Source organism: Calliphora vicina, chromosome 3, assembly GCF_958450345.1.
Source record: "Calliphora vicina chromosome 3, idCalVici1.1, whole genome shotgun sequence".
Classification (NCBI taxonomy): Eukaryota; Metazoa; Arthropoda; class Insecta; order Diptera; family Calliphoridae; genus Calliphora; species Calliphora vicina.
The window spans coordinates 2,538,918-2,672,518 of NC_088782.1; the positions used below are offsets into that span (position 1 = coordinate 2,538,918).

Genomic DNA, 133,601 nt, shown 5'->3' on the forward strand with positions numbered 1-133,601 from the left:
TTGGTTTATAGTAACGTTATTTTTTGCGTTTGTTGGTTTTTGATTTTAACTATAATAACTAGAGTTAACAAAACAATTTAGTTATTTTTTTTGTTATTATTGGTATTAAATTAATTTTAATAAAATTTATACTACACAAAATTGAATATTTAATTTTATTACATATAATATAAACATTTATATTTGTGTTTTGGTAATATAAAAAAATAAATAAAATTATTAGTTCTATAATTTTATTGGTCAATTTGTGGAAACGAATTTCTACAAGGAAATATGACAAGATGTAATAAGTAAGATGATGTAAAATGACAAAAATGATGTCTCAACAGAAACAAAGCACATTAAATCTATGTATGTTGTATTGTACAAAAAATAACTAAAGGAGGACTACGGGATTAAATTACAAAGCCACTTCATCTCCTTGTCTTAGAGAGGCTTTGTTAAGCTCAATTTGTTCGTGGTTTTGTTGCTCGGCTTTGAGCTTTAAATCACGACGTCTTTGAGCTGTTACGGTGGTTGTTGTAACAGGTGGTGATACTGACGTTGGCATTGAATTTGGCGATGATACTACTAATTGCTGGTGGTTAATAGTAGAAGACGCTGGTTTTAATCTGTTTTCATAAATATCACGCGTTGTTGTTGGTGACAACAACGCTTTAGGAGGCAGCGTAAAGTAGTCATCTATGATTTTTTCATTTTCTTTGTCTTTATTTCTAAAATTGTGTGTTTGATTTTCTTTTTGGTTTTTTAGATCCTCAACACTTTGATCATTCGTTTTAGTTTTAGTTTTAAAATCGTCTTTATTGCTCACTTCTAAATTAGATGATGGCGACAATAATAATGAAAGCGATGATGTTGTGCCTGCTGTCGTTGGTTGTTGTTGCTGTTTTATTATATTGTTTGGAATATGATTGTGATGATTATTTCTCATCGTTTCTTGTGTTTGTTGATGATGTATATTTTTGGATAAAGATGTTGCATGTAAGTGGTTGAATTCCTGAGCCACTACTGGTATACTACTACGTGTCACATGGAACGAATGTTGTCAGACTACTTCTCCATTACTCTCTTTGGCCGTTGATCCGCCACTACCGACAGTGCCAAGGGAACCGCCACCACCTGTGCTTGTTACAGGATCTAACAATGAACCGGACTCTACATCATTGGTATTTCTAGTTGAATTACGTTGACGACACATATACGGTGAACTGGTTGGTGAAGGCAGTTGATTCTGTTCCCAAATTGAAATAAATTGCATTAATACTACATACTACATACTTCCTATTTCTATTAGAATTCAAACTTACCACTTTGTTATTGTTTTGACAACATGTGGCTTTGACACAACCATTGTCGGTTGAGGGTGGACAATCTAATGCACAGCAGTCGGAGCTACTCATATTGAGACTGGATGTACCCTCAGACACTATGCACGCCCCATCCATATCAACAAATTCTGGCTGTATGGTCGTCGAATGTATGCCTTCATTGTGAAAGAATTCTTTAACTTTTTCAGCGATTTTCATATACTCCGATAAGTTGTGACATCTGCGAAATGTAACAAAAGTCGTTAAATATTTACATTATTACAAATACTTTATACACAAACAAGATTAGATGCACGTAAAGGTTCGTTGACCTACATGCAAGTAAATGTTAGTTGCTATCTTATATTTTGTTAATAATTTTACTTATAAGTTCTATGGAACGTGTCTACTGTTCTGATTATAATTAATAGAATACAAAAACTTATATTTTAATATAAACTGTCTAAGTATCTGTAAATCAAGATGAAAAGATAATTAATTGAATATATTATTTAAATAAATAATGAAATGAATTAATAATGAGTGCTGCAGGGCACCTAAAAATGTATTTTAACATGCTTTAAAATTTTAAATAATTAATTTATTTTTAGAATTTAATAGTAAAAAATACATATTAAAACAAGAAATCCCTATGTCTTATAGAATATTACAAACTACAATTTATTTGTTTTTAAAAGAAAAATTAAGTTTGTGTTTTTTTTTTATAGTTTTATTAAGATAAAATAGTACCTTATGTGAGCTGAAGCTATAATGCGATCGCCAGCCAATTGCCAGACATGAAATTCGTGTACTGCCAAAACACCATCAACCTTTTCCAACAAACGTTTTTGTATGGCATCAACCTTAAAAAACATTAAAATACTATATTAGTTACATGATTAAACAGATGCCTAATTATTTAAGTAATATTAAGGGCTTGTCTTTTGAAATTGTTTTTTTATTTTATTGATTTAAAATTTAAAGTTTTATTTAAAAACAAATACTTTAAATTATGTGAAATATATCTACAATCCACACTTGGTACACTAATAACAGCGATTACCTATGCGTTTAAGAAAATATATAATGGGCGTTAAAAGTGAGTGAAACCAGTGAATTATATATTTTTTCTATTATATTATATTTTTTTTTAAGAACCGAACCTAATATTCGGCCTAATCTGCAACAAACCGAAACTTTAAAATTTTTATCGATGGATGGATATTCATTATTTGACAATACAATGGAAACTTTTCCAAATGATTAAGTCAAAAAAAATATCTTAACAAATCATTTTTTTAGTATTTATTAATATATACTTTAATTTACTGATATTAATAAAAACAACAAGTTATATTCGGCTGTGCCGAATCTTATATACCCTTTTTTAAATTTAAAAATTCTTTTTTTGTTTTTTAAATTTTTTTAAAAATTTTGGTGAATTTTTTTCCGATTTTGACCTATTGTAGGTCCAACTTACTATGGTCTTATATACGTCGTTGCAAAGGTCTTTGAAATATCTATCATTATATATCCATATTGTCTATATTAATGACTTAGTAATCCAGATATAGGTCAAAAATCGAAGTTGTCCTGATTGGTTTTTGTCGAATTCTTCCGAGCCGGAAGAATTACGGATTTGGGGGCTTCGGAAAGTTGATTTCAACAGACAGACAGAGGGGCATGGCTTAATCGACTCCGCTATCTATCAGGATCCAGAATATTGTCTGGTCCTTTAAGTGTCAGTATTTTGTTGAATATTCCTTGTTTTTTATGTAATTGAAGATTCAATCGTCTCTTTGAAATATTTTGCCATTCCCATATCGAGCCCTTAGCGCCAAATTATCGAAAGCGACATTTAAAAATTTTTTTATTGCAAAAATTAAAATTTTATGGACCGACTGATGTTTTAGCGTTCTCAGAATATCAAAATTGTTAATAACTTCAAAATTATAGGGGGTAAGATTTTATCGTAAGTCAATGTTTACATTTTACAGTAAACGAATTTTATCGTAAGCGGTGGTATTGAAAAAAAAGAGGGAAACAAATCTGTAACTTCTAAATGGTTAGATTAATTTGAATGAAATTTCACATGCGCAAAGAAGAAGTGTTGTCGAGTTTAAGTTCTGAACGTATACCTCATGGGTTCACCAATGGCGCGACCAAGGGTCCTCAAAGTAGGACACCTCGGGCATTTTACATTTTTAAAACGTTTGTGTTCCGATTTCAAAAAAATTACACATATAAAATCTTTTCATCGTGCGCTACAAAAGACAGAGTCGTAGCTATCAATTATCTCTTATAGCTTAGGAGATATTCGCATTTGAAAATTAAATTTTCAACATTTTTACCCAACCTACTCCAGTTTTTTGATAACAGCGTATCCAAATATTTTCCGATTTTCTCCAGTTTTCCTTCATTAGAATAACAACATATGTATGTGTCAAATAGACAAATAACTGTTTAAAAATAATGACTAAGCATTTTAATTTTAAAAAGCCGATTTTTCGCTAATTTTTTGGGAAAAAAATAACTTTTTTCTTTTTAAGTTATTGCAAAAAATTTCTAAAAGGATGTATAAGGAATTTATGCTTTCTGAAAGCATAAATTCCATAAATAAATGAAAAAAAATTAAAATTTTTTGTTACCGAGGGGACCAGGTCACTTATTTTTTATGTAAAATTAAACTTTAGGGCAAAAATTCTCAAATCGCATATTCGATATCAATATAATATATAATATGCTTTTAATTATTTTGTAAAGGGTTCTGATAACTCCGACCCTGGTATGAATATTATAGCCAAAAAATTAAAAATTTCCATTTTTAGGATTTTTCAACACTTTTTTTTGGAATTGCAGGGAATGCTGATAATAAATTTCAAATTCGTTTTTATTTTTCCATTTCAAATAGAAAATTTTACATAACTGTGAAATTTCATTAAAAACTATTCATAAATAACAATTTTATTGCAATTCGAAAAATTTGTATCTATGCAAAAATTCAATAAAAAACATTTTTTGTCATGTTTTTCAATAAAGTATTCCATAAATTTTTAATTGTCAAAAGTTATAAATATTTTGGAAAAATAGACAAATAGTTTGAACAAAATTATATTATATCGCATCATAACATTTTTAATTCTATGTATAACCTTCTCCTGTAAAATTTGTGTTTTGTCGCTTACGATAATTTGGCGCTAAGGGCTCGATATGATCGCTGATATAATCTGATAAAGCTTCCTTCGTGGTATAATTTTCAGTTCGTATTTTACTATCAACCACTCGGTTACAACCCTAAAGCACCAGCCATAGTATATTTAATTATATGTATTGGACCCACCCATTCTTTTGCTGATAATAAGGCGCAAATCATAATATTGTGACCGCCAAACTTTACTGTCTTATTTGTGTATTTGTGGTTCAGTATCTTTCCCTTCGGTCGTCTTGCAAATGTTCTCCCATTACCGCCTCTTAAATTGGGTTCATCCGAAAAGAGTACAGTATACCATTTCTGTCACGACCAGTTTAAATGTTCTTTGGCAAAATGTATACGAGCAGTACGTTTTTTTTAGAAATAAAATATCAACCAATACCAGCATCATTTTCGCAATTATTGACTCTAGCCATTTTTACTAACTACTTAAAAAAAAACTTGTGTGAACAAATTATCTGTTTCTTACATATTTCTTTTAGTCTTCTTTCTTGCAGCATTTTAAAAGATTACATTGTATTGCCAATGCTAAGAGTATAACTACATTCAATAAATGTATTTTTGTTAAATTTTACTATATTTAAAATTTAAATTTATCTTAGAAATATACATATCGCTCATTTGCTGCAACAACGTCACAACTCAAAATCCGGGTGCTTGGAACTGAGTAATACAAAATATGCGCCGTTCGTTCTTTCATATAGTTTTATCAGTTTTAAAAAAGTCAATTATTTTAGGTATGAGAGTGTTTGTTCGTGGTAAACGTCAAAATGAAAATTCATGTTTTCTCGTATATTTGATAAGTAAACATTTGGGTTAAATACAGATTAGAAAGATATTAATATCTACTATTTAAATCAGGTTTTATTTCTGAAATCGCATGATTTGTTGAAAATTTATTTAAGAAATAGTTAAATGTCATAATACATTCAAAACCGTTTAGCTCGAAACGATTTTTTTTGAATTATGACGTTGTTGCAGCAAATGAGCGATATGTATATTTGAAAACTGAAATTACAGAACATAGTTTTATTGACACTCATTGTATTTATATATATTTTTTTTATATAAAAATTCTTAGGCCATTTTTAAAAGTTCCTTATAAAATAAATATGAAAGAAACAACTCTTACTTGGATATGTGTTGGCACTGTTTGTAATAAAATTAATGCAGATTCTCGCAATAAAGGCCAAACTGATTGTGATATTAAGCAAACTAAAACAATGGACAAAGCAGGATCCATATAAAAACGATATTCCCATTCGGTCAGCCAAACGACCTAAAAACAAAAATAACAGTGAAACATTAAAAAAAAAGATTTATTTATATGTAAAAAGTTTGTAAACTTACCAAAGCACTTATGATGACAATAATACTACCCAAAGCATCACTTAGCACATGCAAAAATGCACCACGCATATTCATGGAGCCGGGATCGTGACTATGACCATGACTGGATTTTTTAATTGGTTTTTCCTTCGAAGCAAAATATATACGTTAATGCTTTGCATTAAATATTAACAAAAGTTTATTTATTTCACCTCTTTTTCATAAACAAAATCATCAGGATTTTCTCCTTCACCGTCTACATTAGCTAATTCGGTAAGTCTACTATGATTTCGTCTTAAGCCTCCACCATGTGAATGGCCATGATGACCACCATGCTCTAAACGTTAGAAAAATATACATATAGAGTATATTAATATCAGTTTGTTTGCTTAAATGAAAAACCATGTAACTACCCTTTATTTCAAGGAGATAATAAGTGTGTTCGCGTACTTTCCAGTAAAAATTATACAGTAACTTTAATTTAGTGCGTAAAAATACATTTACTCTCAATCTCAATTTGTAAAAATAAATTGTATTTTATAATAAATCAATTTAAAACGTTTGTTTTATGTTATTTTACTTCTTTTCTTTGCAAGACTTGTAAATTGTGTTAATTTTCAACTTTTTTTGTTTTGTTTACATTTGCAACAATATGTTTTACACATATTTTTTATGTTGATATTTTTTACTGGACAAAAAATGTCCAGTAAAAAATATCATGCTCTCTATCTACGAACTGTCACTTTTAACATTCTCTTGCTCTCTCGTTACAAGTTTTTAAAAGTAAACGAACGGAATCCCGTAACTTCCAGTGATAATTTGTACAAATTATTACAAATTATCAAGTACGCGAACACAACTAATATCAGTTTTTTTGTAAAACGATAAATATTTGTGGAGATCTTTATTTTTAGTTACATGATTTTTCGTTTAATCTAACGATATGTAGTTCCGTTTTTGTTACAACTTACCATAAAGCAAACACAAGCCTATACCATTTACAATTAAACCTAATACGCCTACAGTAACCAACAATTCTGGCTCGTGTATAGTCTCTTCTTCTATAAATCTAAAAGATAAAATACATAATGTCATTAAAGGTTTAACTTAGTCTGAATGTTCCAGTATAAATTTTATAATAATTTTAATGAAATTTTAAGAGCAGAAAAACATTTCCACAAATTAATTTTAAACATTTTATATTTCAAATACCTTTTAATCGCTTCTATTGTAATACTAAAGCATAATGCAACCAAAAATACTGCGTTGACTAAAGCTCCCAATACTTCGGCTCGTGCCCAACCAAAAGTATTTTTTGACCATTTTTTCGGTGACATCTAAGATAATGATAAATAGAAAATTATTGTAAAGGTATATTAAATACATAAGAAGGTTAAATATGTAGTTTGACATACCTTAACTGATAAAAATGATATCACCAATGCGGCTATATCGCCCAACATGTGAAAACTGTCAGCTACCAAAGCCATTGAATTTGTAACATAGCCGACCACAATTTCGACAAAAAAGAAGAAACCGGTCAACATCATCATAGTCAGCAGGCGACATTTTTTACCTGAGTATTTTGACATTTTAGAAAATCTGCAACAACAAAAATTTACAAACCTTGTTAATTAGTTTAGCTTAAATTCATGCTTAATTAAACTTTGAATTTTATATAAATATTGAATATAAATCTAAACGAAAGAACATTGTCTCAGGTTTTTTTTTTTTTTTTTCATTTACCCCCTTTTCACAATGTCTAGTTATTTTTTAACTGAAAGTTATTTTGAAAGTTTTCATATAAAAATTATTTTAACAGACAATATATCTTTAAGTTAAGAAATAACCAGACGTCGTGAAAATACTCTTTAAAATTTTAAAGTTATTTTTAATTAGAGCATGACGCAATTAATATTGTCTTTATTTTATTTATAATACATTTCAATATTACTAGTATAAGCAAAAAATCACCGTTTAAAAGTATTTCAAAAGAAATATGATTCACAACATTTGTCTGGAACGTTCCTCTTTAAAGAACAAATAAAAGAATAGGGTTTGCTATTTTAGGATACAATAATAATAATGAAATCCGGCAAACAAAAATGTAATAATTTAATATTAATCTAAATTTGATATACAAACTCTGCTTTATTTTTAAACACATACATACGATATTTAAAACGATACGATATTCAAAGCAAGATATATACAAACATCCGTCAATGTATCGCGTAGCTGACAAGTTATTTTAATTTTAATTTCACTTATCTTGACATTCGCGTTAAATTGCTTGATTTTGAAAAAGTAACTTGGCACTTCTTTATGTAGAGAGATTATATGAGGAAGACAATTAATAATACATTGTGGTGCTACAATGAGGGAAATAAAGGACTCATTAGGCTCAAAACAACATGCAGTAGCTTTAGGACGTGGATTTAAGAAACATAAAGAAGCCTTTAGAAATCAAGGTTTATTTTCTACACCACATTCTATAATTATGTCAATCGTTCCCACGACAAATGGATATCAGCTCCGAAACAATTATCTGATTATCATATTTATATGAATTGTAATGTTTTTTTTAAATTTAAAAAAATTTTTTTTTTGTCCAACTTACTATGGTCTTATATACGTCGTTGCAAATGTCTTTGAAATATCTATCATTAGATATCCATATTGTCTATATTAATGTCTTAGTAATCCAGATATAGGTAAAAAAATAGGTCAAAAATCGAGGTTGTCTTGGTTTTTTCCTCATATCTCAGCCATTTGTGGACCGATTTTGCTGATTTTAAATAGCAAAATTCTCGAAAGCATGTCTGACAGAATTATTGAAGATTTGGATCCCAAAGATATCTGGGGTCTTCAGAAAACTGATTTCAACAGACAGACGGACAGACAGATGGACATGGCTTAATCGACTCCGCTATCTATAAGGATCCAGAATATATATACTTTATAGGGTCGGAAATGAAAAATGTAGAAATTACAAACGGAATGACAAACTTATATATACCTTTCTCACGAAGGTGAAGGGTATAAAAAGAAATAATTACACCAAAATTTAGAAAAACAATTAATCATGTCTGTTTCCGATCATATGTAAATTGAAACTGTCAAACTTTGAGGGATAGTACATGAACGATAAACGAAAACAAAAGTTGGTAATGTAACAAAATCGATTACTCTGTTTTCAAGTTAATCAGTGTTGACAGATTGAGATTAATCCTTTGGATTGAGATTAACTTTTTATAATATTATTATTTAGTTAATATGTACTTTACGTGACGAAAACATTAGAGCGAACTAATTTTAATATAATTTTGTAGATTCTGCTCAATATTTGCTTGTGTTTCTTTTGCTTTTATTTTTCAAATTAATGTTGTTAGTATTTCACAAATAAAATTATTTTTGTAAACAAAAATGTAAATAAACAATAATCGCTATATTTGTGCATAGAAAAAAAATATAAAAATATTTATTTTTAAAAATTTTTGATTTTTAAACTAAGTTCTACAAACAAGAACATCCTAATGAAAAATTTACTTAATGCGTATGAATGTCAAACTAAAAAAAGATATTTTTATTAAGATTTATCATTAAAATTTTAACATTTATAAATATGTATGTATTAAATGTTTCAGGACTTACGGAAACAGTTTCATTTGTAAGTAAATGTCAAATAGAATTAATTAATTTACAATAAAATCCAATTGAATTAAACACTGCAATTGAGAAATGCACACTAAATACTAATCGAAATAAAAGAAAGCTAAACGTGAAGGAAATATGTATAAATAAAAATTAAAAGGAATGAAATAAATACATTCATAGAAACAAGCTCATTTAATTATTTAATTTTAACACAATATTAAAAAAAAAAAAATTTTGCCCGTAGTGCTGACAACCATCTTTTATAATTTTATGTGGTTACCCCATTCATTATAGTAACATAAACACATTATTTTACCATATGAATTACAGTGGGGACCGAATTAGTTATTCGCTGTTAATTTCAAAATTGTTTCAAAAACTGCAATTATGTCTAAATATTTCATATTTTTTTTCAAAATGGTTGAAATTTTTACATGAAATTTCCAAGAGATTATTGGGTAGATTGATCAATAGCCGATATTCGGAAATTTTTCATAATAAATATTCTTGTTAATTAAAAAATTTTAATTTTATTTGCCCATAACTGTAAAATTGATATCGGTTTTGGCTTTATTTGTTTCGATGGCGGTTGTTATGTTTGTTTTAAATTTAAAACATATCAAAGTGTGTAAATAAAACATACAAAATGAACTCAAATTTAGTTACTTAGATACTGTTATAATTAATATTGCATTTAAACGGCAATTTGGACAAATTAAAATCAATGTAAATACCAAATGGACTCATTCCTAGTTATTTTAGGATCTCATTAACGCCAAAACTGGTTTAATTGTGATTATTAAACATATCTACTATGTGTATACAGTTATTTCCAGTTACTTAGAGACACATATATTAATGTCTGTATTTAAAGTTGGACCTACATATAAGATGATTCGACATTATATAGTCTAAATCCATTCAACAGATATTGAACAAATCACGGTTTTTTAATTTTTGTTTTTAAATTTTGTCACTAATTGATGTTACCCAAATAACGTAAAATACCAGTAACACTAAAATACCTTTAAAGAAATAGAATTAAGTCAATTTTTAAAAATTTAGACCCATATTTTTACCCTTCACCAAATTATACTTCAAAATAAAAATTTTAAATATTTTTAGGTAAACAAACATTTTTTTTTTGCAGTTGTTTTTTTAGTTTTTGGAAAAAAAAATTTTCGAATTGTATTTTTAATTTAAATTTTTTTTTTTTTTAAAAAATTTGGTGAAAAAATATTTTTTCCGATTTTGACCCATTGTAGGTCCAACTTACTATGGTCTTATATACGTCGTTGCAAAGGTCTTTGAAATATCTATCATTAGATATCGGGCTCAAAAATCCCTATTTTTATACCTCCTTAGAATTAAGTCAAATTTTAAAAAATTAACATCCGGACGAACGGACATCGTTGAGTTTAGAAATTGGTTATAAATTTAGACCCATATCTTTGGGTGCACAAGCAAGTAAGAGAGCTATATTCGGCTGTGTCGAATCTTATATACCCTTCATCAAATTATACTTCAAAATAAAAATTTTAAATATTTTTAGGTAAACAAAATTTTTTGGTGAAAAAAATTCGGTTTAAAAAATATTTTTTCCGATTTTGACCCATTGTAGGCCCAACTTATTATGGTTTATATACGTCGTTGCAAATTTCTTTGAAATATCTATCATTAGATATCCATCCAAAAAATTTTTGTTTTTCCAAAATTTTTTGGAAAATTATAAAAAAATAATTCGGGGTAAAAATTCGTTTTCCCGAATTTAACGTATATTCGACGTTGCAAAGGTCTCTGAAAAATCTATCATTAGATATCAATCAAAAGACATAGGTAATAAATCGAGGTTGACCTGGTTTTTCGTTGTTGGCCAATTTTCTCGATTTTAACTAGTAACCGAAACGGCTCAATAGCGGATATATTGATGTATGAATCATGTATGGAAGTTATTTGAAGAGTACGGAAAGTTGATTTCAACATACAGACGGACATGACTATATCGACTCCGCTAACTATAACGATCCAGAATATATATACTTGTGGGGTCGCAATTGAAGAATATAAAAATTGCCACTCATGATGAGCAATGTTAATGATCTGTTAATACTACCATTATTTACATAAGTATTAATGTAAAATTAGTTCTTATAAGTAAGACTTTATGTAAGACTTCATAGTATGTATTTGGTAGTGTAATTTCTATTAAAATTAATGTTATGTTTACTGTATATTTTTGTTTTTCTGATGTCTCTTTTAAATTAAATTCATAAAATCGTTCATCTATCTGGCAGTATTGGCATTATTCATTATTCGATATCAAGAACGACACTTCTTGGCTAAATAATTGTTTGTCATTATGTATGTATGTATGTATGTATGGATGATGTACTACGTATGTTTTTTTCTTTCTTTCTTTTTGTATTTATTTTATTGTGTTCTCTCTTTTTTTGCGCTTGTCACTAAATTATAATATACAATCACAGTCAGTATATCACGTTTTGCTATTATTTATGCCGACAGCACTACACTATTCGTATTTTTTTGGGACCCAGTTATTGGCGGCAATTTGCAAGCTTTTCTCGATTGAATTTTTTTCTTAATTGTATTTATTATTTATGTGCTTACATTGAAAATGCAAACAAAAAAGGTACTCACTCGTATAATGATAATTATTGCGAAAAAGTGTATTCATTCGAACGTTGCACTTAATGAAATGTTCACACAAGAGGATATTATTAATCTTTTGTTGTAGATAATAATGAAATTGTTAATTCATTTCTTTAAAAACAAATATTTATATTAAAAGAGTTCTTACTGCGTTTTTTTAATTAAATACAACACAATCTTGTATTGCTTTGAACGACAGGAAATAAAAATAAATTTTTTCAATTACATATACATACTAAGAAGTATTTCAGCTAAAAATACCTCAAATATTTAATAAATAATAAGTATTTAAAATCAGGGACCCGAAATAACTGTGATTTTTTATTGGTTATAGAAAAAATTACTACAAAAAAAAATAGGTCCCGTAATATTATAAATAATTTAAACAAATTTAATCCTCCCATAATTATTATAAAAGAGTATTAATATTTTTGGTGTCTGATAACAATTATAAAAGATTTTTATTATTTTTGATCTTGATAACCATTATGAAAGGTTTTTATAGTTTTTCTATAGACTTAGCCATTACAAATATTTGTTAATAGCTGACCCGGTGCGCTTCGCCACCCCAATTAGAAGTACTATTAAGTCTCCCTTTGTGAATCTAATTGTAAATGTCGAATTTCATATTTCTGTAGTGCGATTCACTACACTTTTATAACGGTAATTTAAAATATTAAAAAAGTACCATTAGGAGAAAAGTACCAATTTCCCTTTTCCTCCTTGAACTCCCCTCAAGTTTGAAATTTAAAAATATTCCATTTTGCCAAAATTGTGTATGCTGCAGATATGTCTCAAACGATTAAAATCTGTGTTAATGTGCCCAAGAAAAAATATGTTTTAAAAAAAGTACCAAACTGATTACCCGGATTTGTCCCAATATAAACCTTTTCACTCGAGTTCCAAATAACAACCTTTTATTTAATTTTTGTATGAATCCAGGAACCAATGTTGAAAAAAATTATCAAAATTGGCTTAATAATTTCAAATAAAATGTATTTTCCCGATTTTATCCCCTCTTTTGTACCTTTTTTTATCGCCATTGCGGTTGTAAAATTTTATTCATATAAATTTCTGTATCGTTGTGGGAGCTCAAAATAAAATATTCGTATGTCAAATGTCAAATTATCGAAAAACATATTTTATGAAAAAGTACCAAAAATAAACACAATTTTTATGCCTTAAGGGTTCGAATTTCCAAAAAGTACCAAACTTATATTTTTTATTTTTTGATAACTAAAGAATACGATTTAAATTTTGTTTCTATGTTTATTGGTTTAAAAGATACATAGGGTGCCAAAAAAGTACCAAAATACAGTTTTTACCCGTTTTCTCGCCTAAATGTTCGAAAAGTACGAAACACCTGTCAGCTTATTTCTTAAATGGAGTAACATGCAATTTTAATTTTGTTTGTATCTTTATTAGTTTTGAAGATATAGGGTTACCGAATTTACCCTTTTTTACCCCCTAAACGTTCGAATTTCCAAAAATCCATTCTTAGTGGATCGTTTTAGGGAGGGAGGAACCCACAGTTAAAATTTCATGATTCTAGGTTCAGTCGTTTGGGCTGTGCGATGATGAATCAGTCAGTCAGTAACGTTACTCTTTTATATATATAGATTATTATTTTTCTTTTGTCTTCCATAGCGATTTCAATCCAGAAAAAAAATTACATGGCTGACAAACTCGTGGAAATTAGGTGAATCATGCGTGTCATAGGAGATATAAATATTATTGATTCTTATGAAATTCAGAACCGATTTCTATTTAAAAATGCAAGAAAAACAAGTCCTTCCGACCAAAAACTTTTTGGTCAATTGTAATGATTATGTAAAACCAAAAAAAATAAAAATCTTTTATAATGGTTATCAAAGACCATAACAATATTGGTTATTTGTAACTGTTATTCAAACGCAATTGTTAAAAATTCTTGATAAACAATTATTTCAGGATTTTTTCCAATATTAGTTATAACACTTACATATGTCCCTGTTTAAAATGAAGAATTATTAAAAGTAATTCGATTTCAAAAACGAAAAAGTATATGATGTAGGTATGTATTTGTTTTTTTTTTTTTTTTTGCTGTTTTGGTGTTGCATTACCAACTATCAATAGAAAAGTGGTGTAAGCCTTTGCACAGAGCATAATATAACAAAGTAATGTAGCAAAAGTGGTGTAAGTTGAATATTCCACTAAGTATTTGATTTGGAGTAACACCACTTTTGCGTTGATAGCCTCATTATCTTTTCGTAAATTATTCTGACATTCATTTTCATTTGATAATGTAAACATTTTTTTTAATTACATATGTATTTTTTAACAAAATTGTATTTCTATTCTTCTAAATTAAATTTGGTTTTCTTTATAATAAAAAAAACTAATGTATTTATACTAAACAAATTATAGAATCAGAAACGTATCAGCTTTTCTGTTTACAGTGAGGTACAATTGTAAATGTAATCTTATATATAAATAGGCCACACGTTTTTTTGTGGTACACTTTTAAGTATGTTATTGTCCACCGATATTGATAAAACTTATATGGTTTAAAAGGTTATTTTCTTTAGATGTGCACAATATAATTTTTTTTTTTTTAAATTCTTTTCATAAAAGTGGTAAAAAGCGTTTTAAATTTGCTTGAAATACACGTGTATTTGTACACAAACGTGAAAAATATTTTTGTGTATAATCAAAAGTAACTGTATATTTTCGTTATTAGTGGTCGAATTTTGACCACCAGGCGATCCTAGTAATAAATAATTCTATGACAAAATTAATTATGTATTTTCAAAAATTAGTTCTCGAATATGTTAAATTTCAAAATTTTTTAAAATTTGCACCACATTTTTGAAAAATTTAACTGGCAATCTTAGTTAAAACCTACTATATAAACAAATAAGATAGATGTCTACAAATGTCACATACTACAATATGTATTAAAATGTTCAAAGCATGTGATTTCTTTTTACACACAAATTTGATTGTTAAATTCTGGCACGTAATTGCAAAATTTTATGTCCGCCTCATAAAGAAATCCCACAAAATATTTAGAGTTCAGAAAAGCCCAAGTATAGTAGTATTGCTTTTGTCAAATGATGTTACGTCGACGCGTTTGTTTTGCAGCAACAGTTTACATTTAAACCGCCAACCGATTAATTTAGACATGACAAAAAACATGTATAAATTATTGACAGTGGTTTTCTTATTTATCGAAACACACATACATACATACATATTGTTTTATCAAATATAATATTTATAATGACAGGTTAAAAGTTAATATAAACACACAAAATTGACTATTCTATCATATCATATTATAGCAGTGTCTTGTCTTATCACATTTAAATATTTTTGATAATTGCTAAATATACAAGTTGGAAACTAAATCAATTGCACATAATTGTTAATAACTAAAGCTGTTATTCATAATGAAATTTTTATTTTATAAAAGATTTATAATACAAAATTTGTATAAACCTTAGATAAAATACAAATTTCATTATGAATATTATTTAGATTTTTAAAACAATGTATTGACAAAAGAACTAAACATTTAAAAGCGTGCAATTGCATAATTTTATTATCAATCTTTTAAATAATAAAATTATTTGAACTTTATTGTTAATAAATTAATGATTTTATTTAAAATAAATGCCATGAACATTTCGATTAATCTTCAAATAAATTGCTTATTAAACGATTTCATAATTTTACGATCGACTACTTTAAAAACGATTATAATTTAGCTATTAATTAATGTTATCTAAATTGTTGTTGATCAACTTTAAAATTCAGCTATCAGTTTAAGCAACTTTTACTTTAATATTAACAAGTAAGAGTGTTTTGTTCCGAATCTTACATATACCTAGTAGTTCCATAAGTGCTGGTGCAATTATTATTGCCCCTACTGTAAGAAATGTACTGATTATACATGCGTCATATTTACACTATGTATTTGACAAGTGCCATTTATACTTCACTTACGCATTACAAGTTATAGGCTTGTGTTATTTAAAATCATGCAATAAGGTGATATTCAAAACCGTATTATAATTTTTGGTCTAAAAACATTTGACATAGATATAGGCCACATTTTTCGAACGTTTAAAGACACTGGTGAAGTGGTTGACCCCTTTGATATTGTCTTCCTCGCAGCGCACGAAGTCCCACAGCTATTAAAACTGTTGGGAACCGAAATATGACTTGAGATTTCGGGCTTTCAAGAGACTACCAACATCAACTTGAGGCGGCACTGAAGTAGATACACAAGCAAATATCAAAAGTACTGCTTCATCAGTACGTAAATAAAGCCCAGGGCTATAAAATGTTGGTCCTATCACCAAGCGATGGCAAATGTTGTGTTATTTACGATATCACAAAAACGTTTTATTTACAGTCTCAAATTAGTATTACTTTTTTATAGTAAAACAGCAAATTTGTTCCCGTTACCACAAACTTTAAATATATGGTCAATTCACAAGGTCTCTTATCAGTCATATTGTCACAATGTCCTAATATATCACGACTCGGCAGCTCGGCTTAACCGACTCTTAGGCATTCGGCGCAGGTCTCTGCTGGTTGGCTACGATAACACAATAAACATAGCATACAAAGTAGTATTACTTTAGGACATTTTTTGCTTTAAAAAAACAATAAAAAACATTGTGAAATATTAGGACATTACGACAATATGACATGATAAGAGAGCTTGTGAATTGACCAATAGATTCGAGACAGTTAGTTACAGTGGTGGCCAGCAGGTAATTAAGAAAAAAATTGTTTGCTAAATTCCATGTGATTGTCAATTATTTTTTAAAATATTTCCACAAATATGTATGCATGAGGACTGTTTTAACACACAAGTGTGTTTTTTCAACTGTGTCAATTCATACATATTCACCACGAACATATAAGATTTTTCTACAACATGACCAAACATTTATATCATTATATTTTTATTATTATAAAATATTCGGACCAAATTTCGCATTTTTAGTTCCATTAGTTTCGGTCATATCATGTTATTAACATCGGATGTTCGCTGAATTTTAAGTTCGATAGAGCCAAAACAAAAGGAATTAAGGGTATGAAATTTATTATTAATTTTTCTAGTTTCTCAAAAATGTTTGGAAAAATCGGTACAATATATATGGAAATACGTTGCCACATATCTTTGTCCATATATATTGTACCGATTTTTCCAAACATGTTTGAGAAACTAGAAAAATTAATAATAAATTTCATACCCTTAAGTCCTTTTGTTTTGGCTCTATCGAACTTAAAATTCAGTTGATGAAAAAAAATTCAAGTATTTGTCTTAAATAGCTGGCCAACACTGTATACATATGTATAAAAAAAATAAAAAATAAAAATATTATTTCCAAACTTCACCGCGTTTTGTGAGTGAACTTTTTTGACAACCGCGAAATAGTAATACTAATTTTTTTAAATAACTTTCGATTGTGCTGGGGCCATTTTGATATTTACAAAAAATGTAATAAAGTAATAGTAAAAATCGATTTAAAATCCATAAAGTCGACAAGTATTTAAAATTTCGTATCATAAAACAAATTTCAAACTGAATTTAAAATTTTGTTTTATTTTATATTTTGAAATAATCTTTTTCAGCCTAACTACAAAAGCCTTAAAGTCGATTTTAAGTCCATAAAGTTGACTATTATTTTAAATTTCGTACCATAAAACAAATTTCAAATATAATTTAAAATGTTGTTTTATTATTTTAAAAAAAGCTTTTTGTTTTGAACTTTTATGTGCATTTTATTTTTTTAATTTTTTAAAATTTCTTTTCTTTTTATTTACTTACATTGAGAAATAGTTTCAATTATTTGAATGTTTTTATTGAAAAAAGTTTTGCAGCTTTTTTCAAATATTTCTCATGGTACGGAAAAAACAAAAGTTCTATTTTAAAATAAAGTCGACTTTAACAAAATTTAACTTAAAAATTTCTTTTGAGGTTGGTTAGGCTGATGAAGAAAAGAAATTATTTTTTTTTTTTAAATTTTAAAATGATCGAAATATTTTAATTTTAATTATGACAAAGTAATAACTAATATACAATGTTTATTAAACATATTTATTATTAATTTCAAATTTGTAACATGTTTTTTCTGATTGTTAAATAACACACACATACTTAAAATGTTCGCTTTACAAACAATAAAACCCTAAAATGATGTAAGTCATTGTTCCAAATAAAAGTAAGACATTTAAAAAAAAATGAATGTTAAAAATAAACAAATTAAAACAATTTCCATATTTAGGTGAAAGTGAAATGTAAGGCATTCATACATAAATTGTGATTATTAATGAGAACACACACAATAAATAATTTGAGCCATATAAATGATCTTTGGAATATCATATGTATTTAAATAAATAAACAAACATTTATGTTGTATTCTAATTTATTTTGTTTCGTTTTTATGTCAATTTCATTATAAAGTTTACAGTATTCTTGGCATACATTTTGTTTTCTCAACCAATTTCGTTGCTTTTGTTTTCTATTAAGAATGAACAGAAATCTGTATAAAATCATATTTGTATAACCCAGTTAAATTAAGAACAAATAAATGTATGTACAATGTACATATGTGATGCGTGTTCGTGTGAATTATAACCTTGAATGGAGGAAGAATTATTACCAAGAGTACAACAAATATTAACCGTCCAACAATCAACCGCCCCATAGTTACCAACTACAATGTACGGACGGGAGAAAGATAAGTAAAGCAAGTTTTAGGTTATTCTTTGTTTGCATTGGCTCTGAAATACACACAAACTGGGGAATTAAACGCATTTTATTACGGTTATTGTATATTGTTGTTAGTTAGTAATTAAAACAAACTAAATATAATAATAATAATATTTATATACAGTTAGTGTCATTAATATTCGGTTTTATTCATTCCACATATTGAAATAAGGTTTCTTAAGCCGTATTTGGTTTTTTAAGCTTATTTTTTTTGCGTAATTATTAAAAATGCAATTAAGTATTAGAAAATGCAAAATTTTATTTAAAAACGATAACAGTTCAAATAAAAAATGAATTTAATTCCTGTAACATAAAATATTAATCGTCATTAATATTCGGTTTTACTGACTATAAATAAATAAATAACTAATTTTAAAAACTATAATACTTAAGTTTAGTACCGTGTGGGATAACCATTTTGTTTGATAACTTCGCTTAGACGATTTGACATGTTTTTGACCATGCTACCTGTATAAGCCACAGAGATGCGGTCAAATTCTTCTTGAAGCTTAGATTTTAGCTCGGTTATAGATGTTATTTTGTGTTTTCGGATGCGCCGGTCTAACTCATCCCACAAATTCTCAATCGGATTGAGGTCTGGGGACTGAGCAGGTGGTTGAAGAACCTTGGAACAATTATAAAGGAGCCATTCTTGAATTAAACGCGACTTGTGTTCTGGGTCGTTATCTTGATAACATTTTAACGAGTCCAAAATACCCAGCTTATCAGCATTTTGTTTTAAATTTTGGCACAGAATATTTAAGTATGACTCCATATTCATGATTCCATCAATGAATACCAATTTTCTAACACCCGTAGCTCCCATACAACCCCACACCATAACGTGACCATTTCCATGTTTTACAGCTGGTTTCAAATTTTGAGGTTGTAGCTCTTCGTTTGGTGTTCGCCATACCATTACGTACCCATTGGATCCAAATACATTGTATTTGCTTTCATCTGCAAAAAGAACATAATCCCACTAAGATTTCGGTTTATTAAGGTACTCCCTTGCGAAACTCAAACGAGCTTTTCGGTTACGTAAATTAACCAATGGCTTACGCCGTGCTACCCGACCATTAAAATCTTTTGCCTTTATAGTTCTTCGGATGGTAGATGTTGACACTTCTTTCCCAAACTCATTTAAGACATCTGTGGCAATTTTTGGTGCACTTAAGCGCGGATTCGCTTTAATTTTTCTAACAATCGAATTCTCTTCGCGATCGGTTAGTTTTTTGGCTTGCCTGTCTGCTTTAGTAAGTGCATTCTACCTTCATTTTTGTACCTTCGGACTATGTCTCCAACTGTATTCTTCTTCATATTAAGCATTTCCGAAATTGTTTTGTAACTTTTACCCGTTTTGAAGTGAAAAATTACAACTTCTATCTTTTCGGGAGTATTTTTTCCTTTGCGTCCCATTTTCGCCTCTGGCAACAAACTATATTTTTTTACCACAAAATATAAAAATTATTATTAACTTTTGTTAAGTTGTATTAATATTTTGCAAAAAATTTACTTAACTGACCGGTTTTTGACAATTTTTTCAGAAATAACGGAAAAAACCGAATAATAATGACACGCAATAAATTGGGTTTACATACTTTCATCAATATATCAAGGTCGGAGGGTAACCACCAAACCATTTATGTAAATTTTTTTGAACACTTGCTCTGTTAGATTTTTTTGACATTTTTCTTTTTCCGATAATTATATCTTTATCGATAATACCAGCATATTTATATAGTTAAAGTAATAAACCGAATATTAATGACACTAACTGTATATATTTACAAATCTTCATATGGAACATATGTATATACAATTTTTAGCTGATAAGATAAATAGAACTAGACATTACTACACATGTATAGTGACTCCCATTAATAAACGTTTTTTTTTTTTTAAATGTGTAATTAAAAATATCCCAACATTTCACACCTACATATGTATGTACATATCTTAAAGGACAAAGGAATTGTTCGTTTTATTTTATTCGTAGAATTGGATTCGTTTGTATAATGCTTAAGCATATCATGCAGATGGGACGCATCCCCATGTTACAGACGAACTTTCAGTGATCGATACAGATAGACCTTGATGGCCTGTAAGATATCTGTGATCTTCCCTATGGCCCTGGTACATGCATAAATAGCAATAGCTGTCTTGAGATTGATACAAAACCTGTCAATGAGACTAACTAAACATAGTGAAGATTGCAAGCATTGAAAACAAAATAATAATAATTTTATATGATAGTATACTGATGATAATTCCATGAGAATATAGATAAAAATAGGTAAAAATCGTGGTAGCCATTTATTTTGCGATTTTCCCGAATTTAAATAAAAACTGAACCAGGACTGTAACGAATATACTGATGTATCAATAGACCCGATAGACTAGACGATAGTGTGCTGAGTGTTGCGGGTTCGATTCCCACCAGAGACTCTGTGTGTATCTGCAGACAAGCAAAATGCTTCGCAGTCAACTTACTGACAAACAGACTATATAGTCTCCGCTATCTATAACGATTCAGAATATACATATATTTTATGAAGTCGTAAATGAAAATTTTTGATATTACAAACGGAATGAAAAACTTATATATCGTCCCCTTAATAAAACAACAGTGTATAATTTTTTTGCCATTTCGGAAAAATTGAGTTTAAAATGTTTGTGTTAGTAGACATCTAGAACAAAAGTTATATTTCAATTGATCTTTTGACCCACTTTGTGGAAGTAGAATTTCACCAAATTTTGACCACATATAGAATCAGTTATGTAGATTCTTATTATGCAATAATGGTGTATATGCTTATACGCTATTGTTTTATTGAGGGGACGATATGAGGATATGAGTGCAGTGGTATATTCAGCTTACATCACATTTGTTCTATTACTTTGTTATATTAAGGTCTGTATGAAACGATTTTTTTAGCTCCATCTGCTTTTGAGAGTTGGTAACGGTAAGGAATGTATGTAAAACCATGTCAAACAATTTGCAGATACAAAAGACAAATAAAAACAACGTTTATTATTGTTAGTCACTGTACACACATGTCCATGCCTGTACGTTTTGTTTATCATGTTCAAACATGATAATAAGTAGATGTATTTTATCATAATAATGATTAAATTGCTAAATATTTTGTTACAAATTATTGCGGTTTCACTTTTTAATAACTTCAAGTAAAGGATCTACTTTTCTTATCTTCTTTTTAAATAAAACCTTTACTGTCAATTTAAAATGCTTGTAAATGCTAAAACAAAAAGTCTACAATTTTGTTGATAATATGTGTCTGATAAATAATTTTTTTTTTAAGAAAATAGAAAAAAATCGTTAAGGAAAAGCACGTAGCACGTGGTGCTACATAATTGACAATGCGTAGCAAGGGTATATAAATATAGGTTTATGTTTGTCAATCCGTTTTGTAAAATATATAGTGGTTGACAATACAATGGAAACTTTTCCAAATATTTTATTAATACTTTTATTTATTTATATTAACAAAAAAAAAGAACATAATTAAAATAGAAAATTAACTATTATGGTATTGACAAAACAATGGAATTCTCTTATAACCACAACATATAAAGCTTCCTTCTAGGTATAATTTATAGTCCGTATTTTGCGATCTACACTTTCCCATAGTTTTCTATGGGATTGATTTCTGGCTATTGGACACGTACCTCATTGGATTGTAACCACTCGGCTACAATCCTAGAGATGTTTTTAGTTCATTGTCGAGCTGGAATCTCCGAACTACGGACATATTTTCCTCAGCGTATGGATACTGGATCTGCCACCACCAAACTTGACTGTCATATCTTTCTTGTAGTCCAGTCCAGACCGGAGTATAAGTCCGTATTAGAAAAAACTCTGCCTGGATTCATCCGGATAGAGAACAGTATCGACCATTTAAATGTTCTTTGGCAAATAATAATTATTATTAATATTTTTTTCCCGGGCAATAGCAAACAATATCATACTAATTTTCCCTTCGGAAAACAGTTCGAAAACTAATTTGAAATTTTATATTATTGATTATAACCTCCCGGGGAGTAATTTTCGGAAATTTCTTAAACTCTCTTGCTATAAAATTATCTTGTCTTGTAGTTTTACATAGGGCTGTGTTATTGAAAACTGAAACTAGGGAATAAAGTTTCCTAAACAATAATAGTTAATAGTTGAGCCCTGTTGAGGATCCTGTTTGGGAACAAGTTTATTAAGCGTTACATGTTCTGTATTACAGTTTGATCTGATTTACCTTCCTGAAATTATTTCAAAGTAGCAATGTAATACAAAAAATATGAATAAATTGCACACAAAACATTTAAAATTTTCACATAAAATACAACATGTTATTTTGAATTGTAAAAAGGCATTAATGTGTTGTAATTCATTGAAATTAACTTTGAAAAATCAATTTGTCAAGACAATGCTTAGACAGTATGTAAATCTATATTAGTACACACATACTATACTTTATTTAGATTGAAAAAATAATATCATTTCTATTTCTATAAAAATGTATAAAAAAAGAGAGAAAAAAATAAAATAAAATTATAAAATCAAACCTCGTGCTATTCTATGCACGTGTTTAACCTTCATGTCATTTCGTAGTATTCGATTGGAAATCACTACTTGTCTATTTTTAATTTTGTTTGATTTTTTTTTATATTTTAAATAATAATTACATTTTTTACTTTGATAATGATTGAAGCACCAATAACCTTAAACTTAATAATGTACACGAATGTATTTGCTTGGTGGTATGCTAGGAGAAGTCCGATTAAGGGTTATTAGTTTTAGGAAGACTTATAAGCAGGGCAACCAAAACTATGCAATATCATATTTTGTGCTGTGCGTTGTATAAATATATTAGTTAGTTATTTATCCGTTTCAGACAATATTAAGAATTTTTGGCATCGATTTGTTATTGCATATTTTTGCATATTTTGCGTTTTATTGCATATTTGACTCATAACTGCATATTTCTCTTGCATATTTTCTTTTTTTTTCATTAGTTTTTTTTTTAATACAATTTTATTGTTTGTATATTTTACAATTTTGTTAAGGTCCAATGATAATTGGCCTAAGCTACTTAAAGAAAAAATGAGAGTATCCATAATCGACTTATCTTTAATGAATTTTCGTTGACTTAAATGAGATTAGTTTCACACAATTATTAAAATTGAAAAAATAGTAAAAAAAACGTAAAAAATTAAATGTAAATTTCTAAATTGTGTTATTATGGGTAACTTCTTAACACAATTTTGGATACATTTAAAAAAAGAAACTTAAGGCTGAGACAGTTATGGTTGGGCATTAACAGTTTACCACTAATATAAAATTAAACAAAACTTCAGAATATTAAGATCCACCGAAAATCTTACGTTCAAAGCACGTTGATAGATTTAAACAAATTGTAACAAAGATATTAAGAAATCAGAAAAATATACATGGATATCGATAGACGAAACAATGGATGATTTCTTTAATTGTCGCAGTTTTAACTAGAACAAATCATTCCACTATTGTAAGGCTTTTTTATAATTCTATTTAAATTTTGGAAGCCGAATTAAAAAAAATCGATTGCAATTTTTACCAACAACTTAGAGTTTTTGAAGCATATTCAAATGATATAAAAGTGATTTTTAAAGCTTTATGTAGAATAAAAATATATCGAGAAATTTATCCGGAACATCCAGAATATGGGGCACATGGATTGAGCAAGTAAAATATGCCACTACTTACAAAAACAAAGTTTGAAGTATAAGGCAGTTTAAAAGATGAGACAAATCAACTCTACGGAAATCTAAAACAAAGATTTAGTTTGAACATTTAAAAACTTAAGAAAACAGATAGTAATTTATTGCTAAATATAATAAAATGAATTGAATCAAACTATTTTCATGTAGTGCAAAAGACAGTACAATCGAAATTTATTCCTATAATAAACAATTTTAATTAATCAGTTCAATATTTTATTTACTTCTTATATATTTGTTTAATAAAACGTTGAAGTCAAACAGTAACCAACTATTTTTAAGAGCATATTTTACTTTTATAAGTGCATATTTTATGAGCATATTTTTGGTTGCCCTGCTTATAAGTAAAGAAATTTGGCTTGCTATCGTTTACATTATTAATAAAATTATTAATCCTATATGACCTCAACTATATATTTTAAAGAATCCAAGCTTGAATGTCAACTACATATTTCTATTTGATATAAACAATGACAAATTTTCCTAAACAGTTTCAATTTAAAAATTTATAAGAATTTCACATAAAAACAATCGAATTTTGAATTGTTCTTTTGGTGTATATAAATAAAGTATTAATCAATTTGAAAAATCACTGGTAACAACTGTTACTGAATATAGCAAGTAAAGTAGCAGGAACTTTTAACATTTCAGTGGTATTACATTTTTTTGTCTCTGCTTAATTCGATTACTTCCCTGTTTTTGGTTAACATAAGAGCAAATTTATGAAATGAAAATAATACATAACATTGTTGTTATTTTGCTTAACATAGACAGAACGTTATCATGGTCACTGTTTAAAAGAACAGTGATTTACAAATCACGTTCACTGGCAACGACGTTCTTCAAAAATCACGTGAAAAATTCCATAAGTTCATGTTTTAAAAACATGACCTCTTACTGATTAAGATACAATACAATTTACTAGGTTTTTTATTGCAATATAGTAAATTTTAACGTTTTTAAGCTTTATGTATCCATACGCTGTGGAAAATATGCCCTTAGTTTGGAGATTACAGCACTAGAATGAATGACTCCAAATACACCGAATTTTGAAGTGACCTGCTCAATCAATCACTTTATATCAATTTCATAGAAAACCTATTGTAGATTGCAAAATATGGACTCAAAATTATACTTCGAAGGAATCTTTATCAGATACGATTATAAGAGAATTTCTAAATATTTCAAAGGGAACGTTGCCGACGAGTTACTTTGACAATTAGAGACAATTTTTATAAAAACGAAATTTAAGTTCCCATTGTTCCACAATAATAAAGATTTTTATATTTTCAGAATTTAATAAAACTCAGAATAAAAAAAATAATATCTATATTAAATAAATACAGAAGCATTTTTATTATTAACTTTTGCAAAAAATACAAAATAAATGTAAATAAAATACCCCTATTTTTCAAAAATTCATAGTTTTTGTAATGGAATTTAATACACTCAATCTATTAGAATAACATTTTTATTTATTGATATTTGTTTTCAGTTTGCTTGAATTGAAACTGTATATTGTCCGATTGTACGTGTTTATATGAACGTATTTATTTGGTTTTCTAACTTGATAAAAATTCTATTGAATTTTTTGATATTTTTAAACCCAAATATTTTACATTGCTGCCGATCTTTGTTATTGTTTAATTAAATAAATTAGCAGATTGTTAATAATTAATATACGTAAGATATTTATTGAAACTATTATGACTATTGATTATATTATCGATAAAGTTGTTAAATATAATTTAGTTGAATATATATATGATCAGTCATCATCATTAAAGAAACGAATATTATTCAAATAAAATCTATAAATTTTGCCAAAAATTGTATTTAATAAAAATTAAATTTGAATATAATGTAATGTAATATGGAGGTGATATTGAATTTTCTTTTAAGAAGATGAATAGGGCTCAATTGTATTTATTAATTCAAATTGCATTTAACGTTCTCATCTATCCATATAGTGGTCTTTAGGGCTTTCGGTTTAATTTCTGAAATAATTTCGGTGGTTTCTGGATATTCAAAAACTTACTCAAGCCAGTGAAAAAACATTATCCGATATAAAAGTTATTTTTAAAACAAGAAAATATTAATATTTATTTTTTTTTTTAAATTACATAAACGTTTATAAAGCAGCAGCACAAATTATACAGATATGAATCAGCTGGTTTCAGAAGAAAAATAACAAAAGAAAATGTCAAAATGGTTGTGGGTGTCAAATATATTTCACACTAGTTTCCTATTGAAATTATAATTTTTCTCTTGCTCTGCAAATCACAACAATTGCAAAACTTTTTTGACAACTGTCATTTGTTTCATATCTGTAATAATCTGTGAGCAACAGCTTAAAGAAATATATATATAACATTTTATCAGTCATACTTTTAAACATTAAAAAATAAATTCGAATACATATAATGAATAATATTGTAACATCTGTTTAATTTTTGTAAATAATAATATAAATCAGTATAATCTCCTCAAACAATTCATAATTGTCAATATTACATCCCTAAAAGTATAATCTCCATTGGTTATTGGTATGTGTTATATTTTATTATACATACTACTATTTATTTATGTAAAAGTGCTCAATAATCTTCCGATTTAACTAAAAACACGATTCTTCAAAACTTTTGATTGTATGTATAGTAATGAGGTGTGTTTAAAAACTGCAAGATTTTTTTTTGTTCAACTTCTATTTTATAAAGTCAAAATTGTAATGTACGTAAATTAATATTGAGTAACAATGTTCGAATGTGATGATATGTTAATAATACTAATAATGAAAATAAATAAAATAAAAACAAAAGTTGATAGCATTACTAAAGAGGTGTACAGCGATAAATTATTCAAATCACGCACTAAAGGCTTAAATATTTTTGGAAATATAAATAAAAATGAGCTTTTTGTGAGTATTTTTTTTTTGTATTCAAATCATTTTTCTCTTTGATTTGATATTTTCTCATCAATTGAGGTAAATAATTTTTAGGTTTAAATTTTCTCATTCATAAAACAATAAGGGTATTCATTTCAAAAGAATGGGAAATTACACTCTGATTTTTTTACACAAAAAATCAAAAAAAAAGTTGAATAAATTTTAACCAAATTTTTCTTAAAACAAATAATAGTACATATCAAAAACAAGTAAGACAGCTATATTCGGCTGTGCCGAATCTTACATACCCTTCACCAAATTATACTTTAAAATAAAAATTTTAAATATTTTTAGGTAAACAAAATTAAAAATTTTTTTTTTTTAATTTTTTTAAAAAAAAATTTAATTTATTTGTGAAAAAAAAAATGTATTAATTAATTTTTAAACCTGCTCTTATGTTAACCAAAAACTAACATTTGCTGATTTAAAATGTTAATAAAAACATGGGAAAATAAAAGAATTAAGCAAAGACAAAAAAAAAATTAAAAGAACTGATATGTTACTTAACAATTCATTATAGTATACACTGTGTGGGAGAGACACACATAAAAGTTATATAGAGACGAGACGTAATTGTCAAAAACCTAAGTCTGTTATCAAAAGCCTATCTCTTGTAACAACAAAATACATGCTATATGTTTTGTTGTTGTATCAGACATATGATTTGTTGTAATTTTGTTTGTCAAATATCGAATCAATCAATCTCTGAGCCAATCGATCAAACAAAATAAAACCCAATTGTTTTATCTTGTTTGCTCAGTCGATTCGCAAAACTCCAGTAGAAAATGTATGGGATTAACACTCTATGCATATAACTATGAATTAATAGTATGTTAAACAATGTGAAAGAACGACGTTTTACAGTATGTTAAAAAGAAAGACAAGAAAAATATTTGGTACTTGCTACTTGCTATATTCAGCAATAGTTGTTACCAGTGATTTTTCAATCACGGTGATTAAATCACATGTATGGAAATAACGCTCATCTCAACTAAACGTTAATTGTAAACTGAACGAATATTCGGACTAGAATTAATGGAATGCAAATATTGAGACTGAATTGGGCAGATGTTGTAATTAAGTATATTTGCAGGTTTCACAAAATTTTAGAGATTTTTTTTAAATCTAAAACTTTAAAATTTTGAAAGTAAGGAGTGAGATCGAAAAATTCTTAACACACGTTTTTCATTACATTTTTTAACCCAAGTATTATTTGAATTTTTTTTTGATCAAGTTACCTTTGAAAAACATGTCAGTTATTATGTGTAATGTCAATTATATTAATTTTTTTGTTAATCTGATTAAAATGAGTGACCAGAAAAAAGTGCGTACTGAAATTATTAAATATTTTCAACAAAACCCAACTTGGTCTTACAAAAAGTTGGCCAAGCATACAAAGGTCTGCCGTCAAACTGTTTCCAATGTTATTAAACAGTACCGGGAGAACTTGTCAGTTGATAGAAAACCTGGTTCAGGTAGAAGGAATGGTCCACATGATGTTTCTAAAGCCAAAAAAATAGAACGCATTTTCAAAAGAGCTCCCAACACATCCGGTAGGAAAGCAGCCCGGTTAGCTCAGTGCTCGGACTATTTGGTACGAAAAGTTGAAGCTAATGCAGGTTTAAAAACATACAAGGCTCAAAAAGTTCCTGACAGGAACGCTACTAAAAATTTAGAGGCCAAAAACAGAGCACGGAAATTGAAGTCAAGTTTTATAAAAAAATATTCTTGCTGCATAATGGATGACGAAACGTATGTTCTGGCAGATTTTTCGCAACTTCCAGGTCAAAAATTTTATGTTGCTGATGCTCGAGGGAATGTTGAAGAAAAGTTTAGGACCCAAAAGCAGACAAAATTTCCCAGAAAGTTCTTGGTATGGCAAGCAATATGCAGTTGCGGCAAAAGAAGCCACTCATTTGTTACAACGGGCTCTATAAATACCGAAATTTACATCAAGGAATGTTTACAAAAAAGGCTGCTTCCATTCATAAGACTTCATAATGTGTCCACTTATTTTTGGCCTGACTTGGCATCCTGTCACTATGGCAAACAAGCCCTTGAGTGGTACAAGAACAATAATGTGGTATTTGTACCAAGAGAGGCAAATCCTCCAAACTGCCCGGAGCTAAGGCCAGTGGAGAGATATTGGGCTCTTGTTAAAAGAGAATTGAAGAGTACAAAAAAGGTGTCCAAAAGTGTGGTAGATTTTAAACGGAGATGGACTACATGTTCGAGCAAAGTGACAGAAAGCACTATAAAAACGTTAATGGAAGGGTTTCCGAAAAAGGTTCAAAATTTCATCACTAGTGATTAAAACTATAAAAATAATTTTTTTTGTAAATTGTAATAATAATTTCAATCAAATAAAAAAAAAATTAAAGCTGTAAGTTTAGTGGTTTCTTTTTTATAAACATATATGTATGTTAAGAATTTTTCGATCTCACTCCTTATGTAAAAGTTTTGTTTGGATCTGTAATAACCATAATCAAAATGGTGTAAAACACCACCAACACCAACAAAGTCTTTGTTTAATTAAAAATGCATACATACCCTGCCAACAATTACTATCCAAAAAGTGTCCCAAACGTATCATCTTGACGTTGAAACTCATCGAATATGATATCGCTTTCTTATCGTAATAGTGTCACAGTGCGGGAAAAAACGTGCCACGCATATGTTACCTACCAATTTTTTGTATTATTATTATATCTAAATTTATGTCTAAAAAGTGTCCAGAGAGAAGATAATGTTTCCAATTCTGCTTCTTGCATTAAAATTCTTGCATTAAATATTTTATTGCATTCCAGTTATGAAAACACTATGCATATACTTATTAACATTAAAAATAAATAAAATAATGATATAACTTAACTTAATATGACTTTAATTAAAAATTAGAGTATAAAAAATTATATAAAATATGTTTCATTAATTAATTGAAATACGTATTTACATTTTTAAAAAAAAAATCACTAGTTATTGCACTAACTAGAGTTAGTGCAATAACTAGTGATTTTTTTATATAGGTATATACCTTTAAAAAAAACTTTATTTATTGATACACTTTTCTCAAACACTTCAATTACATACATATATAATTTAAATTAATCACTAATTATTTAATAAAACTTTATTTATCACTATTTAATTTAAACTTAAGTTAAAACACACACTTTTTGTTTAACACAACCGAAAATTCATAAATATACTGAGTATTGTCATGTTCTTCTTCTTTCTTTTAAAATGTAAACAGTAAAAAGTCGGTATTAATGTACACAATTTGTTATTGTAAAATTTGTCACTAACCAAAAATAATATTCTTTTGTATACTAAAATGGATAATGTACTTTTTAATATTATCTATTAAGTTAATTTTTAGTGATCTTTGTTTGTAACTAAAATGTACTTTAAGATGAGCATAATTCGATAGTAATGTAATTTGTTTTTGTAAAATGTTTTTTATATGCTGAGTAACATTTTTGCGACACAAAAGAGACACATTTTAGTATACATATCGAAAATATAACTTCCAATTGCTAGCAGGGTAGCAGTTCAAGAGTTGAAATCTTAATAATTATGATAACTCATCACAATAACAAAATGAATGAGAATGATTCATTTGTTGAAGCAGCAGCACACATACTTATTTATTATTTGTTTTTTTTCTACTTTAAGTGTCTGTGAAATACCTGATGATGACAGCAATTTGTAACTAAAAAATAAATAGCACAGATAGAATAATAATACCTGCTTAATGCTGATATTATGAAAACCAATTTCTTAGAGCATTTCTGTATATATTTATTTGTCAACAATAATACAAATATTTTTTACACATTTGTTATTTGAGCCGGCATTTTTTGTTGTGATCTCATTACCAGCAATATGAAAAATATTTATTTAGGTATCTGATTATAAGTCTAAGAATATTGAAGGAAGTAGAAAAATTTAAGTATATATTTCTAGGTATAAACATGAGCATTAGCTCTGAATTTAGTTTTGAGTTCCCCACCAGAGCAATATAGTTTTTTTAAACAAAATTAATTTAAAATAAAAAAATTATTTGAAATTTTTTTCATAATTATGTGTTTATAAATTAGTTTACCAACATTTTCTATATAAAAGTATTTTAACATCATTCTATTGAAGAGAAAATGGCTGCATATTAAAGTTAAAAATTTCCCAAAAAAAATTTATTAACATATGTATTTGTAATTAAACATTTTTAAAATCTTAATACATAAATAAGTTGTATTATTAACTTACCTTATAAAAAACTCCTTAAATGCGATTTGGTTTTATGAATGTGTATATTTAAACGTCTGGAGGTATGTATATAAACAGCCTGTTCTCAAAAGGAACAGTTGTTGAATTGAACAGCAGCAGCAATAACTGACAATTTTAAATGCAAAACTGTGTATGAAAGAAAAGCAACAATATTTTTAACTTTAATTAACTTGTATCAAGGACTGAAAGGGATTTTCATGATGACCATGTTGAAGTTGGTGAAGAATAATTCAATTTCATTCTTACACTTCTTTGAACAATTAACAAAGAGATGGAAAAACGGCAGTGGCAAAAAATAAATAAAAGTTTTAAAAAGCAAATGAGAGAAGAGGGTGGGGTGGTAGTGAGAAAATGATTAAACATTAATTTAACGTAATTATTTGCCACACTCTGTATGTATATTGGGATAGCTATTTATATTGTAAGTCTTTGCAATTTTAAGGTGGCATTATCAAGAATAGATTGCATATATAATCTATATTTTTCTATTGGTTATGAGGTCCTAGTTTTTTGCGCGTTTAAAATATGTTCGAGTGATAGAAGAATTTTTAATTTTGTATTGATTTTTCAAATAAATGTATATGTAAGTGTACAACTCAAGATTTATACAAATTATCGGTTAGCTAAGAAAAAACTAAATGAATTAAAAGCGAATGTCACAATATTCGCCCAACACATAACTTATCAAAGCAAAAAACCACGAGTGCCTCGATATTTGACCTATTTTGTTTTTCTATATCTGGATTACTAAGTCAATAACAAAATCTAATGATAAACATTTCAAAGACCTTTTTTTACCTACAAATTTGTTCAACAAATTTTAAATTAGTAATCATTTTTATGCTGAATGAATTTGATTATGAATTAATTCCAGTTTGAATTATTTCATCAATGAATGAATTCTATTCAAACAAAAGCCTTTGAATTGAGCTAATGAATTTGTTATGTTGGAAATGGTTGTATGGTGAATTGAATACATACATATTCAAAACTTGTTTCGGTTTGAAACAAATTTTGCCAGAATAATAGCCGAAATACTAATTCGAAACCGAATATTCGGTCGTATTCTAAAAATTTTACAAAAATTCTCAGAAAAATGGCTAATTTTATTTAAAAAAATTCTATTTTGATGAAATTTTATTTTTAAAATTACATTTTATTACTTTTTAAATCTATGAAATATTTTCAATTTCAAATACATTTATCAAATGAAACAAAATTTCAATACAAAATTTATTTTATAAAATAAAACCAATAAATTGAAAATTTGTTGAACGCATAGAGAATTATACAAGTATATAGTGACGAGACACTCCGTTTTGTCAAACAAAAATAACACAAATCATATGTCTGATACAACAACAAAATACATTGACTAACATGTGTTATGTTGCTGCGAGAGTTAGGTTTTTGACAAAAGATAATCAATGTTTAAATATATTTTTTTCATACAAAAAAAATATTTAAACATTGATAAAGCTTAACTATGTTTAAAATATTGATAAGTTACCTGGCCTTAGTTAGGTTTTTGACAACTACGTCTCTTCTCTATGTTACCCTATGGTTGAACCGATTAAATGAAGTTTAAGATCATATAGGTACACCGAGTGCGGCTTATAATATTAGTTCGGACATTTTGGAGACTTATGGGTCTATTATGGATGGCAACCGAACTATCAGTTGCTGTTGCCAAACTGGCAACCTGAATTTTGTTGTAGGCCTCAGGCAACGCAACTAAAGTTCGGTTTCCATCCATAATCGACCCATTAAAGTCAATTTCAGCGATTTGAAAATGATTGAGTTTCTGTCCATATATGTATGTATACATACATACATTTTAAAGATATTAAAAAATTAGCGTTAATAATGACTCTAGACTCTAGACCTAAATTATTCTTAGTAATCTATATATATAAAAGAGTAGCGTTACTGACTGACTGATGATTCATCACACAGCCCACACGACTGAAGCTAGAATCTTGAAACGATCCACTAAGAAGGGTTTTTTGGAAATTCGAAGTTTAGGGGGTAAATAACATTTTACCACCGCAATGGGGATAAAAAAGGTACCAAAAAGGGGATAAAATCGGGAAAATCCATTTTATTTGAAATTATTAAGCCAATTTTGATAATTTTTTTAACATTGGTTCCTGAGTTCATACAAAAATTAACTAACAGGTTGTTATTTGGTACTCGAGTCCCATGGTTTATATTGGGCCAAATCCGGGTAAACAGTTTGGTACTCTTTTTAAAACATATTTTTTCTTGGGCACATTAACACAGATTTTAATCGTTTGAGACATGTCTGTAGCATAAACAATTTTGGCAAAATGGAATATTTTTAAATTTCAAACTTGAGGTGTGTTCAAGGAGGAAAAGGGAAATTGGTACTTTTCTCCTAATGGTACTTTTTTAATATTTTAAATTAATTCACTTATCGACATTAGAGTTAGCTGATATGTATCTGAGTGACGTTAGTGTTAGAAATAGGGGATAATATTTAGGTACCAAAATGTGTGAACTGAACTATAGGTACTTTTTTGTTCTTCTAATGGTACTTTTTTGAATTTTCCATAACAATGGACTTAGAAATATGAAATTAAGCGTATATGGTCCCAAGTGAGTGTAAATTCAAGGTTATACTTACTTCATGGTACTTTTTCTTTATTGTCATGGGTACTTTTTAAAATTTTCTATAATAATGGACCTATAAGCATATAATTAAGCATATATGGTTCTATGTGAGTGAGAATTCAAATGAACTTATAAACATTATGCTAAGTTTTCATGGACCCGAATCTACAAGTAGTAATATTATGGAACTTTTTCTTTATTCTTACGTTAATTTTTAAAAAAAGATTAAAAGTTTGACTTTTTTTAAAAATGTATGGTACTTTTTTATTTTAATGGCAGTATTTTATAGTACTTTTTCTTTATTCTAATGATAATTTCTGAATTTTCTATAGCAATTGACCTAGAAACATGAAATTATGCTGTATGGTCATGAGTGAGAATTCAAAAAGGAGACTTGCTACATTTTCTTTATTCGAATGGTACTGTTTTGTATTCTCTTCACCAATGAACATAGAAACATAGACCTAAGCGAAAGGAAATCTGCAAGTGAGGACTTTATTGTAATTTTTCATTATTCTAATGATACTTTTTGAATAGTCCTAGCTAAATTCAAATAAATAGGAATCAGATGGAATAGTACAATTAAATATTTTGAAAATTAAGTACAAACTTCATATGCTAATCAAATAATTTGATAAGTTAAGATGTTTCATGCTCCATAAGTAACACATTTTTTAATTGTACATTGATATATTTTTATTTTAATATCAAAATATATGCTAACGAAGTAGCTGGTAATATGCTAGTGTGATAATATGCACTAAACTAAACTTAAAAGTGACATTTTCGAGAGTGGTCCTTATAGGGAGCTATGGTTAATTATTTACCAAATTCGGTAGTGTGCTTATACCTATAAAATATATTTTTGCTGAATTTTGTGTGTTACCTATACAATTGAGATATTTATGAGAGCTTAACTATATTCAGATAGGACAGTTGTATGGGGTCTAGGAGAAACAGGGCAATATTAAATCTTGTGCCTAATTTCGTCGAATTATCTTTGAAATTGCTACGTTTAGTATGATTACAAACAAGGTTTATATGGATGGGTCAGAAAGTGATACTGAGCCGATTGGTAAAGTTTAAGGCGGGCGTTGGGACAATATTTTTGCACTTTAGAAATATCAGCACTAACCCAATATACCCTACCTGGTGGTGTAGAGTATAACAATTTAAAAGTACATACATTAAAAATATACAACAAATCAGCTGAATACGTGTGCATATACATTAGAGTGCTCCAAAAAAATAAAATTGCGAATTTTGACCGTCCCCCCTCTAGAATGGTTATATGTATTGTAGAAACACGTTGTGTAAAATATTAGGATGATAGGATAACGTTAACTGGTGCCGCAACGACGCTGAAGTTTTGAGGTGCATTTACAAGGGGGGGAAATGCAATTTTTTCAGTTTTTGTAAAAATGTTATCATTAAATAATTACTTTTGCAATTTTATTTAAAAGAATCGAAATGTAATTGTCGTTCTAATAAGATATAAAAGACAAAAATTTATTAAAAAATGTTAAAGTTATTAAAAAATCGCCAGGCCATTAACGTGTCTCAGGCCACTACAACAAGAAATGTATAAACAAAATTAACATATTTTGAGAAATATTAAAATAAAAGCTCATTTTTACTTAAAATATATCCATATTTACTTGTATATGAGTTTTTGTCTTCGTAGAATATCGTTAACCTATTCGCAGGTATGACCAAAAAAATGTAATTTTTTTAACGGCAGTTTCAAAACTCCAATTTTAAATTTTTAAAAATTTTGTTAAACAAATTTCAAAATGTTTTGATCATCACATTGGGATTTATTGAGAACATAGTAGGGAATAAAAATATGAAAAAAAAGTATGAAAATACCTCATATAGTTTTTCCGTACCTGCGATTTAAATTTTGAGATTTTCGAGAAAAACTATTTTTTTGGTCATAGCTGCGAATAGGTTAACGATATCCTACGAAGACAAAAACTCATATACAAGTAAATATGGATACCTATATTTGACTTAAAAATGTGCTTTTATTTTAATATTTCTCAAAATATGTTAATTTTGTTTCTACATTTCTTGTTCTAGTGGCCTGAGACAAGTTAATGGCTTGGCGATTTTTTAATAACTTTAAAATTTTTTAACCAATTTTTGTGTTTTATATCTTATTAGAACGACAATTACGTGTACATTTCGATTCTTTTAAATTAAATTGAAAAAGTAATTATTTAATGCCAAGTTTCTACAATACATAGAACCATTCTAGAGGGGGGACGGCTTGTACCTAGAAAATTTGTATCGTCCATACAATCTTGGAGCACTCTAATATACATACATACATACTTTCTTTCTTTCGTCATTAAAAGAGGGGACGGACGGGCGTTGGTGGTGCTTTTCTGTATGTGTTTATGTGATTGTAAAAAATGAAAATCTGAGTGATTTTCATTGTAACAATTATTTAGCATTTGTTTTGTTACAAGAGTGGGGTTGCAAAAATGTAATATTAAATGCAGGACAAAGTTGTTTGTGGTTACATACGGGGGTGTGGTCCGGGGTAAAGAAAATGTTTTTATTCAATAATTCAATGTATTGACTGGTCAGCAGAAAAATTTAATAACACTGATATTTGCTTTTTTTGTTAATGAAAAACATGGTTACGCGTGCAAAATTTCATTAAAACAAAAATACCCAGAAATTAAAAAAGAAAATTGTATTACTGTAAAATTTACATGCACATTTGCATTATTTACAGATTTGTTAACAAAAAATAAATAAAATGTATATTCTAATATAGAATAAATTACACAAAGAAAAGGTGTTTAACCTCCATTCTTTCTCTTCTCTTTCGTTATGTACTTGCTAATTTACATCTTTTTTTTATAAAATAATATTGATTCGCATTGAAACTGTCACTTGTTTAATTTTTTAATAAAATTTTAACACATTTCTTAATCAATCACTTCTTTTTCAATCGACTTAACAACTTTTTCATTTAATCATAGAATATTTTTTAGCTAGACAGCACTAAAATCACATTATTGCTATTTTTATATACATATATGTATGTAGATTGAGATTTCGTTATAACACAATTTTTGAGTGTAATTATTTACCGTTTAGTTAGATTCTATTTTGATAATTTCTTATAACGTTAATCGTTTTTTCTTTTATTTAAATTATTTCTTAATTTTTACCAAAATTTTATCACTAGTTATTTTCTTCCGATACGTGTGTTTTTAGCTCTTTCTTCGTTTATCGAATGCACATTAAAAAATAATGCTGCTCGTATGAAAACAAAAATGGGAATGAAAATAAAATGTATTTTCTTGTTGTCATTCAAGGCAAATTTATTATAAGGTGGTATTGCAAGGCGAATTTATAGAAGGTGACGACAGAACTACAACAAATACAACATATACAAAAACAACAGGTACTTTGTTTTTGTAAAAAGATAAGTGAACTGTCAAAGTTGCCTGTGGTTGTTTTTGCTTTTGGGTTTGTTGTATTTTTCGCCACAACAAACACAAGTGAATTGACAGTTCACTTGTCTAAACAACTGAATAAAAAAAATAATCAGCTGTTCTTCTGTCGTCACCTTCTATAGATTCGCCTTGGTGGTATTGATTCTACAACAAGTACAACATTTACAAAATTATGTTGTTTGAGCTTTCAAAGGCTGCCTGTTGTTTTTGTTTCTTTAACGTTTGTGTAGTTTCCGCCGCAACAAACACTAGTAAATTTGACAGCTCAAACATTTAAACAGCTAAAGAAAAAAGTAATCAACTGTGCGGTCGATAAAACCTTATAGGAAATTCGCTTGACACCACCTAACAGCCATTTCAGACGATGATTTCTACGACGCCTCACTACGTATCTTTTCGGGGTCTATTTTGTTAAGGCCTAGTTAGTTTGTACGTTCCGTTCCGAATCAGCTGTTTTGTTTTTAGAATAGGGAAAGTTGTGTATGTTGTTAGTTTTTCTGTAACGTTGCCGTTCTGTTGCGGATGAATCTGTTGAAAACAGAATTTTGTCCGCAACGTTAAGTGACAGCTAAAACAACTGATATCATATATACACAAAAATGCCAACAATATGAAAGCAGTGGTGCCAACATTTTTGAAAGGGAAATATTTATTATTAACAAAAGAATAAAATATATATTTTCAAAAAAACATTGAAATTTAATAAAATAAATATAAATTTCTTTTAATGTATGTACTATGTATGGGAACAAATCAAGATCCGCGTAACTGTTTATATTTTCATAATTTTTTTTCTGTAAATATTCACATTTTCTGTTTCGATGATGAGTTCAAACGCGTGGAGAAACAGAAGAATTTTTTTTTTTTAGAATTTAAATTTGGTTGGCGGAGTTGAAAAACTCTTAAATTTCCAGGTTATCCCACGTTGATTTTAGTTCCCAGTCGACCTATATCTTCATATAGGAAGCTGGAACTTTAAATCATTTATTAAAAAGTTAGGTTATGAAAACCAAAAACGATAACAGAAGAAATTGAATATAAAAGAGCAGAAAATAGTGAACGCATTAAAAACACACAAATACAAACACACACATATATATGGCGCCACACTCTAGCAACATGTTGTCAATATTTAGCAACATGTTGCCAAACTCTAGCAATGTATGTCAAAAGTCTAGCAACATATTGCCATACTCTAGCTACATATCGCCATACATACATATCGCAGCATGTTTCCAAACTCTAGCAACATGTGTCCAAAGTCTAGCAACATCTTCCTAAACTCCCAAAAAGTAGATTAACTTATAAAATTCGAATAGTCGATAAAGGTATAAAACCATCGACTTTTTTAGATTGTTCGAAAAAAATATTTAATTGCAACAGTATACTAAAACTAAATATGCAATAACAGAAATATTTGATGTATGCAAAAATAAATAAAATAATAAATAATTTTTTCTAAAATAATGTTCTTTCAACACAAAATTCTTCCAAAATGTTTCTATAAAAACTAAAAGTTTTTAGACATATCGTACATAATAGAATTCCGGAAACTTTTAGAAATATGTTTGATAATAAATAAACATGTCTAAACAGTAATGTAAATTTGTTTACTATTTTATAAATTTAAATCTAACTATTAGACATATTCAAAAAGTCGAAAGCAATTTCATTAAAACGATCAAAAGTTCGAAAAGTCAGCTTTTCATAAATAAATAGTCGAAAAGTCGACTCTTCAAAAATTTATATCGTAACTTAGCGTTACACATGAAAGTAACAGTTGCAAAAATTCATACTTTTGCACTAACACAATCACACATGCATGTGCAAATTTACGAAAAGTCGTTTTTTTTAAAAAAAAAAACAAAAAACGTCGACTTTCTGCATTGGGTCAAAGCAGTGGATCCAACTTTTTATTAACAAATGAGATTTTATCTATAGATAAGAGTGGACAATATATTAATACTTTATGAATAGTATTTATTTATTGTTTAAGGCGGCATTTATTATATTAAAAATACATTATTTTCGTAATATAATTAAAAAAGATGAGTACTGTTCTGTTGCAAATTTAATTAAAGTTTATTTTCAGTACTTACCACAATAGTTGGTTACGTTAAAATTGTTAATTGATTTTAATTATATTTGTTCAGGGAATAAAGTGGAATTGAAATTAAGTTTGTTGTTAAAATAACACGACTACTATGTTTCACATGCCAATGCTTCTTCTATGTTTAAATTTGCGCGGAATTGTTACTAACAAAATATATACATATGTACATTAATAATTAAAATTTGTAAGAGAAGTGAAGAGAAAAGTGAATTAAACTTTTATATTTGTGTTTTATTTCTATTATTTTATTTATAACTAAGCTATGGACGATCCAGTATTTAAACAAAAGTATCAAAAATATAAACTTCGTGTAAAACTATGGGAAAAAGACTTCAAAAAGAAACATGGCAGAGTACCGTCCAAAGTAAATATACTAAATAAATTATTTTATTTTTATTTATTTATTTTATTTATTATTATTATTATATTTTCAAATTTCTACTTAATATTTTTTACAAAAGTTTTGATAGATGACAGACATCAGTACATGTAACATGATAAAAATCAAAAAAAATCTTCCACCAGTTTTATATTTATTTAATTTAATAAAGATTTATACAAGAGCAATTATTTTTATGTATTTTTAGTACGATATACGAGATGCTTCGCAGGAGATAAGAGACTCCTATAAAATGTATTACAAATTGAAAACGTCTTTTTTGGAAGATACTCTTAATGATGTCTTGTCCGATGACGGTTTCGATGTTTTTGAAATGTCTCAAAGGGATGGTGACATGGATGTTAGTCTAACAGAAAGCATTATTGGTGGACCACAGTTGCCCTTAGACATAACAAACATAGTAGAGCAACAACATAAGTCGACTGATTCCCAAGACAATTGTAATGCTTTCTCAAACATACAAGAGTTACCAAACAGTTATGCCTTGACAAACTTGGCAAACAAAAATGAAAATCACATTTTAAAGGAATTTGAGCCAGTCGAAATATTATCGCTAAACGAAAAAGCCTGGGGGCCAAAAGTGACCATGAAACCCGAAATTGAAGAGAAAAAAGACCTGCCACGCAAAAGTCTTAAACCCAATTTTAAAGAGAAATTATTTCAGAATTCTTCATTCTCCAAAAGGAATCCCCGCAAATCGTTATCAAAATCTGTCTTGGATAATTCTTCACGTGGTAGTCAAAATAATTTAAGCGATAATTTGAATAATAGCAACAGAGAAGTGTTACCAGATTTAGAAACGATTTTGCTACAAAAAGCCAAGGAGCAGCAAGCAGCTGCCATGATTGCGTCAAATCCACTATTAGCTGTGGAAAAGTCCAAGGAGAACATTAAAACCCAAGTTGATGAAGGATGGCTGGAGCGAAATGCTGCACAGAATGGCATCAAAAACAAAGTAACTCTAACGAAGAAAGTGGAGGAGAATAATAATCAAAGCTCTTCCACTCCAAGTAGAAAGTCTGTCTACGGTCTGGCGAATATCGATGTATCTAAATTCCAAGTAACTCCGATGGACACAACTGTAAAAACACCAACCCCAACGCATGATGATGCAACCACTATCGATGCAAACATAAATTTGGAAATTGATAATCCTGAACCATCACATTTTCAAGAAATGCCTTTGCAGCAGACCAAGAAATCTCATACGAAAACTTCTAATAAATCTCAAGATTCCGATTCGCACGATTCTGTGGTAGACGATAGCGAAGAAGAAAACGAACCTCAGGAATATCGTCATATAGTCAAAAGAAGAAGAGTGATGGCATCAACATCACCCAAAACTGAGGAGAAAACAAACACTTATCAAACTGACAGTGCCAATGTGGAACAAGGTTTGGAAAGCACAGTTACACCAGATCATGATGACATGGAAAAAGATTTCTCGGCCGACAGTGAAAAAGATGAGGATTATGTACAGGAAAAACCTATAGCAAAAAGAAAAAAAGCTGTAGCCAAAAGAAAAACTCTCGCTAAACCAAAGGCTTCTCCAAAAGGCAAGAAAACAAAATCATCTCCTAAAGAAAATATTGCCAATAAAGCTCCTAAAGAGAAAAAACCTAAGGCAAACACCAGAGCTTCCAAACAGAAAGCGATTAAAGATGAAGAGTTGCCAGCTGAAGAAGAATTGGAAGCCCGACCACTTAATCCAGAAGATCTTAAATATACTTTAGCGTTGGAAAGAGGTGACATAACATCGGTGCCACGCATAAAACCAAAAGATTTAGACAAGGCTGACAACATAGCCCAAATGTATATTAACACTGTAGCACCCATGCCTGGCATGGCCTCCAGACCAATACCGGTAACAGCTGCTGAAGAAAAGAGAGCTGCCGCCAGACGTAAGTTAGAGGAAAAAATTTCCACTGGTAAATTGAATGAAAATTTCGTTACCATCAACATACAGAAGAAAACATTTGTGCGAGGTAAAAAATCTGTCAATTATTCCAAATATAAGAAAAAAATATGGAAACATAAAAAACACATTGCTGCGTTATCCGGTCCCGATATGGATATGGGTGGTTGTGATGGTGGCACTTTAAAATGTTTCACTTGCGGTCAAGCTGGTCACTTTGCTCAGAATTGTAAAGTAAAAGGAGATTCTCTTTTGCCACTAACGGCTCAACTGGAGGAAGATCCCTCACCGTTTCCAACGCTGGAGGAGGCCGAACGTATGGCAAGCCAATCTGCAGTGGCGGTTCATAGTCGAAATATTGCTAAAATGCCCCTGGCTGTTAATGCTGCGATATACAATCCAATGGCACAGGATGATAGCGATGATGACGTTGATAATGAGAATGATGATGAGGTAATTTTTTTTTATAGAATTTCTTAATTTTTTAATTTGTGCTATGTTGTTGTTAGGTTTGATTCCCAAGGAATTAGTTCAAATAACATTAAATCGTGTATAATAATTTAACTCTAAAAGTATTCTCATATTTCCCTCTTTATGTCGTTAGGTTAAAGTCAGCACTGCAAACAGCGATATAGAATGCAGTGGCGATGACGAAAATCGGCATAAAGGCGACGAAGAAATACTTATGGAAACTGATGATGAATTGGAAGACTTTGATATCGAATCAGCAACTTTGGAAAGCCAAAAGATAATATCGCCTATTAAGAAATATGTGGGCTCTAAAATACCGGATGAATTTCTAAAATCGGCTGGCATTGATCCAAGTAATCCAAACTCAAACAATTCTAGTCAATTCCCTGGCGTTGGTCCGTTGTATGATCTTAATGCTGATGGCAGTGTTAAAGAAGTAACGCCCGAAGTATTAGAGGCCCTTAGAATGTTTGGACATACCGACTTCCGCAAGGGACAAGATCGTGCTGTAATGCGTATATTGTCGGGAATGTCCACACTGGTGACGTTGTCCACTGGTAGTGGTAAATCTTTGTGTTATCAATTGCCGGCTTACCTATATTCCAAGCATAAGAAATCCATAACATTGGTCATCTCACCGTTGGTATCCCTTATGGAGGATCAGGTAACGGGAGTGCCACATTTTCTGCGCGCCCATTGCTTGCACACCAATCAGACTCCTCAGCAAAAGGTTAAAATTATGAAAATGATTGAAGACGGTGAAATTGATGTTTTGCTAGTGTCACCCGAAGCCGTAGTAGCAGGAGAACGTTCAACAGGCTTTGGTTCCATATTGAGACAATTGCCACCGATTGCTTTTGCCTGTATAGACGAAGCTCATTGTGTCTCGCAATGGAGTCACAATTTCCGTCCTAGTTATTTGATGATTTGCAAAGTTCTCAAGCAGAATTTGGGTGTGAAATGTGTGTTGGGTTTAACTGCCACCGCCACTCTTCCCACCCGGTTGAGTATCATAAATCATTTGGGCATATTGGACGGCGAGAGTGGTATAATCAGTGATATACCTTTACCCGATAATTTAATACTATCCGTGTCAAAGGACGAGAATCGTGATTCTTCGCTGTTGCAATTGCTATTGAGCAAACGGTTTGAAGTCTGTCAATCCATTATAATCTACTGTACTCGGCGTGATGAATGTGAACGAATAGCTGGGTATTTACGTACTTGTTTGCTGGGCCAAAAAAAGCCCGAATCAGAAAATGTCAAAAAGAAACGTAAACGAGTCAATTGGCACACAGAACCATATCATGCTGGCATGCCGGCTTCTAGAAGGCGCACCATCCAGAAGGCATTCATGGGCAATGAATTGCGCATAGTCGTTGCTACTATAGCCTTTGGTATGGGTATCAACAAACCCGATATTCGTGCTGTCATACATTACAACATGCCACGCAACTTTGAAAGCTATGTACAAGAAGTGGGTCGTGCTGGTCGCGATAACAAGATCTCACATTGTCATCTCTTCTTGGAAGCCAACGGCGGTGATAAAAATGAGTTGAAGAGACATATATATGCCAATTCCTTAGACCGTCATGTTATCCGGAAGTTACTGCAACATATCTTTGTGCCTTGCTCCTGTGATAAAAACCTAAAAGAGTAAGTTGAACGAATTATTCCTTCACCAAAGTATACTTTATGATAAATATTGAGAACAGAAATATTTGTTAAAAACAATTATCATAAAGTATTTTTGTTGGTGAAAATTGGTAATAAATATTTGCATTTTTCCCGATTTTGACCATTGTCAGTCCGAATTTCTATGGCTTCATATACGACATCTATAACGATCCAGAATATGCATAGTTATATGCATATGCATTATGTATGAAAAATGTAGAAATTACGAATGGAATGACAACCTTATAAGGCCTGTCACATTTCGTTCGAAATGGTTTTTTAGCTTCGTCAGATTCTGTATTTCACAATATTTTGTATATTAATACAAATGCCAAGTTTATGGTGAAGAAGTTATTTAAAAATGAAAGAAAAACAAATAATAAAAAACTAATTGAGTGCCCCGCCCCGATAGAACAGTCGATAGTGTGATTGTTTTAAAAAAAAAAATTACAAACCAATATCAATTCCACTTTGTTTCATTCCGAAACAAATTTTCATTTTACTTTTTCTGAAGAAGCTAAATGTGTATTTAATTCCACTTTCGATCGAAATGGATTTCTGTGACAGGGGGTTACCACTCAAGTTGAAGTGTATACAAATGTGTGGAAATACTAAGATAATTCTATCGTATCTAGTGGGGTTCTGAAGTCTTCAGCTGGCGGAGACAATGAGGTTACAACCAGAGTAGAAGTTGATCCTTCAGATTTTGGTGTTGAGGGGAACTCTAAGGCAAGAGCACATATATGTCCGGGTCATGAAATTGGCTTTTCTATTGAAAAAACAGTCGAAGCTTTAGACATACCCGAGGAGAACATATCCACGCTATTGTGCTACATGGAATTGGACAGCCGGTGGTGCATAAATGTTTTAAGCAATGCCTACATTAAAGCAAAAGTTATATCGTATGGTGGACCAAAGTATCTGAAGTGAGTTTTAGAGGTTTTTATGTAAAGTTCACCACAAAAGTAAATATGTTATGTACAAATATTTTTGCAGACATGCGGCCAAGGAATGTCCTCCATTGGCCATGGCCATTGCAATGGAAATTAATAGTGGTTCGTTTAAGGAAGACGCAAATATTATAGAATTTTCTGTGATTGATGTAGCTGCGGCCATCGGATGGAATAGTGGAGTCGTTAAGTATCAATTAAAAAACTTGGAATGGGTACAAGGTAAATTGAAATTGGGTAAAAAAAAATATTCCAAATCATTATGTAGAAGACTTGTTTTGTTCTATTTTTATTAGTTAATGGTTACTCCAAACGTTCACCAATAACTGTCAACTTCTATGATTTGGGTTTCCGTATTAAGGCTCCTGGTGATTTTACTTCCGAGGAAATTGATGATGCTCTGGATACCCTCTATAATCGTTCCGTAAAGCAGGAACAGAATCAACTAATACAAGTAATTGGTTTGCAAATTTATATCATGTACAAATACTAAACTAATAATACTCTATTCCAAAAAAATCATCTTTACTTTTTTTTTAGCTGCAATATGTTTTCCAAGGTTTATCATCTGTAGCTTACAATTCCTATGGACCCTGTTGTAACGAAACATTTGGCCATGATCGTTCCGATCAATTAAAAGGCATTATACGTGATTACTTCCGTAACGACTATCCTAAAAACTTGAAATTGGAAATAGATGTATGTATTTATTAACTATTTGTATATTTTATGAATTTAAAAAAAAAAAAATATTTTCACGATTTCATTACTTTTTTAAGCCTTCAAATATTTCGGATGCTGAATTAGAATCGGATGTTATAACCCTTATAAATATGTATCCTGAAAATAATTTTAGCGGTCGTAATGTTGCCAGAATCTTTCATGGCATTTCAAGTCCCAATTATCCAGCTGTGATGTGGTATCGTTGCAAATTTTGGCGTGTTCATTCGAAAACTGATTTCAATCGTATTGTCCAATTAGCCAATAGTGTTATTGTTAAACGACGCACTTAAAATTCAGTAAATTTGTTCAATTATATCATGTGTTAGTTAGTGTTGTCGATTATTTTATTGTCTAATATTTGTGAAATGTTTTTATTACTTAAATACAAAAATTGTTATTAAGAAAGTGTTATCTTGTATTTTTTTTTTTGCATTTACATACATGCAAGATTTTTAATAATTGACTACCAAGTGCGAGTATACATCTGCAACTCTAAAAATTTGTCGTATTGGCTATAAAGTTTGGTAATTTGATTAGATCAATGCCGCATTCGATGTCGAATAAAACTGATCGTAATTTTCTTATTCAAGGTTATGGTATTCCTTATCGAGCAAGAAAATTATTATATTTTATTATAATTTCGATATCGAAATCATTTTTCGATACAATTATAAAATTCGGTCAATAGTAACAAATTCTTATCGATATCGATGAAACATGTACCACTTTTTTGTTGTCGACGTGACTTTGTGTCGACAAAGACTTATATAATATAATTTTTAGATATTTCTTATAACAGTTATGTCTCTGGTATTAATTAAACTTTCGATCGGAATGACAACTTTGACGGGGGGAATATTTATTTTTTTTAGTTATAACAGAAACGCGTATTTACAGTTATTAAGGATTTTAGATTTTTACTTTTTTTCATATAAAATATCGATTTTTTGTCAGAAATATGAGTGACAATAAATCGATCTCCATTTTCGATTAAACGCTTATTTATTTGAGTTTTCATATCGCACACCCAGTTCAAAAGTACACAACTCAAAATTGATTTTTCGGTTTTATATGCTTAAACTTGGACAATACACTTGTTTATCTATAAAAAAAATATCAGTGTATTTTGTTGTTGTTAACTGTTACTAAAACAACAGCGAGCTCCTTTCCTCGATTAAACGCTTGTTTACAAAGTTGTTAAGGATTTTAGTTATTTGAGTTTTTCATATGAAAAATAAATTTTTCGTCAGAAATATGAGAATTTTTCATATGAAATTAAATTTTTGGTCAGAAATATGATTGATCACAGATCAATCTCCTTTTCTCGATTATACGCGTATTTACAAAGTTATTAAGGATTATAATTTTTTTTGTTTCTTTCATATGAAAATTATATTTTTCGTCAGAAATATGAGTGATCACAGATCAATCTCCATTTCTCGATTATACGCGTATTTACAAAGTTATTGAGGATCTTAGATTTTTTTGTTTTTTCATATGAAAAATATATTTTTTATCAGAAATAAATGTGAGCACAGATCGACCCGACCCGACCTACTTTTCTTGATTAAACGCTTGTTTACAAAGTTATTAAGGATTTTTATTTTATCATATGAAAAATCGATTTTTGGTCAGAAATATGAATGAGCACGAATCGACCTCCTTTTCTCAATTAAACGCTTATTTACAAAGTCATTAAGGATTTTAGAGTTTTTCATATGAAAAATCGATTTTTGAGAAATATGAGTGATCACAGATCGACCTCCTTCTCGATTAAACGCTTATTAAGAATTTTAGATTTTTCGTCAGAAATATGAGTGATCGCAGATCGAGCTCCTTTCTCTATTAAATGCTTGTTTACAAAGTTATTAGAGGATTTTAGATTTTTGTGTTTTTTTCATTTTTCGATTAAACGCTTATTTACATAGTTATTAAGGATTTTAGAAAGAACGTGGAAAAAGTTTAACGATACATATTTTTAAAGTATTAAAAAATTCATTAATGGTATCAACATGTTTTCATTGCTTTTTCGATTTATAAGAGAAGTGATGCTATTGTTTTAGATGTTGTTGGTTTTTGTAGATTTAATTGTTTGTGTATATGTTGTTGGTGTAACAATAGAATTGTATGTCACATGTGTTTTTTCATTATTTTTGTTTTTTATTTGTTGCATTGTTGAATTAGAATTTTCTTATTCGCTTCAGAGACAGTAGACATTTTGTTGTTATTCAAAGTTTTGTTGTCTGTCACATCAGGGTGATTACTTCATAATTCGATTCGAAAGGAAATCTTTTCGAATTACAATGTATTTAGCACACAAAGTTATTTTTTTATTTTCCATACTTCTTTATGGGAACATTATAGCATTCATAATAGATTTTTTTTTTAATTCTTAGCAATATTAGATTTCGATCACTTCCGAAAATATTTATTTGTAACAAGTTCTTATTTTTAGCAAGATTTTTTATTAGAAAAAATATTTTATTTTGTGTTTTGCAATTGTTTGTATCAACAAAAAACTAACGAAAACTTATTAAATAAATAATAAACACTCGCTTTTAAAAATATTTATAATTATAATAATAATAAAACAAGTACCGAAAAAGGAACCCTAGAAAATTGTGGTGGTGATGGCATGATTTATTTTAAAAAATAATAAAATTAACTGATTAAGATTAACTTTAAAAATTATTATAATTGCAATGCACAATTGATAGAAATTTACAAACTAAAAAAAGAAAAAATACAAAGCGAAAATAAAATCAAAAATTATAGGACAACTGAATCAAGATACATTAAAGGAAATTGTTCAAGTCCTAAGTATGCATTTAGAGCAGTCTCTACATGAGAATTAAAGCTACATCTTGAGGTTTCATGCTTGGGCACCGCCAATTGTACAAATAGTATTGTAAGTTGCCATCGCCAGGACCAAACTTCAAAGGTCGCAAAAATGTATTATTCTCCATTAGATCCAGTGCATTGTATACATCCATTTGTATATTTTTAGCTGATATAAGAGCATCATTCACCAGCTCCAACCAGGGAGTTTTAGTAGAAATGTTATAGAATGAATATGCGGCCCTCAGGGTCTTATGTACCGGATGGTGCATCACCGAAGATGGCAAACAGTAGAAACTGGTCATATCGGTAATGTTACCTTGCTCATCTTCGACAATAAAGCAATCAATAATACCATCTTTGGGTGTGAACCAATGACGAAATTCGTCTTTGCTGAATACCGGACACATATTAAACTTCTTCATATACTCATCCATGAGCTTGTGGGCTTTGTCCATGTCTTTGGCTTCAATACGACGATAACCCTTTGTTTTTGGTTGATCTGGTAATTTGTACAATTTAATTGTACGTTGCATGGTCATGTTGCGAGCCAGGTGAGAGAATTTTACCTAAATAAGTAGATAATATTATAAATGTAATGGAAGAATAAAAATTTGTATGCTAAAGATTTTAAATATAGAAACAAATGTAAACATAAACAACACTCACCTCTATTAGTTTCTTAGGATTCAATGAACGATGCCAATAACGGCATGTTGCCACTGGCTTTGGTAAAACAACACCAGCGGTGTAGGCTGCTTGAAAAATGCCCGTCAAATTAACACGCCTTGTTATTTCGCGTATTAAAACGGGAGCAACACGTTTGCTGCGCAATTTCTTGTGGACACACAAGAAATTTATCTCCACAACTTTTAAAACTTTATCGTAAGCTCTTAGATTGCTGGGAATGGCCGAAATGAAACCCACCAAACGTCCAGACTTTACAACGCGTACACCCAAATGCCAATCACGTTTCCAGCCCGGCGATTGCAGAGACCACTTTAAGAACTCTGGTTGGTAGTCAAAGCGAAACATGGCATCGTCATCTTCCACATAGTTTTCATTTAATAACGTATACAGTTCCGTTAGATCACTACTGTTGTTTAAATCCAACGTATCCCATTTAAATCCCTCGGGCAGAGCATAAGGATCTGGTCTTATTTCTGAGATATCTTTATCGGGTTCGATACACTCATTTGTGGTGATTTCTTCGTGTAGTTTAGGCACAGGCTGAGTTGACCAGAAGGCAAATTGTTTTGTTTGGCGGTTGCCAGACACAGCATCTGTTACCGCTTGCAAAAGATCTTGCCTATTAAGCATGTCTGCAAAAAGGGATATTCAGTGACGATTGAAATTATTTTTTCGCTAATCTTTTTTTCTAGTTTAAATTCTAGGTTATGTAAAATATATCCGAAGAATATTCCATTCGTTTTGCATCTTAATATAATGAGAGATAATTCTAATCATGGATGCGTTCGTTAATGCAGTAAATTCAGACGACCCGCTAACTGTTGAAACAGAAAACTAAATGATGCAATGGTTGCAAAAATTCGCGTCATCACTGTCAACAATTTTATTAACAAACGTTTATACACGATATTATTGCATTTTTTCTTTTAAAGAAATAAAATTTCGAAATAAAACATCTTACTATAAAAAAAAAACTGCAATGACGCTGAATTGTAAAAATACCTTGTTCAAATCTTGTTATCGAATGGGCACGTTTCTAAATATTCTAAGTAATAACCGCGTCTCACTTTCGTAAAACAAAAATTAAAAAGGGAAATTACTGTATTAGGTAATATTTCGCTTAGGTTTATATTTCGCTATGAATTTTGTCCGGTTACGGAAGATGTTTTAGAGGAAAAATGGTGTGCGCCACCGGTAAAGGGAGCGCCGCCTAAATTAATTTTTTCTAAAAATACTACCAAAATCATGGGTCCGAGCAATTCGTCAGTCTACTGCATCTGTCCGTAGAATTAAAACCTATATGAGCTTATAATCGATTTTCCTTCAACTATTTTTAAAGTCGATTAATCGAACCAATAATCTAACTACATTTTTTGTGATCCACCACTATATAGCTACATATAATTGCAGATTAAAGTCATAATAAAAAGATAATAATTCCTTTATATTGAAGCGATAATGTGTAACAAGTAATAGAGCTATATTCATCTGTGCCGAATTTTGTATACCCTTCATTTAAGATAAAGTGAAAACAATTGTTGGTAAAAAATGTTTGGAGAAAAAAAATCATTTCAAAATTTTAAACAAATCACGACCCCTGAAGCAGTTTATATGTATTTTTAATTTTTTTTTGTTAATATTCATATTTTCTGCATTGCCGGACTTCGGCAGGGCGCAGAGACTTTTAAACTCTATGGTTTCTGAAATAGTTCTATATAATATACTAAATTTAAAATTAAACATTATATGAAAGGTATTTTGAAGCACTATTCTATGATATCATTCCTTTTCAGATAATTTATTAAATATAGGAAAAATTGTCTACGTGAAAATAGAGCAGGGACAAATTTTAACGTTTTTGTTAAAAACGTTAAAATATTAAAAAAAAAATAGTAGTTCTCATGATCTTGATGCATGCCAATATTTTTATTTAATACCAAATTTATCTGCAATAGATACCCATTATAGTCGGTATGTAACATTTTTCCAGAAAAGAAAACACCAAAAGTAAACTCCTCGTACTACACCTGATATTCATCTAATATAATTTTAATTTGTAAATACTGGGAGTTTTTGTTTTCAGAATTGGTACAAGATTTCTTATAATAAGAAATTTATACCCTTATTTTTCATAAATACTTATTGGGTGAATGTAAGGGTGAGTGAAATAGGGTTTGTTTGTCAAATAACCCAACCCTTGAGGAAAAAATTTTCTTTTCGTAACACGCAAAGTAAAGTGTATGGATTAATAAGGTTATCTTATATTATTTTCTAAATATGAATGACAGAAATCTACATTTTCCTATGAATTAACTGAAAATCTATATAGATTAACCACGCCCTAATACATGGATTTAGATAAAATTAAAAACTTTTGTTAAATCTTACTCATGTCGGAACTTAAATTAACAATTGCTGGTAGTTTTTTATTGTTCGCATCTGTCGGTGACTTTGTTTCCACTTGTTTATTTGCATCATCATCGACATTTTCTTTTTGTGTAGTCTTGCTGATTTCATCCAATTTTGTGGTTGCTTTCTTTTCTACTTCCTTTTCATTGCTCTCGTTTGGCATTTTGGTTGTTTTATCCTGTTTGGGCATGTTGTTTAATTTTATTGATAAAATTAAAAATTTATAACTTTTTTCTAATAATAAAATTCAACAATTTTACTTCTTGGTTACTATCACACCACCACTGCTTAAACCGGTCAATTAAGAAAAAGCAAAGGTGTAAAATGCACAGTTGATAAAATTTGTCCAAAAACTGGTTAATATGTAAAAGTACTTGAATTTCCAACATAAATGTCGATAATAGTAGTGGCGGCTTGTACAAGTTGTAGTGGCAACACCGCGGCTGACATCAGCGGCTGACGTCAGCCAAACCATTTTTTTTATATGAAGTTTTTACGATTTGAAATTGGGGGGTCTATCAGCCAAAAAATCCCATAAGAATTACACAGGCATCAGCAAGTGAGCGGCTGATGTCAGCCAAATTGGCTGATGTGGCGAATTGAAATAAATACAGGCGAATTCACTTATTTTTTATATATAGAGTTTGACATACGGGCGTACGGGCGAATATTTTTTATATATGTAGTTTGACATTTGTGCTTGCTATTTCTATAATCAGCTGTGCTGCCGATGGCACCTTATTAAATGCACCTTGGTACTGTCGCTACTTTATTAATTTACTTTGCCTTGTACCATAGGAAAGATAAACAACTTGTTTATCAGAAAAGATTAGAACAATAATAAATTTTAAAAAAATTACCTCAGAATAATTATATATTTTAAACATTCCACTTATTTGTAAACTTTCCTTTGATTGCTTACTTTTTTTATACTACAAAGTGAGTAAAAATTGAAATATTTTGTGTAAAAAATAGGCAGAACTGTTATTTTATTTGCAACAATTTGAGACTTTGTACTTTGGTCTACAAAACTGCATAAAGATAATTTTTTACATGTGTATGGTATGAACTGATATATTATTTTGTTTGCTTTTAGACAAATTATACATAATGTCCCTATCCCGGCCTGTTTACTCCTTATTGGGGGTATATTTGGAACAATTGTTCAATCATCCAGTTCGAACCAAATCTATAACGGCGTAAGTATAAACATCACTTTCATACATATTTATTGTAAATTAACTTTCAAGATCCTACGGTCCTCTACAATTTTTAGTTCTGCTTTAGCAGCTTCTGCCAATTATACTTCGCAGCGTTTGTCCGGCCAAAAGAATGTTAATCAAAAAAGCGTCATAGCTTATGGTATATTTGGGTTAGTATATCAACTAATTTAGTTACATGCGTTATAATGTAGGTACTTTTGATATGTTAACCATTTTTTCTTCTTTAGATTGCTTTTTGGTGGAAGTGTGCCTCACTATTTCTATCAAACAGTAGAGCGATTATTTCATCAAGATGTTAGATTCAGAAAATTTTTCCAATTTATTTCTGAACGTTTGATCTATGCACCATTATATCAAGTTTTATCGCTGTATTTTCTCTCTAGATTTGAAGTGAGTTTTTAACTAATGGTGTATGTCCTTAAACTAAACTAGCCTATATATGTTGTTTTTGAATTTTAGATGAATTCCCACCAAGTAGCAATGTCAAATCTGGAAAAACTTTATTGGCCTTTGCTAAAGGCAAATTGGCAATACCTATCGTTGGCTGTTTTTCTTAATATGTACTATGTTCCTCCCATGGTAATTAAGCATATATATATTATCGGCTATTTATAATTATCATGTCTTTTTTAGTTCCGTACTATAACCATGAGTTTGGTTTCATTTATATGGGTTATCTATATTGCGCATAAACGTCGTCGTTTCCAAGAAAAGCAAGCCGGTGGCAGCAAATCAAAATAAATGGACTTTTTGTTTATCTTTGGTTGATATGTATGTACGTAGATAACAAACTGGTGTATGTGAACATTTTTTACAGACTGTCTGAAAAATATTTTGTTGTGCCTTAATGGGTTAAACACGTAATGTATTTTTAATAAAGTTTTTTTTTTAAATATATTTAAAAAATAGGGTTAATGAATATAGTAATTTCTGTTCTCAAAATGTACTGTACTATCTAATTCACCTCACCTTAGATAGTATATGGAAGTTTTAGTGAAAACAAAATGGATGACGTGACGGCATTACCACAGCTCAGTTGCATAAAAAGAGTAGTATTTATTTTTTTTTTTTCTCATCTTGGCTGACATGAGCAAAACCAAGGCGAATTTATATACAAGGTGGTGTCGGTGGCGATTTCAGGCAATTACGAGCGTATTCATGCATTTTTTATATATGGAGTTTGACATTCAAAACCACTCTCATTGTTTCGAATGTCAAACTCCATATATAAAAAATGCATGAATTTTCCTAAATTCGCCTTGGATTCGGCCTTCTCTTTAGTTTCGAACGATGCATCGCGATGCCAACTAAGGTGCATTTAATAAGATGCCATCGGCAGCACAGCTGATTATAGAAATAGCACGCACAAATGTCAAACTACATATATAAAAAGTATTCGCCCGTACGTCCGTATGTCAAACTCTATATATAAAAAATAAGTGAATTCGCCTGTATTTATTTCAATTCGCCACTGCTGTCACCTTGTTAAATACGCCTTGTGTAGGCCCAATGAACGGCAGTACTGATAAGCCAAAAAGTAATTTAATTCTGGCGAATATGGATTCATGCGACTGATGAAACATTGTACACCATCCAGATGTATGGTAGTTATACGTTGTCCTAATATTAGAAAAGTACTTATTTGTTTAATTTGTTGTTTTTTGACATTTGTTAAGACCAATTGTTGTTTTTGTAGAACTGCCACCAAGGCGAATTCACGTTGAATTCGCCTTGGCTGCGTCGAACCTATAGAAAATGTACATGAGCAAGGCGAATTCTTACAAGGTGGTGGCAGTTCTACAAAAACAACAATTGGTCTTAACAAATGTCAAAAAACTAAAATGAAAAATTAAACAAACAAGTATTAAAACTTAATATAGTGTAGATAATTGAATAATGAGCTTTACTAATTTATGTAATGAATAAATATTTTGTTAATAAGCTTAGAATATGTAGATATTTAAATATAAAAACAAGCTTTGACAATTGTTAGAACCAAAAAGCGAAAAAAAAGTTATCAGCTGTTTGACTGACTCCACCTTGTATAAATTTGCCTTGTACATGAGTGTGTGTAGCGTTGAATTTGAAGAAACTTCGTCAGCAAAAAAGTACTTTTTAATGCAACCATGGTATGTGTTGTGCCGTGTTCGTGGTATGTATTGTTAGACGAAGATTTTTTTATTTTGCTTAAATTATATAGCAAAATATATTAAAAATATCTTAAACTAATTAAATAATATCAAAAAAAGTGAGCAAAATATGAATTTATAGAAAACTACTTAAAATTAATAAAATTTGTAAGCGATAAATGAATTTGAAAAAATGAAAAAAATGTATATGCATTTTTCTTCTCTTGACAAAAAGTGAATGTGTGTGTGTATCGTATATAGCCGCAGTCGCCGCTACAGTCTCTATTAAAAGCCAGCCATCCATTAGAAATATTTTTTGCGACGTTACCGTCGTCGGCTTGCAAAAAAAAATGGTTTTTGTTCGCAAATTTACAAAAAGTGCAATGCTATTAAAATAATTTGTGAAAATATAAAAGTTTATGCAAATGTTATAAATAAAATTTTAAGAAATTTGGCAATTGATGTTTTTTGCAATGATTAGATAAATATGGTTTAACTTCATCGTTGTTCAGGGAGGGGCTTTTCTAAGTTTAAATGTTGCAATCTCTGAAAAATCAATAATTCTGCAACGTTGTTGCTTTTTAGGCGGGTGTCGGTGGAGAGGGAAGTCGTTTACTTTTTTTTTATAATATTTAAAGTGGGTTTCGTGTAAATGGTGGGGGTCCTGTTAAGAGATTGTGTTTTTATTATTTTTTTCTGTAGGTGTATGAGCTTGAATTGTAGCAGTGGAATTTTATGTATTGTTTTTGTATTCGTAAAGCCGGCATTTTTATTCTACACCTTTTTTTCTCTTATAAAATGTGGACATTAAGTACATATACATAATAATATTCGTATTGAAATCATAATTAGGATATTTATTATAAATGTTTTCAATTTTGATATTTTTTTTTATTATTATTTTTATTATATTAAAATAGCATTGGCTACCAGATGCTGTTTTATGCAATATAACAAATAGGTATTTTATTAAAAATAAAAAAAATTATGTACCTATTCAGTAAAACATGTTGATAATTGAGTTCGTAATTTTGACCAATTTTTTTTAATTGAAAATTTAAAGTTGTATTCTTCAATTCAATATAAATATATGTAATGTTCGAATTACAATATAATTATGTACGCATTGGTATACTGTTATAACGGTACTTTTTGATTCAATATTTGCATAATATCATAATCTGTTCAAAATCATTGAAAGCAAAGAAATTATCAGTAATAAATGGTGACCAATTATTGAGACCTACCTATATGTATGTATTAAATGTACTACATACATTGCCAGTGCCGGTCAAAATAATAGCATCAACCTTAAAGCAATTAACATCGGATAGATATATTTTTATTTCTGTAGTAACTATAAATATAATAGATCAGTCTCCGATTAACTATTTTCCTTGAGTTGTTATTCCCGCATCGAGTATTTTAAAACAAATCAAACATGAAAAATGCTTTCAATCGATTCTCAGAGCTGAATGGAGAAGGGAATAAGGACATACAAGGGCGTTGACAACGGACGTATGTATGTTCACCGATATTTCGAAGACACCAGACTTGAGAATCGGATTCTATCAGGCCATGCATTTTGTAATCGCTCACTCTCGAGGATACCTGTAATATCCTCAGGAGATTGTGAAATTTGCGGGATATTGGAGGATACATCTCACATAATTTTTAAATGCAAAACATTTGACTCACAGAGACGTAACTTTCCTTTCATACACAAATACGACAACATTGTGGATTTCATACTGGCGGAAGGAATTAAAGGAATTAATTACTTCTTTATTTCATCAATATCACAAGATTCTTGATGAAGATTGATTGTTATAGATTATTCGTACGAGAACAAAAAAAAAAAATAAATTTAATTTATTTGGGAACTGATGACGAAGAATCAGAATAAATCACTTAATTTTTTTTATAAGTACTCATTATGGTGCTGCATATTCGTGGATATCAGAACAGTTACACTAACTAACAAATACTTATATCTTCAAAAGATTCCGACATTATTTGTCTACAAGAAAGCAAATGCAAACACAATCATCTTAAATTCGAATACCTCATCCAAACAACGCTCGTCTATTCTGATTATAAGAAATATCCCCCCTAAAATCCTAAACACTAACCAGTGTTGTTGGTCTGCAAGTAAGCACAACTTTTACATTTTCAATCCTGTCAATATTGGAGTCCTATATGGGTATCTCCTTCATAGATCCATCAAGTTTCCATCACATTTGTGCCAATGTGTAAATGGTATGTAATTGATGCTCTGCATAATGGTGAGCATTATCCTATTATTACAGAAGTTCTCATCTATAATAATATTAATTATCACAGCCAATCTAAATTTAATACCAAAAAGGCGAATTCAAATATTTATCTTACTAAAATATATCAGTACAATGATGGTATTATAATCTCCGAAAATGTAAATAAAGAAACAAACTTCTAACAGGAAAATAAATAGAACTGTTTCCTATTAGTCTTCTGAACAAAACTCTTGGAAGGAATTTTTAATACAGCAATTTTTAATACAGAAAACTAAACCTTTCATAAAATCTGGTCTTTGTGGCAAAACATCCCGAAAATTATAAGAAATTATAAACCAAACATCCGATCCATTTCAATGAATAATAATAGTATAATCACAAATCCTTATTATATATTGGAATCCTTCGTTAAGTAGTCAAATAATTCTAAAGATTAAAGTTTTTCACAATCTGTTCAAGAAGCAAAAGCCCAAACACTGTTATCTTTAAGAATTATCAACTGTCCTCCAAAATCTAAAGCAATATAACTTAATATGCAAGAATAAAAATACAGTTTCAACACTTAAACAAAATTCTTCATAATCATCTGCCACAAAATCAATTTGAATTCCAATGTGGTCTTCTCTATATAATATCGCTCATTTGCTGCAACAACGTCATACTTCAAAAAATCCAAATTTCGAGTTAATAGCACCATTGGATAGTAAATAAGTTGTTTCAATAACATGTGAACTAGCTTCTTAAATTACACACAGGATTGTCATAGAGGCATTTTATCCTTATTTCATACCTATTGTCTATTACTTGCAATAACTTCTTATTTTATTTTGTGCGTTGCCGTTTGTGTGTTCAACATCGTAAATTTATCTAGAAAAGTGACATATTTTGTTATTTTTCTTATAAAATTCGTCTCCTGAAAAATTAGATTTTTTGAGTTATGACGTTGTTGCTGCAAATGAGCGATATTATACCTACGATCATTCTACCAAGAAACACATCAATTTTATCAATCGCTTTTATTTTTCTCAAATTCACTTACCAAAAATTCCGGACTATTAAAATTTTTATTTTTTTATATAGCATTTTAGGAAAAAATTAGTAATCTAAAATCGAAACAGTTTTTCTTAGATTTTCAAGTTTCAGTAAAATTTTTTTATATTAAATATTAAATTCAATACCTTTTTTTTATTTTCTCTTCATAGCTTTTGTAACTAAATCTCCGTTTTGACATCACTTTTCATCATAAACTGAAATAATAATAAAAAAACACCATCGAAGCGAATACAAAATCAAAACAAAACCAACAAAACTTAAAAAAAAACAACAACAAAACTGAGAATTAAATCAACTTTAGCTCAAAACCAAAAACTACCAAACCGGCGTTTTTAGGAAGAGGAACTATTGAGGAAGTGGCAACTATAACTGCTCCAATATTTAAAAACAAACACTTTTTAATTTCAAATCTGCATTAACAACTCCTACAAAATTGTGAAAATTTAAGTAATAAATTGTAAAAAGCTGCTGGAAACAGTTTGCAACGGTTAAAAAAAGCTTAAGCCAAGCTTAGCTTATAAAAAAAACCAGCCCCTTTAAAACAATTAAAAATCTGGGAGAAAAAGAAAACAACAAAAATAAAAACACTTAGTGAAATTAGCAATAAAACTTATAAAAAAATACTCAGAATTTCCAAGAAATTCAAAATTAAAAACAAAAAACTAAATAAAAATTATAAAAACACATCTGTCCACAAAAATACTACTGTAAGTTAGCAAACCCAATTAATAAGGAAGAAACAGCAAAGCTTGGCTCTTATTATTGTTATAATACCTTGCTAAACACTAAAACAATAAGGTCGTCGTCAACACCTACCTATCTTCAATCAATAAGGACATTATCTATTGTTTTAATAACGGAGGAGTATTAACAACACTTTAGTTAACACGCAGCAAGCAAATCAGCAGGATTTTGTTATCAACAGAACGATAGTAGTGAGATCAATCGAGATAGAGAAACAAAATATACGTTAAAGCCTTAAATTATTGTGTATATCTGAGAAAATAAGTCATACTTCATCTTTTATAAATTTCCTGGAGCTCGAATACAACATATACCTATTATCCCCACATCAATTCCTCATTTTTTTTTCGAAAACCCCATTTTCTCTACACAAGCTTTAAATATTTGTTTTAATTTTAACGCTTATTTTAAAAATATATATTTTTTTAAACACAACCACCACGCCCACAACAAACATCAAACAAAATACAACAACAACAATATAAATCCTCAACATTATTACGGCAACAACAAAAAACTACCAACAACTGAAAAGAAAGTTTTAAAGTACAAATAAAACGAAAAAAAAATATTAAAATTAATAAATAAAATTAAAAAACGCAACATTACAAAAAAAAAAAAAAAAACAAAAAAGAACTTAAAAACACTGAATTTAATGATTAATTAAGATTTTTATAATTGTACAAAGTATTAAAAATTATAATAAACTCAAATATAGAAACTTAAAGTAACAAGTAAGAAAATCCAAAAAAAAGAGAAAAGAACAGAAAATTGAAAAATATAAAATACTAAAAAAACTGAATCGGGAAAGTGAAAAGAAAATATAAACTTGAAACCGGGAAACTTTGTATGCCTCAAAGGCGTGAAAGGAATCGTATCTACAAAAATAAAAATCTCTAAAAAGCAACAAAAAACAACAACTAACGGAAACAATAATTAAAAATATTTCATTATTAAAAATAAAAACAACAACAAACAACATTAAAATAATCAAATTAATTTAATAAATATAAATCTAAAATTAAGAAATTTTTACATTTAAATTCTTAAAAATAAATATTAAAAAAAAAAAAAAAAATTATTCCAAAACATTAACAATTACAACAACAATTTAACAGAAATTATATTTAAACGGCTGGCGGTTTGTTTTTACACAAAAAAAAACGAAAAACAGCTTGTTTTCAACGATCTCTCAATAAAAAGAGATCCCTTTTCAAAAGGGATCTTTTTGATTTTATTTATTTATAAAAAAAAAACAAAAACAAAATAAACTTTTAAAGACTTTCAATTAAACAAGAGATTTTGAAAATAATTCAACGTATATACACACACACACATATAAATAAATATATATTAAATAAATCCTAAAAGTGAATAAATGCAAATGAAAAAGTCTTAGAAAATAATCTTAAACATTTCTTAAAAAAAAGCTATTGAAAAACAAAACATTAAAACAAATTCAAAGAAAGATTTAAACATCTCTGTGATAATTATTGTAAATTTATAAACTTATTAATTAATGGAATCTTTAGAAATGCAAATTTAATACAAAAACAAAACTTCTTATATATAAAATAAAAAATAATATTTAACCATACGAAGCTAAAAAATTATAATAATAAAAACAAAACAAAAAACAAGCCTAAAAAATTAATTTAGTTTATTAAGAGAAAAACAAAAATAAAAAATTATAATAAAACTAAAAACACAAGATAATGAAACATTGAAACAAATTCGTGATATCTTAAAGGACTTCGATACATATACTATAGTATATATTATATATTAAAATAATGAATAATTAATTAATAAAAAACAAAACAAATAATATAAAACAACATAACATAACTAAAAATATATATATATTATAAACTATAAGTTTTAAGCTTATAAGTAATAATAAAAAAATAAAAAAACAAAAACATACAGAAAAACAATTCGAAATTATAAAAAAAAACATACAGAAAATCCCTAAGTCTAATACAAGACTTGAATAATGTAATTATTAAAAAAAAAACAAATGTAAAAGAAAAAAGAAAACGATATTATAATTATATTAAACTTCTTATATAATTATATTAAAATTTAAAACCCTCAAGTGTTTTTTAAACACAGACCACGCCAAAAATCTAAATTAAAAAAAAAAAAAATAACAACAAAAACAATAAACTTATGAAAATTTTAAAAAGAGTAATTCTACAATTCTCAAATTTTATTTCAAGTATTTAAACAAAAACAAAAAACTTGCATCTGATCCCAAAGATTTATTTTTCCAAAACTGTGTTTTTTTAATTTCAAAAAAAGTAATAATAAAAATCAACTTAAAAAAAACTAATTTATAATACCAAGCAATATTATGAAAAAAACAAACCTAGATTAGAACAAAAACAAACAAGTTCCAATTTAAAAGTAATTTTAAAAAGACTTATAAGAAACCGCCGTAAACGCGTTAAGAATTTCACGCATTTCTCAACCGCCATTTAAAAATTTCAATTTCGTCTCTACTTTTGTGGACATTTCGTTTTGAATATTCTTAATAAAAGTGTAATTCAGTGCCTCTCATTATAAATAAAAAAAAATAATAATAATTAAAAACGTAAACACAAAAAAAAGAAAGAAAACAAAATTAAAAATAAATGAATCAATAAAAACAAACCCAGTGTATTTGTGTGTGCAATCATCCAGACCCTACAAACAAATCAATCAAACAATAAGCAGTTCTCATTTAAACGTTAAACTTCTTCTTCATCAACAACAACCGGTCTTTTTCATCTTATTCTTCTTCATTTATCATCGTTTCCCTTTGGGTTTGTTAGCTGATTTTCTGGTCAGTATGAACACTCAGTCGAAAGGATATCGCACAGGGGAAGGTATGTTTTTGTTGCTTAAGCTGCATTATATTAGATATTTTTAAGTATTTAAAAAAAAAATTATTATTAAGTTTAAGTCTGTGCCTTTTTGAATGAAACACAAGTTTTTGCATAAAAAATTATTTTATTTTTCAACATAGTCTCCTTTGAGCTCTATGCAGTTTGTCAAACGTTTCTCCAATTTTGCATCCCTTCCAAAAATAATAATTTTTATCGGTGGAGTCAAATCTTTTTCCTTCGAGACATTTCTTCAGATTTGGAAACAAGAAATAGTAACTCGGGGCTAAATCCAGAGAAAAGGGCGGAAGTGAAAGCATTTCGTAGCCTAATTCATGGATTTTTGACATGGAAAATGCACATGTGTGTACCATTTTTTGCACCTGACTGTTAGCAAAAGCGGCAGCCATCTTGCGAAAAGCTTTCTAATACCCAAGTGATCAATCAAAATTGAACCACTGAGCCATGTGAGATGACTATGGCTTCCACAATCTCTAAATAAATAATAATTCCTTATGTCTTTATACTTTACTTAAAAAAAATAATTTTTAAAAGGCTTAAATCATAGGGTAACATAGAGGCGAGACGGAATTGTCAAAAACCAAAGTCTGTTGTGAAAAACCTATCTCTTGCAACAACAAAATACATGCTAGACAATGTATTTTGTTGTTGTATCAGAAATATTATTTGTTGTATTTTTGTTTGACAAATCGGAGTGTCTCGTCTCTATGTATAATTCTCTATCTCTTAAATATTTATAAAACACAAAAATAACAGTATACATATGTTTGTCATTCCGATTTTCAATAGCAACCGAATTATGATATTTTGATAAAAAAAAAATTGTTATACTGTGATTTAGAGAGGAGTCGAATATCGATATCCGTCATTACCTGTTCTTAAAAAACCGACAGAATATAAAAAATAATTCAACAATTTCAAAACCGGTTTTGACATCTCTCGCAAAGCCGAATATATGATTCAAGTCCTTCCTTATATTTCAAAAAAAGCAAGACAGTTTTGCATATAAACTACATATTTTCAAGCTATTGATTAATTTGAATATATAAGAATGATGTTGGAAGAATTACTCCTTAAATGTGATATAAAATAATGTACCTAAAATTATGTTATTTACTGGTAAAAAATTTAGTAAAAATCTTACATAAACGTAAAAATCAAGATTTATTTGTTTCGTCAATGTAACAATGATTTTATTTTCTGATAACTACAATCCCAAGGCCTATTAATCAGGTGAGATCGTCCCGGCAACAAATACAACAAAATTTGTTAGTTGTCAAATGACTGGCAATGTCTATGGTTATTTTCACTGCTACTCGCCTGATTTTATTGAATAAACTATTTCATGTATTTTCTTGCATTTATTTACAAAATTAATTCTTTAAAAATTCACAAAAGTTTTGATTTTTTAATATTTTTAAATTTAAAATAGTTTCTTTTTCTTAAATGTCAACAAAAAATATTAAGAAAGTTTGATAGTCGAAAACACAACATATGTATACAAAAATATATAATAATCAGCTGTATTCGTAACTTCACTTTATTAATACACCTTGTTCAATTGACTTCAATAATTTTTTTTTTATTTTTTAATTCTCATATACACACATAATTGTTTTATAGAAAAATATCAAAAATTATAATCAAATTTGTGAAAACCGGAATTGAATGTTGTTGATTTAACAAAACAAAAAAACTATTACAAAATTTGCAGAATTATTTGTGTAGCAGTTTAGGGCGAAAATTGTTTGCGACCTTTTCTAAATAATCTCCAAAATCGAGTAGTATTCTTGTTCACTTGTATCATATTCGCGTAATTGTTTTCGAAACCTCGTATTTTGTATTTTGTTTGATTGGTGATTTCAATAGTTTGATAACGTGTTTTGTACTTTTCGTTAGAAATCTATGATAACTTACCCTGTGATGGATTTTTCAACATGAATGCCATGCGTAATTTGAATATTTCGAATAATTTTCCACCAATTGGCACGTTTTCTTTGGAAGCTTTGGGTCCGCAAACTCCACAATCTCAAACCCAGCATCATCACCAGCAACAGCAGCAGCAGCAACAACAACAACAGCAGCAGCAGCAACAACATCATCATCATCAACAGCAGGGACCACCACCGATGAATCAACATCCACCCATTGGTATGTTTGATGCTAACGATGTACCGGAAGTTATTCAAAATCCGGCAACTATCGGTGTTTTTCAATCGAATAGTGTTTTGACCAATGGTAGTGGTAATAATTCCAACTCAATTTTTGGTTCACAATCGAACTCATCTTCTTCGGCTGCCAACGATCCAAATCAGACAACTCGTGAGACTGGTATAATTGAAAAGCTATTGGTAACTAAAACTACTTACTCACTGCTCAGTCATTTTGAGTTTATTAGAATTAGAATCGAAATCTCTGATTTATTTAATTTGTTTCTGTTATAGCATTCTTATGGATTTATTCAATGCTGCGAGCGTCAGGCTCGATTGTTTTTCCATTTTTCCCAATTCAGTGGCAATATTGATCATTTAAAAATCGGCGATCCAGTCGAATTTGAAATGACTTATGATCGTCGTACTGGAAAGCCAATTGCTAGTCAAGTTTCGAAAATTGCGCCTGAAGTTGTAAGTATTTTGTGCAAATAAGAGGATTTTCCAAATTACTTGTGATTTTGTTCTTTAGGTTCTTTCTGAGGAGCGTGTTACTGGCACAGTTACTACTGAACTACGCGTTGACAGTTCCAATAATTTATTGTCATCAAGTGAAACAACTGGACGTATTAGTTACGAGAATCGTGGTGAATGCTTTTTCTTGCCCTATACCAAAGACGATGTTGAGGGTAATGTCAATTTGAGAGCTGGCGATAAAGTCAGCTTTCAAATTGCAACCAACCAAAGGTAATTGCCATGATCTTCATGATTAATTCGTCAAACATTTATTTGTTTTATATCCTGTGTGTTTTCCTTTTTTATTATAAATCAGAGGAAACTTGGGGGCTTGTCATATTCGTTTGGAAAATCCGGCACAACCAGTTAAATATCGTGGCGTTGTTTGTTCGATGAAAGAATCATTTGGCTTCATTGAACGTGCTGATGTTGTTAAGGAAATTTTCTTTCACTTCTCCGAAGCGGAAGGCAACATTGAATTACGTCCTGGCGATGATGTCGAATTCACTATACAAACGCGTAGTGTAAGTCCCAATTTTGGTATTTATTCAGCACGATTAAAATTGAGACGATCAATTATCTTTTGATATTTTAGGGACGTGAATTCGCATGCAACATAACTCGTTTGCCACCTGGATCGGTAATATTTGAAGATGTGGATACCACTATTTACAAGGGACAAGTGTTGAAACCCTTGGATCGTAATAATCCTGCTAGGCAAACTAATGATCCCTTACCGGGTCGTATACGCTATAGAGCGGCAGACTATTCTGAAGTTGAAGTACCATTTGGCGATAAAGATCAAGTAAGTTTGATATACATAAAATGTGCGCGGTATTGAATTTTGCACAGTTTTTACTGAATCTTTTTCTATTTTAACCTTATAATGATGGTTAGTTAAAATTTTTACATATTTGTATATTTTGCCACGACAGAAAATATGACAATAATTCCATTATTTAATTCTTCTAAACCAAATTGTCAGCGAATAACTATTTAACCAACATTGAACGAATTTGTTTTTTTTAATTATTTATATGAAATACATATATCTAGGAACTATATTCAAAAACCTTCTCTATCTTAGTAAACACGATTTTTCGTTAATTAATAAGGAATCTTAAATTATTTCTTCTACAATATATTTTTAAGGCCGCTGCTAAATTCAATAAACAATAGCTTTCCTGAATTTAAATTATCATAAACAAATTCTTAAATCTTGTAAATTCTTTTTTTTTTTTTTAAATGGACCAGAATATATTGGTTTCGGTTCAATATGACTTGTAATCTAAGTAATCTATCAAATTGTACTTTTGTACAGTATCTATTCCGGGTAAAATATTTATATATTTATATCCTCCTCAGTCCCAAGGAAAAACCAAGCGTCGAAAGTCTTCAACATTATTTTTTTATGCTTCTGGAAGAAACAATAGAATACAAAATTTTTTCAAGGACGTAAAAGACGAAAGTATTCTGAGATATTGTAGGTGCAGCCAGCTGGAAATAATGCTAAAATAAGGGCATAGCAATAAATTTAATGAAAATTTATGTACCTTATGGATTATAGAATTGTTAACAACAAAATTATATACTTCTTTTAGTTTTTATACTTCACAACTTCATTGAAATGGTTAAGTGCTCAAGGAAACGTGTTCTACGAACAACTGATCACAAAAATAAATAAAAAAATTTAGTTGTATAAATGGTCGTAAGACGAAAAATTATTTTTTTAAGCAGGTCTGCAGACGTTTGAAAAATTTCCAGTAGGCTGCACGCCAGGACCGAGGAGGATATATAAGATTCATCATGAAAACCTACTTGTAAGAAAAATAAAAGTAATTATTCAAAGAGAGTTTTGCATTCAGAAATATAATCTTATATATAAATGGGCTACACGTTTTTTTGTCGTACACTTTTAAGTATGTTATTGTCCACCAATATTGATGAAACATATATAGTTTAAAGGGTTATTTTCTCTAAAAGTGGCCGAAGTAGTTTTTTTAAATAGAGAAATTACAAAAATGTCAACAAAATTGCCAAAAATAATTTTCTTTAAAATTTATACCACAAATGTTGTGGGCTTTTGTTTGCTAAATTTTGGCATCAAAAACTTATTTTTATTTTATTTTTTTTATTATATTTTATTTTATTCATAGTAATATAATAAAGCCGTTCTTGGCCAATAAATATACAGTGGTGGCCAGGAATTTAAGACAAAAATTGTTTGCTAAATTCCATGTAATTGTCAATTATTTTTTCAAATATTTCCACAAATATGTATGCATGAGGACTGTTTTAACACACAAGTGTGTTTTATTCGACTGTATCAATTCATACATATTCACCATGAACACATACAATTTTTCTACAACTTGACCAAACAATTTTTTTTTTTAAATAAACATATTTTCTCACATTTATATCATTACAATTTTATTATTATAAAATATTCGGACTAAATTTCGTATTTTTAGTTCCATTAGTTTCGGTCATATCATGTTATTAACAGCGGATGTTCGCTGAGGTGGGTCAACGTATTTCCACATATCTTTGTCCATATATGTTTTACCGATTTTTCCAAACATTTTTCAGAAACTAGAAACGTTAATAATAAATTTCATCCCCTTAGAGGTCCTTTTATTTTGGCTCTATCGCACTTAAAATTCAGTTGATGAAAAAAATTCAAGTATTTGTCTTAAATTGGTGGCCACCACTGTATATATTACAAAGCAGTAATCCTAAATAAAAATATATAAATAAGTAAAAAAAATTAACATATTGAGTATTTATTAATACAATTTAAATGAGCTTCATTGAGTTATTGGTTCCCAAACCAAAAGGTAATAAAACGAAATAAAGAAAGAAACTGATCCCAGCAGTGATTAGGTATGAATAAAACATGAGTTTAGTTCAACTTTAAACTTATTTCCATGGAAATCTTAGAGGGTATTGAATATAGACCCTCGATATATATTTTTCTGTTTCGAATAAGGTTTATAATGCCCCTGTTCCGATGTTCCTATTAATTTTTAAATTCTCTGAAAATATCGCTTTAAAATATATACATATTAAGCATTTTCAAGAAGCGCCACCACTATTTAGGTGGTATTTAATTATTTATTTATGAATAATACTGAATAATTGTTTTTCTGGTTAATTAGAAGGGAGATTTTACTTTGCGTCATGGTGATTGGGTTCAATTTTTATTGGCCACTGATCGCCGTGATCAGTTGCAACGTGCCACATCGATTTCTTTGCTTGATGAAACTTTTAAAGTGTCAGGCGAAAAGCGTGAACAAGGTGTTATATCCTCTTTGAAAGAAGGTTTTGGTTTCATACGATGCGTTGAACGTAATGTTCGTATATTTTTCCATTACACCGAAATTTTGGATACGGTAAGAAAGAGTCAATCAAATATAAAAATCTTTATATATCTATCTATCTATTCTTGACAAAAAATATTCTGTTTTCAGAGCCGTGAAATTGCTCTAAATGATGAAGTTGAATTTACTGTGGTTCAAGAACAAGGTGTCCCATATAATACATCACGTTTGCATGGCATACGCATTAAGCATTTGCCAACCGGCACTGTGCAATTTGAAACTCTAATGGCCAGCAATATTGAGGGTAAGTGGAGTCGTCGACTGAGACAAATATACGTTACGTACACATTTCGAAATCCTTGTTTATTAATTGTATGTTTATTGCAGGTTACATTACTCGTGAGGCTCCTAAGAGCCCAGTAAAATCTCAAGATCGTGTTGAAGGCGGTGTGATTACCTACGAGCATGGCGAACTTAAAAAGACTATTATGTATTTCCTTAAAGACTGCGAAAAACCACCAAGAATTGGAGATCGTGTGCGTTTTGATATTTATTTGGTATGTAAAATAATCAATAACACAGGAAAATATCATATTTATTCATCCATTTATCCATTTATTTTAAAGGTAAAAAGAAATAAAGAATTGATTGCTGTAAATGTACAAAATTTGCATAATTCATTGCAACCGGGGTTGCAGTCATTGCATCAGGCGCAACTACCAACACAACAACAGCAGCAGCAGCCACAACTTCTTCAGCAACAACCATTACAACAATTGGCAACTAATACAACGAATCCACAACAACCATTAACAACAACAGCAACATCACAACATCATCTTCATATTCACAATCAAAATAACGATCCTGCAATTATTCACACTAATGGCATCATCAGTGCTGTAGGTGGAGTGGGCGTAGGTGTTGGTGGTGTAGGCGGCATGATAATGCCTCAGAATGGCTACTTAACCATGGGTAATAATCAACTGATGACTCCAACAACACCAAAGATAGAAGATTTTAATAAATTGGAAAATAACAATTTATTGTCTGGCGCCGAAACTGGTCAAGTTCTATATCGCGGCTATATAGCCGTAATCAAGGAGAATTTTGGTTTCATTGAAACCTTATCACACGATGAGGAAGTCTTCTTCCATTTCAGCAACTATGTCGGCAACCCCAACTGGTTGGAACTGGGCCAAGAGGTCGAATACACTTTGTCGCCGAATGGCAATACATCAGTGTCGGGCAATTGCTTGCCAGCCGAGAATGTACGCACTCTACCAAAGGGCTCTATACCACAGCCGGCTGTGTTAGAGGGAGTCCACAATGGGGTCGTAGCTCGGCCATTGCGCTGCATTAATCCCGATCAGCAAGAATATGCTGGTCTCATCGAAGTCTTAGATGAGACTCGCAGCCAAGTGTTGTCACAGCATGATTTCGGAATCACTAGTTTGGTTAACAAACGCGATTTGTTGCAAAAGGGTGACTTGGTCAGTTTTAAAATCGATGAAGCTGGTCGTGCAGCCGACATCACAGCCGTTCGTCAAAAGAAACGCGCCACTGTTGATTCCATCAAAGGTCAATTTGGTTTTCTCAACTATGAAATTGAAGATGGCAAAAAACTCTTCTTCCACATGTCCGAAGTTCAAGGTAACGCCGTCTCTTTACATCCCGGTGATACTGTCGAGTTTTCGGTTGTAACAAATCAGGTAATTATATTAGACTTTTACTCCATAAATCCATTCCCAAAATCTAATTCTTTAGCTTCATCCAGTCTTTTATTTAAATAGAATTCATTCTCATTCATTGAATTAATATATTTTTGTTATTACAAAACTAATACAATTTGAACTAAAATAAAATACATTTTATGCATTGGTATTGTTTTGTTTTTAATTGAACAAAATTGACTTAATCCTATTTGTAATAGATTTTGAAATGAATTTGAATTAAAGAACTCTTGAATGATTCAATAAGGAATAATTTTTACAATGAATGAATTCATCTCTCTCTTAAGTTATTTATATATCGTTTAAGAGGCTAATTAATGTACTTAATAATCAAGTTAAAAATTATTATAAAGAATAATCAGGTATGTGATGAAAAACGATTTAGATGTAAAAACGTTTTCAAAACGACTAAAGGTGTGATGTGTTTGTTTAAATCGTTTTGTAATATTAGTATCAAATTTAAATTTGTTTCAAAGGGAATTTATCGAAATTCAATTTTTTACATTAATTAATGTAAACAAATGGAAGTGCTTATTTTGTTGTTTTTTGTTATAAAAATTATACGGAATGAAACAAAAATTTAATATGAAATCAATCGAAATTCATCACACACGCCTAAATCGTTTTTTGGTTGATTTCAGTTTTGAAAACGATTGTTTAATAGAGATGCTTCTTCTAATTCCAAATTTTAATGTTTCTAAAAAAATGTACAGGTCAATAACTGTTTATCTTTAAAAAACTAATTTTTTGTGACGCTAGATTGACTTTGCTTATGATGTACATGATTTATAATTAATTTTCTTTTTTTTTGTTCTTTTAGCGTAATGGCAAATCTTCGGCTTGCAATGTTTTAAAAATAAATGATCGTCCTGACCGTTTGATCTCTCGTCTTAAATTAACTGATGACACATTACCACGTTTGATTGTTATTAGAGCTCCAAAGGGTCCACAGGGAAAAGGTTTCTCGCCTCAGGCAAGATTACAAAAAATGCCAGGTATGATGAATATTTCGAGATTATTGATTATATTTACTTACGTACATGTTAAGAATGCATTCAATTTAACTTTCTAAAAAAACTTTATTTTTTCTGTGTTGCAGGAATTTTGGTAGAGTAAATGTCAGCCAATAACAAACGAATGGTAAAGAATGGAGGGATTAATTAAATGACTGAAGACAAGTTGCCACAATGAATGAATGAATGAAACACATGGAGCTATCATTGTAAGAAGTTAAACAACATCAACAACAACACACACTGCTATAATCTGATAAATAAATAAAAACACTGCTAAACATAATACAAGTATAAACAAAAATAAAATAAATCTATTTATATCCTATTCAACAGTTATTTATGCAATTAAAAACAAGAGAGAAAAAAAATATTAAAAAAAAAATAATAATAAAGATGAAGATAAAGATAAATAAATCTGTAGAAGAAACTCATACTCGTACACATCCACACAAAAAAAACACATACACACACATGTCTTACATTAACTTTCCATATGAAGTAAAAATAATATGAAGAAAAACAAATTATTGAACAGAATTGAGTATTTATTATTAATATGCATAAGAAAAATTACAATAAATAAATAAATAAAACAAAAATTATTATATACATTAAATAAAAAATAAAAAAACAAACAAACAAATAAAGAAAAAAAATACAATTTAAAAACGTAACGAAACATTATCTATATTCTAAACGATACAAATATAAACAAGAAGAAAAAAAAAATAAAGAACATAACTTATGAACATCGATATGATACCATACGATACAATTTTTATGATATATAGATGATAAAATATATTAACTCTTTTCGTTTTAATTTAATTTACTTTTCTTTATTTTTGCTTTAAAAAAAAACTACACAAAACAACTATACATACTATTAACTCAATGATATACATACAACAAACAACAACAATACAATACATAATTATTAAAATTATAATATAAAAAAGAGAACAGTGAAGATTGATGATGAGGACGAGAGATTGACTTGACTGCACTCATTACCATCATCCTAAATTAGATGTTATATAAAAGAAAATCTTAAAATTATGAAATCTTTTTAAAATACTAAAACAAAACAAACAACTACTCTCTACCAGCAAACTAAAGAAATTAAAATAAAATTAAATAAAATGGCAGCATTAAAAACAAATGAAACTTATAAAAATACAAAAAACCATTTAGTAATACATACACATACATACAAACATAATAAATAAATCATATAAAAACAAGAAACATAAAATAGAAGAGTTATTATTAACTTATTTATAATTTTAACTACTTATTGCAATAAAAACAACTACAGCAAATAAAAGACAATTTTCTCATATAATCTAATAAAAGAACAAAAAAAAAAGAAAGAAGAAAAACAAAAAAACTGATAAAAATGCAACCGTAAAGAAAGGAACAAAATAATACAAATACAAATAATGGCAGAAACAAACAAACTACTTAAAATTTATAAAATAAAGAAAATAATAATAAAACACCAACCATTTTATTTATCATTTATGTAGTGTTTGAAACAAACCACCTCACAAAACAAAAAAATAAAAAATAAATGTTGCGGGAGGATCACCCTACAACAAAACCAGTTTGGTTACTTTTCAAATATTTTTATTTTTCGCACAGTGATTGGTTTCAAAGGCAAAAATATCAAAGGTATGAAATTGGAAAACTTGGAAAATTTCCTGTTTAGATGGCATCAAAGTCGAGTAATATTTACTCAACAAATTATTAATTAAAATATCGCTTTTAAATACCATTACAAACATAATTCTCAAAAATTAGCTTTAAAAGTTAAAACTTAAAAAATTAACTTTTTTGTCAACATTTTCTAAAATCCGAAATTTTAGAAAATGTTCTAAAAAAAAGTATGACATTACATTTCAGGATATATGGGAGGTATATGAGTCCTTGAGTCAGGAAAACATCGCATATTTCTACAATATCTCGTTTAAAAACAGTGTGCTAAATTTCGTAGACCTACAATAATGCTTTCTAGTCGTTATACATATGAGAAGGAACCACTGAATTCGTGTCGAATTCGTATGTAATAAAATAAATTTTTATTTAAAACAGATCAAAATAAATGTGAAAACGTCAAATTAAATATGTACTTTATTTGCGAAATAATCTTTTTTGGTATAATTAGCGTTTTTCATCACTTTTTTGGAATATATTTAATACTGTAAGCTCCTCTGAATAAAACATACACAAAACTTTTATCGGACAAGTCAAACTAGGGCTTGTGCCGAAAGTCCAACATTTAAATTTATTCATTATGGAACCAATCAAATATACTCTCACAACTAACCAAAATGTGTCCCACTTGCTTTGTACAACTTGAGTTGTACTCTCCGGAATTTTGTCGCGTCATATTAAGGTAAGGAAGTAAAGGTTAAACAATTATGTAAATGTACTAACCGATTTAAATTGTATGAATTTAATTTCAGCGTTATTTATTTGTTTTTCTAAATTGTTTAATCAGTTTCTGTACCAAAAGCTTAACTTTTTCATTAATATTAAAAAAAACAGTCAAATTAAACGCAGAAATTATTACATATTAAATTACATGGAATCTGAAGAACCTTCAACGAAATCGATCATAATTGAAATCATTCCGAACTAAACGTGTGACAGGCCTAATAATAATATTTATTCAATTTAAATTTCTTCAAGTGGTTTGAGAACAAAATACACATTTTACTTATTTAATAACAAAATATTGGATATTTATTTTAAACGAAATAAATATAAATCTAAGGATTTTTTTTTTTGTATATTTCACTCTTTCATAACTTAATTTTTATATGTATTTGGGATCAGATTACTAGTTACATACATACATCTTCTACTCTTGCCATGTTTTTAACATACAAACATAAAGAAAACAACAATAATATTTATAAAAAAAATTTAAACAAAAACAAAAAAAAAAAAAAACGAAACGACAAAAATTAAATAAAGAATGAAATTTTAAAGAATGATTATAGTAATATAACAACAACAATATATACATGCTTAAAAAAACAAAAAAAAAAGTGAATACAAAACATAAAAATAATATAAACATTGCGATCTTATAAAATATAAGTATAAAAAATATTAATAAATATAATTTCATTAAAATAAACCAACATTATATTTGTGTTCTTTTTTATTCACAGTCATAATTTTTTGGAAATTGAATATTTCTCCTTTCTTAGGGGAAAGGGAACTAACACAAGGGACGTTTGTTCCATAATCGAATAATTGAGAAACTGATGTTTTGTAAATCGCACGAGTTTGTTCATTGAAACAGTTTTATTTACTTGCAAGCATGTGGATTCGATTTTCAGAACACCAAAATATGTGAATTTATTTTAAAATCGAACGGTTCTAGTTCTAACATTTTATATGAAAGGGGGTCTTTTGTCACTTTAACATGGCGATCTCCTAGAAGGGGTTAAATATTTTGTTTAAGTTAATTGACTTAGCTTTAACAAATTTGTATTAAATTATCAAATGTATTAAATATCGATGTATTTAAAAGAGTAAAACAAAAAAAAAATTGCATTAAAAATATTATTTTATCAAAAAATAGCTTAAAATTTAGGATGTTTAAAACAATTTACAGTAAAAGAATGTTTGCCTATATCAACCAGATCAGTTACGAGTAACGGAGGGTTAAAATGATCATGCATATTTTGGCGATTTTTAAATCAAATCGACATGTTTTACTCCTTTTACTGTCGAGTAAACAAACCCCAATAAGCATTTATACTGGAATTCAAGTTGAAAGCAAAGTGTAAAAAATAGCCTTGAATTATAATCAAGCAATTAAATTACACTTCATAACGCAGTTTGCAAAGCAATACTGCGAAGAAAATCGTTTACAAGGCAAAGCAATATAGTACTTTATGGCAATATTGCTTTATCAAAATATGCAATGACATTTTAGTACATTTATGAACGCATAAATGTTTTTTGTTTTGAATTTAACAATTTGTAACTTTCCGTAAATTTATATGTTTACATAAACAAAAATTCAACTTACCATAAATTCTTGCCTCCAAAATTATTTTATAAAGAACTCACAAAAATTATTAAAGAATCATAAACATGATGTAATAAGTAAGGTGAGAGCGTTTCGTTAACAAACGCAATATTTCTTGTTGACAAGTGCATAGGTTTTGTCAAAATTGAATTTGTCAAATAAAAAATAAACAAATTTTATTTTGGCATCTTTTAGATTTTTTTAATGGGATGTTTATTTTTTAAGTTCAATTTTATTGATACTTACCTGATTATTTTGTATCTTTTATTTATTATTTTTATTAACGTTGATTTTAGCAAAATTTTGCTTCAAAATGTTGCTTTTCAAAATAAACATAAATTTATTTTTCAAGATTAAAACAAAAAAAAAAAAACAAACAAGTAAATCACCAAATTATACTTAAAAATATATTTTTAAATTGTTTTTTTTTTAAATTTTTTAATTTTATGACAAAAAAAAAATTTTTTGATGACAAAAAAAATCGGGTTAAAAAATATTTTTCCTGATTTTGACCCAGTGTAGGTCCAACTTACTATTATAGCCTTATATACATCGTTGCAACTTTGAAATATTTATCATTAGATATCCATATTGTCTATATTAATGACTTAGTAATCCAGATATGTATATGTAGATCAAAATATGGCAAAAATCGAGGTTGCCACGGTTTTATTCTTATCAGCCCAATTATGAATAAAAATTCCGCGGGAGTTTTTTCCCTTTTCTCATTTTTCCTATTCAATTTCAATGAGAAAAAACTCCCGGGGAACAAACTCCCGCCGAATTTTTTATTCATAATTGGGCTGTATATCTCAGCCATTTATGGGCCGATTTTGATGTACGAATCATGCATTTAAGTTATTTGGGGGCTACGGAAAGCTGATTTCAACATACAAACGGTCTATATCGACTTCGGTATCTATGACGACTCCGAAAGTGATTCTTAGTCGATCGGTATACTTTAAGGTGGGTGTTAGACTAATATTTTTGGGCGTTACAAACATCTGCACAAACGCATAATACCCTCCCCATTATGGTGGTGTAGGCTATAAAATGTTTTTAAAATAATTTGAAAATATTTTAAATTTTTATTTTAAAGTATAATTTGGTGAAGTGTATATAAGATTCGGCACAGCCGAATATAGCTCTACTTGTTTTTCATCATTCAGTTTTGGTTTGATTGACTTGATTAACAATTAAAAAAAAATGGAATCAGGATTTAATTCTATCAGGCCTGTCACAGAATTCCATTCCGATCGAAAGTGAAATTAATTCCATTCCATCCGATGTATAAAGTTTATACATTGCATTTCGAAAGTTACGAATCGAATTGCATAATAACCCAACAGTTTCTGTAGCAAAAACTACAGAATTATTAAATATTTTTGGAATTAATAAATTACACGGAATCTGAAAAACCTAAAACGAAATCGATCGGAATTGTAACTACGAACTAAATGTGTGACCTTGCCTAGGAATTAATTCGTAATGAATTTTTTTGATGGAATGGTTAAGAGAAAAATTTACTTTAGTTGTGTTCGCGTACTTGATAATTTGCAATAATTTGTACAAATTCATGAATGAAATAAACAAGATTGCGCCTTCGCTCTCTTAAAAAAATTCTCTTAAGCTCAGTGACGTCAACATTACTAAACTGCTTGTATTATATGAAAATTGTATGTGATTTATAATGGAAAAGTCAATAATTATGTTTAAAAGTTATTTATGTTTAATAAAATAAAATGTATTTTAGGTTTTATGTTATTAGACATATTTTACTTTATTAATTTTCAATATTTTTGCTATATGTATGTATATTAGTTCACGATTTTGATTTTTTATTATTATCTTATATATAAATAGGCCACACGTTTTTTTGTGGTACACTTTTAAGTACATATGTTATTGTCCACCAATATTGATGAAACATACATACATATATGGTTTAAAAGGTTATTTTCTCTAGATTTGCAAGAACATAATTTTTTTTAAATTCTTTCCATAAAAGTGGTAAAAAGCGTTTAAAAGTGGTCGAATTTCGGCGATCCTAGTTATTATTATTATTGCAATTTTTGACTGCACACCACATTTTAATTTTTAATTAATTTTTTTTATTTATTTTTCACTATTTGTTTTGAAATTTCATATTAAAATTAAGTATTTTACATTCAAAACATAAGAAAAATGAGTAAAAGAGTACACTAAAATAACAGAATTGTCGATATCGTAATTTTCATTTCATTCATGGTACAAATTATCACTGGAAGTTACGGGATTCCGTTCGTTTACTTTTAAAAACATGTAACGAGAGAGCAGGAGAGTGTTAAAAGTGACAGTTCGTAGATATGATATTTTTTACTGGACATTTTTTGTCCAGTAAAAAATATCAACATAAAAAACGTTTAAAACATAAGGTTGCAAATGCAAACAAAACTAAAAAGTTGAAAATTAATACAATTTACAAGTTTTGCAAAGAAAATAAGTAAAATAGCCCAAAACAAACGTTTTAAATTAATTTATAATAAAATACAACTTATTTTTACAAATTGTTGTTCGCGTACTTGTTTTTGTTACTTTTCAGATTGAGAGTAATTTATTTTTACTCTCTAAAATAAAGTTACTGGATATTTTTTACTGGAAAGTACGCGAACACACCTTTTGATTTTGAAAACTGAATTAAGAATTAATTTTTTCGGACCTTTTAAAAAAAACAATTTGTTTGATATTTAAAAAATAAACAGTTACAAAAAACCGCAGCAGTCAAGCCAAAAAAAAAAAAAACAAGTAAGAAAGTACGATCGGCCTAGCCCGACCATATAATACCCTACACTAAGTAAAATAACAAAAACATTTTTCGACTTAGAATCACTTAGAAAGTGATTCTAAGTCGATCGGTATACTTCAAGGTGGGTGTTAGATTAATATTTTTGGGCGTTACAAACATCTGCACAAACGCATAATACCCTCCCCACTATGGTGGTGTAGGGTATTAAAAACGTTTTTAACCAGTTTCAAAACCAAGACGATCTCCGTAGTAGTTATGTATTTCGCAGAGTACATATACAAACTCTGAACTGAGATGATTGGTGTTTGAGCTGATATTGAGCAATTTATAATATACTTACAATAGGAATGATTCTTATGTGAGATTTAATTCAAATAAAACGACATTTTTGATTTCTTTTTATTGATTTTTTGTTCATGTTTTACTTATAAGAATAATTGCATCTGCTTATATATGTAAGTATGTAATTTTAAAGTAGTTTAAATATTTGCTTTTAATCTCAAGCTTTCTTTATTCTTTTGTTTTTGTTTATTTTAATTATTATTATTATTTAGTGAGTTTAAATAGTGAATGTGACATACTAAAATGATTTTTTCGACTGAATGACTGACTGACTGATGATCTAACTGTCTGCCTTGTTCTACTTAATAATAAAATAATAATAATGAGGGTGACGATAAGACAGATGAACTGACTGACTGACTGAGATTGAGATTATAATACGAGTATGAAAATAAATATATTCTATATACTTTTTGTTTATAATAATAAACGTTAAATATTGGATGTAACTATGTATGTATGTATGTACGTAAGTATTATGTAAGTATGTACGAATATCTATGAATATGTATAAATTTAATCATACGTTTTTCTTTGAATCAGTTTGTAAATTAGTTTTTGTGATAAATAATTTGTTTTTTTTTTGTTTGTATTAGACAAACACCCGCTTACGGGCCACTTCCAGAAATTAAAGATTTATTCATTTTACACTATTCCGAATATTATTATTTTAACGTTAAGCTGGATCGTTAAGCACTGGGACAAAACAAAATTGTAAATAACAGAGATAGAAGTTTTTATTCGAAAAGTACTAGCTAGAATAAAAGTATTCGAAATGGTATTTTAAAATGAGGAAAATCTATTTTTTTTCTCTCATCATCTTTTGGGGCTTGAATTACATATTTATATGACGATTATGATGGAGAATGGATATTGGCTTTTTGCAGGAGGACGATGCTTATTTTATTTTAGTATATATTTATGTATATTTGAGCACCCCGATTTTGTGGGGCCGAAAAAGGTGGTTGATGTTCCCAATTAAAATAAAGGTTTATTTTAAAATACCTTTGGTTTTTTCAGGTGTTTTAGATTTTTCTTATATATTTTAAAGGAGTAATATTGAATATCGAATTATCAACTGATAAATTTTGTAAAAACCCAAAAACTTTTGATTTTTTAAACTAAAGAGTGAGTCAAAAAAAACTTATACATACTAGCCAAAACTTATCCAACTTGGTCCAACAAATTAATATTTTTTTTAATCCTGTTAGCTTTTAAAAATTTGTCAGATTATCTTTTCTAAATCATTAATTTTTAACTGTTACTTCGGTCACAATGGTCACCGAAAAAAAGTACGTGAAAAAATAATTAAAACTTTTTAAAAAAAAAAATCCAGCATCGTCACACTGTTTCAAAAGCCATTAAACAGTATAAGGAAAACTTGAACATTGCAAAAAACTGGATCAGGAAGAAATTGAGCTCTAACAGATATTGGTAAGGCAAAATAAGTCAAACAACTCTTTTTTTCGCAGAGCACCTAACACTTCTAGGTGCTCTGCGTAAAGTTAAATGATCTGATTGTTTTGTGCGCATAGCCAAATATAATGATGGGTTGAAGTCGTATAAAGTTCAGAAATTGGAAAAAGAAGCCAATCATTTGTGACATCAGACAAGATACACACAGAAATATATATTATACTAGCTGTACCGGCAAACGTTGTTCTGCCATAGCTCACACAAAGTTTGAAGACTGTAATTGTACTCCAGATATGGAATAATAAATTTTTAGTTTGTATGGGAGGTGCCATGCCCATTGTGCCTATATTGTTCAATTGTGAATCTAAACCATCCAGGGACCCACTCAAACACTCACAACAAATTTCATCTAAATCGGCCCAACCGTTAAGGAGGAGTTCAGTTACTAACACACGTACAGAAGAATTATATATATAAAGAAGAAAAATAGGACCTTGAGTATTTCTGTACCACGGAAGGCAAATCCACCCAACTTTCTGGAACTTCGGCCTATGGTAAGGTATTGTGCTCTTGTAAAAAAAAAATAAAAGTATCCAAAAATGTAACAGAAGCAACTATAAAATCTTTCCCGAAAATGTGGCTAAATTTTTAAAATACCGAATAATATGCCAATATTTTAATGTTTAATGTACAATGAATTTGTACAATATTTGAATAAATTTTTGAGTTTCTTTATATTGAACGGTTTAAGTTTTATTTAACTTAATACAAGTATAAGTTTTTTTTTGGCTCACTCTTTATTGTATTATATGAGTTTCATAGAGTTATTAACTTATAAATATGAATTATGATATAAATATTCTACTGAATTAAACACTTTTTAATTAAGCTTTGTTCGGTTGCTATTTAAAAACGGAAAAAACGGTCCACAAATGACTGAGATATAAACATGAGAGGTATTACAAATACCATTCCAACGGTGTATATAACGTCATAGGAATTCGGACCGAAAATGGGTCAAAATCGGTGAAATATTTTAAATCCGAAAAATTTAGCAACTATTTTGTTTTTCAACAAACATTTTTTTTACTAAAAATTTGTTTTAATCTTTAGCTTAATATTTACGTTGGTGGAGGCTAAATAAGATACGGCACAGACGAAAACAGCACTCATACACAATACTGGTACATATTAAAATAGGCACATTTTTGGAACAGTTATGAGAAAAACCTTAAAAACCTTTATTTTAGTTTGGAACATTGATTACATGTTATTTGGGCCACCTTAATGTATAACTGTTAGAGCCACTCACTTCGTATGGATAAAAAACTGATTTAGTTACCTCCTTAAAATAAAACTTGGTTTGGTTTTGTTTTATGATCTTTCCAAAAAATATTATGGGCTAGGTAGATGATAATCGTTCATGATTTTTCAAGTATTTTTATACCCTTCACCTTCGTGAGAAGGGTATAGTATATAAGTTTGTCATTCCGTTTATAATTTCCACAATATAATTTTCCGACCCTGTAAAGTATATATATTCTGGATCCTTATAGATAGCGGAGTCGATTAAGCCATGTCCGTCCGTCCGTCTGTCTGTCTGTTGAAATCAACTTTCCGAAGCCCTCAAATAACTTACATACACGATCATACATCAATATCTCCGGATTTCTTCCGGCTCGGTTGCTATTTAAAATCGAGAAAATCGGTCCACAAATGGCTGAGATATAAGGAAAAAACCAGGACAACATCGATTTTTTACCTATTTTTGACCTATACAAGGAAGAGAGCTATATTCGGCTGTGCCGAATCTTATATACCCTTCACCAAATTCACTTTAAAATAATTTTTTTTAAATATTTTTAGGTAAACAAAATTTAATTTTTTTTTTTTAGTTGTTAATTTTTTTTTTTTGGAAAAAAAATTTTTTATGAAAAAAAAATTCGGGTTAAAAAATATTTTTCCCGATTTTGACCCATTGTAGGTCCAACTTACTATAACCTTATCTACATCGTTGCAATGGACTTTGAAATATATATCATTAGATATCCATATTGTCTATATTAATGACTTAGTAATCCAGATATAGATCAAAAATAGGTCAAAAATCGAGGTTGTCCCGGTTTTTTGCTCATATCTCCGTTATTTATGGACCGATTTTGCTGATTTTAAATAGCAAACTTCTCGAAAGCATGTCTGACAGTATTATTGAAGATTTGGATCCCGAAGATATCTGGGGTCTTCAGAAAATTGATTTCAACAGACAGACAGACGGACATAGCTTAATCGACTCCGCTATCTATAAGGATCCAGAATATATATACTTTATAGGGTCGGAAATGAAAAATGTAGAAATTACAAACGGAATGACAAACTTATATACATATACCCTTCTCACGATGGTGAAGGGTATAATGATAGATATTTCAAAGACCTTTGCAACGACATAGTAAGTTGGACCTACAATGCACGGTAGTCAATTCCGGCCAAAAATCCATAACTTCTTTATTTCTTCATAAAAATGTTTGAAATTTGTTATTTGTATTAAGAATAACATAACCAACCGATCGATAAATATTTCGATGTTCAAGTACAGGGTTTGGTCAAAAAAGCATGGACGTTCTAAAAGTACCAACAAATTGCATGTAAGCGGCTGATATTTATTCCAAAAATAAAGAATAAAATATGTGATCGAAAAAAAATCGGTAATTCAAATTTCGGATTACATATGGAGGGTTTGTCCAAACAATCATGGACTTTTTAAAAGCATCGAAAAAATTAGGTTATTCATGTAAATGCCTGAAATTTAGTCCAAAAATTAAGAATAACATAAGTGATTGAAATAAATGGTCGTAAAAATTTCGGAATACATATACAGGGTTTGGCCAAACAAACGTGGACGTATTGAAATAATCGAAAAAGTTAGGTTATTCATGTAAAATTTGAAATTTTGTGTACATTTAAGAAAAACAGACTTGATCCATCGCAAAAAATATTATAAATTGCATATAGGAGTTGGCCAAATTAAAATTTACGTTATAAAAGTATCGAAAAAAGTATGTCATTTTTGTAAATGGCTTCAATAAGGTTTTTAATTAAAAATAACATAAATGATCGATTGAAAAAATTTCGACATACAAATACATGGTTTGGCCAATTCAGCATAGACGTAAATAACTCTCAAACTTACATAATTTTTGAAATTGACCAAAAAAATACAAAAAAAATGTGTAAAATATGTAGGCACTAAAATCGTTCTGGTTATGAGAATGGCAGATAATTGCAGCTGAAATGTATAGTACTTACTCTTGATACCTTACAGTATTAGATGTAATTTACGCTTAAGCTCTAATAGCCCCATTTAATTTGTTTTGGCCTTTCAAACTTTTTTTTTTAATTTAGTTTCTATAGATTTTAAACTAGTTCCAAATCATTTCACTTGTATATAAAAATAACACGCAAAAACTCCTTAATAACTACGTAGAATGGTTAACTGCTAACTGTTTTATAAAAGCATGTGCTAATTTGCAAAAAAAAACTTTAAAGAAAAAAGCTCAGGCTACTTCAATTCAAAAGTAAAAAAATCACATTTTTCTAATATTAAAATGACAAGAAAAAATCTTTGACTTTACAGCTCTATAAATAACCATATAGTTACTTTATAGCCAAAATAATTATGATACTGTATATTCTGAAGTGTTAAGAAAAATTTACCATCAAAATTTTATAAAAATTAAAAAAACAAAAAAAAACATTTTTGGCCGGAATTTACCACCGTGCATTGGTTTGTTTTATGATCTTTGCAAAATTTACATTTTTTTGAACACTACGATTATCTATTTGTCAAAACCAACCTTTTTTATAACCATATTGACCATATTGAAAAAAATATTTGGGGAATTGAAACGGTCTGCTAATAAGTCGTATTGTCATAATGTTCTAATTAAGGTAATTTAGAGCATTACGATAGTTTAAACAAATTTTTGTTGTGTTTCAAACATAAAAGTTGCAAACTAATAAGACTTTTTGAACTATGTTTATTGGTTTGTTATACATTTTTTTTTTTTTTTGAATTTAAAGTTTGATACTGTAACAAGACTCTAAAATTGCCAGGTTGTCCCACGTCGATTCAAGTTAGTTCCTAGTCGACCTATATCTTCATATAGGAAGCTGGAACGCTTAAACCTTGTTATTAAGAGTGATAATGGTTCTCCACCAGTTGATACATTGATTTTTGAATGGTACTCCCACAACCAGTTAACGATTGAGTTTAAAATGGTACTCCACCGGTTCACAACAATTTTTTAAACTGTCATAATATGTATATTAATTAGGACGTTATCAGAAATTTAAATTATTTTCAAAAAATTAAAATATGTATAAAGCTATATTCGGCTGTGCCGAATCTTATATACCCTTCACCAATTTTTTCGAATTGTTTTTTTATTTTTTTTAAATTTAAAATTTTTTTTATATTTAGCTTTTGGTGAAAAAAAAAATTCGGGTTAAAACATGTTTTTTCCGATTTTGACCCATTGCACGGTGGTAAATTCCGGCCAAAAATGTTTTTTTTTGTTTTTTTAATTTTTATAAAATTTTGATGGTAAATTTTTCTTAACACTTCAGAATATACAGTATCATAATTATTTTGGCTATAAAGTAACTATATGGTTATTTATAGAGCTGTAAAGTCAAAGATTTTTTCTTGTCATTTTAATATTAGAAAAATGTGATTTTTTTACTTTTGAATTGAAGTAGCCTGAGCTTTTTTCTTTAAAGTTTTTTTTTGCAAATTAGCACATGCTTTTATAAAACAGTTAGCAGTTAACCATTCTACGTAGTTATTAAGGAGTTTTTGCGTGTTATTTTTATATACAAGTGAAATGATTTGGAACTAGTTTAAAATCTATAGAAACTAAATTAAAAAAAAAAGTTTGAAAGGCCAAAACAAATTAAATGGGGCTATTAGAGCTTAAGCGTAAATTACATCTAATACTGTAAGGTATCAAGAGTAAGTACTATACATTTCAGCTGCAATTATCTGCCATTCTCATAACCAGAACGATTTTAGTGCCTACATATTTTACACATTTTTTTTGTATTTTTTTGGTCAATTTCAAAAATTATGTAAGTTTGAGAGTTATTTACGTCTATGCTGAATTGGCCAAACCATGTATTTGTATGTCGAAATTTTTTCAATCGATCATTTATGTTATTTTTAATTAAAAACCTTATTGAAGCCATTTACAAAAATGACATACTTTTTTCGATACTTTTATAACGTAAATTTTAATTTGGCCAACTCCTATATGCAATTTATAATATTTTTTGCGATGGATCAAGTCTGTTTTTCTTAAATGTACACAAAATTTCAAATTTTACATGAATAACCTAACTTTTTCGATTATTTCAATACGTCCACGTTTGTTTGGCCAAACCCTGTATATGTATTCCGAAATTTTTACGACCATTTATTTCAATCACTTATGTTATTCTTAATTTTTGGACTAAATTTCAGGCATTTACATGAATAACCTAATTTTTTCGATGCTTTTAAAAAGTCCATGATTGTTTGGACAAACCCTCCATATGTAATCCGAAATTTGAATTACCGATTTTTTTTCGATCACATATTTTATTCTTTATTTTTGGAATAAATATCAGCCGCTTACATGCAATTTGTTGGTACTTTTAGAACGTCCATGCTTTTTTGACCAAACCCTGTACTTGAACATCGAAATATTTATCGATCGGTTGGTTATGTTATTCTTAATACAAATAACAAATTTCAAACATTTTTATGAAGAAATAAAGAAGTTATGGATTTTTGGCCGGAATTGACTACCGTGCAATGTTTATTTGAAGGGGGTGGTAACAAAATCACTTTCTTTTGAGAGTCGTTCTAATAAACATACTACATGATTGTTTATATTAATGGAAGTGTAATATATAGTCGTATGTACTTATTTTCATTTTATAATTAATTAAGTTATTATTTGTTTCGTTACCTTTTGAACATGAAATAATATACATTAATATTATAGATAGAATGTTAGAAGTTAATAGAACATAAATGCGGGATATAGTCTCGTATCTTTTTAGAGTTAGTGGGTAATAGAAGAAACACGTTTTTGTATTTTGAAATTTGTTTCTATAATAGTTGCATTATTATTATTACTTTTTTCTTGTTTCTCATAATAGTAGTAGTTATTAAATATGTTTATGGGGGAGAAATAGAAGGGAGATAGAGGGTAGGGAGATTGTTTTTTTTTATTTTTATTAATGTATAAATTTAAATATTTTTATGATAAATTACCTTAATACAAGTGTTTTATTTTATAATGATGTTTCTGTTTCTGTTTTATTGTAATGCTAGTTTTTTTTTTTTTTTAAGATTAATCCAATGTGGGTAAGTTTAGAGACTGGGTATTTTCAAAAATATTTAAAACCCTTATCACTTATTAGTATAAAATTAATTTTTTACTTTAGGGATACATATTTATAAAAATGAAGATTTAATTTATTGGCTGATCTATTTCTAATATGAAATATGTATGTATGTACAATATTTTATGCAAAACATCTTTTTAAACTGTTTCTCGCTGGTTAAAAATTAAAATGAATACAATAAATAAAATATAAAAATCTAGTCTTATGATAGCAACATTTTTTTTTGTGGCAATTTTGAGTGTACTTTTGTAAATCTCTGCACTGCGTATGTTTGTGCAAGTCTTTAACTATTCATGAATTGAAATGTTAAATTCTGGCACTTCACTAATTACACAATACAATTTTTTCCAGTTATTAAATTGATACATATCAATTAAACTAGTACATGTAAAAGACTTCCACTTTCATTCCGAAATAAATTTTCGATTTACTTTCTCTGAGGAAGCTAAATACGGAATTAATTCCATTTTCGATAGGAATAGTATTCTGTGACAGGGGGGTATGTGACTAGAAAATAAGCAGTTACATATACATATAACAGATAATAATTATGGCCCTAATTTTGTAAATCACGCCACAAAGTGATATTTATATGGAAAGCAAAAAAACAAATTTCAAAAATTTGTTTTTGTTTTATATAAAAATTTTTAACAGAACAAACGCACCAAAATTCAAACGTTGATTTGCCTTTCATAATTTGAAAATTTTGTGTATAAAACAAAAACAAATTTTTAAAATGTTTGAAATTTTGTTTTTGCTTTCCATATAAATATAACTTTGGTGACGTGATTTACAAAATTAGGGCCTAAGTCATTATACGATAAACTATTTGTATTGCAGATGGTATGTAGTAAGTAGTCAAGCAAAAGTAAGTTATGGAGTAAGTGGACGTTATTACCAAGTTTTTGCTGGGTTATTAAGCCGAAGTAAAAAAATTCACATACAAGTATTTACAGCTTTATCGAAGTACATAATTAACGGCATACATTGGACATGTAAAACGAATTCAACAAAGTTCTTTTGTTTTCGACTTTATAAAACCAAATTTTCTAATCCCGAATTTGAATTTTTGATACAAGCATTTAATAAACTATAAAAAGTAATTGTTAAAGAAGATACGAGGGTGAGAATAAATTACATGAAAAAGAATAAGATTAGGCAGGGGTTCAAGTGATGACGAAGTGGTTCGATTTAGGAGAAATATGCATGATTTAACCTTAACGTATCAACTAAACAATCGGTTAGTTATACTTTTGGTCTAAAGAGTGAGCCAAATCAAAAAACTTATACTTGTATTAAGTTAAATAAAACATAAACCATTCAATATAAAAATTCTCAAATTTAACGTAAATTTATTCAAATATTGTACAAAATCATTGAACATTCATTCAAATATGGACATATTACTCGGTATATATGTATAAATTAATCAACTTTTTCCGGAAATCCTCCCATTAAAGATTTTATAGTTGCTTCAGTTATCTTTTGGGACGAGCTGGTCCACTAACGTTTAAAATCGGACATGTCCAGGGATACATTTCCTGTGTTCTATAATTCTTTTTTTACAAGAGCCCTATACTTTTCAGTTGGGTGGATTTGCCTCCCGAGGCACAAAATTTACATTATTGTTTGAATACCACTCAAGGCCACAGTGGCATGATGCCAAATCGGGCCAGAAGAAAGGTAAAATCCGTGGACACTCCGTAATATATACATATATCTGTGTTTATCGTGCCTGATGTCACAAATGATTGGCTTCTTTTGCCACAACTGCAAATGGCTTGCCAAACAAGAAATATCTTGGGGAATTTGTCCGGTTCCTCGTCCATCAGCCACATACAAATAATCTTGACCCGGAAATTGCCAGTACACAAGCATTTAATATTTTTGTATTTTTGTACCATTCACCTTCGTGAGAAGGGTATATATAAGTTTGTCATCCCGTTTGTAATTTCCACAATATAATTTTCCGACCCTATAAAGTATATACATATATTCTGGACCCTTATAGATAGCGGAGTCCATTAAGCCATGTCCGTCTGTCCGACTCCAGATATCTTCGGGATCCAAATCTTCAATAATTCTGTCAGACATGCTTTCGAGAAGTTTCCTATTATAATCAGCAAAATCGGTCCACAAATGGCTGAGATATGAGGAAAAAACCAGGACAACCTCGATTTTTGACCTATATCTGGATTACTAAGTCATTAATATAGACAACATGGATATCTAATGATAGACCTTTGCAACGACGTATATAAGACCATACAATGGGTCAAAATCGCAAAAAATATTTTTTAACTCGAATTTTTTTTTTTCACTAAAAAAAATTAAAATTAAAAACAAAAACTTTTTTTTTTAAATTTAAAAACAAAAAAATTCAAAATTTAAAAAAAAATATTTTAAAATAACAATTGGAAAAAAAAATTTTCTAAAAAATGAAAAAAACAGCTTTGGAAAAAAAATAAATTTTATTTACTTAAAAATATTTTAAATTTGTATTTTGAAGTATAATTTTGTGAAGGGTATATAAGATTCGGCACAGCCGAATATAGCTTTCTTACTTGTTTTTTATAAAATTTGACATCCATTTTTTGTATGGAGCTTTCAGAACTTTATACGACTTCAACTCAGCATTGTGCACAAAAGAATCAGAGCATTTAACTTTACGAGCTGTTTTTTTTTCTGATAGAAGTGTTAGGTGACCATTTTGACCGAAATAACAATTGTAAATGAATGATTTAGAAAAGATAATATCTGACATATTTTTAAAAGCTGACATGATTACAAAAAATAATTATTTGTTGGACCAAGGATAGGTTTTGGCTGGAAAAGTGTGTATAAGTTTTTTTGACTCATTCTTTAAATATAAAATGTAACTTTTAATTTTCACACATTTAAAATTTACCTTTTCCAAATTGTCTTAATTCCTTAGTACTCTGAACGTATCGGATTCATTCCTATTAATATTCATTCATAATATAATTAATTCCTTAATGAATCATTCAAGTTTTCTGTAACTCAAATCCATTACAAAATACCGCAATAAAATAAAGGCCGACTTCATAAACGCAGTAATGCAAAGCAATTACAAGGGAAAGCAATACTTTGTGACATTCATGAACGCATAAATGTTTTGTAAAGAATCATAAATAAAAACAGTTCACAAATTTGATAGATGCTGCGCACGGACAAGCATTGCCATACAATAATGAACTTACGACATTGCCAACACAAAATCTATTGCGTTTATGAACACTATGCATTGCAGTGTTGCTTTGCAAAATGCGTTTATGAAGTCAGCCATACTGAATGATTGATTACATTTGTCTTCAATTCAAATCTTTTACAAAAAGGCATAAGTCAGTTTTTATCAATTCATTTTGTAAATGATTAAAAGCAAAATAAAAGTTAATAAATTAATTTTATTATGAATTAATTCAACAATGAATGACATCTGTTGAAATAAAATCCATGAAGCTAAACATAAATTAGTTGGCAAATGATTAATTCTGAATTAAGAATTAAGCTTAATTGAACTAATTAATTCCAAGCTCTAGTTTTAACTAAAATAGAGATTTTATTTTTGGTTAAACACCATAATTGAAATGAAAAGTATTATGTATTGTAATCAGCGCGTTTGAAATTTGATTTTTTAAGTTTTTGAATCAGTAAGCAACGGTTTTAAATTGTTGGTTAGTTATGGCGGGTAACAACGATATGCAATACATATATGAGGATTGCTTTTACAAAATATTACACGTCAAAATGTACTCGTATCACCTGTAACTAACTCTACATAACAAAAGTCATTTTAAAGATACATATTTGGAAACAGTTTAAAGAGATGAATGGCCATTGTAAAATAAGTACATTATTTATTTGTATATATGTATGTATGAATATTACACCAAACATTTTTCCTTAATTTTGTTTATATTTTTTATTTCTTCTGTGAATTGTGGACAAATGAAAATTACAATTACAAAATATTGGAGATGATTTTTTAATTTAATTTCATACTTTAGATTCAATATCGCTGTTGATGGATGTATTTTTTAATACACAATGAAATTAATTTTAAAAGGATTGCTTTTTGTTACATTAAATTTGTATAGATTTCGTGTCTTATTTATTATTATTATTATAATTATTTATTTTATTTGCGAAAATTCGGTAAGATTGTTTTTTTTTTGGGTTTTTTTTTTATTATTAATAATAATTATGTGTTTTATTTTATAATTTGTTTAAATTCCGGTGCTTACTAGAAAAATAAATAATTATTATATGTATAATCGTAATCATTTAATTAAATTTCAGCTGTATATATATATTTTTTTTTTGTTTTTGTACTTGTAATATACTATATTGAAAAAATAAATATGTATTTATTTTTAAAGGATTTTTACATACAGTTAAAGACTTGGCCAGGACCATGGCCACAAACACCTTTGTATGTTCGAAAGTCTAAAGCAAGAATGAGAGGAAAAGGAGATTGCAACACGATATTCCATGCAAAAGTAATTAATTCAAAACAATAACTGATTTAGATTACAATTTTCTTAAAAAACTAGACATTTTGGTTTTCAAATTTTCAATTGTTTCTTGAATATCATCAACGCTCTAATTGTAGTAACATATTATTTTTAAAAAAGGAAGACGAACATTTTGTCATGACTTTAAAGAAGTTATAAAAGTTATCTAAATGTATATATACTATTGAAAAACTTTAATAATATATCCATGTTTTTTAAATTTGAAATGAGTGAATTCTTCAAAAATGAATTTTGTAAAAAAGTTATGATTTATAATGATTATTTAACATTTCCGCACTAGTTCCTTTTTCCAAAAAGATAAAGATTGTCAGCCTACTAACATTGTTTTTCTCAAAGTTCGGCCTTTGAAAATTTCTTAAAAACTATTTGGGTTTTAAAAATTCTTAATCCGCTTTAAAAATTGCAAGCAAAAAAGATGGAAGAAGTATGTTAAGAATTAATATTTATATTTTAAAATATAAAGCGGTCTACTGGAAAAATATATGTATTAATAAATAAAAGTTAAAATTGTTTATTGAGGCACTTTATGTTTAATATAATAGACAGTAGTAAAAAATATTAGATCTTAAAGAACGGATTATTCAGAATTTTAATTAAAACCATGTTAAGATTGATAAATACACTTTTTAAGTCTTTGAAATACTTAATGCCAAAACTTCAGTTTCGTTATTCGAAATATTCGACATGAATTTCTTTGAATAATTGGAAAAATCAATCAGAAGATACAAGCAAAAATATATTCCCAATGTATGAGAAACTACCTCCAAAAGATTAAATATTTTAAGCATGCTTTCAATTGTTATTATAAGGCGCCCATTCAAAATTATAAGGTGACACACTTTTCGATCTGTTTATCAAAAAATGCATTGTTCTGAACAACTTTTGAGCAACAAGTATTTTGCCCAATCTTATCAATCAATATTATTGTATTTTTGGATAAACTGAACGAAAAGTATGTGACCATAGAGAATTATACATAGAGACGAGACACTCTGATTTGTCAAACAAAAATACAACAAATAATATTTCTGATACAACAACAAAATACATTGACTATCATGTATTTTGTTGTTGCAAGAGATAGGTTTTTGACAATTCCGTCTCGTATCTATGTTACCCTATGTATGTGACCTTATTAATTTGACGGGCACCTTATACATATCTAACTTTATTTAAATTTTCCTCCTGTTCTGTAAACCAAATCCGAGAAACGTTCTGTAAACCGAAAACACACGATTTACTCTACTCGTCTTACTTGTGTTTAAACAAAAATTGTTTAATGTACAAAATCGTGCAATTTTCAGAACATGAATTGTTCGACTATTCGTTTTTAAAAATCACTCGATTTACAGAACAGTGGCGATACATAGATGGATTTATATGTATGTATGATGTAGTATAATTCTTTTTTCCGGAATTTAATGTGAATACAGAAGAATTTATTTAACTTTACTGTTATTGTACTGTACAAATTTCTTGATTTTTTTTAATCGAAAGATTTAATCCGCCAATTTTGGATTCGAAAAATGCATGTCGATTATTATTATTATTAAACTTCTTATTCAAGTGAGTCAACTCATTATAATATACTGATGTGCCATAATAAAATAGCAAAATGTTTGCATGAGACAGGTCGAACGAATCCTATATGAGGATGTGTTATTATGTACATTTGAAAATTATGTGTAATAAATAGACTTTCTTTAACAATACAGAAGGAGCAATAACTTAAAATACTATAGTACTGAAGTGAGTTTGCTACCAATTATTTTTTAGCAACAAATGGCTAAGATACAAAAAATAAAGTTTGCGCAAGTGAAAGAAAAATCGTTACAGCTTTTTTGCGAAAATAAAAATCAAATAAACAAGAGACGAAAATAAAAACGGCGCGCCGCGGCGTTAGATTTATCCCAACGTACATATGTATATAAAAATAGATAATTAAACTTAAACTTAAATGTAAATGTAAATTCTTAAACACTATTTTTAGCAACAAATTCTCTTAGAATATCACAAGCCATTTCAATGTTATTACGTGATATACCCAAGGCTGTAATGGCATTCTCTTTGGAATAGCCTTCGTTCATTAGTCGTGCTATATATTCCAAATTGATATTCTCGTAGGGTACGCTACAATCGCCCTTTTGATTGATTGAGACATTTTCATAAAGTAAAGGCTGTTGTTGTGGTTTTTGGTGATGCTGTTGTTGTGTTTGTTTAGGGATTTCGATAAGTTTTTCACTTTGCGTTTTCAGCTCATTTCGCAACGAAGAATTCGAAGTGTTGGTGGTGGTAGTTGTACACAATTGTGTGTAATTGGATGTTGATGATCTTGCCTCCAGAGGTCTAGTATCTATGACTCCCATTATGGTTTCAGCGGGTCCAACAATATCGTCGTCCATTAGGGTAGCCGAAGTATTCGAAATAACATTTGTTGAGGACGTTAAACGTTGAGATCTCAACTCTTCTACCAGCGTATCAACATTGCTGCTGGTGTTGTGCGGTGGTATGGGTGGAGCTGTTGTCTTTGGTACACAAATATCACCCAAGGAAGCGGCTATATTGTCAACGCTCTTGCTAGTTTGTGGGGGCAAACAAGGGGTTTTCTGTATTGCTCCGCTTCCATTAATATGACCGTTGGAAGCTATAACATTTGATGCCATCGAAGATGAAGAATTTTCAGCACCTGGAGATGATTTTCTGGGGGGTAAAGGCGGTGCCACAGAGGCTACAGCGGCACTGTTAGCCTCTCTTTTTTGAGCCTCTTTAGCAATAATAGCTTGAGATTCCTGGAGGTTTTGTAAAATGGCGTATGATGAATTTGAATTGTCATTGCTGTCTGACTTTCCCGACATCTTACTAGCATAACCCGGTATAACAGCAGCGTTGGTGCCCATTAAAGGGGCGCTCATGCGATTGGTGGACTTTTGTGAGGATTGCGGTGTTGTGGCTGTGGAGGATGTTGCTGACGGTGCTATTACTGCGGATGTCGATGATGAAATGGTACTTGCACTGCTATTGCTACCACTGCTATTGTTTACCACATTCATAGGAGGAGCTGAGGGAGTATGGGTCCCGGTTATGGCACTGGCCGCTGTTATGTAATTCACTGAGGTATTTGCTAGCGATAGGGATGGTATATGACCAGCATATAGATCGTTTTGTACCGCCATCAAACTGGGTGTAGTACTGCGTCTAGAAAACCTTGGTGAAGTGTGTGGACTATGTTTGTCCGAGGAATGCGTTGATGAGGTCATATTATTACTTAAAGCATGCAATGAAGAGGTCGCTATATTAAATTCACCAGTGTCCTGTATTGATATAAGAAGTCAAAGGGGAATCGCAAATAAAGTTTCTTTAAAAGTTGTATGAAATTTAAACATTTGTTGTTTGTATTATTTTTTTGTTTTTTTTTTTGTTTTTGTAATGTAAAGAAAAATGCAAATGAAATGATAAAAAATGCAAATAAAAAACTAATTATTAAATTAATAATTTTGTTTCATTAAAACCAAGGCGAATTTATATCAACGTGGCTGATTATTCGTGCAAATGTCAAACTCCATACATAAAAAATAATTCTCCTCTCGTGCGAACGTCAAACTCCCTATATAAAATAATGGTTTCGCCTTGATTAAAACTAATCATTGCAAATATTGTGTAGATTATTTGTAAAGTCTTTACAATTTTAAGGCGAATTTACATACTTTACCTTATTATGTAAGACATCATAATTTCATTACAGATTTTTAATGATTCTAAACTTTCGAATTGGTTTGTGATCTATAGAACTAGTAAACCTTAAGTATCATTGAAATCGCAATAATGTTCCACAATATCGATTATAAAGTTTTAGGTCTTAGTAGAGCTTTAGAAAGCTCTGAAATGAAGCAAACATACAAGTAGTACAATGAACATTGTAATTAATATGTAGGTAGAACTGTCGAGTAATTAAAAAATGCGTTAAATTAAAATTATGTACTCCATTTAATATAATGGCATTATCTATTTATCTATCTATATATATAAAAATGAAATGGTCCATGTATGTAATGGCATCACGTGAGAACGGCTGGGCGGGGCGGTCAACTAGTTATTTAATATTTCTCTCACTGTATATTAAAAATGTAAAAGCGATGTCTCATTGAAAAGTTGAGGCGTGTGCAAGATTAATGTTTGTAAGTTTTAAAATTGATAACAAAACATAATTATGTATGTACATTAGAGTGTCCCGAAAATCTGACATAATAAAATCATTCGAATTTGTATGTTTTATACATTGCATTTCGAAATTGTTTTCTTCGAATCGAATTACTCAATAACCTCACCTCACCTCACCTCCCTGATGTAGGATACCAATCGAACGAATAAGGAAAAATTTCAAATTACAAAAAATATAATAAGGTCTTAAGTTGCTTAACAGCGATTGAAAATCAATATATCATTACAATTTCTTTATAAAAAAATTTCGAAAATTACGTAATTTTGAGCTTATTTTGGAAAGTTATTTATAAGTTTGGGTACATAAAAAGATAGCGAAATACAAACGTAAAAATTCCTGACTAACAAGTTTCAAATATCTTCCTCGCTTGTAAGTTCAAAATTACGAATCATTTTAGGTTATTGATCTTCAAACTAATTTGGGCGGTAAACACTTTTGACTCATATAAATCACCGTGACCGTACGATGTATTTCCGGCTATGCTATGCAATATCCCGGATATATAGGCTGATATTTCCAAGAGTTGTTGCATTAGGAGACAACTGACATGAGCGACTGATCTTTATCTCAGAAGTAATATTGATACTCACCTCATTAGCAACGCTTAGCATGCCTACATTGAGAGTAAGGTATTGAGCACGTCAAGATAGAGCAATCAGAGGTTAGTTAGTTGGACTATAGGACTTCCAGGTTAGAAGGTTAGTTTTCCTTGATAACGAATTATCGTGGAAAAAAATACTCAGGAATCGGTTTTAAGGCTAATTATTACTTATGGTTAGACAGTTTGGTGGGAGGCATTGAGGAAACGTAGATTTAAGATGATACTCAACCAAAATCAAAGGTGTGCTTCCCTTCGCATAACTAGTAACATTGGCAGCACACCACAGTCGACGTGTATATTCCTCAATCTAAATGTGGCGACGAGGAACTTACTTAGACACTTAAAGTCTTCTCTAGTAAAACCATTGGGGTCTAATCGGTCAGGATAGAATTCCTACTGGAATTTCGGACCATAGCGTAAAGACTTTAGACTTCGGAGCTACACCTCCAATTCCATGTAGGGGCGATTGGAGGGAATATGAATAACTGTTTGAATAGTGTGTAGTTTTTTATTGATTGATCCAAGAAGGAATTTGGCACTGGTGCCGGAGTTTAGATGGTAGACAGTGACATTAAAATGTCCCGACGAATGCAGCGTCTTCCAAGCAGAGATCACAGATATCTGTAAATCTACGAATTTTATAAAGACACACGTCTTATAGTACATTCTAGCATAGTGGTAAACTGCTAATTAGAACTGAACTGCGTTATTATTTTAGGTTGATTATTAATTGCAGGGTATCCAAGGCGGTATGCAAAAGCAACCAGATTACTAATTGGATTGGACTTTAGTAGGTGCGATAACCGGTCGCTAGGAAATTGGAGCTTTTATAGGTAAATGAGATAGTAACATACAGGAGACGGTAGAGCATAGTATGTGCAACTGTCCTAGATTACACAGTCATAGACAAGAATGGCTGCGTGAATGATTCCACGATGAACTAGAGAACATAGCTAGATATGATCTGAGTAATCTAGACTTTATCATGGGAATAGGTTGGATATTTAGATGATAGTCTTTGGAGAATTCGGTCTATAACTAATTTTATTTCCTTTTCTTCAGATCTGAATTTCATTTCGTCTTTAAATCTTATATTTTCGTTTTTTAATTTTTCTAGCTTTTTTATCTCTCCTGAAGGATATCACAATGGACCCCATGGTCTCCGAGTGTAAGTGTGAGTGTACCATAAAGTATATAAATTATATTGATCGGTAAATTTTCAATTTAATCAAAATGCATCATCTGACTGGTATTACTACAAAATGTTGTCCTACGAGACACTCTAACATCTAATACATACATATGTATGTATATCAAAAATAAAATAAAAAATTAATTCGAAATTTTTGTACAAAATATTTTTTATGATTAGGGTTTGGGGTCCGGGAATTCCCGCCCGGAAAATCCCGGGATTTCCCGTAAAATTATTGTCGGGAATTCCCGGGAAATTTTAATTTTTTTCCCGAGAAAAACGGGAAATTTAAAATTAATTAAAAATACTTTAATATATTTAAATATGACATCTCTGCTTGATGAATGGCTTGTTCCAAATATTAGTGGAGGTTTTAAACACCATTAAGGATACAGCAGAAGCATTAAGCCGAAATGAAACCATTTTTCTGATAGGTGATGCTATAATGAACATACTTTATGAACAGCAGTTATCTAAAAATTCTACGATTTCTCAAAAAACGGTTCATTCAATTAAATTAAACCTAAAAACTTAAACATTATAAGATAAATTATAATATAAAAACACAATGTTAAAAATTTATGGACAGCAAATGTATGAACGTCTATTTGACCACAATGTTCCCTCATCTGTTCAAAGCGTTGATGATGAGGTTTCCGAAATACAAATGGAGCAAAATTTTAAAAACCAATAAGAATATTCAATCAATATTGAAAAGGAAAGCCCTAAATATTTAAAATCAAATCAAACTAAATTGCTCTTTTACTCTACTATATCATGAATACGGCTAATATTTAATTTTATATAACAAGTGATCTCCAAATATTTTAACAAACTTTTTTTGGTTTTATGTGGGTACAATTGAATTGTTTTTTTTTTAACTTATTTTTCTAGTTAAAAAAACATTTACATATTTAAATTATCCGGGAAACCTAGGTATGATATAAACGAAAACTCGAATATATTGTTGGTTAAGCTTTTTTCGCAATAGACCCGATATATGTATGTTGTAGTAACATTCTTAATTCTTTTCAACGTACAGACGACAATAAATGAAAATGATTCTATGATATGGACGTGCTTTGGAAGAATGAGTTGACAATAAAACAAAATATTAATTATGAAACCATAATAAAGAAACACAACGAGAACATACATTTAAAATAAAGAAAATTAAACGAAAAGTAATCTATTTATCATGCACAAAAACGCTGATAAAATTACAAATTAGAAATTAGAAAACTCATAAATAATATAAACAAGTATAAATTTTATTAAATAAATTCTTTTTTGTTTTTATTTAAGGAAAATATATGTATATTTTTTGTGTAGTCAATTAATTTTATATGTAACTAAAATAAAAATATTAATTAAACAAAGAAAAAAATTGTAAAAAGGGCCAAAAAGAACAACAAAAAAATATTCACTTTGTTTGTATAAATTTTATTATATTTTTTATAATTTTATTTAAGTTGAATTTTTTCAAAGCCAATAAAAATTAAATAACTAATAATTTACAAGACACAATAATGGTATTTATATAATAATTTTTATTATTATTATTTTTTTTTTATTTTATATCATTTTTTATATATAAATATGGTTTTTTGTTTGATTATTTATTAAAATTAGTTTTAACACACGTACATATACCTAGTAAAGTTAAAATTAAAAAATAATAAAAAAAAAACTAAATAGGTGAATGGTAGTAAAATATAAAAAAAAAATAAAATCATTGCTTTTTTATGAAAAAAATCTCTGTTGATTAAAGGGCTAACAAACAAAAACTAAAACTAAATTTATTTCAAGCAGCCTCAGTTTGAAATTAAAAAAAAAATGAATTCAAAAATCAAAAAGGAAATACAGATTCAGGGTGTTATTTTGTAAAACGAAACGTTTTCAAACGAACGAAATTTTAATGAACAATACTGATTTTTGCTATTGGGAATTTAAAATTTTGTTCAATACTACTTTAAGACCCTTAGAGAGAACTTTAGTTTTTAATAATCCTGCAGGCTGCTTTAATATCTTTATTAATTAAATTAATTTTTATAAAAACAGTCTTATAAAATGTGTACTCGAGACTCTGGTATGAACAATTGAACTAAACAAAAAAATATATAATATAATGTTTTAAAGAAATAATAAAAACTAAAAAGATAAAAGAAAATAATATAATCATTTTTTAGAAATTTATAAAGGCATATGTTGTTATCTTTTCTATTTCGTTTTTCTTCAAAAGAAAAACTAATTTAATTAATTTATTTTCTTATTTTTGTTTCATTTACCATGCATATTATTGTATTTTTTGTTTGTTTCTTTTTCTTTCACTTAATTGTCGTTTATATTTTTATTATTACACTATATGTATTGGTATATGTTTTAAAATAAAATGATGATGAACTTAATTAAAAAAAAAAATGCTAATTTCTACAATCTTTGGGAGAAAATGCAAATAAACAAAATAAACTTTTATTAATTATGCCACTATTGCATTGTATCTACTAAGTATGTATATTCAATTAAGTAAAATTGTTTATGGTTATTTGCAAATAAATATTTTTAAGGAATTTCCTAAACGCCACATACGTACGTACGTATTACAACTTTTTAATTTGTAATTTAAGAAGTTTACTGTTGTTTCTTTCATGTTGTTTAAACATTTTAGAGAGTTGATTAATAGAACTTTCTTAAGGACTTTCAATTTATTAATTCCTAGAAAAGTTGTGTTTCCGTTTGTAATTTCTACAATATTCATTTGCGACTCTATAAAGTATCTATTAGGGATGTAACGAATGTTTGCTTGATTTTACCCATTTGCATTCGCCAAATCATGCAAATAATTAATAAATAATAAACTAAAGAAAACTGTTTAAAATGTAAGTTTTTTAGTTTTTTTGTGTTCTATTTATTAGTAGTATTTTAAGAAATGCAACTCGATTTTACATAAAAACAAGTAAGAAAAGTAAAGAAAACTGTTTAAAATGTAAGTTTTTTAGTTTTTTTGTGTTCTATTTATTAGTAGTATTTTAAGAAATGCAACTCGATTTTACATAAAAACAAGTAAGAGTGTGCTATATTCATCTGTCCCGTAAATTATATAAATATTGAAAACAATTTTAAGTATAAAAAAAATTTAATTCCGGAAAAAATTAGACCAAGACTATATGCGATATATTGATGCATCAATTTAGTTTGTTAGTTATTTGGGGACTCTGTATGTTGATTTCAACATACAGACGGATATGGCAATTCGACTACGCTATCTACAACAATATTTTTTTGAACAATGTTTTCTTGTGATTTCGGTTTTTAAAATCACACCGAAAAATACTAAAATATTTGATTTACAGAACAGGCACAAATCACACGTGTGATTAAAAACGATTAGTGATTTGAAATCACGTGGATTTCAGGACAGGCCTGAATATTAGTTCGACATCGAAATGATAAACATATTTATCTATGTTTTTGAATACGGGCAATGATGAACATAAATTATTCTCCCTTACCGCGGTTGGCGTAGGTGTTTTAAGCCATCTACAGTTTTGCACTAGATTTAAGATAAAATGCAAACTCCGGTTTCGTACTAGATTAATGAAACAATCTAGTACGAAACCGGCGAGAGAGGGATTATTTTTGACAATAAACTCTTTGGTAGTGATTTTTTGTTTTTTCTGAGTCTATATATTGGCCATTTATGAACCGATATTCAATAGCATGTGATCGTAACCGATATATGTATATTACATGTCTGTTGAAAGTTGATTTTAATGCTTTATAGGCTCGCAAATGAATATTGAAGAAATAACAAATGAAATAAAAACTCATGTTAATTTTTAAAGATTTTGAGTACTCCTTTAAACGAATTCAAAAATCTACTAAAGTTAAAAATAATTTCTAAAAAATACATATTATATTTATATGTATATATATAAATTAAGTTAAAGTTAGAATAAAACTAATTAAAGGGTAAATTAAATACAATACTATAAAAATAATAAACAGCATATGCATAATGCAATAAAGAGTCGTGTTGAAAATAAAAATAAAACAAAAATTGTTCAAAATAAATACTTTTTTTCTTTTCGAAACTTGTTTTTTTTGTGGTTTTATATCAAAATGCTATTTACAAATGAAGCCTTTACAAAGGAAATGAGTAGAAAATATATATAAATAAAGAAACGATATGCTTAAGCCAATTTAAAGAAGATTAAGATAATTAAGGAATATAAAGCATTTTTTTATACAAGAGTACATTAATAAATACATAATTAGTTTTTTGATTCTTGCTTTCGGAAATCACTAAGAAATTTAAACAGCAAAGTACACATGCTTGTGATAATACAGGCTATTAACTAAAAAAAAAAAACAAACGAAACAAGTGGCTACTCCTTTGCAAGAGTTTAATGAGTTTTCTTTTTATATACTTGGGCTTAATTTTGTTTTCTTTTTTGTTCAATAGACAAATATGTATATTATCTTTAGTTTCAGTTGATTTTTAAAAAGAGAAAAGGCGGCTTGTAATCATCGATGTGATTTTTATCGATAAATATTTATATATAAAAACGAAAATAGTAATAAGTAAGAAAGAACTTAAGCTAGTAGAATTTAAACTATACCTCAGTGTCATCATCATCGTTAGTTAGCTGATGGCGTCCATTAGTAGCACTGCGATTATGTTGTTTACGAGGATCAAAGGCATCTACGACAATTTGTTCGGTGCCTTTAATTTCAGCACGACAGAATGGACAGCCCTATAAATAACAGTTATACAATATATGTTTTCAATTTCTTAATGTCTGTTTCGCTATAGTATTCAAATATTTACCTGTCCCTCCGAATCTACTTGCCATGACGTTAAACATGGTGTACACAACAAGTGACCACATGGTTCTATACGTATGTCTTTGTCATTTTCCGCACATATTTTACACAATTGGAAGGTGCTTCCTATAGTTAGTGGGTAGAGTTTTGGTAGAACGCATAAATGAAAAGAGAGAAACATTATAAGATATCTGAAATTTTTAATTGTTTGTCCTTGTAAAATACTAACCCATTTCACAGTAAAGTTCATATTGTTCTTGAGTCACTGTTATGTGATCTTCAGTGGGGCTTTGTACAGCCGAAGATAAATCTGGATTATATGCTTGACCATCAGGATATAAATAAAAACCCTCCCTATAAAAAATTGATTGATTTATGTTTAAGGTTTTCATTTAGATTCATAAAAAATACAAATGCAACCTATGATATATGTATAAGGTTACAGTTGGTTAGTACATATTAAGAATATACATGTGGGTATTTCCAACAGAAAGGTCCACAGTGACCGATAATACAAATGTTCATAAACAAATAATTTTGTCTAATATAAAGTATTTTTAGGTAATCTTAGTTCTTATCATCAGAAAATTGGACTGAAAACTGAAAAGATATTTTTTCTTGTTTTTTTAGCATTTATTGTTTACATATTTATATCATAATTATTGCACTCATCTTAAAGATAAATTTTTCATTTGATTTTGTTCATGTTTTGTTATCAGTACTACGGAATTGATTATCAGTACTGATGAAATTGATTAATTAAAAAGTGGTTCTCTTTTGTTTTTATATATGTATATATATTTTTTAATTTTTGATATTTTGTTTTCCACATAAAACTATCACGTGTAACGACGTGTTTCCACCTTACGATTGTGTTCGTTATAAAACATTTGTTTTGTTTAAGACAGAGGATTAAAACACAGTACTTTCAGAAAACGTTGTAAATCATACTTATTTTAACTTAATTTTCATTAACACTAAGTTACACACTAACACGACGTTAGCCACAGAGCGACGGAAGTAGGGCGTCACATATAACTTACGACGATTAAATTATGACGGGAAATGGACGTCCGTATTATGCTCACGCGGAAGGAGGCACAACTACGACGCGGAGTAGGCTTCTCGTAGTACAATCACGCAGAGAGAGGCACGACTTTAGCCACAAGGATTCAATTATAAAACGTACTCAGACAAATAAAACTTTTAGTTGCTCGTTACCAGAAGAAGGCAAAGCAAGAGAGTGGGTAGCACCTATATTCTCCCAGTTTGAGATATTATTTATCTGACAGAGGTATAACCCCTTCCCAGCTAAATAAGATCTTACCTCTTCGTCGGCTGCTGGGTGACTCCCTATTTGTTCACAAGTGCACTCCTTCTATAGTGCTGATCGGCCACGCATACATACGCAATTAATTTTTTTGCTCTTAAGTGTTCGAATTCCTGTTAGTTTTGTTGCTTTCCAGCTTAAATTATTATTACATTTATTTACTTCTGATATGTGTAGCAAAAACAAATCCTCACGACTTTTGCTAGTCCCTCATGTCGCCAGAATTTATACTATTAGGCCCTAAAAGCAATTCAAACAGTGTGTTCCTTAAAAAATATTTTTTTTAATATTATTTTTATTTCTATTAGTTTGCATTAGTCCAAATATTGAAGTTTTTTTTGTTTATAAAATTTCGAGTTGAATCTACACGACTAATCGGTATTACAGGCATGACGGAACAATATGTCGCGTGATCAATGTATAGACACATTTAATTAATAAATCATTAAATTTAAAATTTCCAATTTCACAAAAAATCGACAATTTTACAAAAAAAAAATACAATTTTGGAAAAATTTATAATTTAAAAAATATGTACCAATTTCACAAAAAACAAACATTTTAAAAAAATTCAACAATTTAAAAACAAAACGATTTTTTTTTAAATATAAATTTTTAAAAAAAAAATAAAACGCCATACCAAACAATGTAAACAAAAATCCTTTTATAACTATTATTTTGAGGATTTATTATTTATAACAAACTGTATATCAAAATTTAGGTATTTTCAATAGTTCTTATAAAACTAACCATTATTCGAAGGAATAAAGTAATTTTCTCAAAAGAATCATGCATTTATTTAATTGTTTACTTATTTTGAGTTGCACATTGAGAATCCTTAATCACAAATTTTATACATATACATATAAAATACCGTGCAACGAAAAAATATTTAGACAGTCGAGAGTTAAATTTTTTGGACATACCGAGCTGTCTGTATTTTTTTCCAAAATAATTTTAAAAAATAAACCTGCCTACGAAATTAATGCTAAATAATTCACGTTTATAAAATTGAAAATCTAGTAATCATTATGAATCGCTGTCGGATTTATTATCAAACTAATTCTAATAAAAATGTCTTTGTTTAACTTACCTATGACCGTCTAATAATGCCTGACATAATGACTTATTTTGCGGTATAGTTTGTAAAATTTCCCCATCCGCCGTAACATAGCCGATTGCCCATTGGCCTAAACGTGTGCACGATAATCTATAAAAAAAAATGAAAGAGAAAAAGCAACAAATTTATTAAAACAATATTGCAGAAATAATATACAATAAACAAACAAACAAAAACACTATATTCGAAACAAACTCAATCAAACCCAATCAAACTCAATCAAAACATGATAGTTGTTTGGCCGCCGATTGGTCTGCTTATGATTCATGTGTATGTTTGAATGAATGAAAGAATTTACATACCTAAATACATAACTTCCGGCTTTGTGTATATAACGCTGTAATCTAGCTTTGACTTCATCATATGTTAAAAATGCCACATAGCCGGGATGGGTAACAGCCAAAATTTGCCAATTTCTTAATAGTGTTGCCCAGGGTTGAAAAAGTCTTGTGAATACATCAAATTCAAAATTCGATATATAATCGTTGCAAGTCAAATCAATGGTTGTCTTTAAGGCCATAGCCTCTAAGCCAGATGATATGGGATGTACTTTATTCAATTCCTGACGAAAGATTTTCCAAGGCACCAGAGTACTAAATGCGCACACACACACACATAGAAATCAAATTAGTAATATTAAACAAAACATAATAACAAAAGCAACAAAACACACCTATTGCCAAAATTAGATTTCCAGAAATCTGCTGCATCTGCTTTTGTAATTCGAAATTGATCTCCGGCAAAGACACCATTCGGGAATATAGCCTTCAGTTCGCTCAACATATGGGAAAATACCAAACTCAGTTTGGTTAAATTACGACGATAGTGGGAGTTTTCATCAAACATTTTCTCTTTACCCTCCTTGAATAGCTTTATGGCCTGTTTGCATTTCCGCATCAAATTGTTAATAAAGACATTGAAATGTTCATTGTTGTGTAGAATGTGCATCTGATCCTCATTTTTGGAGTATATCAAACGCAGCCTCTGATAGGTGTCCGGCAGAATGTCCAATATAAAGGGTGGGCTGTTTTTCAAATTCATTTTCGGTTGCTGGCACAATTTTACTACTTTATCCATTAATTTCCATGTCTTCTCGAGGGTCTTCTTGTCGGTGGACAGCCGCTGGGGACCACATGCCTCCGAAAAGGCACCATGGAGTTTGGAAAATATCGAACTTATGTTTTTCGATTGCTGTATGCGACTTGTACGGCTCGTCGCCATCTTTTACGTCCGTCCGTCTTGGTAGTCACCGTCGTCGATATCGTCGACGTCGTCTGCTACTTCGTTCCCAAAAACTTTTGCTGCAAGTGCAACCAAAAAGCAATTCTAGTTGCAATTTTTCAATAAAAACCTAAAACTTCACTTGTTTTTCGGGGCACACAGTTTCTCAAAGATTTTCTTAAGAGTTTTCATTAGTTTTATAATTGTTATAATTGGAAAAAATTAATTTTTTGTCTGGATTTTTTATTTTTCAACACTTACTACATATATGTAGTCTTTAATTTTCAATGAAAAGTCACAGTTGCACATCGTCGCACTTTTTATTAGATGTATAAATAAAGTAGTATAGTATTTTAATTATAGAAATTTTTTCATTATATTATTGTTTAATTATTTCAGATAAATTAAGAGAAAATTATGAATACTTATAAACATGTTCTTATGCTTTCGTGATTTATATCCTTAAAAAACTCTGTTTATTAAAACATAATTAATTTTAGTACTAATGTGTACAGCTGTTCTCGAAAGAAAATTAAATTTGACATCCGTGATAAAGTAGGTATCTCTTTCTAACAGTATCTGAGTAAAAACACAATGAAAGCAAAACGACAATTTTCATTTAAGTCGTCAACGAAACAAAAACCAACAAGCAGATAGTTGTAGAAAATTATATATATAAAAATTAAACAAAGATGAAGTAAACTTTGATTTTAGTTAGAAACATCGGGAGTTCTTTATTTTGAATTGTAAACCTATTAATAAATCAGTCATTCCTTTAGCAATTTCCACAATTTTAATTTCCGACCCCATATGCATACATATGTATGTATAATATTGTTATATATGTGATGCTTATAATTTGAGAACATTTATCAATATACACACAGCGTCAAAAGTGAGTAAACACCAGCGATTTTTTTGATTTTTTTTAAGATCATAAAAATCATTATAGTCCGACTTAAATCTTTTTTTTTCGCAACCGAATCTATTATTCAACCCAATCACAAACAAACCGAAACTTTAAAATTTTAATCGATGGATAAATTTTAGGATTTTCATTATCTTAAAAAAAATCAAATAATTTTTGGTGTATACTCACTTTTGAGGCTCACTGTATCAGGAATGGTCCCGCCAATGTTGCCATTGAAAATCGGTCCATAAAAGAAAAAAATAAATTATGGAGACTAATATCAGCCAGAAATAGAATACATATGGGCAATTCCATATCATCGTACGTGACATTTGTACGCCTATAGAGTGGAATAGATTTTGCAAAAATAAGAGTATCTGAAAAATAATTTGGTATTTATGTTCAATTCAGAGGATACTTTCGAAATATTGTTGTCCAAAATATTGAGCGAAATAACGGTATACGTACGTGACATAAAACGGAACTCATTTTGAGGTACATGTAGAAATATGCGAAAATATTCGAATCGTGAGAGGCGTTATGTTTTCTTTTAATTTCTTACACTAAACGAAATATTTTTCCTTTACAATCCGTCATATTTAAATAAAAACAATCTTTGGATGATTTTATAATAAATCAAATTTAATATAGTATGTGACATACCGTACGTTACAGATTTTTCTCTTATAATAAAACAATATATATTTTATAAATATATATATATACAAAAGCTAATAAAACGAATAGAAAATATACATTCGGTTTCAATAAACAATTTGATACTAGCAAAAAAACAATCTGAGTCAAATTCATTTTACTACAAGCTAATTGGAGCCTAGTGTTCGCCGCAATTTTAGCCTAAAACATACCAAAAACATTAAAAAATTAAATATAATCAGTTTAAACTCTTATTTTTGCCTTTAAAATGTTGTAATATGATCTAAATACTTTCATATAGTAACATTTTATTATTTTTTCTATTCAAATCATCTTGAAAAAAATGTCAAGGGTTTTTGTGTTTTCAGTCGTGGTAGCGATTCTCGTGCAATTGCCCATATGTATATATAAAAAAAATCATATATATGGAGGAGTCAAAAATGTATATTTTATATTTTTTTATAAAGGAACAAATACTTTTGGCTTTTTGTACTGATAAATCAAGAAATTTGTAAAACTAAGATATTTTCATAATCTTTAGTATTGTTCTCAGCCCAGTCAATGGCTTTTTCAAAAATTTGAACAGCTTGAGTTGCTGCTTTGTACCCTTGAAGCCAGCCTGCGCTTGCATTGAAATCTCCTGATCGTGTAACTGCTCGTGTATTTTTTTTTATATTGCCTTAAGCATTTCTCCACTGACAGGAAAATTTTTACGTCGCTGCTTTAAAAGTCAGTTATGGAGTATTTTTTCGATGCTGGGACATTCCGCTTTTCGCAAAGGTTTTCTTTATTTATAGCACTTTTATTGTGGCATAGAATTCCATATTGTATTTTGTTAATGCCCCATATTGTGGACTTTGCTACACCAAATTTATTTGCTAGACCTGTAACTCCCACTCCATTGTCCATATCTTTAATTATTTCTAGCTAAACTTTTATAGAACGATTTTTTGGGTTTATATAGCAATAAAAATAGTAGGTTCAAAAGAAGTCAAAAATCTCAGAAAAACGAAAACAGAAATAACAGTGTTGTATAAAAAATGTGTGTAGAAAAATATAGAAACTAATGAGAGTCAAAACTGCATGTAGACAAAAAATAACAAATAAAAACTTTTAATTATTTTTGCAAAAAAAAAAAAAACTAAAGTTCACTCTATAGAGGTAGGCGATGTTTACTCTTTAGAGTCTCCAATGTAAAAATTTGTGTGTTCATACTATCCAGTAGTTCATATTATCAAGTGTTCACTCTAACCCGACTCCACTGTACTTAAAAATTAAAAATAATTTAAAAAAATTTAATTTTAAATTTTTTATTGTGTACATATTTTTTTTGTACAAATAAACAAATAATCTCATTTTCACAGTTAAAAAATTTAAATATGAGCGTGTGCCAAACGGTAGCAAAGTATTATGGTAAATTATAATTTTCCTATGGTGAGCAAATTTTATAATTCTGCTGTGCCAAATGAAATATCTTTTGACTCTGATAAATTCTGACAACTGTCTAGAAAATTCAAAATACATACCAAGAATTTATACGATTTCTGTTTAAATATGTTTGAATTTTATTTAGGATTTACAAATTAACCCCCATATGCATAAACAGTTTATAAATTTATCAAAGGTTTATAAAACAAAAATTCCATACAAAATCTGTTTCATAAACCTTTGATAAATTTATGCATATGGGGGTAAATAAACATAAAATAACACAAATTCACAACATATCTTATCATATTTTAGTTTGTATATTTTTTTTTATTTATTTTAAGTTTGTCAAAATTCTATTTGTTTGTCAAAAATTTGTGTAGCCCTATGAGCTAATGAAATTTTATTCACCTCATATCTATCAAAAATTTACTTTCCCTCATACTTTGCTACCGTTTCATGCACGACCTATGTATTTAAAAAAAATATGATTTTAACATTGATTTTGTTATAAATACATAATCATATAAAATGTCTCGTAATTAAAATCACAATATTGATTATTATTCATAATTTTGTATTCGATTCACTAAATTCGTCTTGATTTGAACAAAATTTATTTAGCAGCACATACTTACCACACTTCCGCCATTCGTATGATATACACTGCATAACCGACATTCTGCGTTATAATTTCTCCACCGAGTTGAATTGTACTACACATTATCGACTTTCATTTAATAACGGAAATTCAAAAACAGTAACCGAGTGATGCGAATGTATTAGTAAAAAGGAACTGTATGCTAAATATGTATGTAAATTATTGAAATTTCCAGAATTTGAAGATTAATATGTTTCTATATTGGGTGTATGACTTAAAAATGCGGGATTTACAATAGATGGCGTATCTTTTGAATACGGTGTTTTTAATAATTTATATGTATGTCATTTTGAAGGGTATTTATTCTCACTTAAGCAATTGATTTGTTGCGTGTGATTTCTGATTGAAAGTTTTCATTTACTTGATTTGGTGAGCGCACAGACCCATTAACAAGTAAGATGACGTCAAGCACGAACAATCAATCAGTCGTGTATGGACTGCTTTAGTTATTGAACATTATAGTGTAAATAACAAAGTTTTTTTTTTGCTTCGATAATGTCGAATTTTGTACCCACGAATCGTCATATGCGGGAAGTTTTGCTTTACTTTAATTTGAAAAAAGGGCCGTTGAAGCACACCGATTGCTCACCAAAGCTTATGGTGAATGTGTTCCATCGGTATCAACGTGCAAGAGATGGTTTGTGTGGTTCAAAAATGGTGATTTTGACGCGGAAGACAAAGATCGCCAAGGTCAGCCAAAAAAGTTTGAAGAACCAGAATTGGAGGCATTACTCCATGAAGATTGTTGTAAAATCATTTGGAGCTACTCAAACAACAATTTCAAAACGTTTGCGAAGCAGCAGGATTCATCAAAAAGCAGGAGAACTTTTAAGACGATTTTGCATATCAGAAATGATGCTTGAACACTACAAAAGAAAATAAATTTTGCATCGAATCATTACTCGATGAAAAATGGATCCATTTTGGCCCCAAAAGATGATCAGTTCATTTGACTCGGAATCCATATATTGCCAGAAAGATGAAAAAGGTCTTAAATAAAATTGCCAATAATTTCAATAAATTTATACTGTACAAATGTTTCAAAATTAAAACTAAAAATTTGAAAGAATACGCGCATTTTTAAGTCATACACCCAATGTTATTCCCAAAATTTCGACTGCCTGTTGGCGGTTTTTTGAGCTGTATAATTTTTGAAACCCTTCTTTCAATAGGATGTAACGAATAATTTAATTAATTTTACCTATTCGAATTCGCTTGTGCATTCGCTAAACATTCGAATATTTTTGGGAATAATAAACTAAAGTAAACTTTTTTCAAGAGAAAAATCGTAGTTTTTGAAGATTTTTTTGATGTATTAATTGTATTTTTAAATATTATATTTTCTTTTGATGTTCACCTTTAACTATATGTATACGCATAATATTATTTATTATTCGTTTCAACATTAGATATTAGGTGTGTTCGCGTACTTTCCAGTAAAAAATATCCTGTAACTTTATTTTAGAGAGTAAAAATAAATTACTCTCACAACAATTTGTAAAAATGAGTTGTATTTTATTATAAATTAATTTAAAACGTTTGTTTTGCGCTATTTTACTTATTTTCTTTGCAAAACTTGTAAATTGGATTAATTTTCAACTTTTTAGTTTTGTTTGCATTTGCAACCATATGTTTTAAACGTTATCATGTTCTCTATCTACGAACTGTCACTTTTAACACTCTCTTGATCTCTCGTTACAAGTTTTTAAAAATAAACGAACGGAATCCCGTAACTTGCAGTGATAATTTGTACAAATTATCAAGTACGCGAACACAACTATTATCATTGTGATAAAATATAAATGAAACATGTCAGTACATTCAGCATAAACATTTTTGTAATTTTCTTATTTAAGAAAATTACCGAATATAGTTCTGTTACTAGTTTCTAATAAAATTTGTTTAATATATGCCACTAAAATCATATAAAATGGTACGTTTATATTAAAATTAATTTAATATAACAATGTAAGAGAAAAAATTTAATTAAAGTTAGACCATATTTCAACTTTGATGTTTTCGAATTTCCACATAACCAATAACATTGAAAACTGTGTTTATAATACAAAAACAAAATACATGTAAAATTCCACACAATGTACTCACTTGTATTATAAAAACATCACATTAAATTAAACATTTTTAAATACATTAGTGAAAATTAAATAGTTTAGCTTTATATTTTCTACTGACCTGTCTGTTTATGAAATTGAGATTTTTTCTTTGTTACTTATATTTGCCACCGTATTATTTTGCATACATGTATATTGCTTATATCAGACTTGGGCACTACCAATTACATTTTGTAATTAATTACAGGACCAATTACCAATTACGTGTAATTGGTAATTGGCAATAACCAATTACCAATTATAAGTAATTTGTAATTGGCAAATGCTAATTGCCAATTAAATGTAATTTGTAATTGGTGAATGCCAATTACCAATTACATATAATTGGTAGTTGGTTATTGCCAATTACTAATTACATGTAATTGGTATTTGGTTATTGTCAATTACAAATTACATGTAATGGGTAAAAATTAATTGAAATAGAAAGTAATTGATAAAAAATGTGTAATAATTACTTTTAAAGTATTTATTACCAAAAATGTAATTATTAAATAACTCGTACATTACACAATATACAAAAAATAAAAAACAAAATAATAGAATCCAAACATATTATTATTAGGGAGCGGATTAATATGTAAATGCATGTTTTTTCTAGAACGTCCAAATAAAATGTAGACTAATTATCTATTAGAATCGCATATTTTGCTGTAAAATGGCATTGATTTGTTAGTGCATATTTTTGCATATTTAGTTATATTTAATTTCAAACTGCATATTTATGTGCATATTATCCAAGTTTTTAATAAAAATAGAATTTTTTCGTCAATGGGCAACATATTTGTCGAATTTGTTATAGAAATAACTCCAAACGTTGTCGACTAACTTCTTCATTTCTATGAACAATTGAAAATTATCATTTCAAAACATTTCGCTTCAAAAAAGTTTAGAGTTATATTGTTTCATTACAATTTGCAATTTCAATTTTTAAAAGATTTCGTTATTGAACGATTTTGTAACTTCACATAGATACAAAGTTTTACCGCAGTCATTTCCCAGCAGTTCTATGAGACTAGTAACTTTACCTATCATTTAGGGTGACAACTAGTTACATAACTAGCAGAGGGTTAATTGATCCTTTGTATTACATAGAGATGAATGCAATACTTAGATTACTTAGATGCACTTAAGTGACAATTGTCTTTACGCTAGATTACATGGGATGCATAAAGTAACTAATTGACATCTCTCTGCAATACAAATAGTACATACGTGTCAAATGACCCAAAATATATCAATTGGAGTCAATCAAGTCATCAAACATTAGTCTATAAGGGATAGATTTACTACTTTCTTAACTGCTGGGTTATTACTTTCAGCTCTATCAAAATATTGACGATTTTAAAATACAATTTTCTGAAAATAAGTGTATTCTCTTAATTGAGGCTTTGCGATAAGGTAATAAATCTGAACAATTTCTGCCGTTTTCGATTTTTTTTTAAAACAAACTAATTTGCTAAATTTGTTATTATAACTTCTAAACTACTGAGCCGATTAAAACGCAATGTCAAAAGGTTATGTAACTTTAAACGTTTCTAAGTTTATTTTTATAATATCGGACTAATACTTTTTGAGTTATCATAAATTATGTGGAGAAACGTCTAAAAAAATTCACGATTTTACAAAAAAAACTTTTCCATAGAATTTAAAGTTTGGACCATAACTACTGGAACCACAATACATCAAAATTGTGTAGTGGTTTTAAAAGCCTCTAATTTTTTTTTCGATTTTGTTGCCTTTGTTATATAAAATATACAATTTATGAAAGCTTAATTCTTTGCCTTTAGGTACTAAAGTACTAGGATCTAACCTAAACAGTTTTTTTCAAAATAACTCAAAATTTTGAGGGTGTTTCAAAATCTTTTAAAACGGTTTTAGTATGTCCTAACTTAGCCCTAACAACCCCCATTAGGCCGATTTTCAAGTTCTCATAAAAAGTGTTATTTTGTAGCAGAGTGTTATTATTTAATGTTGTTTAGAAATTTAGAAAAAAATTTAAATGTAATTACCTTTTATGTAATTAGAATTACTTTTTTATCAATTACTTGCAATTACTTTACCAATTACCAATTATATGTAATTGGTAATTGCCATTTACCAATTACTAATTACAGTAATTGGTAATTGATAAAAGCCAATTATCAATTACTTGTAATTGTAATTGGTATTTGTTGGTTGCCAATTACAAAATGTAATTGGATTTGTAATTGGCAAATTTCAATTACTAATTGCTAGTAATTGGTAATTTGTATTTTTCAATTACCAATTACATGTAATGTAATTGGTAATTGAAAAGTAATTGGCAACGCCCAAGTCTGTCATAGATGTATCTACATAGATAAAGAGTGTATTTTAAACCTGATAGAACTTACGAAACGGTTAACTGTCAAACGAACTGTCATGTATGAAATATATGATCATATACTCTGGCAAATTACACTCTGCTACAAAATATAGAACTTAAAAATAGAATAGAACTTGAAAAACGACATAATGGGGGTTGTAGGCCTAGGTTAGGACATACTAAAACCGTTTTCAAAGATTTTGAAACACCCTCAAAATTGTATTTTGAAAAAACTGTTTTAGGGTAGGTAGTAGTACTTTAGTACCTCTAACTTAAGGTCACACACTGCAAATATTTGCTCAAAAAAGCGTAACCACTTTTTTTAGCACAAATTTGTTTGATGTGTTTATTCTTACAAGTGTTTTGTAAGATCAAATTAAAAAAAACTAAATTTTTTGTTTTGAATCATCCTAAGTAAAATAAGTTTTTAAAATAAATAAAAGAATTCAAATTTGTCATCTGTGACCCTACCTTTAGACCGATTTCAAAATTTTAAACAATTATGAAGAGGAGAGAGAAATTGCGTAAGTTTTTATAAAAAGGGTATAATGCGTTTGTGCAGATGTTTGTAACGCCCAAAAATATCAGTCTTACCTCTTAGATTATACCGATCGACTCAGAATCACTGTCTGAGTCGATTAAACGATGTCCGCCCTAGGGTTCCTAATTTCCCGGACTTTTTTCTTTCCCGGGAGGAAATTAAAAAATCGTTTCATTCCCGGGAATTTTTTAACACGAATAAATTGACTTATAATTGTACCAGGGTTTTAAAAGAAGTAAAAAATAATTATATTTGGTTGTACAATGTTGGTCCAAACAATTAGCTGCCACTATTTGCCTCAACGATTTTTATTTCATTTAGAGTTTAACATGTCAATTATAAGGAAGGAGCTGTATTTTTATTTTTAAGGTTGCCGTAGCATTTCGCCCACTTCAAATTTTTTAATGAATGGTATCCTTTAATTCCTTCCACACATACAGAAAGACGGTGTGAAAATTTTAGGAAAATCGGTCTAGCAGTTTCGCCCTTTATAGGCTTCAAACAAACCCACAAAGAAAAAATATACATACAAAAACACACATTCATGCCAAAAAAAACGTGCAAAGTTTTATGTCGATACGGCTTTTCAATAGACTTTTTTCCGGCTAGATTGAGCATATGGAGCACTGTGGGTCGTAGTTTTAATCAGTATGAAATCAATAAATTCTTTGTTTAATTAAAAAACTTAAGAATTTCTATAAAACATGCGTAGTCAGAGACATTTTTCATATCTGATTATAGATAAACAAATTTGAACCACTATTATTTTTATTATTTTCTCTAAATATGAATAATATTCATTGAATATCCCTAAAAGTTTTAATGTTAGGCATCTTAATTCCTTTAAGAGCATAAACTTTAAATTAGATTCATTCTTAATAACCAAATTTTAGTGAAAAAATTCGGTTATTTCAACCTTAATACGAGTACTTCTTTGCCAACTGACTATCTGTTGCTAGAACCGAAAAAATCCATGGATATAATCGAAACGAATCATAAAATTGTAAGTTTTAGAAGAAACCTTATGAAGAAATTCCCTAAAATTCCCGACAAACATTTCCCTCGTAGGAACCCTAGTCCGTCCGTCCGCCTAGCTGTCCATGTAAACCTCTAGAAAAACGCTGATTTTCAGTATTGTCAAACTATACTGAATAAAAAAAAATTTAGAGTGCTGTATTCGAATATGCCGAATTTTATATACACTTCACTATTTTTGGTAAAAAAAAAAAATTTCGGAAATATACTTCGACGGAAAGGTCTTTGAAATGCCTTTCATTTGATATCCATACTGTCTATGTACATGACATAGTAATCGAGATATAAAAATCGATGTAGTGTTTCTTTACTTAGTCATTTGTGGGCCGATTTTCTCAAATTTTAATATAAACCGAACCAGGAATATTCCCGAAATATTGATGTATCAATCATGTTTGTAAGTTATTTGTGGCCATCGGAAAGTTGATTTCAACAGACAGGCGGACCTACGGCTAACTCGACTCCTTTATCTATATCGATCCAAAATATATATACTAAATGGGGTCGCAAAAATGTTGTTGGGTATAATTAGATGAAAGAACAAATGAAAATAAATCTACGTATAACTATATACCATTTGAATTCCAACATCGATCGATCTTTGCCGATTTCAAAACAAATTTTTTTATTATTTTTCGGTTTTAGAGTGTTAATAAAAAGTGCTTTCCCATTGGAATTGGCAATGGAAATATAGGTCACCTTTATGTGTTCTGCATGATTATTATTCCTGTGTAGCGAGTATGATTTATTATCTTGTTAAAATGATTGTAAATGATGGAGTTTGCATTTAAATTATTTATACATTTCTGTGTGTGTCTTACTTACACCGTGCCGAGGGATAGAGATAATTAATTTTAAAAAGGAAAAGCTTACGACGAGTATGTGTTTTTTATTTTAATATCAAAGCCTACGCATCATTAGTTTGAATGAAAGAAGATTTGATTTTGCCGCATTCACAGATTCAACGAAAAACAATAAACTTATATAGACATTAGTTGGTCAGTTGGTAAGATGGTGGTAAGATGTGGTATGCAAATGTTAATAATAAAAAAACATGGTAGATGGTTACAAGACATCATCACCATCGCCATCTACCAGCTCCACACAACACCACACCACACCACCAGCACTGCTGCCATAATCAAACGACCAAACTGACCAAAGAGACCACCACAAATCAAAAGCTGTTCACTTTTTTCATGTTTTTTGTTTTTTTTTTATATTTTATTTGGCGAAAGGAATATTGTAAAAGAAGCAAATAAAAAATTCAAATAACAGCAACAACATTTTGCTAACGGCCATGTGGCAAGCCGCGTTAATAGATTTTTGTTTTTATTGCTACCACAGCATAATGAGGGTCAAAGCAATCATCTCTTTTAAATTGAACAAGCTGCGGTTAATGCAACTCGCAGAAAACTGTTCAGGGGGAATATAAAAGTGGCAAGAAATAAAAGCAAAAACCTGTCAATAGTTAATGCAAATTTTATTTTATTTAAACTTTACGTTTTTCTTTCAAATATCCATCTAACTATGTATCTATGTATATAAATGCATCTTCATAGATACTCTTATAAGTGTGCACTATGTAAATATGTATGTATGTATGTATGTATGGGAGAGTGTGTGCGTTTGAAAGTTGGGAAAGGGGCATATTAGAGTAAATTTTATTATCATTTGGTTGCTGTATTTACAAAAAAAGAGAGTTAGTTTTTTCCAATATGTACATACATACATACATATAAATATTGCAATTTGTTTGAAGTTGAATGCGGCATAATATGGTTTTACCTTCTACATACATACATGCATCCATATACATATATATGTATGTTTGTACGTACATACGTATGTACATATATGCAGTATCTATTTACATTTATACACATACAATTTGTTAACCAAAAACAAATATTGGTTATAACTGCCTGCCTATTTGTTGTGCAGCAGCATGCAGTGGATGCGCCATGGTGCTGCGGCAGCATAAAATCATTATGGCAAACAAACACATGGGTGTAAAAAGTAAAATCTAGCTCACCATACAAATTACTAAAAAGCCCCTCAGATATGTGAACTTTTTTTTTTTTTAGCTCGGTTTGTTTTTACAGTGGACAAAATAATGAAAAACCACACAGTAAAGGCAATACAATAGAAACTTTTCCAATTATTCTATTAATAGGTCAAAATTAGACTTTTTCATTTCCCGGGAAATCGGGATAAATTTTGAAATTTCCCGGGATCCCGTCTAGAATAAATTATTGAATTTTAAGAATGTAGACTTCGTTAAAATTCTAAAACTATTATAAGGAGTTAATTTACTCGATTATGGTTATACATATACTTCCATTATATTTTGTTCTCCCTTCGTTAGATTCCAATTAATTCTCTTAATTCGCAAAAATTAATTAAATCAAAAACAAGTAAGAGAGCTATATTCGGCTGTGCCGAATCTAATAAAAAATAAAAATTTTAAATATTCGACTGACAACACATGTATGTATGTGTCAAATTGAAAAAGAATTAATGACTAGTCCAAAATTATATGCATTTGAATTTAAAATGATTTTTGGCTAATTTTTTTCGTTGAGTTTTTTACGTGACAATTAATTGGGGTAAGCTTAAGATCTAGCAGAGAATTTACCAATTTGCAACCAATTTTTTCAACATTAAACAGTTTAAAAACAAACAAACAATGGTTTACTAAATGCAAAAACTGTCGTGTGTCAGGGTTAAATTTTAATTCACATTAGTGTGTTGTTAATGCAAATTAACTCTATCGTCTGTCTTTTTCCAAGTAGTTTTTTTAATTTTTTGTAAAATTTTTTTTTTTAAATTTATTAAATTTAAATTTTTTTTTTTTTAAATTTGAAATTTTTTTTTTTTTTTACATTTTTTCTTAAATATTTAACGAACAAAAAACTTTTGATAAAAAAAATCGGGTTAACAAATATTTTTTCCGATTTTGACCCATTGTAGGTCAAACTTACTATGGTCTTATATACGTCGTTGCCAAGAAACCAAAAAGCTCTTAAAGCTAAGCTTTCATTTGAGTAAAAAAAATTTTTAAAAAGAGCGCCCATTTTGGAAAAAAGTTCGATTTTGCCAAAAAAAAATCAAAAATTGTATATCTTGTGTTACAAAACATTTATTTTGCTATATATCCCACTCGCATCCCACTAAGCAACCAAATATGTCTTAAAGGATTTAACCCAAGCTTTTTTTTTAGCAAAAAATTAAAAATGGGGCCATTTTAAAAAAAGTTAGATTTTCCAAAAGTTACAAAACATTTATTTTGATAGATATCCCACTCGCATCCCACTAAGCGACTAAATAGGTCTTCAAGGAAAATAGTTGAGATTTCGAAAAAAAGTCAACAAAGTTTTTGATTTTGCAAAAAAAGTCAAAAAATTGCGTGTTTTGGGTTACATAACATTTTTTTTAATATATATCGAACTCGCATCCCACTAAGCGACCAAATAGGTGCTCAAGGAAAATATCTAAGCTTTATTTAAAAAGGACCCATTTTGAAAAAAGTCAAAAAAGTTTTTGATTTCGGAAAAAAATATTAAAATTTTTTTATTTTTTTTAAAAAAATGTTTTTCGAAAGATTGAAGAAATAGCTATCTAAACTTTTTGGGACACATTTTGCTAAGAACAATAGGTAATAAGTTACATGGATGAGAAAAATCACATGTTTGGCCAAAATGTCTAATTTTGACCCCCTCTAAAATTTGGTGCAAATTTTATTCCGATCGAAAGACATCGATTTTAAAAGTTGGTTCACTTGACGTGAAATCCCCCATATATATTATACATTAGGCTGGGTCGATTTGTATGAACGATCAAATAGTAAAAATCGTATGGCAGAAACGCAATATACGGAATATTCTAAGAAAGTTTCCTCAAGAAACCATAGGTCTACAATTTTTATTGAAATGTTGCCTTTATTCTGCCTTTTACCTTTCATGGTGTTCTTTTCTGAAATAAAATGTAGTTTGGTAAGTCTACAACGAGTTCTTTTCATATAATGTTGGCATAAAAACGGAAATCATGCTACATGTTTGTTTCACCTCAAAGGCAACCATAGAGAAATACACATAGAGCGGAGACTAGGAAAAAAACTCAAACAAAAAAATTACTCTAAATAATCACACTTAGGTTTTTGATAACTGAGTTAGGTCTTTGACAGCAGAGTTATTTCGAATATTTAGAAGCTACATAAAATAATATTGCATAAATGGTAATGGTTTTTGTTCTTTTGTGAGCGTTAAAAATGTAAAACAAAATATGTTGGCTACATTTTGTGTCAGAAATCAACAAAAGTCAGTATTTTTTTTTTTTTTGACATCCATTTCAAAACTTTTATTGAACCAATTGTACCAAGATCTAGATTTTTTAATTGCAGATAGGGAATTGCAAAAATAATTTATAAATGAGTTTTCAGAGTTGTATCAATAAATACTAGGGCTTCTGTTCGGGAAAAATTTTCCTGGAATTCCCGGGAATTTCTGTATTCACAGTATTATTTCAGTAAACATTCATTGTGATTTCTTGCCAAACAAATGATTCGATTATATCCATCCATAGATTTTTTCGTTACAAGAAACATACAATCATTTGATTAACAATGAATTCGGTTACCACAATTAAAAAAAATCTATAGATATAATCGAATCTTTCGATTGGCAACAAATCACAATGAATCTGTACTGTAAACACAGAAATATCTTAACAAATATTCTCGGGAATTCCCGAGAAAATTTTTCTCGAATATGAACCCTAACACAGGTCAACAGCAAAAATAGGCTTCACTAACCACCATATAGATTTGATGCATCATGGTAAAATTTTTGAATTCTTTGGATAGATTTTTAAAAAAAATTTTTTTTTCTAAAATTGAGAATTTTTTTAGATGTTTCTCCACATAATTTATGATAACTCAAAAATGGTTAGTCCGATATTATTGAAGTAAACTTAGAAAAGTTCAAATTTACATAACCTTCAATATGTTTCCGAGTTATAATAACAAATTGAAGCAAAAAATATATGTTTTACGTGAAAATAGCTAATTTTTGTGTTTTAAAAAACTCATGAAAAATCGAAAACGGCAGAACTTGTTCAGGTTTATTACTTTGTCGCAATTTTCTGAAAATAAGCGAATTCACTTTATTGTGAATAAATTCGAAAATAATCCATAGATTTTTATGATCGATATCTCATTTTGTTCCCATTATATATTGCTTTGCGATAAAACAATAAATCTAAACAATTTCTGGCGTTTTCGATTTTTCATGATTTTTTTAAAACAAAAAAATTGGATATTTTTACATAAAATATATATATTTTGCTTCAATTTGTTATTATAACTCCGAAACTACTGAGCCGATTAAAACGTAATATATAAACAGATTAAAGGATATCTAAATTTGAACTTTTCTGAATTTACTTCAATAATATGGGACTAAACCTTTTTGAGTTATCATAAATTATGTGGAGAAACATCTAAAAAAATTCACAATTTTAGAAAAAAAAATTCTCCATAGAATTTAAAATTTGTACCATATTTGTACTACTGGAAGCACAATACATCAAAATTGTGTAGTGGTTAAAGAAGCCTCCACAATTTTTTCGATTTTGTTGCCCTGTTTACTCATTACGCATCGTTTGATAGGTATTTTTACCATAGATTCGTTCCTCGGGAAATTCTACCTCAGGATACTTTCTAAAGGAATATATTTTAGTAGTTTACTGCTTTTGAAAATCAAAATCCATGCATCCATGCATATTGATTGAGCTTTAGACCCACTGTTCAATTTTCAGATGCAGCAAGCAGCATTGTTGTTATAGAGTCTGCCTCACAGCCAAACAAAGCCAGTAGGCTATGAAAACAATGAGCTGCATGCAGGCAGTAGCTCCAAATCAAGTTTCATTTTCTGCGCAAACTCACAGACTTTTTTTGGGTTTTGTTGGATGTTGAATGTAGAATGTTCGATGTTGATTTTGATTGTTTTACTCCTCATTGAATACAACAAGCAAACAAGCAACAACAACAGCAACAAACAAAAAAAAAACAGCAGCAATAACAAACAAATAAACAAACCAACCAACCAACCAACCAACAATTGTATGAAATGTTAGTAAGTAAATTTAAAAGTACTCGTGCCTCAATTTTTTATTCGTACTCGTATAATGTATGCATGCGGTTTTTATTTTATTATGTGGATTTTTTTTTATTTTTTTGTTTTTTTTTCTTATTATTTTGGTTTTGTGTGTTAGGAACACTGTGCTGCTGTGTATTTGTGTTGTTTTTTAATGCTGCTTGATGCCACATTCAGTCAGTCAGTCCGTCGTTCGTTCGGTCTTATACATAGTATGAATATAATATTATTGTATGGTAAGTATAACGCAGTCAGTACTGGTACTGGCACTGGTAGTAAGTAGTAGCAAACCAGGCAGCCAAACTGCCAAACTGCCAGCCAGCCAGACACTCGTATCTGCCTTTCACTGGGTATATAAAACTAGAAGACATAACGCGGCAAGCACTCATTCAGCATTCGCGCATCAAACATTTCTTTTCATTACGATTCGATCGTTTGTTTAAGTGTAGTTTTAGTGTTAAATAAATAAAAAGAAAATAAAATAAAATAAAAGAAATATTTATATGTATTTAGATACATACCTACATATAATATACAAAAAGAAAAATTACTTAAACTTCTCGCATTGCACGGTTTGTCACCAGACGTGGTCTTAAAATTAAATGGATCGTGAGGAGGAAATCAAGAACATGAAATAAAATACACAGACTTAAGAAAAAACACGAAGAAAATGTTTATACAAGAATAAATTGCTTTTAAAAAAACAACAACAGCAAGCACCAACAACAAAAAGTGTTGAAAATAAACAATTTCCAACAAAAACTATAATTAATCAAAAAATTATTAAATCAAAAACTACGAAAACTACATTTGTGAAGTACAATTCCATAAACAAAAAGTTAGTAAAAAAAATGAACTCTGATTAACTATATTAATTGATTTAGGCATCTAACCGTTATTTCAAATATTTATTTTAATAAAAAATAAAACACACACAATTCAGACAAAAAAAAGAAAAAAAAATAATTAAACATTGCAGTGAATTGAATTGAAGTGAGTGAATACAATTTTCATTTTCATCAATGAATTCCATTTCAATTAAAAACACTTAAATAAATTTCAGCTTAGATTTATGACAAATTGATTGAAATTGGAATCATTCACTCACTCACTTTCTATGGAATTCAGGTTCATTCATTCATTAATTCATTCACACACACACACACACACATTCATCAAATCAAATTTAATTGTCAAGAGGTCAATTGAAAGTAGTACGAGTCAGAGTGTGACATAGAATATTCATAAAAGAAAACGGACCCAACTGAAACTCCATTTGTAAGAATTTCTAAAAAAACTCAAAAAAAACAAAAAAGAACAAGTAAAAACAACAATTTGTAGCAAGTTCAGGTGTGTGCGTGAGTGAGTGTATGAAAGTGTCATTATTCTAAGTGCATGTGTGAAAAACAATCCGAGATTCGCACATTCTACATTTCTACATATTAAGAAAATGATGACAGAGAACGACAACAACAAAAACTTGTATGAAATACAATACTTGAATTATACACAAACATTGAAATACACATTTACATAAAGTACATATACATACATACATAAATAAATAAAAATGTATGCACGTACATTAGAGGGGCCCTTTAAAAAATAGATAGATTTGCTTTGGATGGGTCGTCGTTTTTTGTTCTTTAGCAGCTAAAACTTACTTAAGGGGAAATCCAGCACTTCTCGGATTTCTCATTTCCGATTTTATCGAAATTTACCACAGTTATTATGTATTGCAAGTAGGGTTTGGGGTTTCCCGGATAATTTAATTTCCCGGGAAACGGGAATGAAAAATTTCATTCCCGGAAATGTTTTTTTAACTAAAAAAATAAGTAAAAAAGAAAATTATTTTATAAAATTGTGTCATTTTATTAAAAAAAAAAGAAAAACAATTCAATTGTACCCACATAAAACCAAAAAAAGTTTGTTAAAATATTTCGAGATCACTTGTTACTATAAAATTAAATATTAGCGGTATTCATGATATAGTAGAGTAAAAGAACAATTTAGTGTCACAAAATTTTATAAATTGTGAACGTATCTTTATAATTCGATGTCGATTAATATGTTAATGGGATTTTTAATGCACTTTATAGATTCTTTCTTTTGATTTTTCTGTTATATTTTTTTTATATAAATTTTATATAAAATATACATATTTTAAAATAAAATTAAATTCATTTCAAAATAAAAATATGTAATTCAAAATTACCTCATATAGTTTAAAAAGAGTAAAGCAGTAAAAAAGTAGTTCTAATGTATTTTGTTTTCTGCTAAACTGATCTTTTGCTACTTTGCTATATAAAGTACTCTACATTGTGACTACCGCTATTATATCATAAAAATAATGTTATATGTCCGTCATAGAACTATTTTTTTAAAAAATTGATTTGTCAAAATTACTAATGTATTCAATAAGTCATTCGACGAGAAAACTCTTTCGCTTTATAGACAATCAAAATGTATTCTCCGTTTGCTACTTGCTTCAAATAAATCTAATTCCCGCTTAAAACTTTCAGCATTTGATTTTAAATATTTAGGGCTTTCCTTTTCAATATTGATTGAAAATTTTGCTCCATTAGTATTTCGGAAACCTCATCATCATCGCTTGGAACAGATGAGGAACATTGTGGTCAAATAGACGTTCATACATTTGCTGTACATAAATTTTTAACATTGTGTTTTTATATTATAATTTATCTTATAATGTTGAAGTTTTTAGGTTTAATTTAATTGAATGAACCGTTTCTTGAGAAATCGTAGAATTTTTAGATAACTGCTGTTCATAAAGTATGTTCATTATAGCATCACCTATCAGAAAAATGGTTTCATTTCGGCTTAATGCTTCTACTGTATCCTTAATGGTGTTTAAAACCTCCACTAATATTTGGAACAAGCCATTCATCAAGCAGAGATGTCATATTTAAATATATTAAAGTATTTTTAATTAATTTTAAATTTCCCGTTTTTCCCGGGCGGGAATTCCCGGACCCCAAACCCTAATTGCAAGTGTTTATCAAATCATAGACTTTTTGACTCTATACACTTTCCGGTCTAAAATTATAAATAAAAATTTAAAAAAATCTAAAAATTTCACAAGTGTTTTAAACCATAAAACCACTGTTCCCAGAATTGACGATTTATCGGCATTTTGGCGATTTTTAATTGTAAAAATGGCAAAGAGCGATTTGCCGATTTTAGTCCTCAAAATTGCGATTTTATGAAAAGTCTATATTTACATCAAGGTTTTCATATAATTATTTAATTAACAAATACAATGAATACAAACTGAACCGTAATTGTTTGTGTAAGATAGAAGAAGATATATAAAAAATTTAAAAAAAGGTAGGAATCAAAGTATTAAATTAGCAAAGTTCCCCACCACTACACCAAATACACAGGGGCGTTGTTTCTAGGCAAAGACAGATGGCAACACCATTATACTAGTCCAGCTACAGACCAATCATCTACTTAGTTGGAACAACAACCGATTAACGAAACAGAAACAAGGCATGGGTGCCCCGATAGACTAGACGATAGTGTACTGGACTATCAATCCAAGGGTTGCGGGTTCGATTCCTGCAAGAGACTCTGGGTGTTTCTGCAGACAAGCAAAAAGCTTCGCAGTTTGTGTTTGTTTTTAAAAAAAAAACAATAGGCTGGATCTTATGCCAACATCCTATATGTATCCTTGGACTTGCTACAGCTAGAGTGATCAAATATTCGACATATTCCAAAAACCGGTTATCGAATAATTCGAAAAAGCGTAATTTTTAAAAACCGGTTTTCGGTTTCTTCATTCAAAAAGAATACAATTTAATTGCTTTGAGGACACACGATTCCTAAATTTATTTTTGATTAAAAAAGTAACAGAAATAACACGTTCATTTATAGTTGAAATTGCATTTACTTTATTTTAACTCTTTGAGAATTTGTCCAAGTAATCAAAATCTGGTTTTAAGTCTCTAATTGTTGCAATACAAGTTTTTTTGTGTGGATTTCGAACTTCTTTTATTGTTAAACTGAGCTGAGCTTCTAAATTTTGCGAGTCACATTCAATACATTCTAAACCTATATCTACGTATAGGAAGCGATTAAACCTTGTTATTAAAATCAGTAGTGACAATGGTAGTGGTACAGTATCAATGACTTTTAATGATATCCACCAATTTAAAAGCCACACGATTGGTATAAACTACGTAGAACAGGAACACGCGCCAGAATGAGAAGCAAAATTTTCGATGGAAAAAAACAAAAATGAGCCAGAAATAGTGACAATGACGCTCAATGACATGTCATGACACTTGAACTAATTAATGACATTCAACATGAAATCATAACACACATTAAGAAGAAAAGTGTTGTTTAAAGTAATCGCTAATTATTAAAAGTAATCGCAGAATCTTAAAATAAATTAAAAAAAAATATTCGATTTTGTCATTCAAGACAAAAAGACCGGTTTGTCGAATAACTCGAAACCCGTCCTTTTAAAAACACCGGTTTAAAAAAATCGGAAAATTGGAAAATAACCGGTTTTTCGAATAATTCGAAAACCGGTTTGACCACTCTAGCTACAGCAGACCTACTTAGCAGGAACAACAACCGTTTAACGAAACTGATACAAAAACAAGTAAGAGAGCAATATTCGGCTGTGCCGAATCTGATATACCCTTCACCAAATTATACTTTAAAATAAAAATTTTTAATATTTTTAGGTAAACAAAATTTAAAATTTTTTGCAGTTGTTTTTTCGAAATTGTTTTTTAAATTTTTTAATTTTTTTTTAAATTTTTTAATTTTTTTTTTAATTTTAAAAAAAAAATTTTTTAGTTTTTAAATTTTTTTAATATTTAGTGAAAAAAATGTTGGTCAAAATTTCCCATTTTAGGTCCAACTTACTATGGTCTTATATACGTCGTTGCACAGATCTTTGAAATATCTATCATTAGATATCCATATTGTCTATATTAATGATTTAGTAATCCAGATATGGGTCAAAAATAGGTCAAAAATCGAGGTTGTCCTGGTTTTTTCCTTATATTTTAGCCATTTGTGGACCGATTTTCTCGATTTTAAATAGCAACCGAGCCGGAAGATTTTCGGAGATATTGATGTATCATTCGTGTAAGTTATTTGGGGGCTTCAGAAATTTGATTTCTACACACAGACCGACTGACGGACATGGTTATATCGACTCCGCTATCTATAACGATTCAGAATATATATATTTTGTGGGGTCGCAAATGAAAAATGTAGAAATTACAAACGGAATGACAAACTGATATATACCCCTGCCACTCATGGTGAAGGGTATAATAACAACAGTCTGGTTCTACATGAAGACGCACCATACTCCAATAACAAGGAGTGCAATCTTACATTGGAAATATGCGAAAAACAACTGCAAACAAATCGTATAAGATGGAAGATGCTTTGTGGAAGCCAAATGCTCCCAAGAGGGGTAATGGAGAAAAAACAAATATTAAAATATAATCCGAATTTAAAGAGCTTAAATTACTTGATTTTTGGAAAATAACTTAGAGAAATTTTTAATTTTTATTTTTAGCCAATGCGGAACGAATATTTAGATAATATTAATAAACCATATAATACCCTACACTAAGTAAAAAGAGCAAAAACATTTTTATTTTATAATTTCAATAATTTATATTTTTGAGTGATTTTCGGAAGTGGGCCTTATATTGGAGCTATGACCAATTATGGACCGATCACCATGAAATTAGTTCGTGTGATTTATGTCTTAATGAAAGTTATTTATGTTGAATTTTGTGTATATACCAAAATTTTTAGGAGATTTATGCACGTTTAAGTGATTTTCGGAAGCGGGTCTATATGGGAGCTATGACTAATTATGGACCGATCGTAACAAAATTTGGTGACATGAATTTTGTATATATGAAACTTATTTGGACCGAAATTTGTGTAGATACATATATAAATTAAACATTTATGACCGATAAAGTACAATTGTATGTGGGCAAATGCTGAACTGAAATTTTAGCGTCTAAACATGAACATATGCTGGCGAAATATTAGCAGAATCGCAAATAATAATTAAAATATTAACTTAGATTAACCTAGCGTTTACACATGCAAGTAACAGTTGCAAAAACTCAACACATTCATACTTTTGCACTAACACAATTGTGTAAATTTACACGTATTTAAACGTATAAATTTATATGTGTTCAATTACTTGCACTGTTACTTGCATGTGTAAACGCCAGGTAAAGTGGTATTGAAAGTGATGGCGAATGTGATTTTGAAACGATCGTCGAAAGTGATATTGAGGATGACATTTATAATGATTACGTTGACAATGATATCAAACATTGGACATATTTGTGTAACTACCTATGACCACTTGATTAAGCAATTGATAGAGCTTGAGGTGAATAATTCATTTACTAAAGAATTAGTTACTCATTTAAAAATTCGAATTAATGAACGACATAAAAAAGTTTTAATACGTTTATATTGAACTTGATTACAGGATCATGTCCAACTAGCTCAAATTTTTTAAAGCACAGCTCCAAAACGGAAACTGAAGAAGATTGTTCGGGGGGGAATCTCATCAGAATATTTCTGATGAAAATTAATGATGGACTTTGTTTTCGAATGTGTTTTTTAACATTATCGATACTTGAATTGTTAACTTTAACGTTATTTTTTGTTTTTCTTCAACAATAAAATATTAAAAAACCTACATCAAAACTTCATTATTTACTTTTTTAAAAAAATTTAAATTATTCGAATAATTCGATTAATTTTAAACGTGTGATCGAATTATTCGAACAAGTTAAAATCTCTTATTCGAATTATTCGTTTTATTCGATCAAGAGAAAAATCGAATAATTGGAATACCCTAGTATTTATCTATCTAATAAGGTATAGATCGTAAATGTCATGTGAAAAATAACCTAGTTATTAGCATTTCTAGAATTTTAAGCACAATTTTAAGCAGAAATTCGGGTAAAATATGTGTAAACTAGTTTTTTTTTAAATATTGTCAGAGAAGACGCGTGTAACTTTATTATTTTTCATTAAAAAAAATACATTACCATGTTAAATTTCAACCATCTAAGTTGTTTAGATATTCCGTAGTTAGCTGTCAAAGTTAGCTAAATATTAAATTCATATAAAGTGGTAAAACAAAAAATAATACAAAAAAAGTGCCTATTTCTTTAAGTAAATACCTACTTATAAAGTTTTATTTTAATGTTACATAAATAAAATTTTTTCTTATTTTTAAAAAAATATGTGGAAATTTTAAGTGGCAATAAGTTTGTCATCCGTTTGTAATTTGTACATTTGCGACCCCACAATGTATATATTGCCATGCCCGCCTGTCCGTCTGAATGTTGATATAAACTTTCCGTTTTTATCTATATCATTAATAATAGGCAATAAATATCTTATGATAGATATTTCAAAAACCTTTGCAACGACGCATATAACGCAATAAGTAAGTCGGACCTACAATGGGTAAAAACAAAAATTGTTTAATACATACATATGTTTTAGTAGTTAATTAAAAAAAATTAAAAATGAGATTTTGAAAAAATGTTTGGCATACAATTTTTTTTTAAATAAAAAATAAAAAAATTTTATTTAAAAGTTTAATTTGGTAAATGTTATATTAGATTCAGCATAGCCGAATATAACTATCTTAATGTTTTTATACCCTTCACCTGTGTGAGAAGGGTATATATTAGTTTGTCATTCCGTTTGTAATTTCTACATTTTTCATTTCCGACCCTATATATTCTGGACCCTTATAGATAGCGGAGTCGATTAAGCCATGTCCGTCCGTCTGTTGAAATCAATTTTCTGAAGACCGAAGAAGAGAAGTTTGCTATTTAAAATCAGCAAAATCGGTCCACAAATGGCTGAGATATGAGGAAAAAACCAGGACTACCTAGATTTTTGACCTATATCTGGATTACTAAGTCATTAATATAGACAATATGGTTATCTAATGATAGATATTTCAAAAATAGATATTGCCAATGGGTCAAAATCGGAAAAATATTTTTTAAACCGATTTTTTTCACCAAAAGTTTTTTTCGCTAAATGTTAAAAAAAAATTTTTTAATTTAAAAAAAAAAATTCGAAAATTTTTTTTTACAGAGAATGAAAAAACTGCAAAAAAAAAATAAATTTTGTTTACCTAAAAATATTTAAAATTTTTATTTTGAAGTATAATTTGGTGAAGGGTTTTTAAGATTCGGCACAGCCGAATACAATTTTCAATAGATTTTCGGCACGAGTTCTCGTTATCCAGATTCCACAACAGTTACTTTTCACTACCAAAGCAAATCTACTTTTTTATGGGCTAATCTAATGTACATATCTAAGCATATTCATACAAACATTATTTATATGTTTGCATAAAAAATACACTGAGCGAAATTTATTTTAAGTTATTTGATGCACCAATTCTGTAGAATTTTCTGTGCCGAATCTTATATTTCTTTTTAATATTTATCACATTTTCATAAAAAAGTCGCGTTAAAAAATATTTTGCCCAAAATTGGCGCCTTGTAGATGCAAATTTCTAAGTCTGGTCATACTTCGGGGAAAGGCATTTGAAATACCTTTAATTTACATACACCTAGTATACGAGATATAGGTAAAAATATTTGAAATTTCAAAGACATGTTCGAGATGTATGTATGTACATTAGAGTTCGTTTGAGACCAGTTCACTTCATTTGTTTTTTGGGTATCATAATTTTTCTGAAGATTTTTGCGAAAATAAAAATAATGGCGTCCCCGGTTTTTGAAAATTTTCACTCCTTGTGGTGGTTCAACGCACCTAAAGATGCGGATTTTGAGCACATTTTTCTGTAGAGCAAAAACTGTTGAATATATTGCAAATTTGATTTCATTAGTTGATTCTGCATCAACAATTAATACAATTGATGTTTTTTGAATCCTTAAAAATAGTTCTAAAAACACACAACGCGGGCGCAAATCTCATAAAAAAAAAAAAAAAAACATGCACGATGAAGCTTATCAAAAGATTTTAAGCTTATCAAAACGGTACCAATATTTCCTTTCTTTTAAATCTTAAATACTGAGTTACAATACATATGTATAATGTAATAAATATTAGAATCTTTAGTGATACAGGCATCTATATCCCTCATGTTTTGCTTTAACAAAATGCGACAATTTATTAACTATTTTTAAAAAAATTCATTACACTTTTTAGAATAGTCTTTTAGTATTTAATATTATTCTTTTCTATTTTTATAAATCGCATATAGGTATATTTATTTTTATATGTACATATTTCTTAAACTTGTTGAACTGTAAAATTAATATCTTACAATTTCAGCACTGTTAAAACACAGTGAAAACTCATGCACAACTGGCCGCCTTTAAAAAAGCTTTGCTTTATTTAGTTTTCTCAATTTATCAGGCGATATAATTTCTATTTATTATTTCATGGCTGCCAAAAATTTTGGCTTCTTCACAAAAAACGCGAGACTTCAAAGAAATCAGTATGTAGCAAGTAGCAAGCAAATTAGGTGATCATGTGCGCAAAAGCAAATCACCATAAAGAGAAATTGATCAACCGGGAAATATCGCGTGAAGCAACAAAGTGCATGCCATAAATATTTATAGTTTTTTTTTTAACATGTGATATTGCTGATCAACGCCTATTAGTTTTACATAAATATGTTGTTGTTGTTGGAATCATTGGTACTTAGTGACTGACATCTTAGGTACATTATTTGATGCAAATTTCTGTGTCTATTGATACCGCTAGGTTTATTTTTTCACCTATTTTTTACATTTGAGATGTTTTTCTGCCAAAAATATTCGCTGCTCTTCTAAAGAGAAGTTCATTTTGATTTGCTTTTTGTTAGGTCATTTTCTCTTTTTAATTCATATTTAATAATCAATGTACATATGTATAGTGTTTTTAATAAAACAAAAATTGCAAAAACTTAGTTCATTTACTCAACACACTTGTAATGTATAAATATTTTTTTTGGTAAAAAATCTCGCTATGTGTATAATTTATGTATGTTAGTTAATGTAATGTTTAAATCTTAGCCCGTTAATTTCTGGAGCTATTAAGCAGTACAAAAAAAAAACTGTATTTCAACAAATGAAGAAAATTGTACAGTAATAAAATGAGACATAAATAATACGAAAAAAAACACTAAAATATATACAGTAGCTCAATAAAGTCTACATACAGGAATTCAAATTAAATTTCTTTCTTTTCTATATTTGTTAAAAAATAAATTCACACTAAAAAAAATTAAAACAACATCACTTAAGTCGGGTTTAGCAACATTTCCTATCACGTCCAAAATTTCACAGTTATTAGAATTTTTGATTCTGAGTCTAATAACGATTTTTTTTTGGTTTTTTGGTTTTCATAATATTTTAATGTTCAAAATATTATGAAACTTAATAGCCCCGCCCACCCAAAAGTAGCCGTGACCGAGAATAAATTTTTCGTTACTTTACTCAGAATCAATAACTCTAATAACGGTGAACTTTTGGGCGTTATTTGATTTTTTTTTTTGCTAAAATCGACATAAGACATGTATTATTATATATTTCATAAAAAAAAACTAAAAAAACTGCTTTAAATAAAGTAACATAATAATTTTCCCTGTATGTAGACTTTCTTGGACTATTGTACATGCCAGTAAAAAGTATAGTGCCGTTCAAAATAATAGCACCACAGAACTTTAAGGCAATTAACATGACATATATTTTTATTTCTGTAGTAAGTAATTTTAATTAAATATAATACAAAATCGTTAATTGCTCTCCATTTCTTCTAAAATTAAACTTTTCTTTAGGAAATATTGTCCTTTTAGTCAGTTATAACGGTAGTTTTGAAAAATACCCAGATTCGGAATTAAAATAATAGCACCATTGTAAAAATTGTGCAAAAATATAGAATTTGTATGTATGTATATGTGTTTAATTTTTAATTTGGATAATATGTATGATGGCGGGTCAATAAGTCCGTGTTTGTGTTTGCCAGCCATTGATAGCAGACTACCGCGTGACTTTATTTTTTGCAAAAAAAAAACATAACTCAAATCAAGGTTAAGCTTGATAATTACTATGGGAACTCTGCACCATGAATTTCAATGGTGAAAAGGTGTTTCACCCGCCCTCGATTTATATCAAACTGAGCAAATGCAAAAGCAAATGTTTAAAAACTTATAATTTCGGAACATAAAAAGCGACTCAATTTAGAATAAAAATATTTGTATGTATGTAGATTAGAGTTAATTTCAAAAATTTGATTTGCGGGTACCACCACAAGGAGTGAAAATTTTCCAAAAAAAAGGACGTCATTATTTTTATTTGCGCAAATACCTTCAAAAAAAATATGATACCCGAAAATCAAATGACGTGACCTGGTCACAAACGAACTCTAATGTAGATATTAAAAGATGGTATTAAAAGATATTGCGTTCAATAAAATCATACATTTTATGTTGAGAAACCGCTATATAGCCTGACCATTATGAGGACAAAATTTAAATTATTTTAATCCTAAAAAAGTTTCACCCACAACAATAAAACATCCTTTATCAAATGTAAAATTTCCAAATCACTCCATTTCAACATGAAAGTAGCTTTTTGATCAAATAATTGAAAAAAAAAAATTGTATGGTTTGTCAGGCTCTGTAGAATGTCCTCTAAATCCAATTGCCACCAACAATTTACGATAATATGAATAAAAAACTATGGTTTGATCATGGTTTTTCTACTATAACATTCGATGCAAAAAAAAAAAATGCTTGATAAAAGCTGATCAGATATAAATCAAAGAAATTATAATCTTGTAATGATAAATTGATATAAATGTGGTTTTAAAGCTAAAAGATCAGTGTCGTGGTAAAAATAGTCACAAAAAGGGTTTTTTTGGTGTAAGGAAAAAATATACTTGCCTACAATTTCGATACAAATATTGGAAAATTTTGGAATGTTTTTGGACAATTTCACAAACTATAATAATTTCAACTAAATTCAATTTTATCCGTTAAGTTTTATTTATTTTAATTAAATTCTATCTTGGTGCTATTTTATTGATTTTATTAAAAAAACTTTCTTCTAATTTTCATCAATTTGTTTAATTTTAGAAAATTTTGTGAATTCAGTATAACAACAAAAATCAATTTAACAGTTTTTACATAATATTACTATATAACAATATGGTGCTATTATTTTGACCACAGCAGTAGGTATGCATACATACATGTAAATATGTATGTAAATAATTAAAACGGACGTTGTTATTTTTATATATTTTAATTT

At 29.0% G+C, this 133,601-nt stretch overlaps 6 protein-coding genes and 1 long non-coding RNA gene across 10 annotated transcripts; 4 read left to right on the forward strand and 3 right to left on the reverse strand.

Moving 5' to 3' along the window:
• Positions 1 to 896: 896 nt before the first annotated feature.
• ZnT63C (zinc transporter 63C) lies at positions 897 to 37,850 on the reverse strand. Of its 4 annotated transcripts, none has more exons than XM_065502973.1 (11): positions 37,694 to 37,850; positions 31,932 to 32,078; positions 7,263 to 7,449; positions 7,060 to 7,184; positions 6,819 to 6,916; positions 6,060 to 6,184; positions 5,869 to 5,994; positions 5,651 to 5,797; positions 2,058 to 2,170; positions 1,308 to 1,548; positions 897 to 1,231 (listed from the first exon to the last, which is right to left on the reverse strand). In XM_065502973.1, exons 3-11 carry the CDS (start codon positions 7,437 to 7,439, stop codon positions 1,046 to 1,048), a joined length of 1,338 nt encoding a protein of 445 aa, XP_065359045.1. In that variant the 5' UTR covers positions 7,440 to 7,449; positions 31,932 to 32,078; positions 37,694 to 37,850; the 3' UTR covers positions 897 to 1,045. The 4 variants fall into 4 exon arrangements, with proteins under 4 accessions (XP_065359045.1, XP_065359046.1, XP_065359047.1 ...); XM_065502974.1 differs by lacking the exon at positions 37,694 to 37,850 and adding an exon at positions 37,385 to 37,618; XM_065502975.1 differs by lacking the exon at positions 31,932 to 32,078 and having other exon boundaries at positions 37,694 to 37,849.
• A 2,532-nt stretch (positions 37,851 to 40,382) lies between these two features.
• On the forward strand, positions 40,383 to 46,676 carry RecQ4 (RecQ4 helicase). The gene is made up of 8 exons (XM_065503440.1): positions 40,383 to 40,539; positions 40,763 to 42,943; positions 43,095 to 44,617; positions 45,274 to 45,564; positions 45,635 to 45,810; positions 45,885 to 46,042; positions 46,129 to 46,287; positions 46,368 to 46,676. Exons 1-8 carry the CDS (start codon positions 40,438 to 40,440, stop codon positions 46,599 to 46,601), a joined length of 4,824 nt encoding a protein of 1,607 aa, XP_065359512.1. The 5' UTR covers positions 40,383 to 40,437; the 3' UTR covers positions 46,602 to 46,676.
• A 2,254-nt stretch (positions 46,677 to 48,930) lies between these two features.
• On the reverse strand, positions 48,931 to 52,541 carry Nmt (N-myristoyl transferase). Its single transcript, XM_065506449.1, has 3 exons — positions 52,228 to 52,541; positions 49,819 to 50,471; positions 48,931 to 49,718 (listed from the first exon to the last, which is right to left on the reverse strand). The coding sequence occupies exons 1-3, from the start codon at positions 52,436 to 52,438 to the stop codon at positions 49,152 to 49,154; spliced, it is 1,431 nt and encodes a 476-aa protein (XP_065362521.1). The 5' UTR covers positions 52,439 to 52,541; the 3' UTR covers positions 48,931 to 49,151.
• A 492-nt stretch (positions 52,542 to 53,033) lies between these two features.
• LOC135955998 (peroxisomal membrane protein 2) lies at positions 53,034 to 54,377 on the forward strand. The gene is made up of 6 exons (XM_065506450.1): positions 53,034 to 53,187; positions 53,345 to 53,447; positions 53,525 to 53,620; positions 53,699 to 53,861; positions 53,931 to 54,050; positions 54,105 to 54,377. Exons 2-6 carry the CDS (start codon positions 53,359 to 53,361, stop codon positions 54,210 to 54,212), a joined length of 576 nt encoding a protein of 191 aa, XP_065362522.1. The 5' UTR covers positions 53,034 to 53,187; positions 53,345 to 53,358; the 3' UTR covers positions 54,213 to 54,377.
• A 1,150-nt stretch (positions 54,378 to 55,527) lies between these two features.
• Positions 55,528 to 61,313, forward strand: LOC135955999 (uncharacterized). Its single transcript, XR_010576326.1, has 2 exons — positions 55,528 to 55,623; positions 59,079 to 61,313. It is a non-coding gene; the product is annotated as an uncharacterized LOC135955999 (long non-coding RNA).
• A 284-nt stretch (positions 61,314 to 61,597) lies between these two features.
• On the forward strand, positions 61,598 to 72,804 carry Unr (cold shock domain-containing Unr). The gene is made up of 12 exons (XM_065506448.1): positions 61,598 to 62,543; positions 64,461 to 64,912; positions 65,006 to 65,185; positions 65,244 to 65,458; positions 65,544 to 65,751; positions 65,823 to 66,032; positions 68,389 to 68,622; positions 68,701 to 68,854; positions 68,938 to 69,107; positions 69,177 to 70,262; positions 71,104 to 71,278; positions 71,383 to 72,804. The coding sequence occupies exons 1-12, from the start codon at positions 62,507 to 62,509 to the stop codon at positions 71,397 to 71,399; spliced, it is 3,138 nt and encodes a 1,045-aa protein (XP_065362520.1). The 5' UTR covers positions 61,598 to 62,506; the 3' UTR covers positions 71,400 to 72,804.
• Positions 72,805 to 92,872: 20,068 nt separating this feature from the next.
• Positions 92,873 to 105,689, reverse strand: Cbl (E3 ubiquitin-protein ligase CBL). Its single transcript, XM_065505083.1, has 7 exons — positions 104,862 to 105,689; positions 104,491 to 104,781; positions 104,162 to 104,278; positions 101,968 to 102,092; positions 101,743 to 101,864; positions 101,534 to 101,668; positions 92,873 to 94,210 (listed from the first exon to the last, which is right to left on the reverse strand). The coding sequence occupies exons 1-7, from the start codon at positions 105,407 to 105,409 to the stop codon at positions 92,873 to 92,875; spliced, it is 2,676 nt and encodes an 891-aa protein (XP_065361155.1). The 5' UTR covers positions 105,410 to 105,689.
• Between the last annotated feature and the right edge of the window lie 27,912 nt (positions 105,690 to 133,601).

Coding starts and splice junctions, on each gene's coding strand:
- Unr (XM_065506448.1), top strand. CDS start 62,507: ATGAACACTCAGTCGAAAGGATATCGCACAGGGGAAG. Junction 62,544..64,460: donor AGGATATCGCACAGGGGAAG/GTATGTTTTTGT, acceptor ACTTTTCGTTAG/AAATCTATGATAACTTACCC. Junction 70,263..71,103: donor TTTCGGTTGTAACAAATCAG/GTAATTATATTA, acceptor TTGTTCTTTTAG/CGTAATGGCAAATCTTCGGC.
- RecQ4 (XM_065503440.1), top strand. CDS start 40,438: ATGGACGATCCAGTATTTAAACAAAAGTATCAAAAATATAAACTTCGT. Junction 44,618..45,273: donor TGTGATAAAAACCTAAAAGA/GTAAGTTGAACG, acceptor TATCGTATCTAG/TGGGGTTCTGAAGTCTTCAG. Junction 46,288..46,367: donor ACTTGAAATTGGAAATAGAT/GTATGTATTTAT, acceptor TACTTTTTTAAG/CCTTCAAATATTTCGGATGC.
- LOC135955998 (XM_065506450.1), top strand. CDS start 53,359: ATGTCCCTATCCCGGCCTGTTTACTCCTTATTGGGGGTATATTTGGAA. Junction 53,448..53,524: donor CGAACCAAATCTATAACGGC/GTAAGTATAAAC, acceptor TACAATTTTTAG/TTCTGCTTTAGCAGCTTCTG. Junction 54,051..54,104: donor TGTACTATGTTCCTCCCATG/GTAATTAAGCAT, acceptor TGTCTTTTTTAG/TTCCGTACTATAACCATGAG.
- Cbl (XM_065505083.1), bottom strand. CDS start 105,409: ATGGCGACGAGCCGTACAAGTCGCATACAGCAATCGAAAAACATAAGT. Junction 104,279..104,490: donor GCCGGAAGTTATGTATTTAG/GTATGTAAATTC, acceptor TTTTTTTTATAG/ATTATCGTGCACACGTTTAG. Junction 101,669..101,742: donor AAGTAGATTCGGAGGGACAG/GTAAATATTTGA, acceptor TGTTATTTATAG/GGCTGTCCATTCTGTCGTGC.
- ZnT63C (XM_065502973.1), bottom strand. CDS start 7,439: ATGTCAAAATACTCAGGTAAAAAATGTCGCCTGCTGACTATGATGATG. Junction 6,185..6,818: donor AGGCTTGTGTTTGCTTTATG/GTAAGTTGTAAC, acceptor TCTAACGTTTAG/AGCATGGTGGTCATCATGGC. Junction 5,798..5,868: donor TTGTCATCATAAGTGCTTTG/GTAAGTTTACAA, acceptor TTTTGTTTTTAG/GTCGTTTGGCTGACCGAATG.
- Nmt (XM_065506449.1), bottom strand. CDS start 52,438: ATGCCCAAACAGGATAAAACAACCAAAATGCCAAACGAGAGCAATGAA. Junction 50,472..52,227: donor TAATTTAAGTTCCGACATGA/GTAAGATTTAAC, acceptor CCCTTTTTGCAG/ACATGCTTAATAGGCAAGAT. Junction 49,719..49,818: donor ATCCTAAGAAACTAATAGAG/GTGAGTGTTGTT, acceptor CTACTTATTTAG/GTAAAATTCTCTCACCTGGC.